The sequence below is a fragment of the Juglans microcarpa x Juglans regia genome, chromosome 3D, assembly GCF_004785595.1.
Source record: "Juglans microcarpa x Juglans regia isolate MS1-56 chromosome 3D, Jm3101_v1.0, whole genome shotgun sequence".
Taxonomy (NCBI): Eukaryota; Viridiplantae; Streptophyta; class Magnoliopsida; order Fagales; family Juglandaceae; genus Juglans; species Juglans microcarpa x Juglans regia.
In genome coordinates, this window is record NC_054598.1 from 11501143 (window position 1) to 11645321 (window position 144179).

General features: G+C 34.7%; 7 protein-coding genes and 1 pseudogene across 15 annotated transcripts; 5 read left to right on the top strand and 3 right to left on the bottom strand.

Moving 5' to 3' along the window:
* The first annotated feature begins 22091 nt into the window (after positions 1 to 22091).
* Positions 22092 to 31159, top strand: LOC121254687. 4 transcript variants are annotated; one of them, XM_041154813.1, is made up of 8 exons: positions 22092 to 22269; positions 22796 to 22898; positions 23801 to 23956; positions 24313 to 24375; positions 24480 to 24527; positions 24635 to 24685; positions 30745 to 30811; positions 30940 to 31159. In XM_041154813.1, the coding sequence occupies exons 3-8, from the start codon at positions 23810 to 23812 to the stop codon at positions 31041 to 31043; spliced, it is 480 nt and encodes a 159-aa protein (XP_041010747.1). In that variant the 5' UTR covers positions 22092 to 22269; positions 22796 to 22898; positions 23801 to 23809; the 3' UTR covers positions 31044 to 31159. The 4 variants fall into 4 exon arrangements, with proteins under 4 accessions (XP_041010747.1, XP_041010748.1, XP_041010745.1 ...); XM_041154811.1 differs by having other exon boundaries at positions 22099 to 22269; positions 30907 to 31159; XM_041154814.1 differs by lacking the exon at positions 22796 to 22898 and having other exon boundaries at positions 22093 to 22269.
* A 665-nt stretch (positions 31160 to 31824) lies between these two features.
* Positions 31825 to 35273, bottom strand: LOC121254689 (pentatricopeptide repeat-containing protein At1g18485). The gene has a single exon (XM_041154815.1). It carries the CDS (start codon positions 34974 to 34976, stop codon positions 32013 to 32015), a length of 2964 nt encoding a protein of 987 aa, XP_041010749.1. The 5' UTR covers positions 34977 to 35273; the 3' UTR covers positions 31825 to 32012.
* A 412-nt stretch (positions 35274 to 35685) lies between these two features.
* LOC121255032 lies at positions 35686 to 36798 on the top strand (annotated as a pseudogene).
* A 1-nt stretch (position 36799) lies between these two features.
* Positions 36800 to 43958, top strand: LOC121255033. Its single transcript, XM_041155329.1, has 5 exons — positions 36800 to 36812; positions 39576 to 39625; positions 41044 to 41443; positions 42704 to 42744; positions 42888 to 43958. The coding sequence occupies exons 1-5, from the start codon at positions 36800 to 36802 to the stop codon at positions 43758 to 43760; spliced, it is 1377 nt and encodes a 458-aa protein (XP_041011263.1). The 3' UTR covers positions 43761 to 43958.
* Positions 43959 to 56026: 12068 nt separating this feature from the next.
* LOC121254690 (expansin-A10-like) lies at positions 56027 to 58329 on the top strand. The gene is made up of 4 exons (XM_041154817.1): positions 56027 to 56179; positions 56337 to 56467; positions 56578 to 56890; positions 57410 to 58329. The coding sequence occupies exons 2-4, from the start codon at positions 56341 to 56343 to the stop codon at positions 57714 to 57716; spliced, it is 747 nt and encodes a 248-aa protein (XP_041010751.1). The 5' UTR covers positions 56027 to 56179; positions 56337 to 56340; the 3' UTR covers positions 57717 to 58329.
* Positions 58330 to 63423: 5094 nt separating this feature from the next.
* LOC121254691 (agamous-like MADS-box protein AGL30) lies at positions 63424 to 70267 on the bottom strand. Of its 6 annotated transcripts, none has more exons than XM_041154822.1 (12): positions 70069 to 70267; positions 69285 to 69470; positions 67396 to 67452; positions 67269 to 67287; positions 67102 to 67166; positions 66978 to 66993; positions 66832 to 66893; positions 66612 to 66708; positions 65774 to 65821; positions 65554 to 65681; positions 64823 to 65186; positions 63424 to 63970 (listed from the first exon to the last, which is right to left on the bottom strand). In XM_041154822.1, the coding sequence occupies exons 2-12, from the start codon at positions 69467 to 69469 to the stop codon at positions 63950 to 63952; spliced, it is 1062 nt and encodes a 353-aa protein (XP_041010756.1). In that variant the 5' UTR covers position 69470; positions 70069 to 70267; the 3' UTR covers positions 63424 to 63949. The 6 variants fall into 6 exon arrangements, with proteins under 6 accessions (XP_041010756.1, XP_041010755.1, XP_041010752.1 ...); XM_041154821.1 differs by having other exon boundaries at positions 65774 to 65824; XM_041154818.1 differs by having other exon boundaries at positions 65774 to 65824; positions 67396 to 67455.
* Positions 70268 to 115821: 45554 nt separating this feature from the next.
* On the top strand, positions 115822 to 118264 carry LOC121254692 (transcription factor CSA-like). The gene is made up of 3 exons (XM_041154824.1): positions 115822 to 116648; positions 116814 to 117326; positions 117658 to 118264. The coding sequence occupies exons 1-3, from the start codon at positions 116114 to 116116 to the stop codon at positions 117945 to 117947; spliced, it is 1338 nt and encodes a 445-aa protein (XP_041010758.1). The 5' UTR covers positions 115822 to 116113; the 3' UTR covers positions 117948 to 118264.
* A 21270-nt stretch (positions 118265 to 139534) lies between these two features.
* On the bottom strand, positions 139535 to 140327 carry LOC121254693 (probable calcium-binding protein CML45). Its single transcript, XM_041154826.1, has one exon. The coding sequence runs from the start codon at positions 140266 to 140268 to the stop codon at positions 139735 to 139737; it is 534 nt and encodes a 177-aa protein (XP_041010760.1). The 5' UTR covers positions 140269 to 140327; the 3' UTR covers positions 139535 to 139734.
* Between the last annotated feature and the right edge of the window lie 3852 nt (positions 140328 to 144179).

Genomic DNA, 144179 nt, shown 5'->3' on the forward strand with positions numbered 1-144179 from the left:
GATTCAGAATTGTAATCTCAATAATAAAAATATAAGTATATTGAGAAATACCAATATTATAATCCAACAATAATAAATTGTAATTTTGAAATAAAATTTAAACGGGTTATTACTGGTTGATTTCAGATTAAGCAAGTGTTCATGTTGGGTTCAAGAGTCGTATTATATATTGTCACCCCTACTCACAACGATAAGATGCATAAAGTCAAGAATGAATCTAGAGTATGAATCATAACCTATGTATATTGCCCAAATTGCAATTTGCCTATCATAAAAGAATGGAATTAAATGGGTCTGATTAAAGTCATAGGCTTTTAAAGATGTGTCATTAGTCCAGTACTTATGTCACTTTATTGATTACACTAAATGGGTCGTACTGACATCATGACCAAAACGTTATATTGGGCAATTGTACAATATATGATTTATGACATGTATGTTCACTAATTACAATATTTCTAACATGATCTCAATCTATCTATCTCTCAAACTTTATTCTAAAATATATAAAAAAAAAAAAAAAAAAAGAAAAAAAAATGGAGAGAAAGAGGAGGAAATCTTCATTTTTCTACATGAACTAATTTGATTTTGTTGGGAGAGTAGTAAGTGGAAAGAGGGAAGTTATATAGAGAGGGAATTGGGACTGAAATCTGAACTACATGAGTTTCCACCTGTAAATTTGGTCAATCATCAAGGCACAAATTAATATCACTGTAATCTCAAACAATTATAGGGTACGTACGTGGAAGGAATCGGGGGGTGCTTGAATGGATAGATATTGTGAAGAGAGAACTTACTTGATCTCTGTAGCATCTGGCATGAAGTGATTGCGATGACCATCTTTGCCATTAATTGATGTCATTATCATCATAGATCTAACATGTGAACAGAAGATAAAGATGTAGCCAAAGATAACTTGCCGATTAATAGCTAGCATTAATTCACGCCATATTAATTTATATATCCTTGAATCTGAATATATATATATATATATATATATATATATATATTTATAGCTATAAATAAATTAGAAAGAAAGCATGCCGGCAAGTCATCCTTGGCTGCAGCACATTAGCTCCCATCATCCACATGTAAGACCTTGGATAAATATATAATACCATGATCGACGATCATATATATGCCACACGCATTCATGTTAACAGAGAACTTGATATCGATGATCTGCAACTGATGATGCAAGCATTTTTCAGGTAGGGAGTTTTTGGAAGGGGCTGAAGAAGAAGAAGAAGAAGAATCGCTATATATATTGGTCTGTGAGGTAGCTTAGGTTGTTCTGCAGTAAGGAGGAAATGAGGTTCGAAGGCAAAGACTGATGCTCTATCTCTTTGGTTTAACAGAAAGAACGAGGTCCAAGGACTTCTTGATCGATGGTATTTGTTTGCATGCTCACGCTCACCGGCTGCCTATTTGTGTTGGAGTGGGATTGAACCACTTGGATGCGTGAGAGATATTGATAAAGAAAAATTATATTTATCATCTTTGTATTACATATTATGTGATTTGTCATGTTTGTTCTTCTATTTAAACACACATATATATTTACACATTATAAAATAAATTTTATTTATAAGTCAACATGGATAACACACTTAATAAATATTTACATGACATAATTTGATTTAAAATAAAAATTTTACAATTTAAATATTACAAATCAAATCTTACTATTAAAATAATACATATAATATATTTTTATACACCTACTCAAAAATAAAATAACCGTAGAGAAATACTATAAAAAAATCTTACACTATGCACCTCCATCCAATTAATATGATTTATTAATTTTACCTTTTTATTTAAACACAGATATTAAAATTTTTCTAAAAATATTGTATATTTGGAAGAGAAATCAAATTAATATATATGTTTTTTAACTTGTACTCTTCAGCAGCAAATCATGCTGGTTTACCGCAACATTCTGCACTTTCCACACACGGCGCGCACCATCCGATATTTTAAAGTTCCTCATTCCGAAGTTTAGCATAAGGGATGATTTTTTTATGAACAGCACACGTGCGGCTAAAGAAACAGCAACGATTGATTAAAATAATTATTTTATTTTTAAAAAAATAACGCAACCAATCATATTATATACTAACTAATCGTCGGATCATCTGGGACACAGATACATAGCATTTTGCAAATAAAAACGTTACTCACCAGTTCTGGATTTTGTTTGTCCAGAAATGTGTTGATCTTCCGTTGACGACTCGACTTTATTTCGAATTGTTATCCTATATTCTTGTTTTTTCCGAATCGAGGATCATGATAGTCTCTTCCAGCCAGTTTAAATCAACAAGATGCATCACACTTTCCTTTATTGTGCCTTTTAACTGCAGTAATATAATCTATTTTATTATACTATATAAAAACGCTTCAAGCGGCATCTCCTAATGGAACATGAGTGAGAGCCAATTAATTGGTACCAAATTCTTTTCTTTTCTCTTTTATGTGATGTATCTGTTGATTTAGAATGATTATAAGAAACTTACACTCTACTAAAACTTATATATTGTAATGTTTTAGTTCATTTATAAAATACTAAACTTGTCTTAAAAAAATAAAAAATAAAAAATTTCTCGCCAGCTAGCTAGCATGCATGGACCATGCATGCGTATGTCAGTCAGGAATTTAATTAAAAAAAGGGTGACAGCATTGACAGGGAATTATAAGAAAGATATTAATTCAACTTTGGGTTGTGACCGTTGGGGGTGGGCCAAGAAAAATGCAGAATGTTCAGAGATCAGTGATGAAAGAAGTTATGGGAGAGGAGATGGGCATTAATTAATTTGTGACGTAATTAATGGGATGTGCAATGGATGTACATCATGGATATGGGTATGGATATGGGGGTGACATGACATGATGGGCTGCCATCATACACTGCATGTATTCTTAGAATCATTGAATTAACTCTGATACTCTTAACTCAGCAGTCCCTATTTTCCGACCAACACTTGGCATATTGCGTTATGCACCACCCATTTGCTTTTAGCCAAGGGAAATGTTTGATTCATAACAAGTTAATAAGTTGATATAATTTTCTCTTGGTACGTGTGATTATAAAACTTATTTTTTATTTAAAATAAATTTACTGTATTATATAATCTAATTAATACCTCAGTTTGTAAATTTTATTTTTATAAAATCCTTTCATGAATCTAATATTTATTATAAAAAAATTACTTATTTGCTGTCAATTATGTCTCATAAAAATGATTATTTTATATCAAAATAACTCTATTTTCATCACAAATAATTATTTTTTATTGTAAATAACTTGTTATAAATACTATTTTTCTTATAATAATTTGTCTAAATTAAACAAATAACCGAAGCAATGAATGCCTTTCTATTTTCTTCTTCTACCTCAAACTTGCAAGCTAGTTGTTCATAGTGTTTGACATGATATTCTATGAAGCTACATATTATCATTCGACCTTCGTTCATTGTTAATTAGAATGTGAGACTCCTCTCTCTCTCTCTCTCTCTCTCTCCGGGGATTTGATCTTCTCCTTTCTAGGTATGGAAAGTGGAAACAAACAATTCGATCCGCAACATTTTGACCGTAGATTTTAGCAAACTTTTCTACTCTCATGAAACCCACCAACAATAATGTATAATATGCAAAATTTACTCGCAAATGGATATAATATTATAAGGTTATATAATATTTGAGTAATATTATATATATACAATCATAGATATACATTATATTGGTAGTGGATAACCCCATGATCTATGTTGTATTCATATGGGTGAAGACGTTATAAATTAACTCCCCACCACTACTACTTAGCTTTAGCGATGTTAATTAACCTCCCATGAGAAAACTCTTTAAATAAGAGTTCTATATACATTAAATTAAGAAGAGTGAAAAATTGAACATACAAAAGAAAATCTCTCTCTACAATTTTCTAAAGAAACCATCTAGATCTCTTGATTTTGAAATGTGAAATTTTATTTAAAACTCTAGTAACCTTCTAAGCGACGTAGAGGTATAAACAAGAAAGTGACGTAGGCTGTAAAACGAGCAAAGATTCGGGCTTGTGGGAATTTCACTTCTTGAGGTAATTCGAATTAACCTTATTTACCATTGGTATTAGAGACTATGTTGCTTGTTTTCACTTATATGAATTTGATTACATGTTATTTGATACTTTGAAATAAGTTTAAAAGCATGTAATAGATGATATGCCATGATTAATTGTGTTTTGAATTTTTCATTAGAGGCTACAGTATGACATGTTTAAGATTGAATTCTATATAAGAAAATATTCTTTATAATCTTTGAAATAAGTTTAAAAGCATGTAATAGATGATATGCCATGATTAATTGTGTTTTGGATTTTTTATTAGAGGCTACAGTATGACATGTTTAAGATTGAATTCTATACAAGAAAATATTCCTTATAATGTTAGAAACATGTCTCTTAAATTTGGTGAAATTTCGTTACACATAGAAGAAGAAATCTGAAACCCTACTTTTAAAGTTCATGTTTGGACTGTGATTTTGAGCCAAACTTTAACCAACCAAATCTTATTTTCTAGAAATAAATCTTATATGATTAGAAATATGGGTTCATAAGCTTTAATTTGACATATTAAACACTTAATTCAGACTTATTATCAATAAGTTGTGATTGATTGAAAATAAGTAGTTGAAATTGAGAAAAACAAGAAATTTGGGTGGAGAAAGAAGACATGAACAATATTTTTTTTACCAGTCCCACTCTCAACCACGGAGAGTGTGATCCACACTTACACTTGAGATGCATTTTTGCTTACTTTATCAATACACATGTACATTAAGATGACTTTGTGTTTGGACATTGGAAAACACTAAGAATAACGGAAGTGATATACACTCTCCGTCGTAAGCAGAGACAAGACAGCCTCTAGAGCCAAAACGAAGCTCACATGCATAGGAGGCGCATGGGGCGCGTGTGCAACTTCAAGTATCCAATTTTTGCCACGTGTGGCACATGTACTTTGTGTTGGTCTCTAAAGTTCATTCATATATTTTTTAGGCCGAGAGCCGAAAAACTATTTTTTAAATTATTTTTAATAAAAAGCTTAAATAATAATTAAAAAAATTACATCGTGACAAATATTTCCTTTCAAGAAAAATCATAACACACATTCACTTCTCTTTAATCTCTTCTCCTTTCCCAAAGTGACAAATAGACATATTATATAAAAGTTTGATCAAAATCTTTGACTATGTATATTAAACTACTGCACCTACCCATAACTACCACGCATAAAATAGCCAACTTTGGTTCTTTAGAGCACTCAGAGCATAGGTATTGGATTGGCTATTTTATTCTTTAAATTTTGATTAATATGTAACTTTTTCATTTTTAGTTAATCATTCAAAACTTAAAGTCTACATTGGATTAGTCATCACACTCTCTATAATAATAAAATATTATTATTTTTTATTTTTATATTTTTATAATTAATTAATTCTATTTTCATAACCTCTTATAATCTCCAATAATTATATTTATTTTCATTTTCACAATCCAATAAACAAAATTTCATCACACGATATCAAGGAAAAGAGCCGCGGGAGAGAGAATGAGCCGAAATATAATAAACAATAGATTTAGACTTGCTATAGGACTTTTCATATTTGAAAAGAAAAATGAAATTATTGTAGCTCATATTTGAGATAAAAAGTCTTTGGCTAATTCAATGTGGACCACTTATTGTTAAAATTAGTCAAATATAAAGATGAAAAGGTATTTGGCCAATCCAATGCCAATGCTCTCACATCTCATTCTCTATAAAATTTCTTAAATTTTAGCTAAAATACACAATTCCTAAAATTTTATCTTAAATCATTCTAATATTTCAAAAACCTCATATGTCTCATTTCCTATACTTTCTCCATCATATTAAAATAATATTTCTCTATTTTTTTATTATTTTTTTCTTCCACTTCTATTTACAATCTTAACTACTCACTTTTCTGTCTTTTTCCTATGTTGAGCAATATCAACTTCTACGTAAATTTTAAACACATAGCTGATTTTTTATCCCGATCCGAGAATAGTTTTGAAATTATAACGATTTTAATAAATATTTGCATTTTTCAATAGTATTTTATTTGTATTAAATAAAAAACAAGATTATCATTTTCCTCTTGATCTAACGGTGATTGAAATGACCTAAATTTTAGGCACACCCGAAGGAAATGAATAGATAAATATGATTTTTTCACACATTAAGAAAAATTACACACTTGATAAACTGCGAATTCATTCTTAATAATTGAGATACAAAATTGAAAAGAGATAAAATACATCCATAATATTTATCGATTCTACATACAAGTACTACTATTGCCCATTCACAGTAGCCCCAAAACACAAACACAGAGTGCGAACAATAAAACAAACTACCGAAAATGCCCAAACATCGGGCTCAAAAGTTTAGTACATCTCGACATAAGATTGCTCAGAATCTCTAAAATAAATTTTCAAAACAAATAACCACGACATCGAAATCAAAATAATCAAACTGGTTTTCTCTATTTTTCTCTTACGCCTCTCTAAATCAATGTCAGAAAACACAAATCAAACAAGCACAAATGCCCTAGTGAAACAAAGCAAAATGTCAACTTCGTAGCACACTTTAATGGAAAAGGTAGATTGAATAGCAGAACACATCAATTTCACATAACAAAAATAAAAAAGAACCAAAATCTGTATGGATTCATCACTGATAGTGAAACAAATGACATGTCAAACTGAAGGGGTAAAGATTGAATAGAATAAGACATCAATTTTATAAAACACAAATCAAACAACCAAAATTTGGTCACCGATTATACAAATAATGGGCTAAGGTTATCGAGATCAACCTCAGCATTCAACAATGGATTTATAGAGACCCAAAATGGTAGAGTAGAAACAAAATGGATAAGAAAGAACCAAAATCTGAATGGATTCATCACTGACAGTGAAACAAAGGGGCATGTAAATTTGTAGCACACTGAAATGGCAAAATTTTTTCAATAGCAGAACATATTAATTTCACAAAACACAAATCAAACAACCAAAATTTGGTCACTAACTGTACAAAAAAATTTCAAAAACCAACGAGAAAAATGCCATTATAGAAACCCTAGAGAAGCATAGACAAAAACCAATTTGTAATAGTGGGCTAGAGTTTTCAAGATCAATCTCAACATTCAACAATTACAGAGATCCAAAATGGTAGAGCAAAAATAAACTGTAAGCACAAAATTTATCATTGAGCTGACAACATGAAGAAGAGACAGGGAATGCGTGTGTGTGTTTAGCGCTCATCTCCAGCTTTATTTCCAGCCTTTCATTTCATATACCATTCTTGTATGCTATACCTCTTATTTCATCTTGCTATACATCTAAGTTTTTTCCATTTTTGAAAACCGTATTATACTTCTTAAACAAAAGAATTTTGTCTTTCTTGGATAGGACAATAGGGGTGACTACCAACGGTGAGAGATGAAACCAAAATCGTGAGGTTTTTCAACCTTCATGAGAGAAAATTTTACCTATTTTGTGAAAAATGACAAAGGATCTGTCGTCGAAAGGGAGAGTGCGAGAGACGATCACTGTTCTTTCACACGAGGGACATCGAAGCACCGAGAGGGGAAGAGAGAGGGAGGGGTACTCGAAATAATTAAAAATGAAAAAGGAGATGTGCAGTCGTTCTCCATAGATGGGAAAGCACTGTACATAGCGTAAAGTTAAACTCTAAAATAGAGAATCAGCTAGGTGGAGGAAATGAGAGTTTCTCCCAAATAAATTGTCAAAATTTGGAGAATAAGTGTGTATAGGGAGCTGGATGCTAGTGCTCTTATAGCCAATTCTAAGAAGAACAAAACCATAACACTTGAAAATGGTATGAATCTTGACATCAAGCTTGCACACTATATAGAGAGCTACTTTTTTACTTGCATCAGTACTTTTACAATAGAAAAAATCTATTAATCATCCAAACTCTCATCATTCTCCCATTATCCCATGATGTGGTATTAAATGATATGTTTACAAGTGAAATGTAATAAATAATTTTTAATCACTTATTGCCACATCATAGGATGATTGAAAAATGATGGAAGTTGAGATGATGAGTAGCATTACTCTTTACGATATACACAACCTGACACATTTTGCAAATGAAAAACTTTGTTTACTCACCTACAAATTTTAGAAACCTCCAATGACGAGTCTTATGACTCAAAAACTCCCTACTGAATATTCTTATTCATTTACCTTTTCAACCAATCAAATATAATTAGTGTGTGCCCCCACTTCCTTGGAGACATAGCTCGCTCCCTAATGTGCCTCACAAACGAAGCCACCCATTACTTCCAGAAACCAAGATTTTCAAATCTTAATGCTCCCCAAATATGAGGGATGACTATTGACGGGAAAAAAGCAAAAATCCACTCTCAAACATGTTTAAATTCAGGAAATAACCTATGAGCAACCTGTAAAATTCTACAATTTGTGAATCGAGAACAGAGAACTAGAAGGAATGCTTTGAGAGAAAATGTAATGGCATTTCTCATTCAGCAACTGAATGAATACAAAAGTTTTACATGACTTCAATTTATATACACGTATTGGTAGATTAAGGCAACTGAATACACCGTACAAAATTTAACATTTGGCATAACTAACTTATCTGATCTTCTTATGACTTCAAACTAACTTAATTGTCATGTTGCTTTTCATCTTTGGAACTTCTTTGTTTGACTTCTCGAGACTTCAACTCCAATGCCACAATTTGGTTAGTATATTCTATCTTGTGGATTAGATGGTGAAAATTAAGAGATCCAAGTGGTTTGGTCAGTATGTTTACTAACTGATATTTAAAGGGAATGTGAATGATTTTGATGAGGCCTTCTTGCAATTTCTCTTGAACAAGATGACAGTCTAGCTAAATATGCTTTGTTGAACAAGATTTGAAGCAATATCAGAAGCTGGTTTGCTATCAGTATAAAGCAAGACATCTTGAGGATGAAGAATTTGTAAGCCAGCCAGTAGATAAATCAACCATTGAACCTCAAATGTTGTGTGTTGTGGAAGCTAGAGCTTTATATTCAGACTCAGTTGATGAACGACTAATAGTTGGTTGCTTTTTCAACTTCCACAGATGGGGAAATCTCCAATAAAAACTGTGAAACTAGTGACACTCTTTCTAGTATCAATGCATCATGCCTAGTCACTGTCTGAATAACCTTTCAAGTGTAAAGAGGAAGCTACAGACAAAAATATGCCTTGACCTGGTGTTACCTTGATATATATAAGAACCCTTTCAGCAACTTGAAGATGTTTAGTACTAGGATTAGCCATGAATTGGCTTAGTGCTTGTACGGATAGAAGAGATCAAGTCTGGTTATAGTAAGATACAGGAGACAACCAACAAGTCTTCTATATGATTCAGGATTTGATAGAGGATGAGATGAATCAGCTGCACTCGACTTTAGTGTAGATTCCATAGGAAAAGCTACAGGCTTGCAACCAGAAAAACCACTACCTTGCAAGATGTCTGAAGCATACTTGTGTTGGCATAAAGTAATGCCTTTGGCTGACCTAGCCACTTCAGCTCTCCTAAGTCTTTGATTGTAAAGGAATCATGCAGAAACTTCTTAACAGCAGTTATATCATCATGATTGTTAGAAGTAATGATAACATCATCAACATAAATAAAAAAATGTCACAAAACTTGTTGAAGTATGTTTGATGAATAAAGAAGAATCAGATTTTCCTTGAAAAAAAAACCAAATTGAAGCAATAAGGAGGTTAGCTTTGAAAACCACTATCTTGAGGCTTGTTTCAGACCATATAAGCTCTTTCTGAGTTTGTAAACTCTAGGATCAGTAAATGAGGAATATCCTGGTGGTAGTTGCATGTATACTTCTTCATTCAAATCTCTATGGAGAAAAGCATTATTTACATCAAGTTGATGTAAATGTCAATGCTTAATTGCAGCAATTGGTAGTAAGGTTCAGATAATTGTCATTTTGGCAATTGGAGAGAATGTGTCAAAAAAGTCTAGGCCTTCTTGTTGAGTGTAGCCTTTTGCCACTAATCTAACATTGTATCTTTCAATTGTTCCATTAGCTTTAAACTTGATGCGATAAACCCATTTACATCCTATTGCAGTCTTATTTGGAGGAAGAATAGCAAGATCCCAAGTATTATCTAATTCAAGAGCTTTAGTTTATCTGACATGGCAGCTTGCCATTAAGGGTGTGAGCTAGCTTGTTTAAAAGTCTTAGGCTCAAAGGCGGTTGACATAGTAGAAGTAAATGATCTAAATTTTGGAGACAGTTTAGTAGTAAAGAAGTAAGGAGTAATGGAATGAGGCTTACCAGAAGAAGGAATACAATAGTTGGAAGATGCCTAAGTTATTGAAGGAGCCTGAGTCATAGTACCACAATAAAAATCCTGTAAATATGATGGAGGATTACTGACTCTTTAAGATCTTCTAAGGTTTGTATTTTAGGATTGACTTGGAAAGAAAGAGGTGCATAAGAAATGAGAGGTGATGAGAAAGAAAAGGTGATAGGTACTATGGAGTCATATACTTGAGGAAAATAAGAAAAACAAAAGGTATATGAGTAGTATTTGGTATGGAAGGAAAAACGTACTCATGAAAAATCACATTTCTAGAGATAAAAATTTTGAGAGTAAGAAGATCAAATACTTTATATCCTTTGATATTAGGTGGATAACTAAGGAATAAGCATTTTGAACCTCTAGGTTGAAATTTGCCTCAACTATTTTTTATATTACTAGCAAAACATAAACAACCAAAGACTTTAAGGTAGTTGTATGCAGGTTGCTTTTGAAAAAGTAGAGCATATGGTGTATTATTGTTGAGTACAGATGAAGGGGTTCAATTGATGAGATATGTGGCAGTTAATACACACTCACTCCAATAAGGTAAAGGTAATTTGGATTGAAAAAGAAGGACTCTAGCTACATTTAACAGATGTTGGTGTTTTCTTTCAACTCTACCATTTTGCTCAGGAGTTTCCACACAAGATAATTGATGAATTATGCCATATTCTTGAAAAAGAGTAGACATATTGAAGTCTTGGCCATTATATTTTCTAAGTGTTTGTATTTGGGTATTAAACTGAGTTTGAACATAAGCAATGAAATTGATGAGTTGATTTTGTTTTCATAAGATAAAACCAAGTAAACCTTGTATGATCATCAACTATTATAAGGAAGTACTTATAACCAAAATGAGAAGTAGTGGAAAACAAACCCCAGATGTCACAATGAGCTAATTGAAAGACTTTATTTGAATTATTTTGTGATACAGGAAATGGCAATTTCTTTTGTCTAGCTAAAGGATAAATTTCACAGACATGATTGTGAGATGATTTGACAGAAGGATCAAAAGATCTAATGACTTGTAATCTGGTAGGAGAAAGGTGTCCCAACTGAAAATGTCAAATGTCAGGATTTGTGGTAGAGGTATTAGCCCAAACAATGGAAGAGAAGCTGTTTGAGTCAGGTAAGTGCTTCTTTGCGGCAACATGAAGATTTATGAGGTGATATAGACCAACTTTGACTTCAGCAAGCCTAATCATCTTCCATTTGCTAAGGTCCTTCAATATACATTTAGATTGCAAGAAGAACAAAGCAACATAATTGTCTTTAGTTAATCTTGAAGTAGAAATGAGATTGATATTGAAAGAAGGAATATAGAGAGCATTATCTAATACTAAATCAGAAGAAAGCTTGACAGTTCCAGTAAAACTTATAGGAACAAATTGACCATTTGGTAAATGGATTGAAGAAGGTTTGTAGGTAGTTTTATGGAAGTGAAGAAGTGTGGAGAACAGATCATATGATCTGTTGCTCCAGTATCAAGTATCCAAGGGGAATTAATGGTTAATGAAGAGGCAGCAAGAGAAAAAGGTGTTAAGTGGTTACCTGATTTAGAAGCATTATTGACTGCAAATTAGAGTTGATAGTTGAACTAGATAGGCTATTAGCAAGTGTTATCAGATTTGGATTTGCTCTTAAGAAAATGGCATGTTGGGATTTATGAAGTCTGCTGCAGAGAAGATGCAACATTTGCATTGGACAATCATGTAGAAAGCAATCTTTTTCCTCGAGGACCTTTCCATCCTGGTGGATAACCTATAATCTGAAAATCTTTGTCTGCAAGATGGCTAGAATATCCACAGTGAGAACAAATGACATCAGGTTTGGCTTTTACTTCACTAAATTTTGAGCCATTTGAAAACATCTGTCTGTGTAGCAGCCATAGCATGAGAATCAAGAGGGAGACCTATTGCATTTGTCAATGAACGTTGGCTTTCTTCTTGCAGTAGCAAAGAAAAAACCTTCCCCATGGTTGGTAAGGGAGAAAGAAGCAGCAATTGATTTCAAATAGCTGAACAAGAATCATGTAAACCAATCATGAACTTCATCACATAGTCTGCTTTTTGGCAATCAACAAGATTCTTTAAAATGGCACAAGTGCAAGATTCCATAATTCCATAACTAATAGTGGGAAGGGGACGATAACAAATGTATTCATCCCAAAGGGTTTTGAAATCACTAAAATATTCAGTGATTGAATTTGAGCCTTGAGAAATCGAGCTTAAAGATTTCTCTAAGGTAAATACTTGTGGACCATCACTGCGAAGATATCTAACCTTTAATTCATCCCAAATATTAGATGCATTATTGAAGTATAGAAGACTTATGCGAATTTCTTTTGTGATGGAATTCATTAACCAAGACAAAACAAGATTGTTTGCTCGCATCCAAGCAACTTGAATACGAGTGTCATCAGGATTGGGCTGGGGTAGACTTCCATCAATGAAGACAATCTTGTTCTGTGGCGCCCTCGACCCCCACGTGTTATTTTTATAGAGTTCATGACACCGGGATGATGATCACACGGATCACGCACCCCAATAACTCTCAGTGCTCAAAGTGTGTACAACATACATAAAATGTACAGTAATTTTCGCAGCGGTGAAAATAAAAGGGTCTTTCTTTATTAAGTACCAGAATTGTTCATAAAACAGCAAAATAACTTTACAAATATTTTACAGTCTTCCGTCAGATAATTTAAAGAAAGCAAATAACATAATGGAAACAAGTTCCAAAACGCTGAACAACATAACAGCGACTTAAGCTTCTGGCAGAGTCGGTCCTTCAGGTTCATACTCGGGCTCTACGTCAAACTCTACGGCACCATAAAACGGAACCGTAGGGTGAACATCACTATGAGATTATGACATCTCAGCAAGTAATTAATCAAAATAACATCCAAGAAATTAAAACATATTTATACAAACACGTGTTCCCATGCGGACAAATAACAACTTACGTTTCTTTCCCAAAAATATCATTTGTATTATTTTACCCAAAAATCCCATTTTTGTCTCATTCATATTTATTATGAATTCACGCATGCACCACGGTCTCCCCTATGGACCGTCCGCACACCCTGGCTCTCTTCGTCACATCACGGGTAACGTCCGTGCATGAGACTTCGTAACGAGCGATGCTCAGTTCCGCGCCCAGCGCGTACATGGCCAAGCATCCTCTAACCTCGCCAGCCAAAGGTCTCGGAATTGGTACGAGAGCGTTACCGTCTCGTCCGTTCCTGTCGTCGCCCTGCGACAACTCAGAGTATGTCACGTCAGTCTGTTACGCTTCCGAGTGACCAGAGAAGCTCCACAGAGATAATGCCTCATCTCGGCTTGGGGTCGTGGAACACACGCACCCACACAACAGTATCAATAACCAACAGACTTCGTGACATTACCGCATAATTTAACAAAATGATAATTTATGCATTTCAACAGTTTTATTAGAAAACGCATTTAAATATTTCATTTTACAAGTTCTCAATAAACGCCGAAACACAATTTCATAAATACACGCATAGTCCCATCCGCTAATCCGGCCTAAGGCCCAAGGCCCAATTACATTTAAAATCCCAACAACTTTGACGGCCCAAGGCCCATTTTTCACAATACCATTTAAAGCCCAACACTTCAACAAATACAATACATTTTCATCAAACCAATAATGTACAAATAAACAACAGTTTATAAAGCCAATAAATTTAACAATTTATTTATAAATTTGAGAAATTAAAATTAATATTTAAATAAAGAGAAAATTACATACACATGATGAAATTGATAAAAATCTGGAAGATCACGTGAAAGGAAGTGCTGCCAACAGTGGCGACGGCGTCTCACGGCTGAAATCGTTTCTCTCAACTCACGGGTTGAACAAAACAGATGAAAACTCAACAACAATCCCAACCAAAATACAAGATTTTGAAAGCACAAAGAGCTCGGCAAACATCACAACACCTCACGGATTTACAAACCAAAAATCCAGAAATTTCAAGAGAAAATTGTTCTCGAATCACACCAAAAATCCCGATTAATTTAACCCAAACAAAACCAAACACACTCCAATGGAGATCCCCAACCCATGAGAAGCCGTGGTCTACTTATAGGCAAAAAATGGCGGTTCGCATGGCGTGCGTGTCGCACGGTGGAGGAAGGAAATATCGGCAGCATGCCGTGGAGAAAAAGAAATCCTCTTGCGGACGCGTGGCACGGCGGCACTCACGGAAGCCATGCCCATCGCCACCGAGGAGCTTGCGGAAGAGTTAGTGACCGTGCGATGCCACGGGTTGACAGCAAACCTTCGGGGTGCATGCCGAACGACACGAGAGAGTGAGACGTAGGTGGAGGTGGCTCTCGGCTGGGATTTATTTCGGCAGTAGCTGCGTGGAGATCCAGTGGGAGAAGTAGAAATGAAGAAGAAAAAGGAAGAAGAAGAATCGGGAAGAAAGATTGCAGAGTGCGGCGCGAGAGAAGGGAAATAAGATGGAGCTAGGGCTCCATCAAAACGACGTCGTTCCACAAATGAGAGACTGAGCTCTCACGGGCAGCACGGCTGGGCCGTGTTCCGCACAAGGCCTGGGCCCCCTTGCTGGGCTGGGTCGGATTTCGGGTCACCAAAAATACACACACACACCCACGGTCCACAGAGAAAAACACACACACAAAGCCCAATAAATAATCAAGCAAATAAAAAGCCCAAAAAAATAAACACAAGTCCAAAAATAAAAACAATACAAATAAATAAAATAACATTCTCTAAATTAAATTAAAATAAAATACCAAAACAAATAACATATTTAATTAGTACAATAAAATAACACCTTAAAATAATAAGGATAAAAATCAAGTGAAACTAGAGATCTCACATGTTCTTCACAGTGAGAGCAATGAAGATTGATCGATCCCAGGCAACATAATTCTCACTACTAAAAATTTCAGAAACAAGAACCAGGGTTGTTGTTGGGATAAAGATAATAAGGACTTGAAGAATCATCAGAAGGATTTGTCATGGAAGGAGAAGAATTTTCCATAGAAGCAAGAAAACAATTTCAAGAAATCAACAAGAAAGCAACAGAAATTTTATACTCTCTGATACCATGTAAAATTCTACAATTTGTGAATCGAAAACAGAGAACTAGAAGGAAAGCTTTGAGAGAAAACGTAATGGTATTTCTCATTAAGCAACTGAATGAATACAAAAGTTGTACATGACTTCAATTTATATACACGTATTGGTAGATTAAGGCAACTGACTACACCATACAGAATTTAACGTCTGGCATAACTAACTTATCTCATCTTCTTAAGACTTCAAACTAACTTAACTGTCATGCTGATCCTTTTCTTCTTTGAAACTTCTTTGTTTGGCATCTCGAGACTTTAACTCCAATGCCTCAATCTGGTTTTGTATATTCCAACACAACCATTCACTGACTCGAATTGCAAAGAAATCAAGCACTGAAAAGTAAAGGAAAAAGAACAACAAAAATTGTATGCAATACTAATTTGTGATTTGTACCGCAAATCTTTACTGGAGCTTCGAGCTCGAGAAGATTAGGCTGGTTGAGAAAGATCTCCTTAGACGAAAGGTAGAGTTGCCGGATTTCCAACTCTGTCAGCTGCACCTACTTCATTGTCCAACCAACCTTCGGCCGATGTATGATATTTTCAAGCAAAGTCTCCTCCATCAAAACCATCTTAAAAAACCTCTACCTCACAAGGTATCAAAATGAAAGAAATCCCCAAAAGAAAGCAAGAAACTCAAACCATATTTCTCTCTCTGTCTAGAAAGCTCTGGGTCAAAGGGACCATCAGAAGGATCCAATTCAGACACCAAGACATACTCTTGTTAGAGCAAAATAGAGAGAATAATTTCACAACAATTTCATCAAGCTTTCCCACAAAAAAGACATATATGTTTTGTGCGAGAATGAAGACAGTGGTCAGAGGTGAGAACTCAGGCTTTAGTTAGAAAGGATCGAAGATGGGAGCATGCCGGTGGGGAGGTGGGAAGGGAGAACGCAGGGGAGAGAGTACGGGAGAACCGGGGAGGAGAAAATTTGAATAGAAATATAAAAAAAAATTCGTTTAGTTTAGGCTAAGCAGGAAAAAAAAACATATAAGCACAAAGTGTGCGATGTAAATAGTAGAGGAGGCTGTGTAGCTTTTTTCTTCTCTTAAAATGCTCTTTATTAGAAATTTAAACCTTGTTTGGATAATGAGATGAGATGAAATGAAATGAGATGGTTTTAAATGAGTTGAATAAAATATTATTAGAATATTATTTTTTAATATTATTATTGTTTTGAGATTTAAAAAAATTAAATTATTTATTATATTTTGTGTGAGAATTTGAAAAAATTGTAATGATGAGATGAGATTAGATGAAACTATCTCTATATGGAAACAGGGCCTTAGAGATTAAAAAGTTTTAAAAAGAAAACACCATTCACATCTTTTTATTCAATTTCATAATAAAACAATAATTTTTTGAAACTAATTTGATGTGTTTAAATTTTATTATAAATATATTATTTTACTACAAAGCCATGAATTGGTTGTAAATGTGTTGCGGTTGTATCTAATTCTCAAATACAAACACGTCACTTATCCTATTGATTTGTGTCGACTATTGGAGACAATATTAAAATAGTTGTATTTAGAAATTTATCAATTTTATAAAACTTAGATAAATAACCCTTTCAGTTGCTCTTTGGGTAGGTCCATCCTATAGATAGAGTTTAATGGACACCAATAGAAAATTGCCACTTCACATTTCACAAAAATAAAGTTTACACCTACTCACACCATAGTAAGGGCATTTTGGGCAGATTTATGTAATCGAAACACCCACCTACAGAAGAAAAAAAAAAAAAAAAATCCTTTGCGACAGACCTTGTCGCTAAGGGTGGGCAACAGAGCCCTGCCCCACTTCCATTCTGCCCCCGTTCAACGGGGCGGAGTACCCCATCCGTCAGATGCGGGGGGCGAGTGCCCCCCCCCCCCCCCCGGCACATTTGACCCTCAAGGAGGGGCTGGATAGGGGCAACCCCCGCCCCATATATATAAATATATATAAGTATATATATATATAAATAACCCAGGCATGAAGGGTTTTTTTTTTTAAATATACCCACAACGAAACAACGCCGTTTCGTCAAAAGAAAAATGACGTCGTTTCATCTTTTGTTTAGAATCCCCCTGGCGTGAAATCACCCTCCCAGTCCCCACTCCAGAATCTCTCTCTCTCTCTCTCTCTCTCTCTCTCCATAGCTCGCCGTCACTGTAGCTGTCGCCGCAGCCTTCCGTGACTCCATCTTCATCTCCGTCGCTAAAGGTAAGAAACTCTAAATCTACTACAATTTTTTGTGATATTTATTTTATGGAATGAAGATTGGAGGAAGGATGAGTTTAATCGGAGATGGAGGATGAGATTTTGTGAATTGTGTGCTGTGGAGACTTGATTGTGCATGTGGTTCACTGGTTTGAATGGTTGATGAACAGTGTGTACAGTGTGTTTGTGTGTGAATCTCTCCGTGATTGGTTTATTTTTTCATTTTTTTCGAAATACCCCCTAAATTATTTTAGGGTTTTGATTCACCCTAAAATAATTTAGGGGTTTCAAAGATTGAAACCTCTAAATTATTTTAGGGTTTCGGATTAGGGTTCCAATTACTATCATTACTAAATTTTGAGCTATTAAGCCGATGGTAATAAACTAATCTTAGGTTAAAAATATATATATATATATATTATACATTCCAATTACTATCAATACTTTCTTAGTTTTTTACGAAAATTATCAATTTACACTTTAAGCTATTAATTAAATTTTGAGGATTTATATTAATGTGGGATAAGATCTAACATTAATATCGTTTATTAGCGTGTCCTATTTTTTGTTTTATCAACATGAAGGGTTAGAATTTAAACTAGGTGGATGAAAATATTAAATTTTGTTAATTAATTTATGATGCAAGTTGATAACTTTGATAGTTTAGTACATACGTATTCAAATTATAAAAATAATTAATAGTAGTTGAAGGATAGAAATTGTAGCTTAATTCCCCAAAAACATCTTTGTATGATCTATTAATATTTGAGATGATTAAATGTTACTTATGTTAGGAAAGTATACACACTTTGCGCTCAAGCTCATGTCTAATTAATACATTATCACTTTAAATCTTGAATTGAAAAGCTTTCCAATAATTTTCTTATGCGTTCCGCCATTTTTAAATATCGATCTAATTTGTTTTAGTTTCAAAAGTGTAGTCATAGCATGATTTGGTTGTGTTTTTAATTGAGTGTTTTTTTATATACTTTCATATTCTTATATTTTTATGTAAAAATTCTTTACAACTTTTGCTATGTTTGCTAGAGTTCATGGATATGCCAGCAGATTCTCGTGCGAGCTCTCTTTTCCATGCCCATGGTACCCTTACCCCTACCCTTATCCCTACACATACTCCTACTCCTACCCCAACCCCTACCTCTGGCCCAACACCTACCCCTACGACACCTTGCCCCGCCCCAAGTCCAACAAGAAACCTGCTTCTATAGTTTAGACTCATTTCACCAAATTAGAGAGTGATGACCCCAATAACCCTCAAGCCAAGTGTAACCATTGTGAAAAATTCTATGAATGCCACTATAGGAAATATGATACTTCACAATTAAAGGTGCACTTATAATAGCAATGTAAAAAAAATTCAATATTAAGATCATTACAAGAGAAGAGCCAATCTAGGCTAGAAATTTGACTTTAAAAAATGGTGGATGGGACTAGTGGGGGTGCAACTTTAAGGGGGTATACTAAGTATGATCTCGATGAGTGTAGAAAACACTTAGTTCGTATGGTCCTCATGGAGGTTTAAGGTAGATAGCATGGTATTTGGATTGGGCCTTGTGTACGGGCAAGTATGGACAGAGCTTATTGTAGTAAGGGTTCAGGAAACTCTTAGTAGATTATTTAATGAGTTTATCGTCCTGTGGGGTGGTAATATTGCAGCACCTACACCTACGCCCCACAGGTTCAAGAAGTCGATAGTGGAAAAAGACGTATATTGGACTGGGGTGAGAGGTTTGAGCAGACTCCCTTAATGCGGAGTTATGTAGAGGCTCAGTCAGAGATAGACAAATACTTAGCAGCAGAGGTAATACCATTTTCACGAGACTTCGATATATTGAGTTGGTGGAAGGTGAATGTCGTGAAGTATCTCATCCTTGGAGAGATAGCCCATAGTCTTTTGGCCATCCCTGTTAGCACCGTAGCCTCAGAGTTGGCCTTTAAAACCGGAGGGCATGTATTGGATTCATTTCGAAGTTCATTAGTTCCTACCACTGTGGAGGCTTTGATTTGCATGCAAAATTGGATCAAGGGAAATCCAATTCATGTTTCGGATGTTCTTGAGTATGAGGAGGCCGACGTCAAGAAGGATGGTGGTGATCTGCCTGGATCTAGTATTTATTTTAATTTCATTTTCTAATTTCTTATTAATTAATTTATTTTTATTTAATTGATATTCATTAATTTCATTTCAAATTTTATTATTATAGTGATACATGAGATGACGTCTACGGCTACCTCCGATGTAGTATGACTTTATATTGGACCCACCATTGCCATGGTTTGCACAATTTGTCCTTTATTTTTTTTTTTTTTTTGTATTTATAATTTTATATCATATTTTAGTATATAATTATTTTGCTTGTATGTTTTTTAGCTTTTATATTCTCAATATACATATGCTGAATCTTAATGACTGATCTATGCTTATCTGCCTCATCCTCATCTCAAATTCCAATTGCCCAATCCCAATCTCATTTTAGTTAGTACTTTTAGTATTTTGTATTTTAATTTTTTAAATTTTTGTTTCATTTTATAACTTTATAATTCTAATTTGTTTTATTTTTAACTTATTAATATTTCAGGTTTTATAACTTATTAACGTTTATGATCTTGATTTTCGGTCTCATAGCAGTCGACATAACTCACCACTCAGTAAACTCACAGCCACATCACCATCCCAAATTGTTCAAATTGAAAAGTTATGAGTTATAATTGTTAGTTTACAATTAAGTGTAATGTTGCTACAATAGTTTATAGTACAATTTATAATATTTAATATTTTTAGAAGAGTTTGTAATATTGTAATAGTTTAAGTTTATTAGTTCTCTTAGAGTCTTAATTTGTATAATTGTAAATTGTAATTTATAATAGCTTAGTACCTTAATGATGATTATTACTTAATTAGTTAATAGTTGAAATTTAGTATATAGTTAATAGTTCTATCTATATATATATGTATATATTTTTTCAATTTTTATACATATTTATTTATTTTTAGTTAAATTCTAGACTTAAAAATAGATTCTAGACTATTTAGGATCTAAAAAAATAAGCTGAGCTGAAAGCCTAATAGGGGGGCGGATGGATGGGGTCCACCCCCACATCCCGGCAAACGGACGGGGTAACTTGCCCCCGCATGAGAGAGGCAGGGCATGGGGAAGATTTTGACACCCCCGCCCATGTAGGGGTGGGGGACGGGGGGCGGGGGAGGGGTGGCCCCACCCCATAAGGGGCGGGTAGCACCCTACTTGGGGCTGCAACCAAAAAATCCCTTCCTGCAACCCACTTCGCTGCAACCTTGGGTTTCGACCAGAAAATTCATTCAACCCACTTCAGCACTATTGAAGAAACTCGAGACCAAAGTTGGAAAAAAAAAAAATTAAAAAGAGAGGTGAAAATGTATAGGTTGACTGAAATCCTTAAGGGGCGGTTTGAAGATATGAAAATGGTGGAATTTTTGAATAAATGAACATCAAAGCAAAGGGAGATGGAGATGTGACGTCAATTGCAATGTTTTCTTTGCGCATCTTCTTCCTCACTCTAGTTGCAGTCTATCTTCATTTGTGATCTCTCTCTCTCTCTCTCTCTCTAAACTTCTTTTTCAATCTCGTAGTTGGGGGCTGGACACCTTCTGTCGCACCCCTTCCAATCTTCCGTCGTACACGATATAGGCACATTAAAGTTTCACCCTAAAATATATAACATTATTTACATGAGTTTCTCAACAAAAAAATTAATTTAATATTTTTTTAAAATTGTATTTTCCATTCAACTGCAACAACGCAAAGCGTACACAAATTCTATTTTCTTTTCCATTTTCCAGAAAATGGGGCATGAACAGGTGTGTTGGTGCTGATTTTTCTTGAGTCCTGGAAGATGAAAATGAGACAGAGAGAAGGGTTTCACAGACTGAGAGGAAAAAAATGAGAAAGAGAGAGAGAGAGAGAGAAGGTTTGTTTCAGCGAGAGAGATGGGGGACGCAAGTGGAGTCGTCCTTCGAGGGTTGGGGAAGAAGAAAATGAGACAGAGAGAGAAGGGTTTCGCAAACAGAGGAAAAAATCACTCGCTGACTAGGAGAAAATAAAAATCACTGAAATGCTTCACACAGGCCAACTCGTGTATGGCATACATGGTAGACTCTATTATATGGGGAAAAAACGGATTGTCTCCTATTAGCATACATGAATGATATTTACGTTTATATTTATGTTTAATTTTTTTCTTTTAATGATTGTTTTTTGTTGCGGGAACTAAAGCCCATGATCTATCATGAAGCCAGCCCACTCACTCTCCAAGCCCATGACAGCCGCTACCCCAGGCTCACAGAATTTCTGCATGTTGCGTACTCTTCAATCCATAGGCAGATTCGCTCTGACAAAACGGTGAATTCTGGCGGGGCAGCTTCTCTAGCGGCTCGCCTCTGCTCTGCAATCGGATCTCTTCATTCCTCCCTCATATTTTCAGTCGGAGCTACGATCAGGTTTCCCTATTCTGAAATTCTCCTATTTCCTTGCCTTAATGAGCTTGGTATTCGTCAATATCAGTATAAATATCAAAATTTCATTATTCTTCGAAGAAATATCAGACCATTTGATGTTATTAGCTTTTATCACCTGGGTCGGTTTCCATTTTCTGACTTGCGTGAAATGGGCAATAGTTTGAATGCTCAAAAACTTTTGAAGCATTCTTTCTATGGCATTTGATTTATTACTGATGATTCTTGGGATGAATTCTTTGTTTACTGGCCTAGTCGTTTTCTTAATTAGGTAGTGGGATGTTCTTTATTGACTTGTATAACAATTTTTATTTTAAAGTTTGGATGAGTATGGGAATATGGATTTGACTCTTAATTGTATTAACTCTAGCTCTGACCACTTCCGCAGATCAAATTTAAATCTTTATGCCCTCTTACATAATTTGGTATTTAATCTGTTATTGGTTTTCGAACAACTAATAGAATAAAGTTCATAAATATGACATAATATGGTGAGTCTTATTTTGTCCAGGCGGCTTTGAGGAACATTTGTGATTGGTGGCCAGAACCTATACTTAAGCAATCATCCATTCATTCGCAGTGAACTAGAAAGAAGAAAATAGTGAAGAGACTAAGTAATGCTACCCACCATCCCTTTTATCATCATCCTCCCAACATCTCATTATGTAGTATCAAATGATTGGAGACTATTTATTATGTCCAACTTGTGGGCCAATCATTTGATTTCACATCATAGGATTTTGAGAGGATAATGGTAAAATGGATGATAAATAGAATTTTTGTACAAAATTCCTCTTGAGATGATAATAGAGATAATCATGAGTATGCTCAAATACCTGTACTGAACGAGGGAAAATGACAAGAATGGAAGTTAGTTCATTAGCACCAGTTGTATAAGGGTAATGGTCACCACTATATTTTTTGGTGCAGACACTATCGAATGAATTCATAGTCATATCACACTCCTGGGCTTTTTCTACGTATTTTTGCAGACAGGTCACAAATGTTTGTGACCGTATTATGTTGACTGGCAATATGACTAGACTCATTTAATCTCCAGCGTAATTCCTGTGCAATTCTCTATACTGTTTGGACAATGAACCAAAATAGTCATATCACACTCCTGGGCTTTTTCTGCGTATTTTGCAGACATGTCACAAATGTTTGTGACTTTATCATGTTGACTGGCAACATGACTAGACTCATTTAATCTCCAGCGTAATTCCTGTGCAATTTCTCTATACCGTTTGGACAATGAACCAAAATATTCATATCACACTCCTGGACTTTCTCTGCGTATTTTGCAGACATGTCACATATGTTTGTGACTTTATTATGTTGACTGGCAACATGAATGGACTCATTTAGTCTGCAGTGTAATTTCTGTACGATTTCTCTATGCTATTTGGACACCGAACCAAAATGCCTCCACTATTTGACACATTCAAAAGTCTGGTTTTTCATTTGTGATAGATATAAAATCATTTGTTCATAGTTGTGGTTGTCGATTGCACAGAAAGCAAAAATGTCAGGCAATAATATTGAGGATGTAAAGGAGCAGGAGCTTACAGATAATACACTTAATAATCAAGATGGCGGCGACAGTTCCATGGATGAGCTTAAAGCTTTGGATAAAAGTCATGAGAATCTCATGCCTTCACCACAGCAGGAGGTATGGTGCTGTTTCTTCATTTTACACGAAAGTACTGGGGCTCATTTTGTAATCGGGATATGGACGGTGAAAATTTATACCTTCAGAGACTTCTGGTATCTTGCTCCATTTTTCTTTTATTACATACTTCAATACAAGCCACATACTCTGAAAAGAATGGAATGTAAGATTTTAGAATCAGAGTGATTTATTGCCCCTTTTAATAGTGCCTGAAATGTGAAATCTAAGGTGGTTTGGCTGGTCAGTTTTTTTGTATAGAATGGTTTTTGTTTTTAAGAATTTACTCTCATTATACCATACTCATCAGGTGTCTCATAGGGATTTATCAGGTTCGTCTTCTATTCTGTCTTCTGTAGGAGGAAATAATCAAGAAAAAGTATGGGGGACTATTACCCAAGAAGCCTCCACTGATATCCAAGGTGAATGTTTTTTCTTCTTTATCTTCTCTCTCTTAGAATACATTAGTTTAGATCAGCTTTTTACCTAGCGAAAATCATCACAAAGCAATTTGATTTTTTGTGAGGATCATGAACGTGCTTTTTTTGATTCTGCGGACTGGGCATTGGGAAAGGTACTCATTTTGATTGCTTTAGAACACTGAAATAACTGTAGTTGCCATAACTCTGAACTTTGCGTAATGTTTCTATTTTAAATCTTGGCCTTTGACGTGTTGAGCAGGAAGCCCAAAAGCCCAAAGGACCCCTTGAAGCACTCCGCCCAAAGTTGCAGGTATTTCCTGTCAAGATACCCTTGTTTTTTTTTTCTTCAACAAATTTGTTGGGAATAAGTGTAGCTAAGACTAACACGAAGTATAGTAGCGGAACTAAACAAAAGAAATTGATGACAATCACACAGAAATAACACCAAGAATTAAGTGGTTCGACTCAAAATGAGCCTACATCCACTGGTGGGGTCGGTATCGAAGATTTCACTATCAACAGAGATGGAGTACAAATCAATATAACAAAACTTCACAAGGAAGTTATCTCTCAAACTCTCTCTAGACTTCTCTCTCAAGAAAACACTAAAACAAGAGTAAAATGAATTCTGAAGTCCTAAGAAGAGAAGAGGCGCCGTTTGATATTTATAGGAAAAGTGAGAATTCACTTTTGTGAACATTGGCTCGAGCGAGTGTCGAGCGAACGTAGATATTCTGCACTTCGCTCAAGCCAACAGTTGTGCGAGGGTCGAACGAAGCTCTCTGCCTGAACTCGCTCGAGCTGGGTGTCGAGCGAGGGTCGAGCGAAGCTCTCTGACATGGATATTGCTCGAGCTGAATGCCGAGCGATACTTGAGCGAAGCTCTCTGTCTGAATTCGCTCGAGCTGAATGTCGAGCGAATGTCGAGCGAAGCTCTCTGTCTGAATTCGCTCGAGCTGAGTGTCGAGCGAATGTTGAGCGAAGCTCTCTGTCTAACTTCGCTCGAGCTGAGTGAACCTCCGCTCGAGCGAACCTACGACACTTGCACTGTTCAATCAGAATTCAAGACACCTCATAACAAAATTATTGACACAAACTATCCTTTATTAGTTTTATCGGTCATTACATGCTATGAGAAAAACCAATGCTTTTGTTGTTCATTATGGTTTTGAATTGCATATATAGAGCTGCCTGGGGTTAGTGTCATGAAATCCTACCTGTAAACCACTGCCTACTCAAAATAGTAAAAAAAGAAAAAAGCAAAAAAGAAAAAACCATCCATGCATGGGTTGTTCAGATGGATGGACTGTAAGCTTAATGACGATTCTATAATGCAGAAAAACACTTTAAAACAGAATTGGCAAATTTAATGACAAAGAACAGTACTTCCAACCATTGATGTTCCTCATGGTTTCGCTACACTCTCTCACTAATATTTGGCACTTCCAGACTCTACTTACTCTATTTAGATGGTGTAAGACTGAAGGGGATTGAGTGAGTGAGTCTGGGGACCAAACACAGTATTTATAGCCGAAGCTTCCATCAAGTTTTGGTGGCTACGTGTTCCATGTGCTCAGTTTATCATGAGAGTAGTTTTAACGTTCTATAAACATGATGAATAAGGTAGAGTGAACCACTTCAAGGGCTCCTAAACTTAAGGAAGTTGGTGACTCGTTCTCACGAACGACCTCCGTGAGAAACGGTCAACATTTTCTCACTTGGTCCACACTTCTAATCTAATATTTCATCTTAAACCCATCATTAATCTGCATTTAAGTAATAAATACATGAATCATAGCAATAAGTCCTCTAATGACGAGTATTACCTTCCATGTATTACTATGTATTTATTTCTTAAATATTATAATTTATGTGGCAAGAATTTCTTAATGAATAAATCCTATGTTTATTTTTGGTCCAATACAGATGAATTTTCTCAAAATGAAATTAAGGTGCACATCAATATGAGAAAAAAACATAAAAAATAATTAAGAATTTCATTAAAATAACATTGTTCATACAATGAAAAATTACATAATGGAACCAAGTCCCATATTCACTACATGATTTTTGAATTTCAACGGTGGCATGCCCTAGTCAAAGGATCAGCGATTATTAACTCAGTGCTGACGTGCTCAACACTTTTGTTGTTCTTAGCCATAAAAACAGCAGCTGAAATGTCGCAATACATTCTCAATAGCCTAGAGATAGAATCTATAATTCTAAGCCCAGAAATGAAACTCTTAAGCCATACACCATGCGAAGTAGCCTCAAAACAAGAGATGAACTCTACTTCCATAGTGGAAGTGGCAGTCAAAGTCTGCTTGGCAATTCTCCATGATACAGCTCCACCGGCCATCAAAAAAATGTATCCTGATGTTGTTTTGCATGAATCAATACAGCCAGTAAAGTCAGAATTTGAGTAGTCAATTACTTTCAGCTTGTCCGTCCGTCTATACATAAGTATGTATTTTTTGGTTCCTTGAATGTACCTCATTACTTTCTTTGCAGCTCTCCAGTGGTCTAAACCTGGATCACTCTGATATCGTCCCAACATTCCCACAACAAATGCAATATCAGGTCTTGTACATACCTGAGCATACATTAAGCTTCCGATAACAGAAACATATGGAACGTTCTTCATTTGTTCCCTTTCAAGGTCGTTCTTCGGGCATTGGTTCAAATTGAACCTATCACCCTTCACAATGGGAGCTACAGTTGGTGAACAATGCTTCATCCAGAATCTCTCTAAAACTTTATTAATATAGGTTTCCTGAGACAGACTCAAGATACCTCTAAATCTGTCTCTATGGATCTTAATGTCAATGACATAAGATGTCTCACCCATATCCTTCATATCAAAATTTTTAGAGAGGAATTGTTTTACCTCATGCAGCAAATCCTTATCATTGGTTGCTAACAAAATGTCATCCATATATAAAACAAGAAAACAGATTTTACTCCTACTGACCTTCTGGTATATACATTGATCCATAATATTTTCTACAAAATTGAATGAAGAAATTACATTATGGAATTTCAAATTCCACTGGTGGGATGCTTGTTTTAAATCGTATATGGATTTCTTGAGCTTGCAAACCAATTGCTCACCATCACTAGAGGGGGAATCCTTCAGGCTGTTTCAGGTAAACCTCCTCCTCTAGATCTCCATTGAGAAATGTTGTTTTTACATCAATTTGTTGCAACTCTAAGTCAAAATTGGCTACTAATGCCAAAATAACAATCAAGGAATCTTTTTTAGATATATGAGAGAAAGTCTCCGTGTAATCGATTCCTTCTTTCTGAGTGAATCCCTTAGCAACGAGTCTTGTCTTGTATCTCTCAATGTTGCCCAATGTGTCTTTCTTTGTCTTAAAGACCCATTTGCATCCAATGACTTTTACACCATTAGTCAACTCAATAAGATCCCAGACTGCGTTACTCTTCATAGAATTCATCTCTTCCTTCATGGCATTGTACCATAATTCTGATTCTTTGCAACTCATGGCTTGTGAAAAGAACTCAGGATCATTTTCGGCTCCAATGTTATAGTCAGATTTTTGCAGATACACAACATAATCATTAGGAATTGCTGATCTATTTGCTCTAATAGATCTTCTTAATATTGTACCATCATCTTCCTGAAAAGTATGTGGTTCAACTTGTTATTCAAAAGTTCTTGGCAACTCTTGAACTACCTGATCTATTGGAATGTCGTCAGCTTGTGAAACTTCAATGATTAGTCGTTCAACACCAGTTTGTACTTGAGGGGTGCTGTAAAAAATAATCAATCTATCACTTAAGGTGGAAGGTTGAGATTCTGAATGATCATTCTTAGAAACTATGTTCCTAGTTTGATTGTTCCCACTGATCAAGTCATTTTCAAGAAACATTGCATTTCTTGATTCCACAATTTTAGTACTGTGAGATAGACAATAAAATATGTAACATTTAGACCTTTCAGCATATCTAATGAAATATCCACTAATGGTCCTTGAGTCTAGTTTCTTCTCTTGTGGATTATAAATTCTCACCTCAGACAGGCATCCTCAAATGCGCATATATCGTAAATTCGGTTTCCAACCTTTCCATAATTCAAATGGCGTTTTAGGAACAGCCTTGGTTGGAACTCGGTTTAATATATATATTGTCGTCTTAAGTGTTTCAGCCCACAAAGATATAGGAAGATTGGAACTGCTAAGCATACTCCGCACCATGTCCAATAATGTTCGGTTTCTTCTTTCTACTACACCATTCTAGTCCGGTGAACCAGACATGGTGTATTGGGCAACAATCCCATGCTCTTGAAGAAACTTTGCAAATGGTTCAGGTGCTTGTCCATCCTCTGTGTATCTACCATAATATTCTTCACATCTATCTGATCTCACAATCTTAATTTGCTTACCGCATTGTTTCTCTACTTCAGCCTTAAAGATCTTAAAGGTATATAATGTTTCGTTCTTATTATGAAGCATGTAGAGATATATATATATATATATATCGTGAGTTATCATCTATAAAAGAGATGAAGTATTTTTTATCACGCAAGTCTATGTCTGGACTACATATATCAGTATGTATGATCTCTAATATGTCTGAACTCCTATTGGCACCTTTCTTTGACTTGTTGGTCTGCTTTCCCTTTATGCAGTCTACACAAGTATCAAAATTAGTAAAATCTAGAGTATTAAGTACCCATTCATTTGCTAATCTTTTAATTCTGTCTACGGAGATATAACCTAATCTCCAGTGCCATATTTAGAGGAATCATCATTAATAACACATATGTTAGTGCCAGTGTGAACATGCATTGAATCATAAGTGGTATTGTTTTGTAAATTAATGCAGTAAAGACCATCAGACAAAGTACCATTCCCAACACAATCAGATTTATAAAATAAACTGAATGATGAATTTGAAAAATTAAAGGAATATTCAAAAGATACAAGTCTTGAAAGTGAAATTAAGTTTCTAGAGAAACTTGGAACATAAAAGGTCTTTTCTGACTTTAAAACAAAACCACTAGATAAAATTAAATAGCAAGTTCATATAGCTTCCACATGCAAGCCCATCTTGTTTCCTGATAAAATGCTTTGCTCATTTCCCATTGGCTTCTTTGGGTTTTGTAAATTTTGCAAGAAATTTGAAATATGGATTGTTGATCCAGAATCAATCCACCATGTGTTAATATTGATATTAATAATATTAGATTCATAACAAACAAGTGAGGTTGGATTACTTTTGTCTGCAAGTCATTTCTGAAATTTGGGGCATTCTTTCTTCATGTGTCCATTCTTTTTACATAAAAAACACTTGGAATCTTTTTTAATACCACATTGGGAGGTATTTTGCCTTTCTCTTTCTGATTGGCTTGAGATTTGCCATTTTCACGCGTTGCCAGCATTGCACTTTCACTCTGTTCCATCATCAGTCTCCCTTCCTCTTAAACACACATGGTCATGAGTTCATTAATTGACCATTTATCCTTATGTATATTGTATGAGATTTTGAATGGTCCATATTGATGTGGGAGGATGTTCAAGATGTAGTGCACCAGGAAGAACTCCGACATTTCAACCTCGAGTTTCTTCAATTGAGTCATATTGTCCCTCATTTGAATGATGTGCTCACGCACACCTCTCACACTGGTGAGCCTCAAGAATGAGAACTTCATGATTAGGGTGTTTGCTAGTGCCTTGTCTGAAGTGACAAATTGTTCATCAATGGCTTTTAGCAAGTCTCGAACCTTTTCATGCTGATCGACAGAATCACAAATACCAGTAGAAATTCTAATCTTAATGAACATCATGCTGAGGTGATTAGATTGCTCTCATTGCTCATAAAGCACGATGTTCGCTGCAGTGCTGGTATCAGTGACTGCTGGTGGTTCGTCTTTCCTAATAGCATAATCTATGTCCATCCACACTAATCATTACAACTTTTTCAAATTCTCACATAAAAGAAAATAAACAATTCAACATTTTCAAATCCCAAAATAAAAATAATATTAAAAAAACATAATCTAACAATATTTTATTCAACTTTTTAACTTTAATCTCAACTCATTTCATCTCATCTCATTTACGAAAACAGTGAGCAACACGTGTTGTGATAATTATTGCAGCTTCTGCAGAAAGAAGAAAGAAATAAAAAATAACCAACCATATCATTGGAAACATAAAGTTCAAAATATAATCAGTCAATTCACAGCAGCATAAGGTTAATTATAGTCTATACATCTAAGGATATTTGTTTGTTATTTTATTTTTGTATCTGTGGCCGTTTCTAACAATGTTCTCTCTCTCTCTCTCTCTCTCTCTCTCTCCGTCTCTCTCTCTCTCCCTCCCTTGTCTTGATCATGATCATCAGCCCACACCACACCAGCAAGTTCGTTCAAGGCGCTCAGCTTATGCTCCTGCTGATGATGGTGGTGAAGGTATGTTGTAATACACGATCCATGTCCTAGATCAATGAAATTGACCCAGTATTTGCATGTTTCAGCTCCCCTTTTCTTTTATTCTTTTTAAACAGTCGATGATGGCAACAATAATACCATTTCTTCAGAGGACCACGGTAGCACATTTGATGGTGGCGACAATAACAATTACATTTATGATGGTGGCAACAATAAAAGTACTGATTCAAAGGATCAGATCTGCCCCGAGTAGCTGTTATGTGCTGTAATTTATATCTGACCAAGCTGCACTTGAATATGAAGTTAGAAGCTGATATCAGACCTTTTTGTGCTTAAGAAAATAAGTAAAACATACCAAATTTTGCATTAGCTATAACGAGTCATGTATTATCGGAGTACCTACAAACCATCTCCAATAATTTTTTTTTTTTTTTTTTTTTTTGTTGCTTTTCCCTCCCAAACAACTTCGTAGATAACACGAGGAGAAAAGGCAAGATCATTCATACTACAAAGATTGATTTAAGAGTTAAATTAGGCTTTTGAAGTTAAATAAAAATACAACTGCCTTTATTTCTGGTATGAGACTACAGATCATAAAATACTGTAAGGTAGATAAATTTCAACTCTTATATAAAGTCTAGGAGAAAGAGAGATCTGCCCGCGAATAATATTTTGAAAAATATTTTAGTTATAAAAAGATTATATAAAAGTAAATTCACAAATTGATATAATTTGATGTGGTACGTTAGATTGTAAAATTATTTTTATTATAAAATAGATTTAACGAATATCAAGAAATCACGTCAATTTATGAGTTTGTTTTATGTAATTTTTTTATATATCTCAATAATTTTATACATCAAAAGTGACTGACAAGAACTTTTCTTTGGATACTTTATCATCCCGGAAAGGATTCTTTCCGTTCATTCTTTTGGTGGAAGTAGATATCAATTTAGTTTATCTTATCAACGCAAATTTCTAAAATACACATTGTTCAATATTATAATTGGAATCCCCAAGGATCATTGTAAGGATTACTGGGTCAATGGTGACTGTTCATACGTTTTTTTTCTCTCAATACAATTAACTGACCAAACAAGAAAAGAATTCCCACGACATGGTCGACGGCGCAAGCAAAACCCAGTTGTGGCTGGATGCTGTTGAGAGATTTTCACTCGAAATAAAATAAAAGATTATTATGAACACTTCCGGACCTCTTCACCTACCAATAGTCCCCACAAGAACAAAATCCATCTTTGAAATGGTGAAACCGCTTGTTGTCTCTCACAACTATCTCCCTTGCAACCACCTTTGATATTAACTTAGCCGCATTATGACAATCCACACAGATGCGCAGATTTTTGCAAATTCTCAGGGTTGCACCTTTGGTCGTCTTCAACAACCCAAAAGAAAGTGCCAGCTTCTCACTATGCCCTCGCAATGCCTCAATCTTCTCCTCTTCACTCAGTTCATGCAGCACAGAATCTGTATTTGGTTTATATCCAATTTCGCTTATCTTTTCCTCCAACCTCTTCCACATGTTTCGGATCTCTTTTGACTCTGACAGCAGCTCATCACCAACAACAAAGCTATAAACTTTACCTCCAATTTCAATCCAACTACGACCAGCATCCTTCCGAAGGCCATTCTCCTTCATCCTCTTCCTCACCCTTCTCACATCATCCCATTTCCCGGACCCAGCATATAAATTTGAGAGTAGCACATAGTTCTCTGCTTTCTCCGGTTCCAGCTCAAGTAATTCTTCGGCGATTTGCACCCCCATTTGCAAATCACCATAAATTCTACATGAACTGAGCAGTGAGCCCCAGATTCTAGCATCTGGTTCTTCAGGCATCTCATGTATGAGCTTTAGAGCTTCGTCCAATTGGCCTGCTCGACCCAGCATGTCCACAACACATGCATAATGCTCTAATTTTGGCTCTATTCCATACAAAACTTTCATCTGGCTGAAATACTTCAACCCCTCTGTAACCAACTCAGCATGGCTACATGCCATTAGAATTCCTGTTAGAGTAAACTCATCAGGCTTCTGGCCTGATCTCTGCATTTTTTCAAATAGCTCTATGGCCTTGTTTCCATGTCCATGAATTCCATATCCTGCAATTATAACATTCCATGATGCCTCATCTTTCTTCTTTAAGCTGTCAAAAACCCTATGAGATTGTTCTATGCAGCCACTTTTTGCATACATATCTATGAGTGAACATCCAACGAAATTGTCTTCTGTTAGGTGCGCTTTTAAAGCAAAGCAATGCATTTCTTTTCCCAGACGCAGAGCAGAGAGCTGAGAGCAAGCCCCAAACACACTCATTATGGCAATCTCGTATGGTTGAACTCCATCAGAAATCATTTTACGGAAGAGATCAAGGGCTTCATCAGGAAGTCCATTCTGAGAGTAACCAGCAATCATTGCGTTCCAGGATACCAAAATTTTATCTTCCATCCTATCAAACAACATCCTTGCAGATAACACTTCCCTGCAATGAATGTAAAGTGATAGCAGAGAGATACCAATAAAGGAATCTGTTTCTAGGCCTTTCCGTAACACAAATCCATGAAGCTCTTTGCCAGGACTCAAGCATTTCACGTAGGAACAAGCTAAAAGGAGACTTCCTATGCTAAAAGAGTCAGGATCGAAGCCTGAAGATGTCATTTGAAAGTACAACTCAAAAGTCTTTTTCGGATCACCATTTTTTGCATGGCCACCAATAAGTGCATTCCAAGTGTTCACAGTCTTAGATTCAATTCCATAGAAGACGTGCTCAGCAGAGCTCAGTAACCCGCACTTCGCATATGCTGCAACAAAAGCATTGGCGACCAATTCATCATATTGAAACCCACGTCTGATTGAATAACCATGAAGTTCCTTCAAGCAAGGCAGTTCTGATTCCTCCAAACAAGCTGGCAAAACATTCAATATGGTGACCTCATTCACCTTCGTTTTGTCCTGTTCCATCTGCATTTTTCGTAATAGATCAAATGTTCTGCATACATCTCCTTCTCTAGAAATACCACCGATCATGGAATTCCAAGAAACTACATTCTTGTTGTTACTCCTTATAAAAAGATTATGGGCTTCGTTCAAGTACCCACATTTCGAATACATGTCTATCAAGGCATTGTTCACCATCAGTTCCTGACTCAACCCCAACCTAACGGCCAAACCATGAATTACCATTCCCACATTCACTTCTCCTTCCCCTGCACACACTGGTAATACAGTCACAATGGTAGCAACATCCGGGATCAATTCCTCCTCACTTTCTAAAATCTTTCTAAACATATCATAACTCTCTTGAGAAAATCCATTCTCAGCAAACCCACAAATCATCGAATTCCAAGAAACCAGATTCCTCTCAGGCATACAATCAAGCACTTTCACTGCTTCCCGAACAAACCCACATTTCCCATACATTGCAATCAATGCATTACCCACAAACACATCAGACATCAAACCCGTCTTCATTGCCATCCCATGAATCACCTGCCCCAAGCCCACATCCAAAAGCCCAGCACAAGCCTTAATCACACAAGGCAATGTAAAATTATCAGGCTTAAACTCCGTAACCGAAATTAACTCAGTGAACAAGCTAATTGCACCATCATAAAGCTCATTTCTAGCATACCCACTAACAATTGCATTCCACAAAAAAAGATTCCTCCTCTGTAACCCATCGAAAACTAAACGTGAATTTAGCGGAGAGCCACACATGGAGTACATTGTGATGAGACGGGTATTGATAACGAAGTTGTTGCTCAACTGGGTCGATGCCGAAACCATCTCGTGGACTTTACGCCCGGTCTCCATATCCTTTTGCTGCCCGCAGGCCTGTAACAAGACGCCCATAGCTTCTGCTCTCTCCGCTGAATCGGAGTTAACATTTATAAAGTCTCTATGAAGAAAATTAAGGGCTTCGGTGAGGTTCCCGCACTGGCAGAGCCTGTTTATTTCTTGGAGTAAAGAGAGGCGTGGAGCAGAGTTGCTGGCTGGAGAATCAGTGTGTCGTTTATGGGTATGGGTGGAGAATGAGAGAGATGCTTTGGGAGTGAAGATTGGACGAAGATAATGTTTATTATTTGATACGGGAACCCTTCTGTAAATGATGATAGTATGGTGGTGGAGGTGGTGGTGGTGGTGGGAGAATGGTGGTGCAACGGAATTCATATCGTCCGACAAAAATTATTTTCACCGATTCATTTGTCTTTCTTCATCGACCAAGAAAGAAACATATATTTTATGTTCAAAAACAAATTATTTTTGTCGAAAGGTCATTAGTTTTTCCTTGGTTTCTCATTTTTGGTCACACAGTCTCAGTGATCAGTTGGAGAAATCATTTGCCTTCTGCAAAATATCTTTATTCATCAAAAAATCTTTTTATTTAATCGTTTAACTAGATTTTCGTGAAAGAAAAAGAAAATAAAACCAAAACAACTTTCATAAAACCCAAAACATCTCTAACAAAAATTTTATCCAAGCAACCTTTTTTATCTATCTATTATTTTTATTGTTTTACAACCTTTAATAAAAATATTCCATCTAAAAGTTGGTACAAGGATTGTTTTCCTCTTCAACAAGAAGTTCTATGCATCGGTTATGAAGACAAGCATCATGTAGCCACAGCAAACCGGGCAGAGGGCAGTCATGTTATGGCAGCACCCCACAGGGCCACAGTCTGTTATTCAAAACTCAGGGCAGTCATGCTGATTTCTTCTTGTTTGGGTGCTGTTATTCAAAAATTGCTAAGAAGTTTGTTCTGCATGAAACATAAAGCCAATCAAGAAGGGAAAAGAGAGACAATTAGGAGTCTTGAAGTTTAGTTCACAGCAATACTCCACACAATTTTCAAGAATGATAATTGTTTGGAGGACAGACTATGCAGAAACATGGGGTAGTCTTCTGAGCGGCACCCCAACAAGAAGGAATTCTGCATCATCTTCTTAACAATAGTCCACAGCAAACCACAACCTGCAGCATTCCACAAGATTAATATATTCATATATACATATAGGCTGTATTGAACAAGGTTCACCCTCTGAGACTGGATTGGTACAAGGAGTTCGATGCATCAGTTATGAAGACAAGCATAAAGTCTTATGAAGCGGAGGTTAGTTACTGAAGATCAATCAGTATGGTACTTTTTAAGGTCAATCAGTATGGTACTATTTAAATCATCCTATTGTACTCATCATCGGCTGCAACTTTGTGAAATGTTTTGTTGCTTGATAAGATCGCAGGTTACAAGTAAAAATTGTCTAGTAATTTGAAAGGGAAGACTCATCAAGTATTGGAGATTGGGATTGGCACTGGCTCTTATCTCAAGTATTGTGCTGGTGAGGGTGGTGTACAGCTTTTTGGTGTGGATCCCAACAGAAAGATGGAAAAGTATGCTAAGGTAGCAGCAGAGGCTGCCGATTTCTTTCCACTTGCAAATTTGAATTTATACAAGATGTAATAATGGCTCCACTTATAGCTAAAATTCTGCTGATGTTATTTTGCCTTCCTGAAACTTGTACTGGCATCCGAAATGAATTGAACACAGACTCGAAGATGCTAGAGTTCACAGCCCGCACATTGTCATTACTAGATGGTTCTCCTGAAAAGGCCACTAGTGGTGTCAAGGAATTAGCATGCCCTGCCATTGTAATGTGCAGCATGGTAGTATCTTGCCTTAGAGCGACATATGTGAGAAAAATACTCACACGATTTACAACATGATGTTTCTTAGACCTTTAAGTGGATGGAACAATGTGGAAGAGCCAATGACTATTGTTTCAAATGCCACTGATTGAACACTGGATTCTGATGTTGTCTTTATTGTTTTTCTCCTTTGTAATGTTGGGTGTTGAAGTACATACAAATTAGTTCTTTGGATTTTAGAGATGCTATTATTATCCAGGTTGGGGAGGCTAAACCATTAAGTGATTCTTCTGTTGATGCAGTTCTAGGAATACTTGTCTTATATTCTGTTAAAGATGTTGATAATTGATATGACTCTGAAAGGTACTTTAACATCTTTGGCCATAAAAATGTCATTTTAGTTCTACGATTCGCTTAGAAGTACATATATAAACCTCATATTCTTGGAGAAGCAAGGCACATAAGTGAAGCACTTCATAGATAGTACGATTTTCTCTTTGTGAAGTAATTAGACTTCTTCTATGAATGTTCCCAACTGTATTGTCCCTCTAACTATAAGTTATAGAGTTTGGTGTAAATAGTTTAGACATCAATATAAGCGTTAGATTGTGCAAAATGTTTATCCCGTTTAGCTCCTAGAGTCAAATTGAACTTGTGCAGCATTTGGATGCACAATGCATTCTTGCAGCGTTTGAAGTTACAAATCCTTCCACTAGGATTAGAATTACTTCTTAGATGGAGCATCACATGCATTCGGATATCCTTATATCAAACATCCAAATATTGAATGAGTATTTTCTTCTTTCTTTCTCTTTGCTGTTGTTGTTGTGGTGGTGCAGAGTGATCGGTTCTTAGATCTATACAGAGTGTTCTTGACCCTTTGCAACATATATTTTGTTGATGATTTTCGCCTTAGCAGGGAAATAGAAATTCAAATATTCAAAGCTGGGTTTTCAGATGTTGAGCTTAACATGGCATAACTTGTAAGCAATACCAACAGTTAATCAGTGTTTTTCTCAATTCCAGAGAGTCCTGCTGTTCAGCTACTTTGATATTAAATTTTAACCTTTGATTCTGCTGTTCAGCTACCTCTGATATGGATTGTAACTTTTGATCTGTGTGGGGGTACCAGGGGGCCAATGACACATGCGATTTAATTTCACTATTCATTATTAAGTTGCTTTTAAATTGCAGACTAGTTTGGGTAGACTAGAACTTACTGTATTCTTGAGCAGGACTAAAATCCTTTGACAGCTTTTGTGTAGAATTCAAAGGAATGTCTCATTCTCTAGATTGAAAAGGGTTTGGTCTTTTTACTATGCTCATCTGTTAACATGTTTTGGCCCTTTTCAGAGGAAGATAAGGTTGTAAAGCCATCATGTGGGGGGGTGCAATTTCTGGATTTAAAAAAAGCATTTGCTGCACAATTTTCTTAAAAGTATCCAAGAACTCATTGCCAGATCGAACCTGATACATGTTTGACTGACTGTAGTCTAAACAAGAAAGTTTGATGAATGTTTGTGGGGGACAGCCATGCCACCTTTTTGTCAAACTTCTGTTTGGTTTGTATGATCTGATTAACTTTTTGTTTGAATACCATTCATTATCTAATCAGATTGGGAGGTCCACATTTTAGTTGTCATATTCATTAATAATGCTCATTTAACATCTAACGATAATAACAAGGACAATGATTAAAACAATGGTCCATTATAGTCGGTGGGTTTATAATCATACATTTTAATATGGGTACATGTGATAAAACAATAGTAATTAAAAAAAAAAAACCTTATTATTATTTTTTTTTTTTTCTGTTTCTTCAATCTTCTTTTATTATAACAACAAAAAATCTCAACACAATAATCATCATACCAAAACCATAAGGAATAATAATTTTTTGTTTTCTAGCAGGGTGTTTAACATTCTCATGATTACAAATTTGTCACTTTTGTTTAACATACTAATGATTTCATCTTTGTCATTTGGATATAGAATGTAAAATGAGAAATGTAAAAAATAAAATATAATAGGAAAGGTGATGGGGAAGGGAGAAGGAATGAGAGATAGATTTTTTTTATTTTTTTTTTATTCTCAATTGTAATTGAATACAATGTAAAGATTTATATTTATTGAAAAATTACATTGAGATTAGATAAAGTAAATATCTCAATCATTATAAAAATCAAATCAAAATGATTCGATAATTATGAAAATCAAATCAAGTTAATATCAAAACAAATTCTTAACTTGATATTATCTCCCATACATATGTCAACCAACTTATAAACAGACAATTGAAATGTGTTACATTAACAAGTAGAACTAGAAATAATAATAATAATAATAATAAATCGTCTATTAGATGTTTGTCTGTAGAAGTTAAGTCTTCTCTTTCTATAAAGAGTGAGGTCAATTCTCTATTTAGGTAGAGAATGTTGTCTCTTGGACGTTTGTCTGTTGAAAGTAATAGCAATAGTGAAGATCAGACCAATCACAAAAAGAAATAGTGTACTAGTGAAGTTCCAAATATATTATTTTAGTTTATAATGTCATGTTTGATATTAGAACATTTCAGAATATATCTTATAATGAATCTAAGTTTATTTGATGAATGAATGATGACAGTTTCTCTTAAAAAAATAGAAATTATAAAATTTAAGATAAAAAATAGCATTACCCACAAAGAATAAACACAAGTTTACAATTTTTTCATTTACACACAGATAATCTATACCACAATATAATAGTTACTTAAATAAAGTAGGATTAATTATTTGGATTAATCAATATCAATTTAATCAGTTTTCCTTACAAATGAAATATAAAAATAAATATATTTTAATAAATTAAAATATTGGTCTAAGATTAATGATTAAATTTATAGGTGAGCATCCTAGAGATGAAAGGAAAGGGCATGGGCAACCAACTTCCTAACTTAACCGCAACCTGATTTCAAAAAGCAACATACAGTTTAGGGGTTCAGAGGGGCTAAAGAGGAATACACAGGAAAACGGAGGACCTCGGAGCAAAAAGGTGGTGAACCACTCCAAGTTAAAGTAATCTCCCTCTCTCCGATACATTAGGGTTTTTGATTTTAAACTTTTCGTTTCATTCTTTGACGAAAAGCAGTCGCCAAGCCGGGACATTTCCTCCTCGCGCCTCGTCTACACCTACTCGTACGCTCTCTCTCTTTTATATTTTTTTTTTTGGTGGTTTATATAAGGGATTTCTGGCGCTCTTATGATCTTATCTGTAATCTACTGGACTTAGTTTTGCTCGGCATTGGTTCTTTGTTATGCTCTGATTTTAATCAGTTTCTATTTTGTGCGTTCTATTTTGTGGGGTTTATTACGTTTTTTCTAAGTATCATGTTCTTGGAATTTTTTAGCGAATTATGTTTGGCGAAGAACTTAAGTAGGTAATTATTTGGAGGGGCTCCTGTATTTTCGTGTCAAAATTTCAATTCAACTACTATTTCTATCTTTTTGGTCTTTACTTTTTGGCCAAAAATTCGTTCTTTTTGGTCGGGAAATGAAAAATGCGGTGCTCTGAGGCCGTTGATGATGGAAGCTTGTAGTAGTTAAAGTTATGGGAGTCCCTCCATTTTTTGAAAAAAATACCCTTTTGATTTCAGTCATGAAATTTGCTTGTTTTCAGGCATTTTGAACAATTTTTTCGTACATATGGCTTTAAGATAGCTTTTGCTTGCTGATGTTATCTTATGAGTTTATTGTTTTTGTATCTGTGGCTGTTTAGCAATGGAGCTGTGATTAAGTGCTTGTTCCATTATATCAATCATAACCAAAATGGGTTAAATTATTTTGAGTTTTTATTTCATAAGGGTAAATGACTAAGATGAAGCTTTCTGGAAAATAACCCTGAGGGGTAGCTCAGCTGGTCCGGCCTTGGGTTTGCTCCCCAATGGTCACCAGTTCGAGTCCCCTTAGGGCCACTGGAGGTTTACTTGGTTGTTAACTTCAGGGCCCCATGGGATTAGTCGAGGTGCAAGGTGCGCGCATGCTGGCCTGGACACCCTCGGTTATAAAAAAAAATCTTTCTGGAAATAGAGGACCAGTTTGAGATGTGAAATTCTCAAGGGGCAAGTTTGAGACTTGGGTGGGAAGTTTTCATCGGGTGAGCTTAAAATTTGGGGATTTTTTAAAAATAAACCATATGCTTTAAATTTTGTTGGTGTTTGTCAAGATAGTTGCATTTCGTTTTACTATGTTGATTGGTTTTCTATGTGTAGTAAAACTGATTGAAAACTATGTCGAGTTCAAAATTTTAATTGATTTTCCATATTGTCATTGTAGGATTGTAGCTGTAGCCCAAATGGAATTTCAAAGGGAGTCTGATTCTGGAAGATGTTAGGGGTGTTGATGGATTCTATAGCATGTTTAAATTTTATCACTCTTGGATGAAGGAAAGTGGCCAGAAGTTCTCTAGGTGTTTTATGACACTGACACGGGGCATAAGCTCATGAACATATGTTGAAAATGTTTATCTTCAGCAAGTAATGTTACTTATTCTGCTATTTGTTGGCTAGACTCATAAAGGTTGTAAGCAACACTCTAGTTTTCGTGATTTTTTATAGAAAATAGCTAAAACGGGGTCGCTTTGTTGTGTGGCTGCAAGGCCACATGGATCAAATACAGCCAGTAGGGACTGGTCAGTGGGTCCACACGAGCCTTACTGGCGAACAAATACAAGCTTTTCACCTCCCCCATCAAGATGGGATGTTCGACTGCAATCTGAAGGGCTACCGTATAGTTCATTCGAAGGCGCTCAATTATTTGGATCTTCAACATCATCAAACAGTAAAGGAAGTCGGAGCTGGGTGAGAGCCAACTGTCTTTATAACCATCAACACTCTGCATCTGATGGTACTGGTCTGTTTCTGAGTAGTCCATCTGACCGTTCTCAGGGTCCTCAGTGGACACCCCCAGCAATACAGGAAATCAATGTTGATGATTATGAGACAGCAACAAAAAGAGGTAATCTGATTGTTAATGCATCTCATTCAATGTTTACCTATAGTGATGAACGTTTGTTTTATATTTGAGAAGAGTGTATAATAATGTCTCCAATATAATGGTTCCTTTAACTTCAGTTTCTGTTGTTTACCACCCAGCTGCATTTACTGTTAAATTGATTTGTCCAAAATACATTTATACTTTTTATTCATTGTTTGTGTTTGCTCTTGGTTTTTATCCGGTATTCAAATCTGGATCAGTTTACTTTTGTCTGGTTGACATATGCATATATAAATACCTGCATACATCTATTAAAAAGAAGTGTTTCATGCATACTCCATGCGCATATATGATCACACAGGACAGTAGGGAGCTAACAGTGACATCTTCAAAGAGATGAACTTACAGGTTGACACCTTCATAGTTGTACATATAAAACTAAAATTTTCTTTATGGATGCTCCTCACTTATCGGCAAACGAGAAAGCCATTCAATGTAAGTTTGAAGATGGGGATAAGATAGAAACCATAAAAGTTGATGTTATTATCCTAGAATATGCAGTGTTTATTTTTTGATTTTCTGGTCCATTAGAAATGTCATGTTGAGCTGCTTGAGCACATGGGCTATTCAATGGGTCTAGCCCTCCACCCCCCTTAAAACCTCTATATCCCGTGTAGGCTAGATTTGATGCCAAGTTTCTACTATATTGAACACCATACAGTTCACAGCTAGTTTATCTAGGTAGTTACGTCCTTCCTCTATTAGTAGGTATTCCTAGATGTTTTGTTGGAGTGTACACCCCATGCAATGTTTAAGAAGAAGAAGAATGCCTAGCCCACCACCCCTTAAGACCTCTATTCCAGTTAATGCCGTCTTGATGCCAAGTTTCTAGAATGAACACAATACAGTCCGCTGCTTGTTTATCTAGGTGCTTAAATTATTCATTTCTTATTAGGGTATTACTAGCTAGGGTTACATTTCATAATCATAGATTCAGATTGTCTTTGCTTGTTTACAGATGCATATTTTTTTTTCATTTTCTAATGAATATCTTTATGCAAGTTTTTTCTTATAAATAATGTAAGCTGTTACATTCTATTCTTGCATTTATAAGTTCACATGTTATTTAGGGGCAAGATTAACCATGATGATTCAATCTTCAAAGGAGGTTATAATTTAGCAAAACAAAATCTCTTCATTGTTGTTCTTGTTGTTGCTAATATTGATATTGATACTCGATGCACCTACTGATTTCTTTTGTCTGCCTTCTTAACTTGCTAGATCCAGCAATGGCACCATTATCTTTTAGATCTACCATGGAGGTATAGAACTAACTGAGTTTCTTTTTTTTTTCTTTTTTTTTTGGGGGGGTGGGGGGGGGGGGGTGGGGTGGGGAAGAATCATCATGAATTTTGTGATATCTCCTCCTTATATCCGTTTCTCTTAATGGATTAAATATTTGCAGGGAACCTCTGAAAATCCAGATAGTGGTGGCTCTACATCATCATCCCATTCAGATAGTAGTGAGTCAGAGCCGACAATCAAGAATCGCTTATCCTCTCACCGCAACTTCTCAAATCGCTGTTCTTTCATGTCCAAACCTATACATCCCTTGTCTTTTTCTTCCCGAACATATTCTAGGGAGGCTCCTGAACCAATAGTTGCTGGCTATTCAGAGTTTGAGACTGCCACTCCGCAAAGAGATGCCCACCGTTGGAGCAGTGCTAGCAGCAGCATTGATTTTGCTGATGTTTCTGAGTCGTTTGAGTCTGAAATTGTCAGTCGGCCGTGCAATCCTTCTGATGGTTTTAGGTGTGGCTTGTGTGAAAAATATCTTTCACAAAGATCACCGTGGGGTTCTCGTAGGATCGTGAAAAGTGGAGATATGCCTGTAGCTGGGGTTCTTTCGTGCCGGCACGTTTTTCATGCTGAATGTTTGGAGCAGACAACACCAAAGACACGAAAAAACGATCCTCCTTGCCCTCTCTGTGTTAAATTGGAGGAGGATAACTCCCTCGAGCAACGGGGTTTTTCAAGACTGAAGAGTGGCTTCCCAAGACTCAGACCATTTGGTGAGGATGGTCCGTCTAGGCCTTGGGGTTGCGTACAGGTGGGAGATTGTGTTGAAGGGGCTTTGCAAGCACCCCCATGCAATACTATGTTCTTACTTAACCGAAACCGCATTAAAAAGAACCTGTCTTTGAAGGGTAACTCAAGCAAAGAGTTTCCAGGGAGGTTGAGAAAAAGCGGCTCTCCACAACAGTTGATTGGGAAAGCAGTCGATCAGGGAGCAGTTGGGTGCTCTAGTACAACATCAGGCCCCAGTATGAAGATATGAAGAAAGATTTGTAGATAATGGTAACATGTAATTCATCCTTGTGAGGGCTCTTTTCTTTTTTGATTGATATGTGTAATTCTTAGTTTCACTTTAGCCGAGTAGATATTCTATCAACGAGACTGGATAAACCGGTTAGGGTGTGTATAGATTTGATTTTGTGCAAACTGCGGGTTGAAAATCAAAGTTGGAAGTAGACAATAGTGCGTATGCTATTTTCTTTTCTTTTATTTGGCTTGAATGTTCACCGATGGAGGTTGGTTTGAAATGCTGGAAAACTCGTGTTTCTACATGTCCAATTGCTGATTGGATCTGGTTAATTGCCTTATTATCATCCTTTTACTGTTGGGATTAACTGGACTAGCCTTCTCTACCACAAGATGCAACACAAGCTCGGTCACACATCCCATGGGAGTTGCACTGCATGGGTCTGGCTTGTACGTATTTTTCTGAAGTTTTCCCTTGCTTGGTTGTTTCTCCTTTAACCTCACAGAGGAGATACAGTGTAAGGTTCCATACGTCAAGTAGGTCCAATCTCCCAAATGGTCTTGCTTTACCAAGTTGTGCAAAGAATATTTGTATTGTCTGTGCTTGCTCTCGAGATCTTATCGCCCCCATCATAAAGGGGGGCTCTTTAGGAAGAGTCAACTCTTTTTATTATTATTATTATTATTATTATTAAAGGGAGTGGGTCATTTCGAATCCAGATTTTTTAGAATGGGTCATATGCCACAAGGTTTTCCATTTATATCATAAATGTGTGGCAATAGAAGACATTGTATATTTTTGGTAGAGTAATGCTAAATATAATAATAGATTGTGCAAGGGCTGCACACTCTTCTTTTTTTTAAAAAAAACAAAAACAAAAAAAAAAAGGATAAATGCTAAGGCCATTGGCTCATCTACGTGAATGCTAAGTATCGATTGTGGCTCGAGTGAAACACCAAATTGAATGAAAAACGGTGGCAGGAATCACGATTGTGGTATGAAATTTGAACCTCAATCCAACAAAAAACAATAAAAATTGTCTGATTTATCTCCACAGAGAAGACAAAGATATAAGAAAAAATATCCGATTCCCCACTCCTATCTGAAAGACTCATCTTTACCGAGGAATTGAAAGGTACTTGGCAATCTAATCTAACGGTAGTTTATAGACACAATTGTGAACTAACAACTCATAAAACGAAGAAAAAACGCCTTGAGAGACAAGAGAAAGGTGGAAAAAAACAAAAAAAAAGTAGGAAAATATGGAGGCCCTGCAATGCATTTAACTAATATATACGTCCCAAGATCAAGAAAGGTCCATAGCATATCTTTCTTAAAACGAGAGAATACACGTATAATGTGACATGTTCACGTCACTCGTGTAGAAGGAACTATCACACAGTACTGCTATGCCAACTTTGGATGTGAGCTTCACTTACACCACATGTTTACAACTAGAAAACCAAACCTCTTGCAGTTGTGGCCGAATTTCCTAGCCATTCAAAATTTTACTACAAGTAGGGCTCTATCTCTTACACATTCAGGGACCAGCAGCAAGCCTCTGTTCCCCACATTCATGTGCTCTGTTCGCTGTACACGGGACAATAGCATATTGTACTTTGCAACAAGACAATTGCTTAATGATGTGTTGTGTGTGTGTGTGTGTGTGCGCCTGATGTTTTTGGTCATTCGTTTTGAAACCAGGATGAGGAGGAGGAGGAGGAGGAGGAGGAGGAGGATTTTGTCTCTGCAATTGGGCCCTGTTGGATGGAGACCAGGGTTCGCCCACCCCAACTAGCCATGTTCTAGCCCTCGTCTTTTTCCATCAATTTGTAACATTGAGATAAAGCCCTGTTGCTTCCTCCTGCTTCTGCTTCTGATAATTTCATGAAAATGACCTACTGTTAAAGAGCTCAGGCTTCTTGGAACAAGGGATGCCATTTGCTGCATGTCTTATAAAATTTTGAAACAAATTACTTAAAATTTTTTATTTTTCTTTATATATATATATATATAAGTAAAACAAAATGCTAAAGTTATTACAAATTTAAAGCTGATGAATGTCAGTATCGAAAACTGCATTGAGGAACCCGATATTTATAAAGATGAGATCTGAATTAGACCGATCGATTTATAGCTGAAATATGGAATGGAATAATGGTGTCCAAGCATGACAAAAAATAAGATAACTCAATGTTGACATTTATTCTCTCTCTCAAGATTTCTCATCAATAATAGGAATTAAAATCCTCAAAATCTTAATTAATTGTGAATGTTGTTTTCGTGTAAATTATCTTGTTATTTTTGTTGTTATGGTCGTTGTCGTTGTCATCGTCGTCTTCATTCATTATTTTTAATAATGAAATAAACTTTTTTGTGATTTTAAGTGGGTTTTCTACATTTATTTTACTTTTGGATGGCTTTTTAATTTGATTTATAGTTGTTACTTTTGGTACCCAATTGATTGGTGTGAAAATTTAGATCAGATGTTCTTTATTTGATTGGATAATCCACGTATTTAAAATATGCTAATAAATAATTTAATTATTAAATAAAAATTATAAATATATAGTTGTAACATATATGGTGTTTTTTATTTTTAGTTTTTTTGAATCTCTTGGTTACTAAACGAAAAAATGAATAAGCTGATATATACCAAAAAAACATATGTTAGAAAAATTAAATTTTTTACCAATTTCAATTAAAATTAATTATTTAACTAGATATATTATTTTTCATTTAATACCTTTAATTCAATTATATATTATTTAATTTTCATTCAATAACATTAATGGAATAGTAAATAATATGGTTGAATAGGAGTAAAGTCTAGTAGTTTGAAAATTAAATAGTACAATAAATAATAGGAATGGATAATATATTAAAAGATGTTTAACTAAAAATAAATTTATAAATTAACGTGATTTGATAGAATATGTTAGATTTTAAAATTATTTTTATTATAAAATAAATTTAAAAAAAATTAACGTGGATAAGGGAAGAGCATCCTAAGTGCTTTAAATTGAAATTTAAAGTTACACCGCAAACGCACTAAAGCCTACTTTATTACGCACCAACGCGATGGTAGTGTTTCGAGACACTAAAGTAACATTAAGAAATGTGACATACATGTGATAGGAGGGTCCATCATTTGCTTTCATCTTTATAAAGAGAAGTCCAAATCAAAAGCTAAGAACCTTCAAACTTCAAACATGTTGGCTCCGACATGTGCAACGGTTTCCTTGCACGTAATAACAGCTTCTCTGTAGACTGCTCTACCTAGCTAGTCACTCTCAAATTATATTTGTAATTTTAAAGCAGTCAGTTTTACGCATTCTCTTTAAAAAAATAAATAAATTTAATATTTATATATAAAAAAATATTTTTTTAATAATAATTCACATTTTTTTTAAAAGAAATAAATGCACACTCTAAAATTATATATTATAACATTACCGATTATGCCATAAAAAGTTTATAACATCCATATTCCAAAACCACTTGATCGAAGTCGATCAATTTTAATTAAAGAACAATCAATCTAGCTTCTAAACATGCATGAATGGACCATGTGATGGGCCATGTTATCTGGGTGCATGTGCTCTTAGTGCTGCAAATGCAAAGATTAAGGTTTAGTTTAGATCTTTAACTCCTTTCAACTCATCATTACAACTTTTTTAAATTTCAATACAAAATATAATAAACAATTTAACTTTTTCAAATCTTAAAATAATAATAATATTAAAAAATAATATTTTATCATCTCAACTTAACTCACTTCAACATCTAAACGCACCCTAAAGCCGGCCTCTTTAAGATCAAGATAGGCCTGATCGCTTAGCTGAAATTAGCACATGCGCGCATGCATCATATATATTCAATGACTGATCAAGGAAGCCCAACAGATGCAACTTTTACTGTACATTATATAGATTTCTTCATTCACACTGCTGCTACTAAACCTGATGGTACTCGAAAGTACTTTTTGACTGAAATGCCACTTTCGTTTTGTTGCTTGCAATGCATGAAACTTCTGAGTGAAACATACGTTTCATAGCTGATAGTACTGAGAGTGATAGATTTTTTCTTCTCTCTTTGGAAGCAAACACAGCAGATAATTAGGGACAATTACATTATTAATTGATTAAGTTGGAAGGAAATTAATGAATGATCAGAAACAGTACTCGTTGATTGTTTTTATAATGATCGTCGATCTTAATTGCTCTCAAAATTTGAACATAGGTAATAATTAATGCATGCAGTTCATAACATGTTTATGTCATAAAAAAATATATCTTAATTTGACCTAATATTTCTTTGATCATTAATCATTTTGGACCGACAGCTTGCATGCTTAATTTAATTTCCAGAATCCATTTTCCTTACTCAAAGTGTGAGTGATTGCAGAAATTGAAATGAACGTGACTAGTTTTGTTAACGATCACATCATTCATTTGGTCCAGTTTCTGAAATATGAATCAGCCTTTCGTATCAATATTTTCATGAAAATGATGGGTTTTAAATGCATGCTAGCTACAATATCATTCATGCATGGTTCACAACTCTTTATTATCTTCTCTATTTTTTAAAAATATATTCCAGGTGATACGTATATAATATATATATATATATATATATATATATATATATATAAAGAGTAAAAGATTTAGAAGAAAATATTTGCATTCTTAATTTTCATCTAGCTAGCTAGTTACTAGGTGTTATATGCGTGTGACAACTGGCAAGATTACCGAGCCCCCTTGGGGAAGACAACTCAACAAATCAATCAAACATACATGATTAACTTATCTGTTTGTGAAAAGTATATATTTTTCTGGCCTCCACATGAGAAGCTAATTTAGATGGATTTTCTATTGTTAGGATCGATGCTATCTAATTAAATGGGTTTCTTTTGTCTCCATATTTCACATGACATGATCATGTATGGCAGGAATATTAAACTTTTTTAAAAAAAAATTAACAATATTTTTAAAATCATAAACATTGAGGTGATAAAATTTGGATGATTGGCTGGGATTTTAAGAGCTTCAAAAAGTATAAACAAGTACAAAATATAGAAAACTTTAATCCGGAGAATTAAAAATAATTAAACCATGGTTGATAGTTCTTTTATTTATGCTTTCTCTTACTTTTTAGATTTGGGTATTAATTCTTTTGTTGAATTATTTACTTTGAAGATGAGTCTTATCTTATGTATGTACGTATCTCTATAAGAAAAAAATTATTTATTTGTGATCAGTTATTTTTTGTTAATATGATTATTTCATATCAAAATGAGTTTATTTTTATTATAAATAACTCATTATAAATACTTATTTTTCTTATAGTATGTTACCATCTTACTGTTATTGGGCTTATTATGGAATGACTCTCTTCTTACTATTAATTGACTTAATAATAATTCTTAACCCCATGGTATTATTCTGACATTTGCAATGACATTCTTCAATTCAAAATATTTTTTTCCTTTAGTATTCATCATATTTATAGAGAAGGGAACGCTTTGGCCGACAACCTTACTTCTTTTGGCTCTATGGGTAATACTGTTGGTTTCTTCTCTCTTTTTGAATTACCTAAACACATGATTGGTCTTTTTTCTATCGATCATGCAGGTGTATCCCTTCCTTTCTATATTAAATTTTTAGTCTTGTCTGATTGCAATAATTTTACTGTAGACATATATTTTTATAAGAGTTTAATTTTGAAATTTTCTGTAACCCCCTTACTCCCTAGGGTAAGACCTCTAGCGGGGGCGGGGGGTGGGCTGACCCCACCGGGCCCCCTAAGCAATTTCAACCCCACCCCCTGTACCGGGACGGGGTTGGAAACCCTCCCCCCGTATGGTGCGGGGGTGGGTCCACCCCGTCCCACCCTGCACCATGCGGGTAACACTCTTACTTACTCTTATTTGTATAAGATATTCTTCCGCTATAAGTGAGAATTATCAATAATATTGGAGTACCGTTTTATTCTTTAAAAAAGTACATTAAATTAAACCATGGTCCAAGCAAAATCTAGGACCATCGATTGTATAATACCTTATATTTAATATGAGGTGGCGTAGTGAATGTGATCTCACGTTATCTAAAAGGGTTGAGTTTTTACAATCAATTTTTACAAACTGATTGTACTAGTTTTCGTTAGGTATATATATTTTTGTAGGAGTCTGATTTTGAGATTTTCTATAACTCCCTTGCTCCTTTTTATATAAGAAATTCATCTATCACAAGTGAGAGTCATCAATAAAATTAGTATATTCATCCTATTCCTTAAAAAACTAAATTAAACCATGGTCCAAGCAAAATCCGGGACCATTGCTTGTATAATCTCTTATATTTAATATGAGGTGGCGTAGTAAATGCGATCTCACGTTAACTAAAAGAGTCGAATGTTTACAAACTTATTGAATCAAGTTAATTAAACTCTAAGAGGAATCCAAAGCAAACTCTTAAATGACTTAACATAATGACATTGCAATTTGAAATCAAGCCATCCATTATTATAAGAGACAATGGGAGACTCAACATTCCCCAAATCGTCGAGATTATGAATAAACTAATAATTATCATGACCCAAGTTAATTATCAAATTAAATCAAGGGTTCTCGTTTAACAATCATTGATAATTGATCTCAACCCACGCTTTTATTGACCCACTCGATCGATGAGTTAATGACTCTTACCAGATCATACCGAAACCCTTAAAAGTCTTTTAAAAGCTCTTTACCAAATCCAATAGGTGGTTGGAAGTGCTCTCAGAGACACTACGTACTTTCATTATTATTCTATTCAGTCTGCAATAAAAAGTAAAGAAGAGGTAGTTACTTGTTAGGTTAGCCACCTAAGACTGTAAAAGACGCAACAAATCTACTCGAAAGATAGATACAGCTTCACACCCTTTAGTAGACAGTCCTCCTTTGATCACGGGCTCGAAGAAATTAAATTCATTCACTTGATCACGTCTAATTGATTTGAAACAGTGAGTCCATAAATCTAACACTTTTAACTTAAAATTATGCTGCAACTACTATTTCTGAATGCAGGCCAGAGATTGAGTTATAGGCATGCAGGGTAAAAGGATGGCATGGGATGAGAGAAGATGCTGAGTAGTACGTGGGTTCCTGAGGACATTTACAGGCTTGCTTGCTTTCTTTCTGTCTGCTAAAGAATTTTGTGGCTCTGGAAATTCAGACTGTGAAGGGACAGCCTTCAAAATCAGATTAGCCAATTAGATTAATTAGATGTTATTGGTTATTGCTTTATCTCGAAAGCTGTTTGCACATTGTGTGGTCAACTTAGTGCAATCCAATTAGGAAGATTTTGATGTTTGCTTAAAGTCATAACAAGATATCATTAGGCATATGATGCCCGGCCACTTTAAACAACATACCATTTCACATGGGGGTAGAGAGAGAGAGAGAGAGAGAGAGAGAGACAGAGAGAGAGAGAGATTTGAGTATATTTAGCTGTGGTCCATTGCCGTAGTACTCCAACTGGCTGGTGAGGAGGGTTACAGTGGTTTCACTGCTACCGCTAGTGCTAGCAGAGTGTTGGGTTTGGAGTTTATAGACAAAGCTAGCATCTTCCATAAATTTGTTGGGGTAAAATATTCTTAATCGCGGCCAGGATTACATTGCAATGGTGGAGACCGACACGGCAATTTTTGTCATTTCTCACGTCCTTCCTTTCCCTTCCTTTTCAAGACTGTCATTTCAAATATATTATAATTACTACTGTTTTCAAAAATTTCAAACTCTTTAATTTGGAGCGATCTTGGCTAATAATATCATTTTTGTTGGGTCTGTGCATTAATATTATTACTGATATCTTTCAGAATTCAAAACCTTACCCTTGAGACACACCTTTCATTTTCGCTTTAATGTGATCATGATATCTGGGGACTTTTCCTTCCATGCCAAAAAGCTAGCATGCATTAATCTAGAAGACTCCTCGATCAAGGTATAAACTTTACTTTACACACCAGCTAACTAAACATGCGGCCTTAAAAGTAGATGTTGTCGTTGAAAAGAAAAATAGTTTACAAGATTTTCCTATGAAAATTTAGACGTGGAAGTAAAAGTGCCCCACGAGTATAATCATCATCAATGTGATTACTGCACGTAATTAGTCATTTTCATTCTGATCAACACAAGTATAAGTCTCTATCAAACTCATGAAAACGGGTCAGAGTTGCCAATTAGAATTTACCACCCGCAGGCAAAAGTGTGTAGGAATTAGCATTGTCAAGTGATCTGTTTGTCAACAACGGATGTGATTTTTCCATTTGACTTTTAGTTGCAGAGAATCAAAATCCAGAAATATGGCCAGGGCAGTGAATCCTCAGGAACAGTGAAAGGTGAGAGGAAACAGAAACAGAAAAGCAAGAAAGATCAGATACGGTCCCAGCATCTGTAAGTGGTCAGATAAATAAATAAAAGAACGATGTGCACATTGACGGTGAAGATCACAACTTAAAGGGAAGATGGAAATATGTTTGGCTCTATTCAAACGAGAAGTTGGTTATTGGCCGTTAAAGCTAATTTCTAAAGAGAATACATGATCTCTTTACTGAACCCAGATAATGACCATTGATCTATCTCTCTCTCTCTTTGCATATCTTTGTTTCGTGGCCTTTTTTAAGGGGCACACTTGTTAAGGAAGAAACAAAATGACCTATTAGGAAACCAACCCCACATTGAATCGATGTGATGAAGGTTCTTTCAGAATCTAATTCCCTCGTCTTTTTGGGTGTATGATTTGCTTTTGAGTTTCCTCGTCTACTTGTGCTCCGTTTCTTTCTTTCTTCTGGGTTTAACTGAGGCTGCATAGAAGAATCTGTCCCAGATGATAAATTCAAAAAACAATAAAATCTTTTTATATGAGAAGCCAAATGGGTTTTGAATGAATAAGGAAAAGCCAAACCGAGTGCATGTGCAGCTGCTACTCTTGCGCTGTTCAGGGACTGCAGATCGCTTTCCACTGAGACGTACATCCAGAAACCCTATCCTTTTTTTTCCTTTTAACATTTCTCTTTAATTTGTTCAAAAATTAATCTATTTTTCGAAAACTAATAAATATCTTTGTCAGAGTAAGACAAACATGGCCTTAAATTTTCTCTCTAATATTCTGCACCGCCAGTCTTATTGGTAGAGCTGACGCCAAAACCGCCCTGCACCGCTGGTCAAGCTATAAATTACAAATTAATGTACGTGCACTACTAGCTAGGAGGTTGATAATTCATTTATAAATTAGAAAAGAAAAAGAAAAAAGAAAAAAGAAATCTTCTGCTTGCCTTTCATTTTTTTTTATTAATTTGTTCATTTACAACTTGCGAGACTGGTGTAAGCGTGGAATATCATCATCTTCCTTATCTTGTTTAATTTTAATGTTTGTGTATATATATATATATATATATAAATATCCTGCATCTACTATTCTTGTCCCAAAAATTTTATATATAATCATTTTTACGTATTTTTTATGCATTATACTAATGTGATTGACTGGAACAATTTTTTTAAATAAAAAATATCTATTTTAGTCAATCAAATAAGTGGAGTATACAAAGAATATATAAAAATGATTGTATATAACATAACTCTGCTTACCCAACTTTACTTGGTTCAAATTACTTTTGATGAACTCAGTAGTTCAGTTCACATAATCTGAACAAAAGGATGGAATATGATCGATGACAAGAGATGAACTTAAAAAATCTCGATTTCAAGCATCCTTGAGGGGCTGCATCGTGTATTTAAATTCTGCGCGCAGAATCAACTAATTCTGTTAAGTGACAAACAAATAGGGCATTGGAAATAAAAATAACAGCAGGGTGCATGTATGTATAAATTATGTTAAAGCAGTAGCAGATAGATAGATAGTCCAAGTCCAAGTCAATTTAAAACACATGCATGCATGCACGCATGCTTATACGAAGTTGCAAGCAAATTCCAACTTAGTGGCTTTAGAGTCATGATTTTGTTTGTTCTGACCATCTGACCGTTGATTAATAAGAGGATTGGAAACACAAATGGCGAGAATCGCGGCCGGATCAAATTCTCTCTCAATCAATTTGAGAATCCAGGTTATCGTTTTCCATGAAGATCTTATCTTCTTCATTAATAATTATGATTAATTTAGCATAAAAATTAGCTTACAAGGGAAAAACATGATGATGATTAAGATCATGCAAACCAGCTAAATACAGCTAATTAGGATTATGATCGTACGTACAGGTGTCAGCATGATCTCAGATTCTCACGTGGCCTTGGCTTTTTTTTTTTATATTAAGAGAAATACTTTAGTCTGAATTACACAAAAACAATTTTATAAATTGATGTAATTTGATGTGATTCGTTAAATTATAAAATTATTTTTATTGTAAAATAAATTTAACAGATCAGAGTTACGTCGATTTGTAGAATTTTTTGTACTACCTTTTTATTAATTATTATCATTTACTATTAATTGACGTATGACTCTTTATTTTCAATGGTTTTTTTTTTTTATAATCTTTTTTGAACAAAAAATAAAGGGTTTTAAAGTCGTAGTCAGCTTAACAAGGTAGCCGAGAATGTCGTCACCCACGTTCTGCAAGACTGCAACCTCCGCTTTCTTTTCTATGAAACTCATTTTCAAGAGATAGGGAAGGAAAAAAAAAAAAAAAAAAAAAAAGGAAGGAAATTAGAAAGAAAGAGTCATGTGCAGTGAATGAACGTGTTTAGTTACGTATGGACCGTCCGTGGTACTGATAGAAGCGGGGCCCATATGTGCATTGTGCAGAGCAGAGAGGAGGAGGGGTGAGGTGAGGCTGGCTTTGGAGCCGTGCATGCAGACGTAAAGGACATTAGGCTAAGGTCATCTTCTCCCTCAAAGCCCAACCAAACAAGAGAAAAACGTCCTTAATTCCATCCCCTTCTTCCCTTTCCTGTCAACCGAACGCGAGGTAAGAAGAAAGGAAGAATCTTATGAAACGTTTGGATACGAGTTGACGTGGGATGAAATGAGTTATAATAATTTATAAGATGAAATGAGATGAGATGAAATGAAATCATTTTTATATCCGAATGGATCCATTGGATTGCATATAAGGATTGCATATAGAAGAAACTATTTAGACGATTAGAGGGATTGCATATACCTCTGAGATAATTACAGCTAATTTAAAAGTATTATAGTTGCAGATTTAATCAAGCAACCACTGTCAATAAATTTGCATATTTAAATCAATAAATTAAAATAATACGAGCTAGCTTTTCAGTTGGGTGAATTGAATTCAAAAGATAAATTATTTTAAGTGCTCGACAACAACTTAAAAATCAATTATATAATAAAGTTCAAAGAAAAATAATATTTGAATTCTTAATATAGATTTAGAAGTAATAATTGGTTAAAGGCACGAGAAAGCTCCGGATTTTCCTCTTTCCATAAGATTAAGAAATGATAATAAAAGAAATTATGGTCTCTCTCTCTCTCTCTTTCGAAAAATCACGCCCATGGTTGTTTATATAGGTAAGACATCAATCAAATTAAATTTTGTATTAACATTTGAGATTTTGCAAGCCAAAGTCTACCTTTTATCTTGTAAATCAATCTTGCAACTTCAACTTGAGTCAATTTCTTGCGTGATATCTCATTTTTGGTTTGCTCGAGCCAATCGTGTAGCGAATTTTTGTTCAAGCTAGCGTCTAGCAAACTTATTGTATGATTAGATTTTGCACTTTTCTAACTGATATGGAATTACTTAGGTTTTGTTTGGATACAAGAAGTGTTTCATTTAATATCATTTTATATCATGTTATAATTATAATTTTTTTAAATTTTTATATAAAATATGATAAATAATTTAATTTTTTTAAATTTTAAAATAATAATAATATTAAAAAATAATATTAATTACATATAGCCTAGCTAGTAGCTATTTAAATTTGAAAAAGATCACTAGATATAGCTGAGTCTAATAAATACACTAGCAACTTGAAAAAAAAAAACAAAAAAGGGAAAAGGGCAATTGCGGCAAATGGGTGTGGGGTGGAAGTTTATTAGCCACCAGAAACAGAGGAAAAAAGGCAATGCAGTTTATTAAAAGCCACCATACCCTACCCATAGGGATTGTAGCAACAGCCAGCAGGGAATTTCCTTCCCACTGGACAAAACTACAAAAGCACGCGGTTTCGATTGTAGCAGTAAATTTCAATGTTGCAAAAACTGCCTTAATCCCAGCGGTTTGTGGTCCCACAAGTCTCAAAATGTTAGTTACTCTATGGTTGTGTGGTAGTCGCGAACTTTGGTACTCCCAAGTCCTCCCCAAAATTTCTATATATAGGCCCTCTCCCTCCTACATTTTCTTCACTCAACTGCCTCGGATTTCATTTCCCCTCACAGCTCTTCCTTTTCTGAAGATTCACTCCCCACGTAAATCATCTTGCCTTCCTCCTCCTCTCACATTTCGCTTCTAGTTTTCACATCTGCTAAAACACACAACACACGGAATGTTGCGATTGTAGTAAGTTGTTGAAGATGGGTGGTCCAGTAAGTGCTAAATGTTTTCACTTTTTTTATTTGCTTGCAGGATAATGTCTCTCACTGGGTTTTTCCTGGTGGGTTTTCTTGCATTGGTCTCGTCTGTTCATGGGTACGATGGAGGGTGGACCGATGCTCATGCCACCTTCTATGGAGGGGGTGATGCTTCTGGGACAATGGGTATGCACCATGTGCCAAATGGAGGGCATTTTTTTTTTTTTTTTTTCACTTTCTTTGTGAGTCTCCTACTTAAAGATGGACCATTTAAGTGATGTTTTTATGTTGCGCAGGTGGAGCTTGTGGGTATGGAAACCTGTATAGCCAAGGTTATGGCACAAACACTGCAGCTCTGAGCACAGCTCTGTTCAACAATGGCTTGAGCTGTGGGTCTTGCTATGAGATCAAGTGTGTGAATGATCCCAAATGGTGCCTGCCTGGCTCCATTTTGGTTACAGCCACCAACTTCTGCCCACCAAACAATGCCCTTCCCAATAATGCAGGAGGTTGGTGCAACCCTCCCCAGCAGCACTTCGATCTTTCTCAGCCAGTCTTCCAGCACATTGCCCAATACAGAGCCGGAATTGTGCCTGTGTCTTTCAGAAGGTACGCGTAGTGAAACTTTTTAGTTGAAACCTTAGTTTTGCAAGAAGGTGACAGGTTTCTTTTGGTTATTTGATTTTCCACATTTAAAGAAGACAGTTCTTCTAATCACTACCTAGGACTTCTACTTTCAACAATCAAATTCCTTTTTTCACGGTCAAGGTTCTGTCTTTCCTTGATTTGGAGAGGATTAGACCCTTAATAATGTGATCTCAGATAAAGAGTGTTTCAGACATTAAAGGAGCAATCTTTCACGACATTTTAGACATCAAAACATCATTCAATTGACATTTCAACTTTATTATCGACAGGCTTTACCCCATAGTTCATAAAACCGTAAAAGCTTTTTTTTTTTTTTTTTTTTTTTCTCCTAGTTAGAAGTGTAAGTCCATCTTGCAATTTTTGATGCCTAATATTTCCTTCATTGGTTTTGGAAACTCTCTCTATTAAAGTGTTTTAATTCGTATCAGAGGGATTGATAAAATGCTAAACAACATTTGCTTTGATGTGTGGTTTCTGCAGGGTGCCCTGTAGGAGGAGTGGAGGCATAAGGTTCACCATCAATGGCCACTCCTACTTCAACCTAGTCCTGATCACAAACGTCGGTGGTGCCGGAGACGTCCATTCGGTGTCCATAAAAGGGTCGAGAACTGAGTGGCAGGCAATGTCAAGGAACTGGGGACAGAACTGGCAGAGCAACTCTTATCTCAATGGCCAAAGCCTCTCCTTCAAGGTCACCACCAGTGACGGCCGCACTGTTGTCTCCTACAACGTGGCTCCTGCTGGTTGGTCCTTCGGTCAGACCTACAGCGGTGCTCAATTCCGTTAGGTCACATATCCCATGTGCCTCTGCCTTGGCTTTCCTCTCCATTTTATCCATACTTTTGCTAGGATTGTGATATCTTTATATTTTAATATATATATTTTATATATATCGAAAGCACCGAATATATATAATATCATATATAGATATATATATAAACAAGGGGGGTATTAGATTTAGTATACTTTGTGTATTGGGGAAGGGGTCAGTCTTTTGACTTCTTGGGGTGTGAAATGAGAAGGGCTTATTTTAAAATGGCTCTTCATCATTATAATGGTGGGTTATATTGTATTGTTGTAGGGTACCCTATATTATCTGGGACCCTCTTCTTCCGAGTCTTTTTTTTTTTTTTTTTCTTTTTTGAACTTCTGTTGTGAAAGCAGAAGTTGGCAGAGGTGGACTCTTACCACCCGCCACTAGTATTTGAATACTTTTTTGAAATATTTTAGGGATTAATTTTTGCCCTCTTTTGTTAAGGTCATTGAAATCGGCTTGAGCTGACTCTGTGTCCTTGGTTAGTGTGTTTTGAGCCTTATTGGGAGATTATTTAAGTGTATATTTCCAAGTTTCCAGTAGTAATGAGAAACGGTGCTCATTTATAAAAATTCTCTATTTCTCAGTTCTTTATTTCTTTTATGCATAAATTATTAAGGTTATGCTGCTCATCATTCTACACGATATATCATACATTTTTTTATTTTTTTTATTTTATTCCTATTAAATTAATTGAGTTGTTGTATTTATTAACTGTATACTACACATACTTATAATAAAAAAAATTAAATTAAATTTTGAGTTCAAAAATCCATACAACATAAAGAAGTCCGGACCTTTTTTTAACCCAGCTGCCTATATGAAAATTATAATTATTGGGATAAACACATCAGTTTTAATTTAAAATTTCATTTAAAATCCAAGAAACAATAATTATCATCAATATTACAATACTAGTGTGACTATTTTTCCTTTGAAATTGCATATTTAAGTGGGAAATCGTCCACGTAGCCTAAAACCTATGAACACCTTACTTTTCAAACCCCCCAACAAGCGGTGCATATCCAAGCCCATTCCAAACAAAGAAAAAGATAAAATATTCAAGCCCGTACAAGAGAATAATATATATATATATATAATAAAAAAAAAATTATCCCTGCTGTATCCAGAACTTGGCGTCATTTAAGGCGTGCTTGGTTGTTAAAATTAACTCATTTCAATTTCAGATTAAATTCATTTCAATCTATTTTATATATTTAAATGCATATTTTAATCTATTTAAATTTAAACAGATCTTAATAGAACTCATTTACGTATAACTTAAATCCTCAGTTCACCTGTATCCATCCCATGGCAGCCTTAAATTTTCATGCTTCTCTTTGTCCGGCTATTCAAGCCCGTTCTTCAAGCCTTTGAAAATGATGCTGACCCAAAAATCGTAGACTGCTTCTTCATTTGAAAAATCCAAACTCGATATCCACCATATTCGGCTTTTCTTTCTTTTCTGGATGTATTTCGGCTTTCCTTTCATCCGATATACGGCACTATTTCGATCCCATCCAAATATATGTCCATCTAAAGCGCCAAACCCAAAAATCCACCATTAATGGAGATGATTAAACTCTAAACCCAAATCTCACCCATTGAAGTGTTCCAGAAGATGGATTAAGGCAGTTATAGAGAGGACATTTCATAAGATGGAGAAAAGCTTGAATTATGAATTTATGAGATTTGTCGATACTTTGAGCATGCCAGTAAATGTAGAAAAAGCCCCATAAAATTTGTAGCACACCCCCAAATACTTGCTGTAATTCTTCTAGTAACAGACTCATTCGAGAGCAACCTCTAGATAAGATAAAGATGAGAGATGGAAAAAGAAAATATCTTTTGATTAAGGATTTTGCATGCCATTACATGCACTACATATACTAGTCAAACATTTACTAACTAACGGGCCAAAGCCCAACACACTCAAACATCAATTATAACAAAATGTCAAACACAGCCAATTTTACAAACAAACCAAACAGAAAGCAAGTAAATGAACAATGGGCCTACAAATAACCAACGGGGCTGAGCCCAAACCTCTAGCCTTTTATTATTCAAAAACAAAGTCCACAATGACTCCATCCCATTCTTGTAAAGGTACATGATTGTGACAAATTCTACCATTTCAAAGCACCTTGCCCACAAGGTGCGGTTATGCTTTAACCTTTCTTTTGAAACTGAGGTAAGCTTCTTGCCTTCAAATTCTTTGAATTGTTCACCAGTATATTTGTCGTTGGCCTCTACCATATGGAGAAACTCATACCCCTTCTTCATTTCCTCTGCAATCTTCTTACTTTTTCCGTAAGGTAATAACTGTCGCTCTGGCTTGCCTTCATCTTGGTCACATAATCTTTCAAAATTGTCGTCTCTGGTACTGTCTGTGGCAAGCTGAACTGAGAACCTTGTTGAGATTTGTTGGTCACAAACCTAAGTATGCAACCAAACTTCCCATATTCATTTGCAAACCACTTGAGCAAAGATAACTTCTCCCGAACCTCCAGTTCAGCCGAGTTGATAAAATCTCGAGTGTTGCCTTGATTCGCCTCTTGTTTCTTGCCCAAGTGTTTTATAAAAATCTCACCAGTTGTGCTATTTTTGAAAATGTACCTATTTATATTCATATTTTCCCAAGCAATAAGTCATTCTACAACAATTGAAAAACTAAGAACAATGACAAATTTGGAGCCCAATGTTCTAGTGATGTGGGCTTGGTCTCCTAGCAGTACAGCAAGTATGGCTATTACCAAAGCAAGCCATCTTAAGTTCTCTGGTATAGACACAAAAAACTCAACAATCTCAAGTAAATGATTCTCGGATATATATGCAACATGCTCCTTATATGTAAGAATCTCAGCTATGTAAACCTTAATAATGAAAGCAATCTTGACTGATAACTGTGGAAAGTGTCCAAGATCAGAAAATACGGTTTCCGAACCTATTATGCACAAAGGAATTCCACCCTGGAACATCCGACCTGTGCCTTGAGTTTTCCTTAAAAATTGATACATGTTACATGAAAAAAAAAAAAACTAATAGACCCTATGGAATATGGGATATATACCAATGCCACTAATGCACCAAGGCCATGTCAACACTAAAGGAGCAAACAAGTCTAACAGTATGATGTGATGCCATTTAGATAACCATGGCAAGCTTTGTCTTCATCCAGGGACTTGTTTTGCACCTCGGCATCAAATTTCCTTCCTCTGATCACATGTTGTCGTATGTTTCTTTTGATCACAAATTTCAACAAATAGTCGCATGCATCATTGGTAGCCCTCTTTATCAAAAGCTTAGTATCACTAGGGGCTGACAACCTAGTGAGAGGAAGTTTCATTTCAAGCCCTACAAGTTCCAGGAACTTAAAACCATCCATATTTGGCATATTCACGTCGCTAATAAGCAAGTCGAATTTGTTTCTGTTCTCCCTCGACATTTTTAGTGCCATAACAACCTGATTGGTTATTGTAACTTGACCAATAATATTTCTCAATATGGCCTTAGTGAAGAAGCTTACACTCCAACCCACTGGGGGGTTTTTTTTATGATCATGTTGACCCAAGGCAACTTTACCACCCTAAAATTCTTAGCAAGGGGGCAAGTATTGATAGTATCAATATATTTGACAGACAAATTTAGTGACATATACGGACAAGGAGATACAACATAGCACCTGGCATTGAAAAGGAGATATGCCCTCTTCCTCTATCAAAGGCTTAAAAACACGTTTAGTTAGCAAATCATCAAGCAATTGAGGGGCAATGTTCTTATCCCCTAAAACTTGCAAACCCTTGAGTATTCGCCCTCCACCATAGATTACAAGCAAAGTATAAAGGACTTCATATACCTCAAACATACCTTTGATTGTATACTGAGCACTGAAATCTTGACAAAAACTAGATGTACACCACCTCTATGGGGGCCACCTCTGTCACTCCTCAGACCACCCCTTCCACAAAAGTAGCCACTCCCACCACCTCTACTACCACCTTTGAATCCACTACAACCACCTTTAGATGCAGCTTATGGTTGTCCGGTGAGGAGTTGGTCGGTGTTGAACTACGCCATTATGGCCTTGAGGACCCCATGGTCGGTTGACAGAGAGACCTTCTCGTCATGATCACGCCCTAAGGTTTGGAGGATCTTGGGCTGTTTCGTGACCTCGGGGCAGGAGAGGACTCGAAGGTTCAGGTTGACCATCTAGAGGTCCTTGGTGCTAGAGATAGGCGAGAAGGTGTGGTGGGACTTGGTTCATATGAATGGCTTCTGGAGCCATGGGACCAAGAAATGGGTCCCCTCGCCCACCATCTCATCCGATATTTGTAAAGATGGCTTGGTTCAGGGTTTGATTGCTGAAATATGGGTGGTTATGATGGTTGGGGAAGGAGGATAAACGAATGAACCACTAAAGGTGTGATGCCTCAGGGCTTCTAGTATGTTCGAGTTGGCTGGGTGTTTGTAGTGAGTGTAGAGAGTTGTGGAGAAGTTTTCAATCTAGACCATAAAGGAAGGACTTCCTCCCTATCTTATACTTCTTGTTTATGAGCTTTTCCTCTATTTGGTGCTCAATAACGACTCCACTTGGATCAAACTTCCATCTGGTATTGAGAACTATTCCAATGGGTTCTCCTTTTCCAATCATTGTATGTGCCTTGCTTGGAATGACTGACAGAAGGGAATGAAAGAGAAAATAATTTATGAGAAGTGATGGAAACAAAAGTTGGAGAGGGAAATCTGAGTGTTAGAAAATTAATTTGGGATTTGTGAAGGACCTTCTGGGAAAAGGAGTTTTGACAAGATGACCTTGTCTCGTTCTTCCTCTTCCTGCATCGCACGAAGTTGTTACTCAAGATGGATAAATTTTTCTTCAAAACCATTCCTGCCATCGATTACATGTTGATGAAGAATTTCAAGACTTTCTTGAATTCGTTCCATTGACTCTTTGATTTTGTTGAGGGCTATAACCATTTCTTCCATGATAGCACAGAGACTGGTGTCTCTCTGATACCACTTTGTAGCACACCCCAAATATTTGTTGTAATTCTTCTAGTAACAAATTCTTTCAAAGGGAGCAACCTCCAGAGAAGATGAAGATGAGAGATAGAAAAGGAAAGTATATTCCTCATTAAGGATTTTTCATGCCATTACAAAGAGGGACACTCACTACATATACTAGTCAAACCTTTACTAACTAATGGACCAAAGCTCAGCACACTGAAACATCAATTATAACAAAAGGCTAAATACACAGCCAATTCTACAAACAAAAGACAAAAAGGCCAAACAGAAAGTAAGTAAATGGACCATGGGCCTACAAATAACCAATGGGGTTGAGCCCAAACCTCTAGCCCAAACCAATGGGGAAAATTGACATAACAGTGCGCTACATCAATACGTAAAGGAGATCACGCAAGATCCCACGAGGCTTGTCCATGATGGCTCGTTAAAAAATAATCGCAACAGATTTTTATCAGGTCAAGTGTCATTAAATCGAGTGGCACACGAGCTAGACTCAAAAAAGCCCAACAAAGACGTTATTCCTCTTGTAAGAGTAAAATTATTATCACAATTTTGTCCAATCATTATCATTATCAATCTCCAGAATCGGAAATCGGAGGCAAGAATGACGACAGGCAAGGTGTTTCTTGAATCATTTCTGGGCAGGAAGGAATGGAAAACAAATATATGAAAGGGTAATCCATTATGAAATTGAAGACTTGATTTTCAGTACATACATGTGATTTTGGGTTAGTCGTTGCTATAGATGAACTTTATCTACAGGTCATGTTCCTAGGAGGAAGCATAGAATGGCAAATTCTGGCCGTCATGACACCGAAAAGATGCCAGCGAAAAGAAAAAAAACAACTAGGCTAACCTAATCCTATATGATTCGTATACAGAATACATAATATCACAAATGCGTTGCATCAGTCTGAGGGAGTCAGCATCATTGCTCCCGGCCAGTGACTAATCTTGGGGCAGTCTTTTGCAGTACTAGTGCTATAAATCACTTGCTTGTTGCCTCCTATATTTGCATGGCCAATCCTAACCATTAGCAAAAGTCTCAATGGATGAGTGGCTTTTACCAAAGCATATGATCCAAGTTCAATAACTCTTATCTGGTGGATAAGTGATCAGATAGCTCATGTATCTCAGTTCGGTTGCTGCAACAAAACCATATTTATAAGAATCCAGAACTATTTCCAATAGCTCAATACCTGAGGCACAAGTAACCGCCGATTTCCTTTGTTAACATGATCATAATAACAAAAGAAGAAGAAGACAGCAAAAAGAAAAGGGAAAAAGTCATTTCTATTCTCTAGTCACAAGTGCAGGTTCTTTTTCTTCATTACATTAGAGAAGTATATGATATCTACATAAACCATTAAGTCATTACAAAAAAGCGCCAACATAGTTAATGCTGGTTTTTTTTTTTTTTTTTTTTAGAGTTTACACTACGTATTCATTTCCCAATAAATCAGATTTACTGAGCTTTAGAAACTGCCCAGAATGGGGGAAAAATGGGGAACTGTAGCAACTGCCCCCAAAAGTTCCAAATTTACAAGGATTCTGTTAGCACAAGTCCTACCCAAATAACCCAAACAATACCTTATGTCTCCAAACCTTGACCTTCAAACTACAGATTTTTGGTATTCCCATCAGAATATAAAGTTTGGCCGTAATGGTAAATAATAAATCAGATTACAAACAAATGGGAAAATTCGAAGGTAGCACTAAAACTGATGAATGATCATCATTTCAAATACTAAGTGACCAAGAGAGGCCATTTTGGTTTATCAAGTAAAGAGAGTCAAATATGTAATCAACCTGTGGGAGCAGAAACCTAGAAAATAATCATCTTTAACTGGTTAGTCATGTTAAATTTGACTGTGAATTATTCTGAAAGGTAACAAGGAAAGGAAATCATATTATATTAATTTTACTGATGGGAAAAACACTAAGAAGCCTAGAGTTAAATTTAGACTGTTCAAAAAAGAAAAAAAAAAATTGGGGAGGGGGGCTGTACCATTATTAAGAAGCATTTACAAAAATGTTAATTTGATGCTTACCTGATTATATAAATGCTCATCAAACATACTAATAGGACCAGGCCCAGATGTGGAAGCCCAACTATGTTGAGTAGTCTCATAACCTGGTCTAGGAGTTTCAAAGCTTCCATTAACATGATAATCTACAGGAAGTTCTTGAGGGTTCATCTGTGTCGCTGGTTGGAATTTAGTATCGTTCATCAGACTTAAATTGTATGGCAAGTACGGATATTGCGCACCCAGTTGGAGCCTCATAGGGGCAATTCTGGAAAACTCATTCAGCATGCCATTTTCTTGCCCAGAATTATGAATCTCTGAATTTTTACTGGTGCAAAAGTAACCAGAGTAACTCCCAAGGGAGGAAGCCGTAGAGCACTCCGCATCCCTAAAAGAAAAGACAGCAATCCAATGATTTGACTGCACATGTTAGATCAAGGCATCAATAATAAATTCTTTGAAATAATTTTTTTTTTTTTTTGGGATAAGTAATTCTTCGATGCAATATCATCATACACTGTTTGAATTTTTACCTATCATATGATAAGGCACATTTATCTCTTGTATATATAATTGCTTCTCATAGAGAACTTTTCATCCCATAATACAACATGGCTTCCTCATTGTTTTTCTTTTCTTTCCTGTTCTTTTTTGTTGCAATCATAATGCTTACAAAAAAAGTGTAACGATGCCATACACTGATATGGATTCTGGACGGAGTAACATGAAGAATGCTTTGTAAAAGAACTCCTCACCTATGGGGAAGCAAGTTTGGGTCCTCAGGTAAAAATAAATGATGGTTGTCGTCATTAGGAATCCATGGTAAAGGTTGGAGCTGTTGGTCAGAACCCATGGAGAATGGCATATGCATCTCATGTTGGAACTGCAAGATAAGGCTATTTAGATTAAAGATTATGTCAATACCAAGGAAACACATGGGAAAATATTCTGACACCAGTTAAAGTCATTGTTTACCTGACTACTGCATTCTAATGACATAAGTTGCTGCTTTTGTAGATTTTCCTGCTAAAAAAATGTAGAAGGCATTAATGTGTATAGAACTGTTGATAATAAAGAGATGTTATGAGGTGCTCAATTTTGGAGAGTAAGAAGAAAAGGATATCAAGGTCAGATGCAATTTCCTCTCTAATTGACTTTGCTTTCTTGTTTGGCTCCTTAAAATGAGGCCATGCAAAACCTGTAGGCATTCTAGGTGTTGGCATCGTATCATTTCTCTTATCCTTTTAACAGCACTTTTGAAAATAATAAAATCTCAATTCTGGTACCAGTCATTCATATACCTCCTTTTGAACGGTTATTACATTCCAATTAGATAAGAAACAAACAAGACAGAACCATCTCAATCGATTCATACTCAATAGCCATGAGATGATCATCTTTGGGTGATCCTTTTGTGGACAGAATTCTTTTCATAGACAACCATGCTTGAAAACATCATAGAAGCAGATATATTTTGATAATTTTTTTAAACATATATTAAGTTGTGTTTTTATAATTTTATTTTTATGTGTTAGCAAATTATCGAGATCTAATTTTATATATAGTTATGTTTTATGATTTTTTAATCTCTTTTTATTTTACATAAATGTGTCAAACGGTAGAAAAGTTGGCCCCCTCAGAAAAATTGCTAGTTCTGCCACTGACTGGTTCTGACTAAAAGTTATGGTCAACTTCAACATTTTGGAGCAAAGTTATACCAATGACCAACCATGGGACTTGAGGAGCATAAAGCATTGGACAAATTAAATACGAACTTCCTCAATGACGCCAACAACAGAAACAAAAAACATACTTTATGTGTTTGTATTTGGTTGAGTGATTCCCTAAGTGAATTTTCCATTTGCCCCAAATGTTCTATGCTGTCGATCTTATCAGGGTTAGTCCAATAGCTGCATAACTCAAAATACGTAAAACTAGTTAGAATGGTGACCAATCATTGGATAACATAATTGCAGCGGAAATCAAAGAAAAAACCAACTAAACTCCACAACCAAGTATTTCCAGGCATTCACCTGAGTCTTTTATGTATTTCTGAAATTCGGGCCTCCAATGTGCTTGCTTGGTTAGTCAGATCCTGCCCAAAACATATAAGATATGTAAGCAGCAAGAATCGTAAATGATAATAGATAATATAGCGATAATTGGTTTGCATGCATACCTCAACTGTTTGAGTACTGAAACAAGAAGAAAAGGAAAACACAATTAGTTCAATATCATACTTCACAAAACATAGTAGATCTAATAGGTTCTACTAGGAACAAATTTATGTCAACTGTACATACCTTGTACCGAGAAATTCTTGTACATTTACGTCATGGTCCAGCTTCTTAAAAGTTTTCTTGAGTGCCTAAACTCTCAAGAGAAAAAAAAATTATGTAACGGACAAGGGTGATGACAGAGTGCACAAAATAGAAATAAGGTGGAGCACAGGTCCTGAGACAGCACTTACTTCAAGGCTTTCCAATTTCCTGTTCCAGTTCAAATGTGAAAACGATTCAATCACATTGTCATGTTTATTTAACTTACGTAAATGACGTAAAGGAGTGTGATCTTTCTAGTGGGAAAACTTGAAGTACCTCTTTGCCCTTTCCTGTGGAGTTAGTTGTGCGAATTTTGCAATAACCTCTTCAATGCTACTAAATTCACCAAAAAATAATAAATAATGATGTAGTGACAGTAATAATAACTTAATTTGATGCTAGTAATTATAACATTAATGCTCATAGCAGTTTCTTTTTTTTATCGCTATGATGTATAACCATAATCCTCTTTCATTAAATTCCCTTCATTAAAAAAGTTGAAAATTAAAAACTAATTATAGTATCAATAATATTTTCTAAATGATTTATAAAAAGAAATAAATGCTTGACACGTTCATAATGATGCCTAATCTTTTTGGTGCTTTATGTCCGCTTGATTGGTGCACTGGCCTCTATTTGATTGATCAATCATGTGGTAGTCCATCAAATATACTTTATGAGTAATATTGGCCTGCTCCAAGGGAAATAACACCTAAACTTTCACACCTTATGTAAGAGAAATATGCAAGAAAGGTATCATGATAATCCCAAACAAGGAGTTGCTCCTTGCGTGAAAAGCAGTAGCCAAAAATATAAAAGAAAAGAAAGCAGCAACAATCCTTCAATAGTATTGAATTTCTTACTTATCAAAAAAAAAAAAAAAGTATTGAATTTCTTAAAAAAAAAAAAAAACAGAGTTGTGGTCCATGGGGATAATAAAAGACAAATTCAACATATAAATTATCTCATAATTGTTAAGGTCTCCATAAAATCCAAAAAAGAAAAAGGCGAAGTTGGTATAAAACTGGCTGATTCTGAGAGTCAAAGGATGATCTCTCATCTGATTGCTCTAAATCACAAAGAGGCTAATCTCATCAGCGACAAAAAAACAGAAGAGGTATTGGATGCCCCAAAACAAACCTCACAGTTAAGCCTTGGAAAAATAAAACACACACATGCAAGCTCAGAAAAATTGACAAAAAGGAAAAAGACAGACTTAAAGTACACGGGGATTATAATGAGAAATCCAATGAATGTATTATCTCACAAATCTTAAGATCTCCACAAAATTCAAAACAGTAGAAGACGAAGTTAAAATAAAAAACTTGACTTATTTCTCAGAGTTGAAGGACAATCTCTCATCTGATGATATTGAATCACATAGGAGCTGATCTCATTTGAGATCAGCAGCAAACGAAAGAAGGTATTGGATACCCAAAAACAACACCCACGGTAAGTTTTTGAGAAAAATAAAAACACACAATCGACACAAAAAGCATGAAAGGACCTCGATGATGATCCTACTTCTGTCTTAGCCTTTCCTCAACAATGTTCCCAGCTTGAAAAGCTACATGGCAAAGTGAAAAGGGATCACTGGTCACTTTTATATTTTGTGTTCTTCTTTTAATAATTGCCCTGCCCACATACCTATGTTGATCCCAAATGTGTGCATTTTTCCTCATGTCTCATTTTGCGGACCATAGTTTACTGAATGTGTAAGATCTAGTTTCTTCAAAATTTCAAGCTTGTAGAGCACTATTATAAAGATTTCATAATGAACTTATGTTTAAACCTCTTTCACATATATCTCAGATCGTCAGGCACTACTTTTCTTAAATACTTCCCTTTCTTTATCTAGTACAAATTTTGCTCAACTAGAGGAATGTATCAATGATGCCTCCGTATTTTTTAATTTCTTAAGCAATCCTCCATAATTAATTGCAAGTGCTTTAAGAAACGCTGACTTACATTAATGGATTTGGATAGTTCACATTGATTGAATGGGAAAAAATCACAGCAAGAACAAATTTGATTGTAAAATGAAGCAACTGAGAAACCAAATTTGATGCTTATCTCCCTTCCTGAGTATAGGTCATCAATGTCCTTACAATAATAAGCCATTGCAGTCGTAGTATGTAAATAATTAGGACTACAAAAGTGAATACCTGCGCACTCCCCTACATAATGAGGGCTTGCCCGTCGGTGAGAACATGAGAAGAACGATGTCTATGTCACACAGTATGGACAACTCATTCGCCTTCTTCATGATGCCATTCTTCCTTTTGGCATAGGTTGCTTGGCGACCATTTGTGTTCTCCAATCTCTTTATTTTTAGCTTTACCCTTCCCATCCTGTACAATTTAACCACAAAACTTAGTCCAGAATACCTAAAATTATCATGTAGCCCCTGGTACATTCTCAAGCTCCTATTTCATGAAGCATAATTATACTTTATACTGACATAATTCAATCATGCAATTCAAAATGACGCAACAATTCCGATATGCAGCAACTACGTGTTACCGCAAGTTTGCAACAAGACTGGAGAGCTTGAAAATCTAAAAATTCAAATACCAATGAACCAAACTCACTCTTACGCGCTCTAGGGAATTGAAATAATTGAAATTTGAACGACCCAAGATGAAACAACCAGAATTGACCAAACCCTTTTAAGCGTAATAGCTAGAATCACAACGAAACAAATTTGAAAAAAACAAATACCAACTTTAACATTCATACAACATAGAAACTACGAAGGTAAACAATGTAACATGGTCGGTAAAAGACGACAGAGTACGAGATCAAAAAATTTACCCAGACGAGCAAACTCAAGCAATGGTGATATCCAAACGTCTGAAATGTGGTGGGTGAGCCAGATTACTCACACAAGAGGAGATTCAATTGCGCAGAGAGAGAGAGAGAGAGAGAGAGAGGCGCGAGCATACGTACGGTTATATTACACGACCGGGTGACCGGCAAAATCGGTCGTGGAGGGAAGCGGGAGAATCGGAAGCGTCAGAAATCCCAAAACCCAAACCCAAACCGACCAACAAACTCAATTAATTTGTGCCCTTCGCGCCCTGAAGCCCCATTTTATGGGTGAAAAACACTTCGGACATGTAACTGAAATTCGGTTTGTTTGGGTGGTGCCTGCCCATTTACTAGGATTATTAAATGAATAAAACCATGGTTGTGATTCTCTTTCCAGAAAATGTAATTAGTATTTTAACAATAAATATCATCATACTATAATATTAAATTATTTATCAAAATCAAAATCTAGCAATGAAATAAAACAATTAACGCATAGATTTTAGTTATGAATAGAAACTTACTTGAACAACTTTTCTTCAAAAGTGACCATCTATAAACTTATTATAAAATAGATAAGTGCAACAATTACAAAAAAAATTATATAAAAGTAAATTTATAAATTGTCATGATTTTATATAACACGTTAAATTTATTTTATAGTTATAATCTAAATTCATAAAACTTAATAAAAACACCTTTATAAAATATTTCCACAATTAATTTGTGGGTTTCCTTCTTAAAATCTCAAGGCATTTCTCGCTAAGAACATTAGAACACTAGTTATGGTGGGCTCAACAAATTTAAGCCAAAATTTGATTAAGAAATTCATTTTTATAAATTTAGCTAGCCACTTTTCAACATCATCAAATAATAGGCTCACCAAATCTTTCACTATTCTAATAAAATATTGATTTTGAACTTTTTATTTATTTTAGTTATAATTGTAATTTAAATATTTATTCGTTATTAAAAAACTATCTATTAATTTTCTAACGTTCATATTATTCCAATGGCTATATTTCTTCAACGGATATATTTTTTTAACTTATATTTCTTCAACGGATATATTTCTCCAACGGTTATATTATTTCACTATAAAACATAACATTTTCTCAACAATTTTATTCACTTCAACTCAAGTGAATATTTTAGTCTAAAAAAATTATTTGGCTAGCTCATTTGGCTCAACAAATTTGGTTAGTGATTTAACTTGAAGTTAAAATCACTGTTGATTTGTTGAGCCAATTGTAGCACATTATCTTACACTTTAACTATTCTTTGGCTATAATTTAATTTTGTTGAACCCATAACTGGTGCTCTAATAGTGAGCTAGACATAGTCAAAATTTAGCCAAGATTTAACTAGCTTGCTTAAAATGCATCCACATCAAACTTAACATATCTACTGTAATTTTAACATTCGTATTTTTGACCGTTAAAATCTAGCAAGTTCAAATTACCGGCCTAATCATTTTTTTCACCGTAAAATATTCCTTCTCCTTTGAGAGACTCTCGCGCTCCTGAAAGACCACGGTCCCGCTTAAGAATGGAGAATTCGTCGGATAATTCTTTAATTAATGGAATATAATGACTCGTAAAATCGCACGAGAAAGCCAATCAGACCAAAGATTTTATTTATCTTTTTTATAGAATAATTGTGTACCAAAGAACGTAAAATAAAAACGTATAGTACGCCTGACTTGACATATATATACTTTTGAAATTCTTTTATTTTTTGTTCTATAAATATTTATATACTTTGCAACGACAAAATATAGGAATTTTTGTAATTATTTTTTTATTTATTATTTTCCAATTATCATTAGAATTAAAATAAAAGAAAATGTCAAAATTAATATTTAAATAGATTAATGATAGATTTAATTTGTTATTTGGTGTTGTTAAAAAGTGGTTAATTAAATTAGAAAAAATAAAATTTCTAGTTAAAATTTGGCTAAAGAATGGTTAGGCTACTACTAATGCTCTGAATTAATTGCAAAGGTTTTTCCTAAATACAGTCTAAGAGCATAAGCATCCGGATGCGTATAGCATTCCATTCCTTAAATTTTAGTAAAACTTGTTAACTTTTTTACAGAAACCCATGTCCATCATGTTCTTTATTTGGGAGAATGGTTTTAGGATGTGAACAGTGGCTCCCTAAATATGAAGAAGGGAGTCACTGTTGATCCCTAAATTATTTTTTATAAATATTTTATTCTAATCAATAAAAAAAATTATTTTTCTAATTATCTACACTTTCTTTTATGATCATATTGGTTATAGTTGAAATTAGAAAAAATGTACTTAAAAATTTCCTCGAAAGACAAAAACAAAAAGAATAGTTAAAGATGTACAAATAAATGAGTAGAAAAAATAATAAAGAAAGAATTGAAAGAGAATTGAGAAAGAATATAGAAAAATTATTTTAATAGAATAGAGAAAGAATAGAGAGTTAGATGTATGAGGTTTTGAAAAGATGAGTAAATTTTTTTAAAAAAAAATAGAGTTTTTAACTAAAATTTGAGGAAAAAAAAAAAACCATCCAGATGGAGCATGTAATCCCCACGATGCATCACAACATCTCCAAAATACAGTCTCTTTTATAGCAGCAAGCACTCACAATCTTTTGAGCTCGCAAGCTCGGGCAGCTCAACAATCCCATGTCCGTAACTCAAGCCAAACATTCTGCTACGCTCCACTCTTCTCCATCCTCTCCGTCGAGCACTGCTTCTCCTCCTTCTGCATCAGTCGTTCCGCCCTCTGCAACATCCCCGATCGACATGCAATATCCCAGGTCCCCAGCCACTAACCTACGACCAATATCCCATCTTCGATCTCATTCTCAACGGGGTCCTTATCCCCTTTTCGGCCTCTCAAAGTCCATTTTGATCACTCCAAACTCTTGGTCTGTAGCACGACAGACTAGTTGAGGCCACCTTGTCTTTCTTGAGGGATTTGGGCTTCGTCGTAAACAATTCCACCACCAACCAAGCCACACTGTTGTTAGCTTCCAGCGTGGAAATTGTCTTTTGACCAAGATTTGGTATCTGCAAAGTTTGGAGCTTTCATACAACGAAGTGGTTAACATGTTGCTGAGATCTTCTGGGTTGTTGACGTTTGTGTTAAGCTACTATCTTATGCACAGCCCACGTATCTAGCTACCAACATATCTACACCAACTGATAGCACAAAGACCACTCAATCTCAAACTCTAGCCTCCAATTCAAACACTTGATAGTTATAACTTATAGCACATTTTTTTTAAAAAGAGCCGGTAGCCACCCACATAGTAGCCTCGTCCCAAGTTTATTCATAAATCCTCACATATGGCGAAGGAATACCGTGGTTACAAGCAAGACACCAGGGCTATTCAGCCACTCCAAACAATGAACCAAAAATACCATAAAACTAAACATGCCTATAAAACACACTAATCATACCTAACGACTTTAACGTAATGAAACTAAACAGGCCTAAGAAACCAAAGGAACTAGATACGGATGTTAGAGGGTCTTATCTTGTCTAATTGAATCATGTCTTTTACGAACCGAGGTAGAGAAGCGAAAGAATTAAATCTCATATTCAGGCCTTGCTCGCCTAAACGAGCCAAGGCATCTGTTGGAAAATTACCTTCTCGGAATTGATGGCCGATAGTAAATTGTATTCCTTGTAAACTAGTTAGAAGATCTTTCCAAAAACCCCATAAATACCATGCTGAACACCTTTGACATTTTAGCCAATTAACCACCAAACTGGAATCGCATTCTAACTCATGTGTATATCCCATCTCTTTACAAACACCCACTCCTACAATTAAGGCACGAAGCTCCGCTTCATTATTGGTTCCATGACCAAAATGTGACGAGAAAGCTGACATAAAATTCCCATTCGAGTTTCTTATGAGTCCCCCTCCACCACAATTTCCCGGATTACCACAGCAATTACCATCTACATTCAACTTTACCCACCCATTTATTGGTTTCTTTCAGGTAATAAGACCCAGTCTCCTCCTCGGATTGTTGATAAAAGGCACCTCAAGAGCCCTGATAGACTTGGACTAATAAGTACAGTTAGAAATGATAAGTTACAATACAACTCAGATCCTATCTAGTATTTAATTTATAAATTACAGATAAACATGTTGATGATTTGCTTCTCAAAAGAAAAAGCAGCCTTACCACAAGCAACATTGCAATTGTTTCGCTAGGTCATCACCTTCTCAGCAAAATTCACTCAAGTGGTCTTCCAACTCAAAGTCAACACAACATCCTCCTAAAGAGCATAAACCTGCTCCGCCTCGCGCACCATGTCAAATATGTGGTAAAAATGGGCACCAAGCCCTTGATTGTTTTCATCGTATGAATTTCTCTTATCAGGGACGGCATCCCCCTTCTCAACTGGCTACAATGGGTGTCAAATACTCAAACACGGGAGAAGAGCAGAGCTGGTTAATTGACAATGGTGCCAACTCCCACATCACCTCTGACCTGCAAATCTTAACACTCAATGAGCCTTATACTGGTGGTGATGAAGTCGCAGTTGGTAATGGTAATGGTTTGCCTATCACATCCATTGGTTCCTCCGTAGTTAGTAACTCCTCTACATCCTTTTATTTACAAGATGTTTTACACTAGCCCTCAGCTGCATCTAATCTTTTATCTATCCAAAAGTTTTGTGAAGACAATCATTGTTGGTTTGTTCTAATATCAAAATTTGTTGTTGTGAAGGACACAGGGCAGATTCTTTTACAAGGGCCAAGTAAGAATGGTTTATATCCACTCTATTTTGCCACCTCCATCAATAATGCTCGCTCCTACACAGCCTTCCTTGGGGTCACCACTGATTCCTACACATGGCATCATCAATTGGGGCATCCCACCCCTTCTACTTTAAGTTTGTTAAAGTCGCAGAGTCTTGTTTCTGTCAAGGGTCATGTTCACCATCATTCTATATGTGATTCATGTCAACTTGCCAAGAGCAAGTCTCTTCCATTTTCTCTATCTATTAGAATGTCCATTGTTCCTCTTGAAATAATACATTCTGATATTTGGTGTTCTCCTATTAAATCCTTGAGTGGCTGCAAGTGTTATGTTACATTTATAGATAACTTCTATCACTTTACATGGATGTATCCCCTTCACAATAAGTCTGAAGCTATCACTTGCTTTACTAAATTTAAATGTTATGCTAAACATCAATTTGATACAAAAATAAAGTCTTTTCAATCCAATGGCAATGGTGAATTTACTTCCGCACAATTTGAGAAATTCCTCACCTCTAATGGTATTATGTTCGCATCTCAGGGCCACATAGTGGAAATAAGTTTAGCACTTCTTGCTCATTCCCATCTTCCTACTACCTTTTGGGTTGAATCATTTAACAGTGTATCTTATAAATCAAATGCCAACATCTCTATTGCAAAATAGATCTCCCTACGAGGTTCTCACTACCAAAGTTCCAGATTATTGCATTCTAAGAAAAATTGGTTATGCTTGCTACCCTCTTCTTAAACCATATAATACTAACAAACATCAATTTCGTTCCATACAATGTGTTTTTGTTGGTTACAGTGCTAATCATAGGGGGTATCGAGGTTTAGACCCTATGACTCACAGAGTCTATCTCAGTAGAAGTGTTGTCTTTAATTAACAACCCTTCCCTGCTCACAAATCTGCTTGTTCCTTACTTGGTGGCTCCACAAATCAATCTGCTCTTGTGGGATCTGTCTCGACTTCAACTTCACACATTGAGGTACCACATTTCTTACTCTCTTCCTCTAATGGTATTGATATTTCTTTAGACACCTCACTCTCTAATTTACCTGCTGCAACACCACAATCTACTCCATCAGATCTTGTTCCTGTCACTACCTCTCATCTCCCTTCACTAACTGCACCATCTTCAAGACCTTCATCTCCTCCCATCCTACCCCACCATCCGATGACTACTAGGTCCCAAACAGGTCACTTTCACCTCAAGTCATTCACAGATTATCATCTCTACAACACTACAAAGTATCCTTTATGTGCTCTACAAACCTTCACTGTCCCAACTGCCCCTTCATCATTTCATCAAGCTGTGAAATCTCCTGCGTGGTATGCTGCAATGGTTGAAGAATTTAAGGCCTTACACTCCAACAATACCTGGACCTTATGTCCTTCGCCCCCAACAGAAATATCATTAAAAATAAATGGGTCTATAAAGTTAAGCAACATATTGATGGCTCCCTTGAAAGACTCAAAGCTCAGCTTGTAGCCAAGGGCTTTCAATAGCAAGATGGTTTGGACTACATCGAGACATTTAGTCAGGTTATCAAGCCTACTACCATCCGCATGATTTTATCTATTGCAGTACACTTTAATTGGCCATTACACCAACTTGATGTTTCTAATGCCTTCCTACTTGGTCACTTAATAGAGGAGGTATTTATGGAGCAACCTACTGGCTTTGTTGACCCCAAATATTCGCAGCATGTCTATCATTTAAAAAAAGCCTTGTATTGCTTGAAACAAGCCCGTCGGATATGGTTTCATAGATTTGCAGATGCTTTATCTCAACCAGATTTGATTGAATCAAACATTGATTACTCTTTGTTTGTATTTCATAGACATTGTGTTCATATCTTCTTACTCATCTATGTTGACGACATCATTATTACTGTCAATAACATGAATCTTATTCTCAATTTGATTTTTATCACTTCCTTGCGACGGGACATTGTTGTCAAAGACTTGGGTCCACTTTACTATTTTTTGGGTCTCAAAGTCACATGGGATTCTTCTGGTATGTACCTTTCTCAGTCTAAATACATATTTGATTTGCTGCACCAATTCAAAATGGCAGGTGCCAAACCATGTGCCACTCTCTTGCTTCTGGTGCGAAGTTGTCTCAATCCTTGGGAGGTCCTTTAGCAGATATCACCTCTTATAGACAATTGGTTGGTGCCCTACAATATTGCACCCTCACAAGGCTTGAGATTTCCTTCACAGTGAATCAACTATGTCAGTTTCTACGTACTCCTACAACTGATCATTGGTCCACTGCTAAATGGGTGTTGCATTATCTCAAAGGATCTCTCCATCATGGCCTCTTTTTTGGCAAAGGGTCTCTCAACCTTAATGCTTTTTGTGACTCTGATTAGGCTAGCTGAATTGATGATCGACGTTGCACCACAGGATATGTTGTTTTTCTAGGACCTTACCTGGTTTCTTGGAGTGCCAAATAGCAGTCGCTGGTGTCCAAGTCCTCCACTGAATCCGAATATTGCTCTATGGCTGTCGTGACTGCTAAATTGTATTGGTTGCGAATGCTACTATGTGATCTTCAAATACCACTTCCATCAGCACCTATACTATGGTGTGACAACCTTGGTGCCCTTTCTTTGGCTACCAATCTTGTCTTTCATGCATGCACCAAACACATCGAAGTGGATTACCACTTTATCAAGGAAAAGGTACTAAATCGAGATCTCAGCTTACGATTCATCTCCACTAATGCCCAACTAGCTTCACTCTTCACCAAAGGATTGACAAGTGCACGCTTCTTGTTTCTTTGCTCCAAATTGATGATCCGTACTGAACCTCCCCTCAGTTTGTGAGGGGATGTTAAGCTACTATTTGATGCACAGCCCACGTATGCAGCAACAAACATATCTACACCAACTAACATCACAAAGACCACTCAATCTCAAACTCTAGTCTCCAATTCAAACACTTGATAGTTATAGCACATGTTTATCTGTAATTTATAATTTAAATACTAGATAGGATCCGGGCTCTATTGTAACTTATCATTTCTAAGTGTACTTATCAATTCAAGTCTTTAAAATCACACGGTGGTCAGCAATAATCTTAAGCTGCTACATTCAATTCCTTTGCTTTCTTTACAGTTTGGTATAAGAAATAATTTTACGCTTAATGTGAAGTTTTTCTTGAAGAAAATGAAGGGGATGAAGGGTGATGGTCTTCTAAATCTGTCTTCCATGGAGAAGCTATCAAAATAGTATATGGATGAGTTCCATGGTCATTTCCATAGAGACAACAATGTTCATGATGAACAAACATATAATAAGTTTCATTTTTTTGTGAGGAACTTGTTTGAGAAAGGGCTATTTACAAAGCTGAGAAGAGAAACAAGAAAAATATGTTTATGTACTGATATGGAATGTATTAATGAAGAAAATGAAGAATGGTGAAGATTGTTTCTCTCTTTTTAAGAAAAAAATGTATTGACTGTGAGAGATGAAAAATAAAATAAAATACAATGTGAGGAATCTTGAAGATGAATTAAGGAAAAATATGAATTTAATTTATGCAAAAAAACGTTAAATCAGAGCTAGATTAAAGTTTCTAATAAAAAAGGCAATTTAACAAATGCTTGGGTTGGGTATGACATTCTCTTTGTTTTGGTTCCTAGATAATTTTCTCGATTAACAATCCAGTCAAGGCATTGATAAACGGAAGATAAAAAGTTATGCTCAAGTTTTGCAGTAACTCCCAACAGGATTCACAACCTTACTAGCCAAACACACATTTACAAACAACTGAGAGAAGCCTTGATAATTTTCAAGCTTTTGTTGTGCCTTACGTCAACAACAAATCAAGAGCAAGAGCTGCACTCTATTTTCAATTCAAATCTGACTAGCAACAAGTGAAATCAATATTTATCAACAAAATATTGCATTAAACTATAACCCAAAACAAATCAAGTCTCATTCCACAACCCAAGCTTCAGAAATTAGGTACAAATAGTATTTCTAGCACAAAAAATTAATCTAAGTAAAACCATCACAAAATCTGTGAGTAAAAGAAACAAATGGGATAAACCCTAGAGTGCCAGAAGAACCTCCCCAAAATACGATCCAGAGATATCAAACAACCAAGTTTGAAAAGAAACCTAAAAACAGAACAACCTCAAACCAAAAATCGCCAACCTTTTTATACTCCATGCGCATTTTTCTTCTCTTTTCTTATTGGCTGCTTTCTACCCCATTAGACCACGATCCTACGCTGCCTTAGACCACGATCCTACGCTGCGTGCATCTGCTGCCCCACTTGATGCCAGCTGCATGCGTGAGTCTGCTGCGTTTGCTACCTCTACTGCACTCTATTTTTCATCGCAATGTATCCCAGTGCATTCCTTTTGGGTGCTGCACATTCTAGTTAGGTATTTTCAAGAATACCCCTGTGCTTCAATATCCTTCTACAATTAGGATGTTAGCATCTTTTTTCCAATAATGCCCTGCAACATATAAGTAAGATATGAGATGAGTAAAATTTGTGATATTAATTTTGGTGTGGAATAGCTGCATTGTAACTCTTTTCAAGTGCAAAATTTCAGAGTTTATCAATTGAGTCATGTATCATAATCTACTACATAATTAAGTGCTTAACTCAATTTTTGGTTAATTTAGTCACTTAAAGCAGCTTAATCATGCAGTTTTAACACTTTATCAAAGGGGTACCTAGAAGAATTGAAGAGGTCCCCTCATCAATGCACGGTTGATCGAGATGAATTGACTGTGAGTGTGTGATTATTTCGTGAGATACTTGATGTTGATGCATTTTCTCAACTCAAATGACCGTCTTCTCTCGTCGTATGGTTGTTCTCTTCTCTCGTAGTGTTGTTCTTGATGTAGTGTATTTGTGGTGTTAATACTTGTTTAATAATTAATTGCAGGAGATAAATAAGAGCAATATTTACGTGGTTATGTGCTAAGACCAACGTCTACAGTCTGAAGTGGAAAATCCACTATAAATTAAGTTTTATACGAGCTATCAATTCTCACTGACCTCTCTACAATTGTTCCGATGGCATTCTCTAGGAAAAATGAGTTTCGAGTTCTTTGGTTCTTTTCTCTACCCTCATCTCTTAATAAAGTCGACCTCCTCTGCTGCTTCCCCCTTCTAGCCTATTCTCTTGCTTTATTTCTCATCACATTCACCTTTATATTCTATTTTCCATATCCTATTTTCCTCTCTTCCATCCTAGCATAGTACGTGGGCTTCAATCTTCCATGGGTCTTGCACAGGTACTCATTTTACCCTTAACAGTACTTGATGTGTGTCATGATATTTCTACGGACAAGTTTCTATGGGTTCTACAATAAGAGAAAGATCTGAGTTATATGTAAGGAACTAAGAGTTAACTTTGTTATTGGTAAGTTTTTTCTTATATTTGCATTAAATTAGTACAAAAATTTAGGCCTTTAAGTGTGACTGTGAGCATGATCATTGTTAACTTCCTTGCTAATAGATTGAAGTTGGTGCTGGAAAAAATCATCTACCAATCTCAAAATGCTTTCATTAGGGGAAGGCAAATTTTAGCCTTGGCTCTTACTATTGAATATTTGGAGAACAGAATAAGATTAAGGGAATCGGGTGTTCTTTGAAAGTTAGATTAAGAAGACGTTTAATCACGTAAATTTGGGAGTTTCTGCAAAACATTCAATACATCTCCTTAAGTGCCCTCCCAGTCTTTGTGAATAGCTCCTAGGTTGCAACACAGCGATATTTTGGAGAATATGAAGTATGGTAGTGAGTGTGGTGGTTTGAGTTCCAATGAGGTAAATGAGAGAGACATGGGATTGGGTTATGGAAGGTCATTTGAAGGGAGTGTGGGGTAGTTTTTCTGGTATATCAGATATAAGGTGGGGGAGATGCATTCCTTCACCTCTTTTTGCACTTGTCTGTATTGTTTTAGATTCTTTTAAGCATATCTAAAAGAGGGGGTTTCAGAAGTTGAATCATTCTATAATGCATAATTCTCCCACGACATTGTGTAGATATTGGGGTGTGGATTCAACACTTTATTTTCTCTAATGTCCTATCATGTCACTTCAAAGGATGTTGATAGAGTGCTAAGTTGGTGGTGATTATGAGGTGTCTAGAGCTAACGGAGGATTTTTGGTTGTTCTACCAGAGCTAAATGAGTTTTCTTCTATTCTATGCTAGCTTGGAGCATATTGTCAACTTTTGGAAGAGTAAAAAAGAACAAAAGCGGGTGTGTATTACCGATTTAGACTTTAATCGAAGGAATGAATTTTCATGGAGCTCCCTTTTGTTAGTTATCTTTCATATGCATGGTATCCATAACTAAAACTACAGTCTAAGTGTTATATTGACAGATAATTATCTTTCCATGTATTTAGTTTCCGGAAAATCAGCAATTTCCTTTATTCTAGGAATTAACCTAATTAGTTCACTTACTGTATATGTTTCCATACTTGTCTCTTGTAAAGTCTATTTATTTGTAATTCTATACACAGACAAAATACTGATTCAATGAAAACAATTCTCTTCTCTTAGTTTTAACATGGTATCAGCCTAATCGATCCCTAATCCCTACCCATATGGCCACCAACTCAAACCCTCCCGTCTCCTCACCCTATCTTCTTCACCCCTCAAATTTTCCAAGCCTCATCCTCATTAATGGTCTCCTCGCTGGTGACAATTTTCCCAAATGGCAGAAAGCCATGACACGGGCACTCAGTGCAAAAAATTAATTAAGCTTCGTTGATGGCACCCTCAACCCCCCTAATCCCACTTCACCCGACTACCCTCAATGGAATCAAACCAAAGACATGGTCCTTAACTGGATCCTTAACTCCATCAGTCCATCCATTGCAAATTCCCTTGAGTACCATGATGATCCTCGCGCCATATGGGTCGATTTATCTTCTCGCTTCTGTCATTGCAACAACGCCAGAATTTATCATCTCAAACGAAACCTCTCTTCCCTGCAACAAACCACCAACTCTATCCATGATTACTATAATCAAATTAAACAAATTTGGGATGAACTTGGTCATCTTCAAAGCAACACTGACCTCAAGGATCTACAACAGCAAGCTGAAGATGAGAGAGTCTTCCAATTTCTTTTTGGCCTCAACGACTCTTTTACACCTCTCTGCACATAGATATTGGCAATGGATCATCTTCCCTTCATCAACAAGATTTTCTCCATTCTCTTCCAAGAAGAACAACATCGGTTGCTCCACCTTCGCACCACCCCGTCCGAAAGCCTAGCCATGGTCGTTCACACCCCTGGATGCCCAAAATCCATCTTCAAGTGCACGATTTGCAGGAAGGAGGGCCACACTCGTGACCGCTGCTGGGCCGTCGTGGGTTACCCACCTGGTCACGAACCACGCGCCAAGCCGCGACCTTTGATCCTTGGTGAACCCCCACCCACTGCAAACCAAGCCGCCACCACCACCATTTCGGCGTCAAGTTCGGTTCCTGGTCTTTCCCAAAGCTCTATCAGAAATTAATTTCCTTGCTAGCACAGGCACCTTCCTCTCCTTCGATTTCATCTACTAATTTTGTTGGTAATATTTTCTCCCCTTCCTCATCTACTTCTTTCTTCAATCGGGATCATCATTAGGTAGTGGATAGAGGTGCAAGCCATCATATTTGTCACGTGCAAGCTTGTTTCACTGATCTGAGACATCTTGATTCTAGTCACTATGTTTAGCTCCCCACTGGAGACGATGTCACTGTCGAAGGCATTGGGACTTGTATTCTCTCCCCTTTTCTTACATTGTCCAATGTCTATTATGTCCCCACTTTCTCTTTTAATCTTTTATCTATTTCCCAACTCACATTTCAAACTTCTTGTGTCATCTTATTTTCATCTAACACTTGTCTTTTTCAAGACCCACAATTGATGAGGACGATTGGAGCGGGTGATCTTTGCAATGGACTCTATGTGTATTGACCTAATCCTCCACTTGCATTCGTTGCACAACCCACCGTTAATAAGACCTTATGGCATCAACGTCTAGGTCATTCTTCAAGTTTTACTATTCCTAGTCTTCTTAATTCTCCTTGTATTATTTTTGATTGCGACATTTGTGCTCGTTGTGAGCACACAAGATTGTCTTTTTCTCTTTCTACTAATAAAAGTGTTTTTCCTTTTAATCTTTTTTTTTTTTTTTTTTTTGTGATATTTGGGGTGGTTACCATACTTCTTCTCTATGCAGGGCTCATTATTTTCTCACAATTGTTGATGATTTTTCCCACACTACTTGGATATATCTCATGCGTTTTAAATCCGAAGCTTATACACTTTTAACGCAGTTTTTTGCTCTTGTCCAAAATAAATTTTACACCATCGTTAAAATCATTCGAATTGACAATGAATACGAATTTCTCTCTCAACAATTTCAAACTTCTTCGGGACCACGACATCATTCATGAACGTACCTGTGTTGAAACTCCTCAACAAAATGGTGTTGCAGAGAGTAGACACTGGCACCTTCTAAATGTTGCTCGCAGTCTCAAATTTCAAGCACACCTACCTTTAAAATTTTAGGGTGATTGTATCCTCACTGCTGCATATCTCATCAATCGCACTCTCAATCGTCTTCTCAATAATAAATCCCCTTTTGAAACATTTTTTCTATAAAACACTTAACTATGATAACCTTCAGGTGTTTGGATGCCTTTGTTACGCTCAAACTCTTCGTGCTCACTGTTATAAATTTTCTCCTCGTGCTACCAAATGTGTGTTTCTAGGCTACCCAAGTACTCATAAAGCATACAAGCTCTACAATATTGATACTCCATCCACCTTTTTTTCCCATGATGTCACCTTTCATGAGCAGCAATTTTCTTTCCAAGATATTCCTGATTCTTCCTCTCCCTCCACCTCGCTCATCCCTCTCCCTGTTCCAGAACCCATATTGTCGTCTCCTTCATCCTCTGACTCTCCTGTCATCTCATCACCACCCTCTTCTTCACCTTCACCACCTGCTTCCTAGGGGTGTAAATTTAAACCGGAAAACCGGACCGGACCAATTGGTCCGGTTTTGAACCGGTCCGGTCCGAAACCGGTTCCTATATTATGAAAACCGGCAGGAACCGGTCCGATTTCGGTTCCGTAGTTTCTAGAGCCGGACCGGACCGAACCGGACTGGTTGAAAAAAATACATATATAAAAATTAATTTTATATATTATACAAAATATTTTTATATATAAGTTTTATATATAATATATAATTACATGTTAAATTTTTATATATAATATATAATTATATATCATATATGAAATAATTTCATCTTATAATTTATAAATTATAACATAAAATGTTAATCTTAAATATGAACATTTGTAATTTTTTTGATCATATGTTATTAATATAATTATATATAAGATAATTTTATTATAATTTATAAAATAAAAGTTTAATCTTAAAGATGAAAATTTAATTGATCATATGTTTTAAACGTAATATATATATATATATTAAATTATTAATAACATTTTATTATAAGAAGTAATAATTTATTATATATTTTTTACATTTTAAAAAAACCGAAAAATCGGACCGGACCGGACCGAAAACCGGTAAAACCGGATGTACCGGTTTAGGAGGGTAGCCGGGGCGTAATCGGTTTTGAAAAATGAAAAACCGATACATACCGGTTCGGTTCTAGATTTTGTCTAAAACCAAACCGGACCAGATCGATTACACCCCTACTGCTTCCCCCTCACCCCCTGTTTCTCGTCCTCACTGCACAATTACTTGACCTACCTATCTTCACGACTATGTCTGTCTGACCTTTCATACAGAGTCAACTGCATCCTCACCTGCCCCTCCGGCCTCAAGTATTGCTTACCATTTATCTGATTTTCTTTCATATTCCCATTTTTCTTCCTCTCATATCTCTTATTTAACTGCTCTCACCACTTGTATTGATCCCTCATGTTATTCTGAAGCTACCCATCACTCTCATTGGCACGAGGCCATAACCTCTAAAATTCGTGCCTTAGAAGACAATTCGACTTGGACCCTTGAGCCACTCCCTCCTAGTAAGAAACCGTTGCAAATGGGTTTCCAAAACCAAGCTCAAGGCCGATGGTTCCATTGAGAGGTACAAAACACGACTAGTTGTCAAGAGCTACACACAGGTTGAAGGTCTTGACTACCATGAGACATTTGCTCCGGTCACAAAAATGACTATTGTATTGTGCTTGTTAGCAGTTGTAGTCACCAAACATTGGCTCATTTATCAACTCGACGTCAAAAATGCTTTCTTGCATGACGATCTTGATGAAGAAGTTTACATAACCCCACCACTCAAATATTGCATAACCCCACCACTCAAATATTGCACTAACGGTAGACCCATGTCTGTCGCCTCAGAAAATCCCTTTATGGCCTCAAACAAGCCTCCAAAAACTAGTTTTTTAAACTAACCACTATGCTTCTTGATGCATGTTTTCATCAATCTTAGGCAGATCATTCTATGTTCACTCTTGTCACCGGCACCAACATCATTATTGTTCTTGTTTATGTCGATGATATCTTGGTCAATGGTAACGACATCTCTCAAATCGAAGTCTTCAAAAGAGTTCTCTCCCCTCACTTCAAAACAAAGGATCTTGGTTCTCTGAAGTACTTTCTTGGACTCGAAGTTGCTCGGTCTTCCAACGACATCTTTCTTAATCAGCACAAATATGCTCTCGACATCCTCTTCGACAGTGGACAACTTGGTGCCCGGACTGCTCATTTTCCCATAGAGCAACACTTGATGCTCAATAATCAAGACGATGACCTCCTTCCTGATCCTTGCCTTTACCGTCGTCTTGTTGGTTGCCTCATTTATCTGACCATCACTAGATCAGACATTGTTTATGCAGTCAATATCCTCAGTCAGTTCGTGCATGCTCCTTAGGTTCCTCACATGACTGCGGCTATTAGAGTTCTCCTTTACATCAAAGGCAACCCTAGCCAAGGCATCTTTTTTTCTTTCTCTACCAGTCTACACATCACAGCATATACAGATTCTGATTGGGCCAGTTGCCCCACCACCCGTCGTTCCACTATAGGATACTTCATTCAATTAGGCACCACTTCGGTATCTTGGCATACAAAGAAATATGCACCTACAGTGTAGGGACTTGCCTATACAGGCAGTTCTTTCTGGTACTTGATAAGGACTGCATTTGCATGGCAAAGTATATTTGTTTTCGGGAAGGCTAATTTAAACAAGGAAATTATATGCATCCAGGTGGTATTAGTTGAATTTGTTTACAAAAGGAGTGCATAAAATGTTGTTTTTTAGTATACTCTCAATATGCTGTTCAGCTATTTTTGCAATGTTCTGCATAGGATGTTTGTTATCTTTATGATAGTGTTGAAAAAGTTTAATAACTTTTGTAATGGAGGCCGATATTACTAAAATATTGCACTCTGAAATCACCTCCCATAACTTTTCACTACTCGGCTCAATCTCTTATTTCATTCTATATTTTTAATCCTTAAGTTGGAAAACTACCAGAAGTAATAATTGGAAAACTACCAAATTTTGACAATCTACACTATTGGGTTTTGATCTGACCGCTTAAATTGATAAAAAATAGTGGCACAATCTGAATTTGCAAAAATGTGATAGTTAAAGATGCCAGTTGCCAGTTTTTTTGTGGCTTAAAATGATAATTGAAAAACAGTGGTACTTAGGGATTGCAAAATGTAAATTTCACTTCATTTTATGTGCATGCTGCTGCTTCATGTGTCACATAAAGAAAAATGAGAAAACCATGGCTTCACCGTATAACAGGTTCATGTTAGGAATTATATATAAGAGAAAACAGTAAAATAAAAAGTAAAACAGTTCCGCTTCTGACCGGTTGAGCTGATATTGAGCGTTTAATAGCCCCCAATCCAAACAAGACATGTAGGAAGTTTTATAATAGATACAGTATATTTGATCTCATCTAATTAAACCGATGAAAGTAAATTCGGAGAAGAACAAGCGGAACTAAAAAGGGGCACATTCGAACTTCAACCAAGAGATAACCATATTGTCGTCGCACGAAAGCAGACGACCACCACACCAAACCCAGTCTGTCGCCGCCACATCCGGACAACCCCATCGCACCACCAAGTTCTGTTGCCCCCAACTAACATCTTTTCCTCCGTCCCCCCTGTCCATCGAAGCTTTTTCTCCCTTAGCTTGTTCTGTCGCCCATCACAGCCTTTGCCCACCACATCAGCCCTCATAATCGACAAAGGTCGCCGCTGTCTCCTCCGCCACTCCATAGTTTGATTTTTGCACTAACTTCTCTATAATTTGTTGATAAAAATAAACTGCAATGGGAATGAATTAGATGCAGTTTTTGAAAAAATGCATGCATGGGTGGGAGTTGGGAATCACTACTTTAATGTATTGAATAAGAGACCCAACAACAATATCTTTAATTTTAGACCCAACAACAATATCTTTAATTTTGATATATATACATATATAAATATATATTTATCTATATATATATAGTTTTTATTCGTCTTGCACCTTTTTTGCTTCATTTTTCTTTGTGCATATCTCTCCACTTACTAAAGAGTAGCTACCTTTTTTAAGTTTCTCATTTTCTCACTTCAATCCATTAAAATGACCACCCCATTTTCTCATTTTTCTTTAGAAAAACACTAAAAATATAAAGGGATCCCGTGAGAGAATCCCACAAATTAACGTGGCACTGTGCCACGTCAATTAATTTTTTTTTTCCTCACTTCCCCCCATTCCCCTCCCCACACTTTCCTTTCCCATGTATATATTTCTCAGAAATGGTCCCCATAAACCGAAGATCTTCAAAAACCAAGCCATCTTTGCAAAGACCACCTTTTCCTTTCCCAGGTACCTTTTTCTCAAAAATCGAGCATGGCCACAACATCGTCAAAGCCAGTTGGAAAACTTTTTACTTGTCGAAACCACCACTGTCAAGTCTCTCTATCTCTATTTGTTTGATGATAAAGTGAAAGCAAAATGAAAGGAAATTGCCATATCTCTCTCTATGTTTGGTTGTTGAGAAAATGAAAGGAAAATCATGGTTGTTTTTTGTTTGGATGTCGAGAAAATAAAATTTCCACTTGTTTTCTGTTTGGTTGTTGAGAAAATAAAATAGCAACTTGTTCTTTGTTTGGTTGATGAGAAAATATAAGGTTCCTTCAAGTAACCTATTGTAATTCAAGTAAACCTCTCGTAATTTCAAACTAGAACACAGGAAAGAAACACTCAAGTCAGAAAAGGAATGAGCAAGATTCCATTATGAAACTTGCAAAGAATCTTCGTGGGATTCTCAACCTCCAAAGCCAAATCTTCGAATGAACAATCAACAACTAATAAGCATCCCCAACACTGCTCATATACTCGCAGGTTGTGATGGAAGAATAAAAACGCAAACAACAATGAGTAAAACGCAACTACAAAAAACCACAATATACAAAACGCTTTGTTTCATTAAACCCATCCCACAAAACGCAACTGCTTTGCTCGCCGAACGACACCCAACACTAAGCCTCCAAAACTCCCCATTTCAATAAAGCCTCCATCCATCACTTAGCTTCCAAAACTCCCCGTTTCATTAAAGCCATCATTATGTTATTTTCGTTATTTTACTTCCCCCGAATTCCTTATCCAACACTAACCTCCTTCAGCCTTCACAAGGACCAAACCCCCACTACAGATCTTCAAGGCCAGCCAAAAGGCACCCGTGACAGAAAACGAAATAAATCGCAAAGAAAGAGAGGGGGGGAGGGAGAAATTGTGGGAAACAAGTGTGTACATGGTGGTTGTTCGTTGGGTTGGATCCGACAAACAACGCGGCTATTTGCTAGGGATGGAGATGCGGGTTTGCGACGGGCGAAGGGGGATTGGGGAGGGAGAAAAAAAGAAAAAAAAAAAAAAAACTTAAAATCAAACTGACGTCCAGCTTGTCGGATCCCTTTATAGCTTTAGCAGTCCTCTTATCTTTAACGTTTGAATTAGGATGATAACAATTAATTCGTTGCTATTTTCTTTCATTCTTTCCCACTTCAGTCAGCATTAACTTTGAATTGGATCGTCTGGAAGGAGCTAGCATTTGTACTATAATTAGAACTTTATAAAATTCCAATTAATTCATTTGTATGGTGTATATCTTTTCTAAACATTTCAATAAATTTTTATTTTCATTAAGGAACCCATTTATAAATAAATATATATATATATATATATATATATTTATATATGCATGGGGCCGGGGACAATAGTTCAGATAGTGATCAAGAAAGAGATCATGGCTTTGGTGGAGAGAAGTGAAGATAAGAGAGCAGCAGTGGGCATGGAGGCTGAGGATTCAATACTTCTAAAATTTATATGTACGTCTATGACTACATCGAACAACAATTGGAGGGGAAGGAGGGAACTTCTAGAAAAATCACCTAAAGGTTTAAACAAATTATCCATTATTGTTTTTTGCAAGGTCTAAATTTTGATATGCACCCAAAATATTACTAAGAGAACCAAATTCTGATGCTCCAATAGAAATACTCTTTCAACTATGGAACACGGTTCTCATGACTTCTCTCACCAAGAAGAGAGGGAGAGAGAGAGAGAGAGGTATATGTAAACCAAGGCCAATTCAACAATTTGAATTGATATTTACTTCAGTATTAATTTAGAGTGTAAGTGGACTCTGATTTAGACATTGTTTATATCCTAATTTAAGGGGCTACATCTTCTGCCGGAACACAACTCTATTTGTTGTTCCTGTTTTAGAAAAGTAGCACCCTTGTGTACAAATCTTCAAGCAGGCATTGCAAGATCTAACGGAATTGTGGAACGATGGAAGAAAGAAAATTTTATCAGTTTGATGGGCAGAGATTAGTGTACTTAACAGCAGGGTCCTTGTTTAAGAAACACTCTGCAAGCATTTCCTTCTTATTTAAGAAACAAAAGATTCCCCAAAAAAAAAAAAAAAAAACCGAAATCACTCACCTTACACGGACCAGGAATCAGATCAAAGCCAAGAAATCCATTCAAATACCAGCACAAATAAGCTTTTCAAACCCAGAAGGCATAGAAGGTTCAATAACCAAGCAGAAATGACCACAAGTTCAGTTGCTAGTACGTAACTAAAATATCTAAAAATACGAAGAAACCCCAAATAGAAACCAAGAGAATAAGCTTTTAAACTTGGCTACCAAACAAAAAAGGCAATAAATTGAAGAGCCCAAAATGAAACGACAAGCAAAATTCATTCAACTATAAATAATTCCAAAACTCGAAACCTGAAAGAGCACCAAATCAAATTGAGCAAGCTAACAAGCCACAGGCACGCATAGTACGCAATTATAACGTAAGTGGCCGGAAAGACCTCAAACCAGGTGAGCAGATCGGTAATAGTGGACTTGTGAGGCTTCCTTTCTAGGAGAGGAGGAGGCTTCAGTGGAAGAGGGAGGGAGGAAGGGTTCTCACGAAGGACATTCTTTCACAGTTATCAGGTGTGGACAGGTATATGAGATTTGAAATGGAGGAGCAACATGGCAAAATTCTATTGGAGGGCTGTTATTTGAGGAATGGCAGACCGACTGGATTTATGACTGGTAAAATATTGTCCTGGAATGTTTGAGGTCTTGGAACCTCGAAACAAAGACTTTGATCTTTGTTAAAAAAACATAAACCAAAAATCCTTATTTTGGTGGAGCATTTTAGAAGTGATAGCAAGCTTTTACATTGGCAAAATATTTACGTTATGCTGGTTCTTTCTCAAATGGTGTTCAAGATGGGAAACTGTGGATTTTTTGGGATGACAATGTACAGGTGAGTACTCTTGGAGCATCTAATCAACAAGTTACATTGTTTATCAATTCTAAAGTGCTAGTTTCTGCTATGTATGCAAAATGTAAGTACTTGGAACACAGGTCTCTTTGGTCTGATCTTGTCTCTTTTGGTTCAGTGGCTTTGTCGTGGGTGATTATTGGTGACTTTAATATCATTCGGCATGATGGTGAGCGACAGGGTGGAAATCCAAGATTGCCTTGTGCAATGGTGGAATTTTCTAATTTTATTGATGCTGGGGGGTTGATTGATGTTCCATTCATTGGAAATAAATCTTCTTAGTGTAATGGGAAAGGTGGGTAAGTGAGAAGTTGGGCTCATTTGGATAGAGCCCTTTGTAATTCCAGTTGCTTGGATTTGTTTCCCTCGGATTCTCTCGAATATCTGGCTCGTAAAGCATCACATCATGCTCATATGCTCCTTAGTATGTCTGATTTATAGGTAAGGTATGGTCCAAGTTCTTTCAAATTTCAATATATATGGACAACGCATGAGGATTTTTGGAAGTGTGTATCGCTTGTTTGGCAGAAAGATATAAGTGGTTCAGGACTTTCGAAGCTCGCTTTCAAGCTTAAAAGGCTTTAAGTAGCTCTTCAGAGTTGGAATAAAAGGTCTTTGGCTGGACTTGTGGTCATATTAAAAGGTTGGAGGAGGGAGTGGAGGTAGGAGAGGAAAGGCTTCAGGAGTATTTTTCAGAAGATGTTGTGAGTGATGTCTTGGCGTCTAAGATTGAACTAAGGTCTTGGCTAAAAAGAGAGGAAATTCGTATTGCCCAAAAAATAAGAAAACGTGGATTGATCATGGTGAGGTAAACTCGTCTTTTTTTGTAGCGTTAAAGGCTAGGAAGCATACTGCAATTCTTGATATGCATCTTAGTGATGGTCGTGTATTATCGCCTCTAGAAGCTATCCACAACGCAACAGTGAATTATTTTGAGGCCTTTCTTCAAGCTCATCCAAGAGGCCAAATTAAGGATGCTTTGTTTTCAATCCCGGTGGATAGTAACCCAATTCCAGCTGGTATTGGATCCGATTTTTTTCGTCATTGCTAGAACTTGGTGAAGAATGATTTGCTGGAGGCTGTGCGAGAATTTATCTCTGGTTTTTCTCTTCCCAGGTATTATAGATCTTCATTTATTGTGTTAATTCCCAAGGTTCCGAACCCTTCTTCCTTTGAAAAATTTAGACCAATAAGCCTATGCTCAGTGGTTTATAAGATTTGTTCTAAACTACTGGTTGGAAGATTGATGTCAATTTTGAGTAGATTTATTTCTATGGAGCAAGGTGCATTCTTGCCTGGAAGAAGTATTTTTAAAAACATGAGCATTACTCCAGAGTTGGTGAATGATATTAACAAGTCAGTTAGAGGTGGAAATATTATGATGAAGATAGACATGGCCAAGGCATATGATACTTTTGATTGGGACTTTCTTTTCCAAGACTTGAATGCATTTGGTTTTTCAGCTGAGGTTTGCAATCTTGTTAAACAATGTGTCACTACTCTTTGGTATTCGGTTATTATAAATGGTATGGCTAAAGGTTTCTTTAAGGGTGGACGGGGTATTCATCAAGTGGATCCTATATCGCCTTATTTATTTATTATTGTGGAGGAGGTCTTCTCTCGTCTTTTACATAGCAAATTCCAGGTTGGTCATATCGGTTTATTTTCTCAGCTACGAAATGGTCCATTAATTTCACATTTACTTTATGTGGATGAAATGATGATTTTTACTAATGGTGGTAAAAGATATTTTAAGATGATAAAAGAAACTCTCAATCTGAGGCAGTGGTCAATGAAGCGAAGTCTTTTATTTTTTTCATGTCCAAAATTTCTTCTAATAGATGCCGTGAAATATTGAGCTTAACAGGTTTTATAGCAAGTAGTTTTCCTGCCAAGTACCTTGGCGTGCCTATGTATATGGAGGATTTTTTGCTAAGAATCTGAAAGAAAATAGAACAATGGAAGATGATATTTCTATCATCAGGGGCATGATTAATTCTTTTAAAGCATGCTTTTTCAAGCTTGCTAGTTCATTTGTTAGTTGTTCTACAAGTTTCGAAGTTAGTTTTCACATTGATTAATAGGTTGTTTAGCACTTTCTTTTGGGGTTCAGTTGAGGGGAAGCAAAAAAAAAAAGGGTTACATGGGACTTGATGTGTAAACTAGTTGATGAAAGAGGAGTTGGTTTGAGAAATTTGATCGACACTCAAAAGTCCTTGCAGTTTAGATTTGTTTGGAAATTGCTAACTAAAAATTCTTTATGGGCAAATTTTTTTAAGACTAAATATGTGAAGGATTAGCATATTTCGTTAGTCAATCCTTTGAAGGGGTCCCCATTTTGGATGATGGTTATGGATTCAATTCCATTTGTGCTTAATCATTCGAAATTGCATGTAAAGGAATGAAATATTTCCTTTTGGAGAGATAAGTGGTTGGAGCCTAGACCTATATGTGAAGAGCTCAGAATTGTTGATTTCCTGAATTTGAAAATTAAGCAATGTATGATGGAGAATAGTTGAGATGTGGACTTTTTAGTGCAACTTGTGGGTCGGGAATTATCAGACAAGATTTTGTCTAATATAGGGGGCACAAAAAATGGTTCGGATATTTTTATTTTGTCGGGAAATTCTTCGAATGGCAGGTTTACCACTTCAAATGCATGGGACTTGGTTCGTGTAGTTGCCCCAAAATGACAGTAGTCGGAATGGATATGGCATGTTGTTTTGCCAAGAAGATTTTCAGTTGCCATGTGGAAAGCTTTTTCGCAAAGTTTGAGTGTGGATGAACGTATAAGGTGCATAGGTGGTATCTATAGTGTCCAAGTGTGTATGTTGTGAAGAGGGAGCATCTGAAGACTTACACTATGTTTTGTATCGGCATAGAATTACTTTTGAACTATGGAAGACTTGCTCTAATCTATTGGGTATTCCTTATGTGGTAAATCGATCTTGGTCTGAATCGGTAGAAGCATGGTTTAGAAGAACAAAGAAGGCTTCACAGGTAGGGAATCTGGTTGGTTTGATTCCGGTTATTTTGACTTGGAGCTTGTGGTTTTGGCGCTGCTTTGCTCGAATGGAAGGTTGAAGGGAACCCTTTGGCCCCTTTGGCTCCTTATGGAGGTTCGTTAAATATTGGATCGGCTGGGTAGGTAGTAGGCTGCATGTTGCAGATCGATTGAATCAAAGTGACATTACAATTCTTCAGGAGTTGAAGCTGTCGATTGCTCATACTCATTCAAAATAGGTTTATGCAGTCTCTTGGCATAAGCCAAGTCCAGGATGGTTTAAGTTAAATGTGGTTGGAAACAATCTAAATAATCTAAGGGAATCGGGTGCCAAAGGAGTGTTAAGAAATCATGATGGAAGTTTGCAGTTTGCGCTTGTAGCTTCTACTAGTTTCGGTTCTAATAATCAGGCGGAGCTGATGGCTCTTCTACTTGGTTTGCGCCGTTGCAAGAATTTTGGATTCAATTATGTTATTTTGGAACTAGACTCGCTTTTGATCGTTAACTGGCTGAAGGAAGGTAGATGTAATATTTGGTACTTGGAAGACTTTTGGGAGGAAATAAGGAGCCTTATCTTGGTGTTGAGTGTTCGGTATCAACATGTTTTTAGGGAGGAAAATTCTGCAGCAGATTGACTTTCGAGATTGGGAAGTAGGGGTTGCAATAAGGAATTTTCACAAGGAAATATTTCTGATCCGCTTAGGGGCATATTGCACATTGATCGTAGTGGGTTGCAATATTTGAGAATTGTCTAAGTGTTGGTTATGGATTCAGATTCCTGCTATTTTTATACGGCTAAGCTTTGGTCTTGTTTTGTTTATTTTGGACTTTATTTCATTTTTTTTGAACAAGTTTGTAGTGTGCATGGGTTATGTATAATGTATTCATCAAAAGTGAGAGTTTTTTCTAATAAGACTAGAGGATATTCCTCCTTTTTTTAAAATATATATATATATATATAGTAAATATCCTAATCTGCGGGTCAGGTTGGATCAATAGAGTCATAGACGCGATGGGACATGACTTTTTGTTAAAAATATACTAAAAAATTGCAACGGGTCCTTGTTGGGTTGGGTCATCAAACCAAACCGCCACAAGCACGATCAATTTCATTTGCTGGATATCCTACATATGATCTAGTTTATTCATTTAGGTTGTCAAGAAAACTTATGAATTCGGCATTTAAAGATTAAGAAGTTGCTGCATATACAAAAAACTGCCATTGGCCTTTTTTTTTTTTCCTTTTCTTTTTTTATTTTTGTTTTATCTTTGTTTGTGGGTAAGAACATCATTCTAATTCCGTAAAGTTGATTATGAATGTGAATTGACCTCTATCGTACCATCTGATTCCAATGAGTGTGCCTGATTTATGGGAATATACGTTTATAAAAAGAGAAGAGGGATGGTACCCTCATGTTTAACTTGGGAACATTGTTTGTTCAAACAGTTTGTTAGTTTTTTTTTTTTTTGGATACGCTGCCCTACTTTGAACATTTTTTTGGCATTCCATAGGGTTTTCCATGCTCATGTAAGTTGTAGAACGTCCATGATGGCGATGCTATAGGCTCAGATGGGTTGTCTGTGAATGTGGCTTAGTGGGCCACTATGTCACATTTATTTTCATCCATCAGTGTCTATATAACATGAAAGGGAATGGGAGAGGAGTTTGAGGCTGACATCAGTTTAGTTTGTGGATAGAAAGTTGGCTAATGCAATTTAAAACGTTGTTTTCCGATTGCCATGAATGTTTTGGCTATTTGATGGGCGAGTTACCCTAGGCCACAATTTTAAATTTTGTTCAAAAACTACTTAATTTGACATGTCGGTTTAACATGAATGTTTGCTACTAACGTGACAGGCAGACACTCCGGGGCCTCGGTGTGGCTTGAGATTGCTAGCTAGTCACTCAATTTCTGTCACAGACATGAGTTGCTCAGCGTGTATTTGATGTGGCTTTGGTTGGCTTCTATGCAGCACAGACAATGAACAAAACATGAGAGCTCTTTGCTAGGCATACTTGTTCTGCTCTCTCTCTCAAGAGAATCTTGTTCTGTCAAATCCTAACTTTCAAGTCATTTGTGTTGCAGCTAGCAGGGCTGAAAATTCCTGCACTCTCACATACTGGTCTTCCAACCTCCCCAAGTTAGTTGTATGGGATTCGGACTGGCACAATGGACCAATGCCTGATCATCTAGTTTTTTTTTTAATTATTAAAGAAATCATTTAATGAATTAAACTTTTTTTACTCTTTCTGATAATGACCCTTGTGTTTCTACAATAGAGACATATGCCCCTAAATGAGTCTGAAAAAACTAATGATACGACAAATGCATTGAGAATTACTGTCTGCTGCATTGGGAGTGGATGTGCCCCTCATACTTAAAAGGTGTTCAAATGTGCTTAAAAGAAATAATCATGCATATATAGCTTGTGTACTTTACATCATTTAATACCATATTTGAAGGACTTTCAAGTAGTCTGGTCCCTATAAAAGCATTTGATGCAGCGTCTCTTTCTTCGAACCGGATTTTATCCAGTATGGGATCGGAGGAAAATTAAATAGAATCTCAGTTACCTCATAAGGTGCGTAGAAGGATATAATTGAACAGTCACTATCTTTGTTGAGTAATAATTTCATATTATTTGTGGACAAGATCTTGTGCATATTTATAAGGAATGAGCAATCATCTCTTGTAAAATCGATTTTATGACATGAGTTAAGCTCATGAATCTCTCTATAATATATATCAAAGCCTGGCACATGACGAAAATCAGAAAAAATACTGTTGTGCACGTGAGAGAGGGTGTTGAGGAATAATCTCATATTGCATGTGAACAATGTCTTGGACATATTTATAAGGAATGAGCAATCATCTCTTGTAAAATCAATTTTATGAAATGAATTAGATCCATAAATTTCTCCGATCTTGAACATCATTTTATTTCGTAGTATTGATAAAATGTTGTATTGATGTACCTTTCAAACCAAGATTGCAGATATATAGGTCATTATTTTCCTAATGGATGGTGATGTTTTACCATCTTAAATTATCACTCATTTTGCAAAGTGACTACAAGTTAGTGAAGTTTTAGTATGACATCAAACATGCATATATCTTTCATCTTGCTGGGTTTCTTGACAAAAGATTACACCATGATTTACGTCTTAAATTTACAATAAATTCCAAGTGTTAAGTTTACACAAACTTTCCCCAACTAGAGGATACAGACACTGTATATATCAGGGCTTGAAAAGAGGGCCATGGTAGGGAGGAGTAGTCTAGAGTGCACTTTACTTGCGTGAAATAAGATGGTCTGTTGTTGTTTGTCTCGTCTTTTGAGCGTAATAAGTTTGTCCATTAAAAGAAACTGAATGAGTAACCTCTTTGGGGTTACGTTGGATTAATCAGTTAGCTAAGTACCTGACATCTGAAACACTGACACATTGCTAACTTATTTACTACGTCACTGACAGCAGATCGATTGCGAGTTCTTTTGCCTTTTTTATTCTTGGAAATGACCAATCGGGATTAGCTTTTAAGCAACTCTGAGAGTGTTAAAGAAGAGCCGGATCAGTCGGTTATGCAAAAAAAAAAAGTATATCATTTGGGCATATGATAATTGATATACTGCAACAACAGGAACAGCATCTTGCAGCATCCATGCATACAGTGACAATAAAATGCAAATTCTTTTTTGTTTTCCTTTGGTTTAAACCCTATATTATATATTCACGTCATGAACACTATTTTCATTCATGCGAGGCAGTTTTTATGGTGAATGTTGCAGTGCATAGTGAATGGTTCAAGTGCATGTCAATTGTAGAATGTGTGAACTCCAATGAAATGGAGCGCCTAAAGTCAGCAAACAGTGAGGGATTCATGCTGGACTGGTGCCGTGAACTGGGTACGTACACAGAAGATGCAGTAGGGTCTATCTATTTTGGCTCAGGATTGTTCAGAGGTTTGATTAATTTGCCCATCAACCACAGATAAAAAAAAAAAGAAAAGAAAATAAAGAAAAGGGATATCAGTTCTTTTCAGCAGGAGAACCAACCGTCCCTACTCAACTAACTATCGACATTTGTCACATCAATCATGTACGGTTGCTCATTATGCGTATAAAAAAAGTTAAAAGCACCGAGTAACCAACCCCACGCACATATCCTGCCGAGTGAGAGAGACAACAAACTAATTATGTACCCAAAATTTTCCAGGAAATTTAAAAAGAAAGGGTGGTGCTAGCGAGTACCCCAGCACTTACCGCCAGCATATATGTGTGGTTTGTTTTTATACTTTTTTTTAATATTTTTAATCATTAAAAAAATTTAAAAATATATAATTTTATTAATAATTACTAGGTAAAGTAAAAAAAAATGAAATATTCGAATGATAATTTTAAACAGTAATATTAAGAGGATTAAATTACATTTTCCTAAAAAGAAAAATAGTCTGAAGATAAGAGGTTGCATACTTGATAGTTTCTCGGGAAAACAGTGATCTGGGTGTTTCCTGCATGCTTAGAACTCAAAACTAATTATCATATATATGAGGCTCCAGACTCGAAACACAAAAGTTGATTGCTAACACTGGAATCTTGTCAATCTGAGTGATCACTTTCCAAACTATAATAGTGAGTGGCTTTTTGGTTCGGTGTCCAAGGAAGACTATGAACCGTTGGGCCTGCTCTGTTTCTTTGGAACAGAACATAGGGGTCTACGCACGTGGACTGGTACAATCACCTGTTCTACTTGCTGAGACAGAGTGAAAGGAAGGGGGGGGGGGGGGGGGGGGGGGAAAGGCGAGAGTTTGGAGACTGTGTGGGGGGAAAGAGAGAAATGTAAGACTATTGGAAAAAATCAGGTAGCAGACAATTCATCTACGTTAGTAAAGCCGTGTCTTTTCCCCCCAAACAATGAAAGAAGATCTCAAACGAAATCAACACACTGTCCTTTCTCTTCACCTCACCTCCCTATCACACCATTTGCACAGTTACTTAACTTCTTACTTGCAACCCCCAATAAATACTGTACAAAGTTACAAACAACACCCCCAAAGTTCCCACCATACCCTTCAGTCATTGGCTTTACCTCTCTCACAGTCACTGCTATGACTCTGATATTTCAGTAATTTCACTCGGTACCGAGTACTACGTACTATTCGCCACGGATTCAGAGAGAGAGAGAGAGAGAGAGAGAGAGTTTGAAACTCTCTCACACCCTGCAACCCTAAGCCGTCCATTTGTGATGACTTGTTAACATCTTAGGAACCATGGGGAAGTGTGGGTAACCAACCTCTACTTTCCATATGGAGTATTAAGTTTGCAATGAGGTCATATCTTTTTAAGCCTTTTTCAGGGTTCTGATCCTTTATTTCTTTATCAGTAGGGTTACTGACTGTTAGAGCTTATCAGTCTAACTCGGTAACTCCTCCCCCCTCGATCTTTATTACCTATATGTGGCATCACAAGCCCTTTAGATCACTCTCCTAGTCTGGATGATTCACGAAAAAAGTTAGCAAGGGAAAACGGCTATCTATGTACATGCAGTCACTGCTCTCTCTCTCTCTCTCTCTCTCTCAAATATTGGAATAACCTACAGATGCTGACTTCAGCAGATTTATTATGGGCAGTGTCAAAGAGCTGGCTGTACTGTACCCACATATATTGTTACTTCAATCTCGAAGGACTCGAATAACTGGTGTATTCGTGGACTTCAATGATGGAGTTCTGTTATCACAGTGATCACATGAGTGAATATGATCAACATGCAACATGCCATCATCACCACACTGCATGCATAGTTGTGCTAGCTGCATATGTAGTACTTTTACGATTTAAAAAATAAATTCGTGTGACTGATATTATTATAAAATAGAAATGACATATTACGTAAATTCATATAACTTTTTACAGATTTAGCGTGTACTCTATAGCAAAGTCACCCTGAGCCGAAAAACACTCTTTTTACCATTGGTTGCTTTATCTTTCCACGCCTTTTTCATTTTTATTTTCATTTTCTTCGCGTAAGTACGACTTCATTTGATTATACAAATAAAATGAAAAAAAAAATAAAAATTAAATAAAATATTATTAAAATATAATTTTTTAATATAATTTTTTTTAAGATTTAAAAAAATTAAATTATTTATTATATTTTGTGTATGAATTTAAAAAAATTATAATGATTATACGAAAGAAACAATTCTTCCAACTCATTTTGGTAAACAAATCAGGTGACAATCTTCCTCACGCTTCTTTCCATTTTTGTCGATAGCAAAATTAGTGAAACCATCACATTTTCCGTCCGATCATCAACCATGATCTCTTCCAAAATCTTCTCAACGACCCCATACTCACCTTCGCCTTCTCATTTTTTACTTAAAATAAAATAGAGAATTACTTGATGGTTTTAGTCAAATAACAGTATGTTAATCATATACCAATACCTAAGACTTCCACAACACTTATCCTGGATCAGCACTACATCAGAAACATACATCTCTCTTTGCAATTTCTCCAAGCTGCAAAAATCAGAACCCCTCGAAACCCATGCAATCTCTTCTTCGCCATTTCTCCAAGCTGATTTGAGCCCCACGAATCACACCCAAACAATGTCGGCATCGCACCCAATGCCCTTTTCGTCACGTCTCAGCCCCCTCTCACCCCCTCGAAGCTCAACCCGAAGCGGTTTACGTTGCCTCTTAGCCCCCTCGCACCCCCTTGAAGCTCAACCCGAAGCTATTTACATCGCCTCTCAACCCCTTTGCACTCCCTTGAAGCTCAACCCGAAGTCCTTTCCGTCGCCTTTCGAATTTTGGTATGCCCTTTGACCAGCATTTCGGGTATGTCATTTTTGTATAAAATTGATTGTGACTGTAGGAAATGAAATTGATTGTGGCTGTATAAAACCAGAAAGTGAAATTGGAATTGATTAGCAAACCTCTTCTCACCTGGTATGCAAGATACCAGAAATTTGTGTATTTTACATGTTTGATAAAAGTTCTAAGAAGAAAAAGTATCACTGTATAGTTGGAGGGTGCGATTTGAGGGACACTTTCTGAGCTACGTTGGTGTCGACATCGGACTGAGATGGTTGAGTTGGCTTTGGACTGAGATGCTTGCATCGACGTCGGACTGAGAGCAATGCACAAATAGCAGCGACGAAGACAAGGGCAATGAACGGTGCAAATGAGAAACGGGCTAGCATATACAAATTGATTCTCTGTGGTGGAGTTTATTTCTCTTATAGTGTTTTTTCTTACGTGGCTTGAAATGAATAGATGACTATTTTTGTGAGATTTATAACCCGATTGTTGTGAAGCGCTTCTGAATAAAATATGACCTATGAATCTACAAAATATGCTAAAAATAAAATTTAAAAAATAATAAAATTATACTATTATATATACAGTACTTTAGATTGATAATCTAACGTGGGATATGAAAAAAAGTAAAAAGTGGCCAACTTTAGCTAAAAGAGATACTCAACTTGATGCTAGCTAGTGCGCTAGCTGCAGGTTTTTTTGTTTTTTTTTTGTTTTTTCCTTTTTGTTTTTTTTTTTTTTTTTTTTTTTTTTTTTTTTTTTTGTTTTTCTTTTAAAGAGAATGAAATTAATGAACGGATTCCTTATTTTCCTTCAAATAATGGATGGCCACTTATCATAAAGACGTTCATCATTGGGTCACGGTCTGGACTGTGATTTATGAATGAGAACGCGACATTGTTAAGATTTATTAAGTAAAATAAATTATTTAACTGGATCATGGCTTGGTTGGCATAGTTTTTAATTTTTAAAATGAAGTCTCGAATTCGAAACTCCATCTTCAAATAAAAAAATATATATATTTAATTTGAGTGAAGTTGCGATGGATGGTAATATTAATTAGCTCTGATGCTAAAATTAAATTAAATAAAACAAAATTAATTTCTTGGACAAATATAGCATAAAAAAGCATGCCGAGTAATCGTTTAGGCCAGGTTTAATACATACTTATTAATTGTTCTTATTTACCGAGAAAAACCCTCATAATAAGCTGTAATTGAATAAGAGTACTGCTCTTCTAAGACAAACCATACATGGCTTTTCCCATTTTCACCAAAAAACAATGATATCAATTGGGATCAATCCGTCTAACGTAGAGAATATTAGCCATGGATTGCTTTATTGTTTAATTCTATATAATCGAGTCGAGTTTAAAACGAGTTAAATATTAGTCTACTAATATTTATTTTCTCTCCCCAAATGAGACATAAGGTTTTGAACCACCATACAAGAAATAACATTGTTTATTTTGTCTTAAATACCTTGTACATTGGGAGAGATCGGAGATTATGTCTGTAAACTTCATATGTATTTCAAATTGTCGAACTCATTGGATTAAAAAAAAGTAAAATGCTGAATGCAACCGGCTTGAGGAACTGGTGCGTAACTATGTCCTAGCTGGAGGCTAAATCAAACGGTTCGTTTCATTTCAAATAATGGAACAATTCGTTTTGTTTCTGTGATGACAATTCTCCGTAGTCCAAATGCAGAGTTTTCTCCCACGAAGCGTTTCCCTCCCTCCTTCCCCTTCTCCTTCTCCTTCTCGTTCCATCTCTTCGTATCCCAATGGCTCAGTAACTGTTGCCCATGCAGGTTGATCCCCCACAGACTCTCTCTTATCACCATCTCTCCCACGTTGCTCACTTGGAAATCACCTTCGTTGTTTAACCTCTCTCTCTCTCTCAAGACTCATCTAGCCGTAAACAACCCAGAAACCACAAACAGCCCGAGTCATCACAAAGTGATGCTCACCTCAGAAAATCCACCACCACACGGCCAACCCACGAAAGCCCTTCTCACGGCAAACGAGGCTTACAACCCACGGTTCTGTAGCACCTAGTAGGGGTGAAAACTGACGCGGACCGTAGTTTGCAAAAACAAAGGAGGCACCAACCGTAACCGGTCGATAGGGAGGAGGAAACCGATCGAGGCGGTTCTCTAGTGGTTCTCGATTCTCTGGCAGTTCTACTGAGAGAATAATGAGAGAGATTGAGAGAGAGAGAGAGAGTTGCACAGATTGGATTCAGGAGAAGAAGGGGCTGGGGAAGAAGACGACTCATCTCGAAACGACGCCGTTGCACTTAAGTTTAAGTGGAACGGCGTCGTTTCAGACTTATTTTTTTTTCTTATGTCCTTAATAAAATGACATCGTTTGGTTTAATGCCAAACGGCGTCGTTTCCATTATCTATTGCAATACTTATTAACATAAACGACGCCGTTCCACTTAACGGCGTCATTTCGATAAGGGTATATTTAAAAAAAAAAGATTTTATTATATCGGTCGGTTCAGCGGTCTGATCCAGCTTCAAACCGAGACCGAACGCCGACCGGTTCTCCTTCGGTTCCTGCTGGTTCCTGACGCGGCCTGTCGGTTCGCATCGGTGGGGGCTGGTGGCGTTGGTTTCTGTATAGCCCTAGCATCCAGTAGCTTTGCGGCGTCACTCTAACCCTTGCGGGCATCCCTACTTCTAGTCTCTCTACACTGCCTGCACCAGGCATCCATAACGGACTCAAACACCACCACCTTTCAAGCCAAACCAAATGGCAAAGAACGCTCCAGCCTTCCCTAGTTCATGAACCTTGAGCCACGAAAGCCTCTGTTTTATATGACCTAAAACAGAGCATGCACTTGCCACCCATCATAAACATGCACCGTCGTAAGCCGTTTCATTCCCACGACAAGCCGCTAGCAGCAGTTCCTCTTCCCGTTGCTGCTCCAAGCCACAGCACCAAGACAACCACCATTAGCCAACGGCATCGAAGACCCACGTTGATGAAGACTCGGCCGCTGTGGCTCACAGGAAAAAAAAAAAAAACCACACTCGGTATAACCTCCACGGACAGCCTAGTACCACTCGTCTTCGCTCACTCTCCAACCATCCCCTGTTTTCATAACTAAGAACAGAGTAAGATGAACAGGTACTAAATACTTTCCCTCAGCCACGCACGACCACAACCTGGAGGATGCACCACTTCAGAGCCTTATTTTTACGTCCCGCAACGAAGGAGGACGAAGTGTACGTGGAACTAGAACAACCTGCCTTCTTAATCCCTAGCGACACTGCCACCATGCAAATAACCGTCACATGGCCATTGCATGTAGGCCATTGACGCAGCCAGCCACAAGATTTCACGCCGCCACGGAAGCCCAGCCCTCCTCAACCCTTCTCGGCTGTCTTCTTGTTACATGCCGTTGTGCTCACCACCTTCGATCACTGCCTAGCTCACTATCCCGTCGCGCCTCTCATTCTCTCTTGGTGAGTGGTGAGTATGTCTCCTTCCCGTTTACCTCTGGACTCACGCACTTGTGCAAAATCTTGAAGGAGATGAAGCTCAGGGGAGAAGATGAAGCTCCAGATAAGATGAGATTTTCAGGACAAGACGAGTCGAAGACGAAGCTGGGTCTAGTCGAAGACGAAGCTCGGGAGGGAGAATAAAACTCGAAGACGATGCTCATATTCATTTCGGTTCCTGCTTTTTGCTTCTTCTTTTTTCTTCTTTTTACTTTCCCTCCATTTATCTGCATATTTCACTCACTCGGGCTTCTTTTTTCTCTTTTCTTTTCTTTTCTTTTTTTTTTTAATTATTAGCTGACGTGGCAGTGCCAGGTCAGTCAATTCCCTGCCGGTTCCGCGCCAACGATTGCATATAGAAGAATTGAAAAAAAATTTATATGGATTTATGACTATATTTTATTTATGCGATGAACACTTTTATGCTTTCAAAGAAAAGACAACATGATTCACGTGGATAAAACTGAATGGTTTATAAATCCAACTAATAGTATTTTCTCTCAAATATGTATCTAATATATAAGAAATGTTTTAGTTAAAAATGTTTTTATAAAAATAAATTTATAAAGTCAATTATAAAATTAGTTGTTTTTATTATAAAATAAATTTAACAAATTACATAAAATTACTTAAATTTATAAATTTATTTTCGTCAAAATATTTGCATCGCCATATACTATAGTACTTATTATTTATACTGCAGTACTTATTATTTATACATATATATTTATAGTGTAATGTTAGATATATTTATAGATTATACAATTATCGTGCACTCTTTTTTTAAAAAAATAGATGCATTATTAGAAATTAATTTATTTATGTGATTCTTAAATTTATTCACTTTTATTAAAAAAAATATGTGGCGTTCGCGAATTCTATGATTTCAAATATCATTTCTGATATATATAAGAAATGTTACTTATAATTTTCTATGTCATACATCAATATCAAATTTATTATTTTTATCATTTTATTTAAATACGTATATTTATATATCAATATGTATATATTTAAATAAAAGAATGAAAATAATAAATAATATATTAGGAGTGGTTTGGATTCATAGACGAGTTAAGATGAGTTGAAATGATTTGTGAATAATAGAATAAAAGTTGAATTATTTATTATATTTTGTGTGGGAATTTGAGAAAGTTATTTTGATATTTGAAAAAATTGAATTGTTTATTATATTTTATGTGAAAATTTAAAAAAATTATAATGATAAGATGAGTTGAAGTAGATTTTGAAAAATGAAAATGATTTACACATATTATTTTACATAATATTTTACATAATTATATTTTAAATAAGAAGTATTTTTATAAAATATCTTATAAAATTAACTTTATTTTAAAAAATTACTCTTATTTTATAACATTTATTATATAATGTGTTATGTTTATATCATTGTTGATTATAAAATAAGAAGTAAAATTTTTCTTTATATATTTATATGAGGGGCGGTGCTACTCCCCCGGAGCTCCGGCTAGTTTTTGTTTTTTTTTTTTTTGACTTTTTTTATTGTATTTTTTAATATTTTTAAAAAATAAAAAAATTATAATATTATTAAAAAATATTTACTTAAAAAAAATAAAAATATCGCAATATAATTTCTAGCGGAAAGAACGAGTGGGAAGAATAACATTTTCTTATACGAGGGAAGTGATCATTATGGTCTGGCTGTGGCACAGTGCATTTTCATACGGCCGCTGCCGCGGGGCTACGAGAGAGCATTTATGCTTTGCAGGTACACGTCCCGAGACATAATGACGTGGGTCTACTTTAGCTGTTACGTTTTCTATGGACTAGATCAAACCAGCCCTTGCTGTACCTCAGATATATTGTTTGTTAGTTTGACCCCTATCCTCCCTAACTCTGTCACATCACACGATTTAACTCCTTGTTTCCGGATTATTAATACATAGAGAGAAGTACTACTCTTATCATTCGCTTTTGCCGCTAGTTTATATGCTGCGAATTTTTTTTTTTTTACTTAATAATTAAATAAATTTTTATTAATAATATTATGAATTGTTTTATTTTTAAAATATATTTAAATTATTTAAAAAATAAATGTAAAAAGATATTAAAAAAAAAAACTCAATCAAAAACCATTAGTGGGAGCCTTAGCAGGAACTCTTAGCGATAGGAATAGCACCACTCATACAGAAATGTTTGAGATTTCGAAAAATGGATCCCGAGCTTTCGTTCTCTTGAAACTTTTTTAATTTTTTTAATTAATTTTTTTAATAATTTTGTGAATTTTTTATTTTTTAAAAATATTTAAAATAATAAAAAAATACATTAAAAAAAATAAAATGCATTTTCAGGACATTTCTTCATGAAGCTTTTCGGTGGCTGTAGTACCACTCTTATTAATATATCAACTTAGGACATTTTGGATTTTTTATTTTATCTTTTAAAATATATCATTAAAATTTATTTTTTCTATTTTATATGCTGATTTTTACAATATATTATCTATCAGTTTATCTATTTTTTCTCTATATCATTTAAATATTTTTTTTATTCTTTTTAAATATTTCATTTCTAACAATAAATTTACAATATCCATATATTTTTTTTATATTTGAGATTTGTTTTTATATACCATGTAAAATAACTCAGTCCTATAGACCTAAAATAAAAATATATAAGCCAAATAAAAATTAAAAATAAAATAAAAATATTAAAAAATTAGTTTATAAATATTTCTAAGATATTTTTTTAGAAAAATATGTGTTTTAAATGATGATCAATAAAAAAAAAAATTGCTTACATGATAAAAAACAAAGTGAATGAAAATGAGAGAGTAAATGAAATATCAACAATAAATTTTTTTTTTTATAGAACTAACAGCACCCGCTACACGTAGCAGGTTACTTTAGCTAATTGTATTTTACAATTCATTTTACATAATAAAATGAAACTCCTTTTTTTATAGTAATTCTTCAAATAATCTACATTTTTTGTATAATACAAAAGTCATTGAAAGTGCTCTTACTTCCCTTCGCACCTGATAAATATGACTCAGCCTTGTTTGAATTTCATATCATATCATCTTATCATTATAATTTTTTCAAATTCTCATACAAAATATAATAAACAATTCAACTTTCTCAAATCTCAATTCAACTTTTTTAAATCTTAAAACAATAATAATAGTAAAATATAATATTCTAACAATATTTTTTTTAACTTTCATCTTTTATCTAAAATCATCTCATCTTATCTTATCTCTGAATTCAAACCAACCCTAAGATGTCTAGATGAGTTGTCTTAAATTGAGTTTAGTTGTAAATAATAATATTTAAAAAGTTATATTGAGATAAGTTTAGGTTGTGTTTAGTGGTTGAAGTAAGTTTAACTTGTCTCAACTCATCTTAAATCAATTATTGATAAGATTTACTGTTTTTTTAATTTTTTTATAAAAAGTAAAAAAATATCAATCTATTTCATACATTTTAACCTGAAAAAGTTAAACTCATCCTAATGACATTCACAAAACATTACTAGCTATTTATAATTATTCTCAACTCATTTCAGCATAAAAATGCAGTCTTAACTTTTTCCGATTATGGATTAGATAAGTTTAGGTTGTGTTTAGTGGTTGAAGTAAGTTTAACTTATCTCAACTCATCTTAAATCAATTATTGATAAGATTTACTATTTTTTCAATTTTTTTTTTTTTATAAAAATTAAACACATCTCTATCTATTTTATACATTTCAACCTAAAAAAAGTTAAACTCATCTCAATGACATTCACAAAATATTACTAGTTATTTACAATTCAACTCAACTCATTTCAACATCTAAATGCAATCTTAACTTTTTTAGGTTGAGATAAGTTTCACTTTTTACGTTAGATTAAGATGAATTTAACTGTTTTATAAAAAATTAAAAAGTATTAGATCTCATCAATAATTAATTTGAGATGTATTGAGTTTGGTTTAATGTCCAAACACAATCTTAATATAAGTCTTTATGTATAATTATTTTTTTAATAATTAAACAAAGTCTATATATATAATTATAAATAATGATATATATGAGTTTTAAAGAGAGAAGTTTTTTTTTATATATAAAAAATATTTTTTACTATAAAAAAATATAAAAAATTCATTTTTTTTCTTAATAAAACTCACAGTTTTATAAAAGTTGTACATAAAATTTGTGTATTTAAAACTTATCCCTAACTAGCATTACTCTATAATTATTAATTGTATCGAATGAAATAACCTGCAATGAGTTTCAACTTAGACCACACCAACTTCATGAAAATTTATGAAAGGGAATGGCATTTCCTTGGAGCTTTTTGGTAGTCGAGTGATTATTACAAGCAAGCGTGCAATGAACTCTCAATCTTCCACGTGTACATATAGATAAATTTTATTACTCATCATTCCACACATCACATATGATACTTATTTTTATCTATTTTTTTATTTATTTTTAATTTTATTCATCCTAAACTAATTGATTTCTTCTACTCATCATCCATAAATCACAAATTTGATAAGGAAAAAAAACTTAAAAAATTAGAAAATCATGTGTGGTTTATGGTATGAGAATGGTGAGTAAAATTTTTCTATATAGATATGTTAGATTTACAAAGACGAGAAATTCTATCACACATAATTTTTTAATTTTTGATTTTATTCTCTTATTATATGTGTAGTGTATGGATGGTGAGTAGAATAATTTAATTAGTTTAAGAAAAATAAAATATAAAATATAAAAAATAAATGTTGTGTGGAGATAATGAATAATAAAGCTCTTACAAAAACATATTATAAAAGAAAATTTAAAATCTGAACTCATTATATGGTGGAGTTCTGCTAGAGCCACCAAAAAAGTAGCCCGAATGAGGTTATCGAATAGTGCATTTTATTTTTTTTTCATGTATTTTTTTAATTATCATAAATATTTAAAAAAATAATAAAAAATTCATAATATTATTAAAAAACACTTTCTTAATTATTAAATTAAAAAAAAACCATTCGGGATACTCATTCGGGACCCAAATTCGGGTCCCAAAGCATTTCTCTTATCTGGTGTTATGTACATAAATTTTACATTCTGATGTATCACATCATGTTAAATCAATAAATACAATTATTTTTTTTTATAAAATTTTAGTTTAAACCAAGCATTTATTATCAAGACAGTCATGCTACATATAATGGTATGAACAGTGTTAGAAATATTACTAATATCAAGATAATCAAATCAAAGAAACGGTAACTTCATCTGCCTTATTTTGTGCATGAGTAATGTTACTTATCATCTTAATTTTTATCATCATTTTATCATCCTATAATGTGACATTAGGTGATTAGAAATTATTTATTATATTTTACTTGTAAACTTATCATTTAATGTCACATCATGAGATGATGAGAGGATAATGAGAGTTAAGATGATGAATAGATTTTTTCTTAGCAAAAAGAATTTCCCTACTTCTTTTTGAATATAAAAAAAAAAAAAAAAACACTTTTTATCTCAATATATGTTCATTTCTACAATAAAAATATTTTAAAAATAGAAAATACACAAACTTGAAAAAAAACCAATGGATTGGCGTGGCCCGTTACGACTTGGGGGGACTTGATCCCATGTGATGACCACCATCTGCCACCGGTTGGTTCGTCCAGGTCGGGTGTTCAATTATGGCCGATTGTCCCTTGGACGGATGGATTAGATCAGCTGTCCATGTGGTGGCTGCAACCCCATCTGACAATCAAAGTTTTGAATTTCTATCGGACGTGAAGGTATGAACGAAATATTTCGATATTGATATCACTATTATTTCAGAATAGTTAATATATGAATAAATTATATTTTAAAATAATAGTATATATAAATATATTTTATATAAATACATATATATATATATAAAAATTATAAATAGCCTAATCTGTATTCGGGATAAAAAATAAATTTGTAGTTTGAAAAAATGAAAAAAAGAAGAAAAAAATTAAAGAGCGAAATATCGGCCGGTACGAAATATATGTAATATTTGTACTGGACCAGTGGTTGATACTGCATATACCGGTCATACTAGTCAGTACGGTACGATATTTAAAACAATGGTGACAATTCTGATTATGATTTTTTTTATAATTATTTTGAATAGTGAGATGAGAATTTTTTATTTTAGATGAAAGTTTAAAATATTATTTTTTAATATTATTATTGTTTTAAAATTTGAAAAAGTTGAATTATTTATTATATTTTGTGTGAAAATTTGAAAAAATTATAATGATGAGATGAAATGAGAATTTTGTGTCTCATCCCATTTGCCAAACCTATAAGAGCATCATCCCCATCCGCATCTCCATATCACTGTTATTCCTAAATTATAGGGAATAATTTAGAGAAAAACTCAAAAACCCCCTCCCATCCCATTCCCTATTTTAGAATTTTAGTTTAGGGGATGAACAATGGTTCCCTATATTTAGGGAACCACTGTTTATCCCCTAAATAATCTTTTATTAGTATTTTATTCTAATAAATAAAATTCATTCTTCTTATAATCAATTACATTTTCTCTTATACTCATATTTATTATAGTTTTAAAAAATAATTTAAATAAGTACTAAAATATAAAAATAATAATTTTAAAAATATTATCAAACTTGTAAAAAAATAATTTAAATTTTTGTTTAAAATATTCACTATAGTAATAGTTCAAAACATAAGAAAAAATATTAAGTAGTTAAGTTTGTAAATGGAAGTGAGAGAAAAGTAATAAAAAAATAATAAAAAAATATTATTTTAATAGAATAGAGAAATGATAGGGAATGAGATGTATAAGATTTTTTAAAAATGAGTAAAATTTAGGATAAAATTATAAGAAGTGTCATTTTTAACTAAAATTTAGGAAAAAATTTAGAGAATCGGATGTGAATGTTCTAAGACTTTAAAATCTTCATGATCTCAACTCATTTTTAAATTATTCATAAGAACTTCACAACCTTTTACATTCAAATTTCAAACAATATCGATCACCTTACACACACACACACACACATATATATATATATATATATATATATATATAGGCAATTGAATGAGATATTGTCCAATCTTAAATGCGTTTGGTTTGTTGGTGGACCTCGGCGGGGAAAAAGGGGTGGGGGGGTGGGGAGCGTGGGTTTGCGGGGTGTGGGGTACCCTAAAGCAACAGATCATGACTGTCTAATTGCCTTGCATTGCATGTTTTCATGTAGTTCCAAGGGAACAGCCCCAACAGAATCGTATGGATCAGTGATTTTATTTCTATGGCGGGCCATAGCTATGACCCTTAATTTGTTACTTATATTTCTTTTCATTCATTTCTGGCTTGCATCACGTACGCAGTACTACTGTTTGATTTTACCTAGCCGTGCCGTGCCATGCCATGCCATGCCATGCCCTCACACTTTTTCTTACAACGTTATACATGCATATGTGGGTCATTCTGAAAGCATGTTCTTCCATTTGTTTTTAACTAACAAACCAGCCCTTCACATGCACTTGGGGTGACCTGAACCCTTCCCCCCCCACCCATGCAGCTCTCCGATGGAAAACCAGAGACACGTACGTTGTACGTACAATGCTCCCAACTACTCCCCTCCCAACATTTATGTCTCTTGGTTTGGCAACTTAACAACAGTACTATTATATTTTAGGTTCCACTTCATGTTACAGACACATGTAATTGATGTGTATATAGTCTTTTTTTTTTTTTTTTTTTCTTTGGCATTTGAATTTTGTCTGTTCAACTATATGCAAAAGTTACTATTTTTATTGAAACTCTTTACACCACATAATATTTATGTGATATAATTTGATTCAGAAGATAAATTTTAAACTTTTACAAATCAAACATGTACAAGCAAGTATTGTTTAAGTTTTATATCAAACATATTCAGGACCCATATAAATTTATTGATTAATCATCTCACTTTTGACGGAAGAATATTTCTTATACCATATTAATGTTTTGGGATTATAAAAAATTTCCAAGAAATAAGCTTTTATAAAACCTATACAAAAACACTTTGCTACGTGGAGTTAAAACTAAATATGCAGTGGATAGAAGAAAATACTTGTCTAATTATCAAAGAATACAAATAATTAAACTTACATTTTTAGCATAAATGACATATTTGATTAAGCATAAGATATGCCGTATATAGACTGCAAGCGAATTAACAACCCTTGTCCCTTTCTGACGTAATGGATTTTCATTGGAATATCATATGAAAAATATAAATACATATCACTTTTTGTAATATTTTATACAATAATATTTTAAAAATAAGGTTATTTTGTAAACTAACATGTAAAAATAACACCATTTTACTAAAAGAACCTTATTTTATAATATATGTTATGAAGTATGTTGTAAAATATATTGTTCAGATATCATTACTCCTATCTATTACATACTTGCTTCATAAGTGGAGTCCAGCCAGATGATGTGGGTCCTGAAAGGGGCCACTTGAATGTTTTGTGGCGAATGAATGCACGCGTTTCCCACCATGACGTGGGGCTATGGATGGATACAAGGACAAAGTACGTTCTTAAGCTGACAGGGTTATAGAGGCATCCTAAGTTTGATTGATTCAGGGGCAGTCAGTAAAATGATTCTTTCTTTTGAGGGCCCCTCCGTGCAAAGCCATTTCATGATTCATCCATTTGCTAGTGTCTTTGAAAATCATGGATCCACTCGTGCAAACATGGAAGGGTACACGTGGGAGTACTGGGATGGCAGAGAAAGAAAAACGAAGATCAAGAGGATATGCATGACGAGAGCGGTAGATTCTCCACCCACAGCCAAGTAGCGCACAATATTTTAACCCGTCAGTTATCTTGATCTCCGTCACGGGATAAGAAAAAAAAAAAAGAGTGGGTTTCGGCTTTACGTTCTGTTCCTGCGCGTGGACAAAAGACCCAAGAGCCGTATCCCCAGTAAAGGATTCACTCTCTTTGCATTTTGGTCTGAAAAGTTGGAGACCAAGTGATCCATCGTCCTTTGTCTTGAGAATATGACATATATGATCCATTGGAATTTGGATGGTTTCTCTTTGGCTTCCTCAGCTTGTAACTAACTGTTTCATCATCTTTGAAAATTCTTTCCCGTTCTTTAACGTTATATATATTATATATATATATAAATAATCTGAAAAGATGGATATATATATTATATATATATATATATATATGTAAAGCCATCTGATTTATTTTCACAAAATTTTTTAACTCATCTCATTTAATTATTATAATTTTTTTAAAATTTTTACATGAAATAAAATAAATAATTCAATTTTTTCAAATTTTAAAATAAAAATAATATTAAAAAATTAAATTTTATTTAACTTTTAATTTTTATCTCATTTAATAAAAACAAACGAGCCGGCCTCGCCCTAGTTGGGTTGCATCTTCCATACATAGGATGTTTAAAATATTGAGAGTAGTTAATACTTCTGTAGCTATTGTCGCTCATGTTCAAAGAAGATCCTTCGTCCTCTTTTATTTCTTCTTCTTTTTTTTTTTTTTAATACTGTTTTGGAAACATTTTAATTTTGATCACTCCTCTGATAATAAGAAAAAAATATTTTTTTTACTTAAAAATGACTTAAGATGGTTTGTGAATAGTAAAATAAAATATTTTTAGAATATTATTTTTAATAATATTATTATTTTAAAATTTAAAAAAATTGAATTTTTTATTATATTTTATATAAAAATTTAAAAAAATTATAACAATAATGATGAGAAGAGTTGAGGTGATTTATGAATTCAATCGAATAAGAATAAGCATGACATGGCCCAAGACCATCCAATTATAGATCCTTCTCTGAAACTTTTATAGATGTACTCTTCTGTGTAAATGAATATGGTAAAATTTCTCTTGTGGTCATTGATGGGTCATTGGCACATTGCGTTCTTTTCTAATGATATAACCGGAGTTGGTACTCATAGATTAATGGGCTTATTTTCCCAACTGATATATGAACTTTAAGTGCAGTCATGAGTGCCTGCCTTATGTGGATTTTACGAGAAAACCCTCTTTACTCGGCTGTGCGAATATTGTTTAGTGGTCAAGTTATGTGACATTAGAGCTCATATATTTCTTTTGCAAATTCATGCATGCAGTTACCTAGGTTGAAAACTCTAATTATGTTTGGATCAATAGGACAACACTAGACAGAAGTCTGATACTAGCCTGGTCATGATGACATCAAGAGAGTTCAATGATCTTATAAGCATTTTCACATGCCATCTTAAATGCTATTGACCCGAGCTAGTACAGCTACAGACCCAACTCTCATGGAGAACGAACAATATTTAGAGACATACAAACACGCCTTGGTTTGGTTGGGACCCTATGTTCAGAGATCATCAGGGTTGTAGACGTTGGAAGCAAGTCCGTTTCCGGGGGTTATATTCTTTTTATTGCTTCCTATTTGATTGCAGTTACTAATTACAGTTGTTGGGGGGTCAGTTTAGTTGGGCTGTTTCCGATAAAAAGTCAGGGCTTTCAAAGTTTTTGACCCACAGCCTTTCAGTTCTTCACAGCACACAGATAGTACATTCCTGTTGCACTGTGACAAAATTTAAATGAAACGTCTGCCATTGGGTTTTCCAGGGAGTGAAAACTAAAGAATTTTTTTTTTTTAAAAAGGACAACTTTTTATTTTTATATTCAACAGTACCCTTTTTAGTTTTTATTTTTCTATATTTAGGTAAGAGGCAATGAAATGCAGTCCCTAGAACGCTCCTTACGTGGAAACATGGCCATTCCTTTTAACTGGTTTTATTGAGGTCCTCATTAGAATATGCAGAAACTCAGAACTTACATTCTAATGTTTTAAATCATCAAGACATCATTATTTTAGAGCGGTAAGAGGGGGTGGCCTCATGCGGGAAGGTTTAAAACTCGAGCCAATTCATGAATAAAAGGATAACAAAATCAAATTCCAGAATTTACTTGGTGTTATATATTGTCTTAAGCGACCAAATACACACAAAAGAGGAAAAAGAAAACTAGTAGTTGCGAAGGCCTAGAAAGAAACTTCAAAGCTAGTTCTGTAAAAGTGGACGCGAATCAAGTAAATTATTTTGCCGAAATGTTTGGTTTCGGCCGGGGGTCAACTTCAGGTAGTTAACTGACCAAGTTAAAACGGAGGCTCATATAGTTAAAAAAAGGGACTGATGTAGATGGCGACTGTGGCTTATTTACTAGTGTTGACATGGGTTTTGTTGTGTCAAAGTCTCATTTCCTCCTGCTTTTGAAAAGAAAGGTGTCTAGCCCTGCACGAGCCCAAGCTGGCACACATCACATTATGAGTCTTTCCTGTCAATTTACAAGGGAACACCCTAAGAACCTTCAAGCATGAACAGAGAGAGAGTGTGTGTTAGGCCGGTTGTCTCTCACTTTCACACGTGTGAATGATGTGGGTTATGTTGAGGGAAGAGTGAGGATACTAATATAATAGTTAGGTCGGTTTGGGAGGAGAAATCATCTCAATTTATTTTATTTTATCTTATTATCATAATTTTTTTTAAATTTTCATATAAAATATAATAAAAAATTTAAAATTTTTAAATAATAATAATATTAAAAAATAATATTTTATTTAATTCATCTAAAACTAACTCATTTTATCTTAATTCACAGTCTAAACGACATATTACTCATTATTGTCGTACACTGCAACACAATATTTATTTTAATTCTTTTTAGTTTAATTCTTTCTAAATTAATTGGGTGAGTTATTTTACTTTTTATCCATATATTATATATTTAATATGAGAAAAAAAAATCAAAGAATTATGTACCGTGAATGACGTGATTATGATATTAGAATTTTTCATATAATAATAGGAACTGGTCGAGTTAAAAATAAGGCGGTGGTGGGACCGGATGCTTAACTACTTTCAAGCTACATACACATTCTCTTCCTTCTCTATCTAATAGTCCGAGCCGAGCCTGTGAGAGAGGAAGGAAGCCAAGTGGGTCTCTATACTTAACAATTCGCTGTGGCTCTTCTGTAGTTTCAAGTTCTCTCTTCTTACACTGCGGAAGTCCTTTCTCCTTCCCCTTTTCCTTTTCTCTGTCAAACTTTACTTCTCACTGTTGGTCCAACATGCCATTTTTTCATATTCCTCTGTGGCCATAAAGATTAGTTGCTAACAGTTCTTTGTCATCAACGTTTGTGAGATAGGATATGAGGGCATGACGAACGAGTATGGTATGTATGCACCTGTAAACCAAAGTAATCTCAGCTGCTATTCATTAAGTTCTCCTTCCTCTATGTCTTCTTCGTTAGGGATGGTTGCAGAAATGGGTTCTCTCTCCCTCACTCGCAACTATGGAGTAGCGTCAGCAGTTTCTTCTTCGCAAGAAAGCAACCTCTCCAAGAATTCTGAGTTGGAAAATAGGAGAGCTTGTTGGGGTTTTCCATTCAGGGGGAACTCCATTGCAAGAAGCTTTGAAGAGCACCACAACAGCAATGCTGGAGAGAGTAAGGACTCTGACAGCAGAGATGGTTTTGGGAAAAATAATGAAATCATGGATCAGAATGTCGACCTAAATGATAAGAACTCGAATGAGAATGTGATGAGTGGGAAGGAAACAGATACAGGGCAGTCGAAACTTTGTGCTAGGGGGCATTGGAGGCCTGCAGAGGATACCAAGCTCAAGGAACTTGTGGCTCTTTATGGCCCTCAGAACTGGAACCTCATAGCTGAGAAGTTAGAAGGAAGATCGGGTAAGGAAGTGAGGGAAAGATAACTTGTTTTCATTTTCACTCATTTCCTCTTCATTGTAATATCGTTCTTTTGGTAAACTATTAAAGTACCTTATTATCATTCTTTTCTTTAGATATAAGTACTGTTCCTCATTCCTAATTTTCGTTGCTTTTCTTGGTTAAAAGGTAAGAGTTGCAGACTGCGATGGTTTAACCAGTTGGACCCAAGGATCAACAGAAGAGCTTTCAGTGAAGAAGAAGAAGAAAGGCTTATGCAAGCGCATAGAATTTATGGAAATAAATGGGCCATGATAGCTAGACTTTTCCCTGGAAGAACTGATAATGCAGTGAAGAACCATTGGCATGTTATAATGGCTAGGAAGTACAGAGAACAATCCAGTGCTTACCGGAGGAGGAAGCTGGGTCAATCTGTTTACAGAAGGATGGAGGAAAATCCTAGCTTTGTCTGCAGAGATGCAGCCACAAGAACAGAAGCACTACCATACTATCTCAATTTCCCCGGTGGAGGACTCAGTAATGTTACTCCTTTCCCATTTGGGACATTTGATGGTGCCAGTAATGGGGTTGATTTCGGCTTAAATGGTTCCCCCTCCATGACCAGTGGAGAAGCAATTTCAAGCAGCATGCTTCCCTATAGTGGTTTCTGTGCACAACAGACGTCTTTTGATTTCTTCCCTGGTTTGTCCCTTTCCTCTAAACCTCTTCCGATGTTTGTGCTGCACTCATTGGTGTCATTTGTTTTAATATTTTACCTATTTTTCTTGTTCTGTTATTTGATCTTCTCCTCGCACACTTTGCAGCTGAACAAAGTCGCTTATCTTAAGAGTTCATTTATTTATATTCTGCGTTTATGCATTTACTGATGCAACTCTTCTTGTTACCCTTGTTACCTCTGTTCAAATACCCCCCCTCCCGGGAAACACCTTCATTCTCTCTCTCTCTCTCTCTGTGAGACTTTTTTAGCTAATTAGTAGTTCTCTTTGTTGTTGTGACTAATTGTGTTCTTCAGGTCCCAAGAACAATGACACGAGAGGCAGCTTAAGCCAGGGCAGGTCTTGGGATAGACCAAGTGATGGAGCTCACGTGTCTGGATTCTATCCCCACCACCCTCCGTTTTTTATGGCAATGCAACAGTCAAACAACCACAACCCTTACAGTTTCTTAGACCCGTCAGCACCAGCATCTCAAGTTTCAGCCAGTGATCCTTCTTCATCATCAGCTACAGAAAGCGGAGTTGCTAACCATTTTGAGACCATTCCACCACCATTTATTGACTTTCTTGGAGTAGGAGCCACATGAAAGTAGAAACGATAAAAAAAAAAAAAAAAAGAGTTGAAAAAGCTTTCACAGAATTATCGAAAGAGTGCCTCAATGTGGATGTGATCCAAGATAAATGAAGAAGCCATTAGAGGTAAACAGACAGGATTGTTGTTCCAGTTGGGTGACAGTACAAATCTGCATCAGTTTGTTGAAGTCTTGTCCCACCATATATCTTTTTCTTGTAACCCCCCTTGCCTTATGAGACTCTTCTTTGCAAGGTGAAGGAGCAAGTTAAATGTTTGTTTGTCATAAAGTCCATGTCACCTTTCTCTCATCTATTTTTTTCTTAAATTTCTGCCATCGATCACTTCTGATAATGAAAGAGCCATGCCCAAGAACAGAAGACGATTAACGAAAATAGACACCATTTGGACAGAAAACTTATAATCCCTGTTGAACTTTTCCTCTCGAAAAATTAATTATAAAGAAAATATTGTTGACAGAAAGGCCCCATTAAGCTAAGAACACAGCTGTCATTCCTTCTAAAAAGGAAATGATCGAGGAAAGGACACCAGGATCAAACAAACGGACGCCTGGAACTGTTCATAATTTTCATTTCAGTTTTAAATTTCTTATTTGCTTTTGGCTTGACATGAATTAAACTTTATATTAGCAGCCGCTGAAAACTTCATTAACTCAAGTGTTTTAAAGAAACAATGTTGTTTGGCTTGTCTCGACAAAGGTTGAGAAAATGAGTGCATGGGTGAAGGTATAATTGCCAGGGATGATGAGGCTAACAAAGACAAAAAACAAGGGCTTGGAACTATTCAGGACATACTTTTCTCATGGGCCTGCAAAAGCTCAGGCACAAATTCTGCAAACTGAATACCACCTCTTCCTGTACGTTCATGATAGACACTGTTCAACACCCTTCCCTCCTCATCAGCAGAATCTCCTGAGACTTCATGCCACCCACATGGGGAGGGGGCAGCTTGTTTCAAACTGTCTTACATAGTAAGGTTGATCCAAAAATTCCCTAGGATATTGATTATTTGCTGATACAATAAGCATGACTATCTGGTGACATTATCCACACACCCAACTTGTTTTCAAAAGCCATGAAGACAACCTCATTAATGTGATGCAAATATTAAACCACTGATGATTGCCATTATTAATGGTAACTGTTACGGACTCAATATTTAATTTGGAAAAATTGACCAGTTGTATATGGTTTTTTCTCAAATTATACGATTACTCTGTTCTATTGTATTGCAGTTTTACATGCAGATCACGCTTTTCCTACAAAGCCCAAAACATACATGCAACAATAGAATCTCTTTTAAGGTCGATGGATATGTATTGAGAAATGAGATTTGTATCATTTAGGCAGGTCTGTAAGTTTAGCATCTTACTTTTTGAAAGATATATATGAAAAAATTATTTTTATATCTTAAAATTTTCACGGTTATCATTTAGTGGGTGATGACCAGAAAGAACAGAAAAACAAAAAGAGAGAAAAAAATAGCCTTAATTATTTCGTGAATTTCTATTCACCACTTGGCTCTTATGGAAGAAACAATTTAGGAGTTTATCTCTCTGTCTAAACAATCCACGAGTTTTTTTATTTTTGCATTAATTAGAATTTTGGTTTTCTGTCGACAAAAATATACATCATTTCGTCCATTTCTTTTAGGATAATGTTAGGGGGAACGAACGAGAATGTTGTCCCTGCATTGTACCATTAGTGTAAGAAAAATTCTATTCACAAGACTTACACATCACCCATCACTTTTTTTTTTTTTTTTTTAATATGTGATATATAGACGATAAGTAGAATAATTCAATATTTTTAAGAAGAATAAAACCATTTTTTTTTTTTTTTTGAAAAAAAGTGTGGTGTGTGAGCTTATGAATAGCAAAGCTCTTAAGTGTAAATGTATTTTTTTTTTTTTTTACTTTATTTTTCTTTCAACTAGTTTTTAAATATTTTTAAACATTTTAAAAAAATAAATTCAGTAATAACCATTTTTCCTTAACCATTAAATAGAAAATATAAAGAAGTAAAAATCACAATTGGTCAATTTTATTAGTCTAAAGTGGCATTTTCCTTTTTTTAAGTCAACAGTGGATGAAAAAATATCTTTTATTTCTCTGTTTCGTGTAAATTCTTGTAAAACTGCCCGTCTCCGATCATTTTTCCTTTTTTCTTTTTTGTTCTCACCAGACTCCTAGTGTCAATTTTATTATTTGAAATGTAATGCAAAGTGCATACTTGCCATTTGAGATGGTACATACTTGAAAGAAAAGTGTTAATCTACAAAGAGAAATTATAAAATCAAACTGACAAACTAACGTAAATATAATATGTCAAATCTATTTTGTGATAAAAGTAGTTTTACATTCTAATATATTGTATTTAATTAATCATTTTATGAATTAATTTTTGTGAATCTGTTTATAGATGAAGTATTTTTCTATTTAAAAAATAATGATGATACTTGGCACCAACTGGTGCTCAAAATTGAAAATAGAGGAATTGATACTAAAAGTTATTTAATTTTCCACCAAAAATGAAATATTAGTATTGCTTCATGATGGTATACTGGGACCAAGAAGAGAGTAGGCCATGCAACAATCCAATAATGGATTAAAGAAAGTAAGAACCCCGATACAATGTTAGATACAATCATACATTGTATAAATATCGTGCACTCATTTTAAAAAAGAATTAGATCTACTATTAAAAAAAACTATTTTTTTATGTAAATTCTATATTTAATTACTTTTTTTAAAAAGAGTTGGTGCAGTCTATGACTACAATATCATTTCTCTTAAATGTAAATCCCAAAAGATTCCTATTGCTTTTCTCTCAAGAAAAATATTAGATACAGTCATAAACGTTCAACTGCCGTGCACTTCATTAAAAGCTGGGTAAATATGGAACCCACATTAAATTTTTTTTGTTAATATTGGATCTCACTCTTTTTCAAGTGGAGTGCACGGCGTTTGCACACTCTATAACTGTATCTAGCATTATATATATTAGGTCGGAACAACGTACAAAACACGTTTACCTAGTTCGGTGAAATAATTATTTTAAAAAAATAGTATATATTTCCTAAAAAAATTGATTTCCATCAATAATTTAAGGTATATGGAAAAAAAATGTGAAATCTAGCAAATATTTAATGGTAATGATAGTTAAGTAGAGTATAATAGTTACATGCTTGCATAGATTAGAAGATAAAAACATTAGTTCAAAATATAACATAGTCCAACACATATTTATAACATCGATAGTTTTAGCAAAGTTGCCTGCGATAAGTTTAATGCAAACCTAACAAAAACATTAGTTCAAAATATAACATAATCTAACGCATATTTATAACATCGATAGTTTTAGCAACAAATCCAACAAAAACATCATTTCAAAATATGAGTCCTTTGATGTTTTTACTATGATCCAACATTTTGTGTCATCTTATACTGTATCAATAGAGACGACATTGAAATTCTTGTGCTGCTGTTGGTTGAGTCGATTGAGGTCTACTAAAAGTTCAATCATCTGCTCTTTCTATGAAACTTGTGTTACAAGATTTTCTATATATGGTAAATGTTCCTGCAATGAAATTTTTAATAGTCTTGCATGATTAATAAAAATTTAAAGAACATATATGCTGAAAATTGATGTATTGTAAATTAACACAAATATTTGAATGCAATGTTCTTAATTAAATTACTATGCATGTTATAAAGAAAAATAAAATTGACATAACAGACAAATATATAAAAATCAATTTAAATGATTTTTGTTATAATTTGCTTTTAATAGTTTTTTTTTTAATATAAACATCAATGTACTTATATAGATAATGTAATAAATATGCCAAAAATTCTAAAATGGACTTTTTTACTCACAACAATAAAAGCAATGGAAAATAAGAAAACATACATCGCCTGTATGATTCATAAGCTCAACTGCCGAATAACCGAATGCTTCCTCTACAACTTCACCAAACATAACAGTAGATAGTCTTCATGTACCATCATCGAGTTCATCATATGCTCGACAACTATAAATTTGATGGAAATATCATTTTAAGTTAGAATCAATAAAAGTTATACATTAAATCTATCACATAAATTATCAAACAAAACAAAAAATATGAAAGATACATATCGTGGTTGAGAAATGCTTTGGTATTTGCAATGATAACAAATGAAGCTATCATTGTAATCATACCATATTCCTTTATTACAGCTAATACATGACATATAAAAAAATCTAGCGCAAGTCAGCCACAATTATCTTCGTCATTATCCAAAATTATGTTTTCTGCATTACATTAGAAACAATTTTTTAGATGAATTGATTGTATAAATATTTGAGTTTGTTACGAAGAATAAGATTTTACCGTCATGGGTTGCAAACTTTTGATCAACTCAGTAATATCACAATTCTTGATTATTTCCAGAATATCAACAGAAGACTCAAATGTAGACGAGTATGTCAAGCATTTTGTAATAATACTCTCAAGCAATAAATCATTAACCACCGCCCTTAAAATTTCATAAAAACAAATGTAATGTAAGAAATAAAAATATGGAGATTTCAATATTCAAATGGCATGAAACAAATAATGACTTATTGTGACGATTACCACTCTTGCAATGAAGTTGCCTCATGAAGAACATGATTGATCATAAAAATATTTTTCGGATGTCATGGAAGAGAAAGTCCTTCATTGGAAATAGAGATCATGATTAATGCAAGCATATACAATATAAAATAAAATATAGGATGGTTGATTATTAAAAATACCATTATAAGAACAAACTTTTATCCTTGTTCCAAGTATAACTGGCTTTGTCCCAATTATTTCTAAGATTATTTTGCATTCATCTTGCACAAATTGACCTCACATAGTTAAACATATGAGGTTTAAGCTACAAAATTGGAATAAAAAAGAATTAACAGAATATGCAAGAAATAAAGACTGAAACATAATTCTAAAAGAGTGAACTACCCAAAAAATATTTTTACTTTTGATCAATGACATATATTTCCTGAATAGTTGTTTGTCCATGCGCTGAAGTTATCTCTCTATATGGCTTGATATAGATTACAACAGCTAAAACATCTGGCAAATAAGATTTAAATTTTTAATATATTGATAATTAAATATTCTAAAATAAAGAGTGAATTACTTATTTCTGCAATTGAGTCTTTGAGTCTTTGTAAGCGTCTAATTCATTGAACGGATTGTGTTAGTACTTTGGTGGCTCAATTGTTTTTCATCTTTTGGAATTTCCTCAATTATCATTTTAAAATTTAAGATCCATTGACATTCATGTGTTTCTATTCTATACTTTGGATCCAGTGACCTCATATATGCATTGCTGATGCAATATGACCGGAAAATATGTGAAGTATTATCTCGCGAGTCAATATCTTTATCAAACATTATTGCTTGCACTCGATTTCCCTGTATGATATAAGAAATTGAAACAAATAATTTACAAAAAAAAAAAAAAACAAATTGTAATGAATAATTGAGTAGAATAATTTTATTTGATTTTAGATTGTTTTAGGGTTTTAAAAAAAATAATATTTTTTAAATATGTTACAAGAAGAGAACTAAATGAACGAAATATCATCAACATTTATATAATATGAAAAGATTTAAAAAATTAAATATCAAAAGACCTAACAAATCAGTAGTAAAAAAAAAAAAAAAAGCTTAATATATAGATGAGATGCAAAAATAACAAAATCTTTTACCAGGTTTTAGTACAAAAAAAAAAAAAAAAAAAAAAAAAAACAAAAGATGGTAGATAGAAATAAATATCATACCTCTGATCAATCAATGTTATGCTTTGGTACTTCATTGGTGAGCATTAGCCTGTTTGTTTGGGTGACTTGTCTGCCACGATCATTTTGATTTTCCAATTCCTTGTATTTGGAGTGATATCTTTTATTGATGTATAAATCGTCTGCATCTTTAAAGCTATTCATATACAAAGATATTAAATGTGTAAGTATAGTAAACCAAATACTAAATTAAAAAAAAAAATTGCAAAAAGAATTAAATAACACAATACTAAACATACATAAAAGAGAATTCTATTAAATGCATAATTTTGTTTAAGTAGTTTAACTCAAATTATACAATTGAATCATTACACATATAACATTAATCTGAACATGTTAATCTTAATAATTTCGTATACACAATATTTTTTGTGCAGTTCTTTTCTGATTGTTCAGTCGACACTGACTGTATCAAAACCTTTACTGTAAATGCAGTCTTAGTCCTTGATAAAGCCACATATAATTGATCATGTGAGAAAACAGGTTGAGGTAAATATATCCCAACAAAATCCAATATTTGCCATTGTGACTTATTTATAGTCATTGCAAAGCTTAATCTAATAGGGAACTGGATTCGTTTGAATGAAAAACCACTATTTTCATCAACATTTGGTAAGAATGAGATCCTTGGAATAAAGACTATTTTTTCACTATGGTGCTCAACTGCGATTTCTACATCAATAACATTACGATCAAAAGCCCGACAAATTAGACGTGTTCCATTGCATAGTCATTCTGAAGGATTAATGTTTCTAAGCAGCATGATGGAACATTTTATCAGTAACAATTCATGAGGAGGAAGTTTATTTGGGGTTAGAATATTCAAAAAATCTTCTATAACTGATTGTTTAGATGCATCTATTGCTTTATCAAAGCTATAGTATCGCCTAAGCTCACAAGGAAACTTATGAATTAGTAAACCATTTATTTCATCAAATAATTGTTCTTTGGTGTTAATATGACCCGATTCATCATAACTGAAATATTTATTGAATATTCATGAATATCATGGAAAACAACATTTATTAAATGATCCATAGAAGTACAATCATCTTCATAGGAAAAAAGTATGCCATTAGGAATTTTTATAGTTTCATCAACACTGATTGGTGGCATTCCGTTGCCTAATTCTAACACATATTATGAAAAAACTGGATCCAATCTTGATCGCATATTTTCAGTCAAATGAAGCTTTATCAATGTAGGTCACAAATAGGAAGAAACCAAACTGGCGTCAACCTGTTCTTGTCTTGTTCATTTATGAACCACTGGTAAAACCTAGCAAAAATCTCCACAAAAAATGACAACTTTTCCACCGAATGTTAACTCTGAATCATTAATGTCTTGTAGTATTTTATATAATGCTTTTATGTGTTGTTTTCTTAACATAAGGGTCTCATCTCATTTAATTAACCTTGCTACACGTAGTAGCTTTGCAATGACACTTTGTTTACTGACACAACACATGTTATGTTCATCAGTATCCAGTAGAATCTTAAAGAGTGAGTGTGATGTTCGACCTTCAGGAAGGATAGATGCAGCAACACTAGATGAAGCAGTTGCAAGTGCCACTAATTTTCTTGATCTTACTGCACCGAGAAGTGCCTTGTATAGGAATGTCTTCCCTGTCTCACCAGGGCCATCAACAAAGAATGTAGCAGTTCTGTTTGAAAAAAACATTTCCCAAAATTGAATTATATACATGTCTTTGTTCACTATTAAGGGCTTATGATGCAACGATATATTCTTCTGGAATTTCAATAGTTAATTCATCATCGATTTCTGTAGATTCAAATTGATCTTCGTCAAAACAAATGTCGTCATCAAGAAAATGAAACGAATTAATGTCTTTCCCCATTGATTCAAGTGTAAAAGAGATTGAGCGCAAAACTTGCATTCTTACATTCAATATAGTATCTTCAGTTGATCTAAAATCAACTGACATATCTTGTTCTAAACGTTCTCAAAGCTCTCTCGGATTGGTTAGATTACAATAAACTAATATAGTTGTAAATAGCCGTCTAAAACTGGACGGCATTTGATATAGAGATAGTTCATGTAAATAATCTTCTAAGCTACTGTCTTTGTGTAGCAAACCATGCATAGTTGCTATCTCATAAAATGTTAGAGCCACAACACCATCAACTGTCCTAAGATCTTCGAATAACAAAGGTTCTCTTACATGATTTAGCAATATTCATAGATAATACCTCTCACATTCAAATGTATTTGCTGTAACAATTCGACCTATAACAGTTTTCATTTTTTGACAAGTTTACTCTTTGTATTGTTGGCTCTAAACATAGAATTCTGGAAATTTGTTGTACAACAACGTCCTTACATTCTCATCCACTTGGTTTAATGCAAAGAATTATATTAACATCGATTTTGCAGACCGATCAGAGTTGAGATTATTGATTAAGTCTTCATTTGCTCTAAAAGTTCTTTCTCTCCTCCCCCGAAGCCGCATACATATTTCCCTTTTCACTCCATTTTTCAACTCTCTCGGGTCCACCCCTGCTCCCTTCCCTTTCCTTCACGAGCCGCTAGTGACGTCATGCGTCACCTCTAGCCACCAACTTAGCCACCCACAGCAGCAGCGCTACCAGATGCAACCCCCGAAACCATCAAGCCGTGAAACCCAGTCACAACGCCTCTCTCTCCCTCTATTTCTCTCATCTTGGTCACAACCTAGGTGATTTCCAGTGCCACCACCAGGCGGCCACCTCGTGTCGATAAGCTCATTTCTCAATATTTTCTTTTGTTCAACTTGCTTCAATTTTTTTTTATTCCGTTTATATATTCTTTAGATCTACGATTTTTACCCCTTACCTATGAATAAAAAAACATTATTTTTTGTTCTTCGCAAACATTTTTACTGAACACATGTTTGTTAAAAAAATGTTACTATAAAATGTCTTTTGCTCTAGATCTATAGAAACTTCTGCTGAGTTTGTTCATCACTAACTCCAAAATATTTTAGATCTCCTATTCTTTTGTTCTATCTCTAAGGGATTTTTTTAGACGTGGGTTTCATATATTGAGTTTTATTTTGATTTATAAACATGATTTCATCTAGATCTTTATACATATTGCACAGTTGATTTTATTTTTTAAATGCCTTCAATATTTTGTGTATTCCCTCGGATTTTTTCAGAACATATTTGAGAAATGCCTGTGCATAAATATACACTGTTTGGTTTGATTTTCTAAATTTCCTGTACGTGTTTCCTTTTTATATATCTAATTTTTGTGTTTTTCTTTTTATATATTTAATTTTGGTTTGGTTTAAATCCTTTCTTTGCTTGTTCTAGATAAAACATTGATTGTTTGGTCTGTTTTTCTTTCTTACATCTAATTTATAGATTCAGTTTATGAGTTTTTTTTAGGTGCGTTTGGATTGCCTATATGGAAATTTCTTTTATGTGCAAACATGATTTCCTTTAGATCTTTGTATTATTGCACTTTGCATATTAGGTTCAATTTTCCTAAATCATTTCTCTATGATTAAATCTGTGCCCTTTTTTTACAATGTTTATTTATGCCTTGATTTCGTCTAGATCGTTCTATATATTGCACAATTGGTTTGATTTTGTAAATGCCTTATGTATTTTGTGTATTCCCTCGGGTTTTTTTAGAACAGATCTGAGAAATGCTTGTGCATAAATATACACTGTTTGGTGTGATTTTCTAAATTTCCTATACGTGTTTCCTTTTTATATATCTAATTTTTGTGTTTTTCTTTTTATATATTTAATTTTGGTTAGGTTTAAATCCCTTCTTTGCTTCTCCTAGATATCCTATTGACTGTTTGGTCTATTTTTCTTTCTTACATGTAATTTATATGATTCGGTTTCTGAGTGTTTTTTTTAGGTGCGTCTGGGTTGCTTATATGGAAATTTCTTTTATGTGCAAAAATGATTTCCTTTAGATCTTTGTATTATTGCACATTAGGTTCAATTTTCCTAAATCCTTTCTCTATGATTTAATCTGTACCTTTTTTTTACAATGAGTTTCTTACATTCTATTTTATTTTTAGCTTTTCTAGATAAAATAGGATTTCTGTTTTATTTAATAAAAACAGGAATTTTAAAAAATTTTGTTTTCACAATTTCTGTTAGATCTTTCTATATATTGTATATTGTGTTGGATTTGATCTAAACCAGTTATCTGTTAAGTGTGCTCCAATGTTTCTTTTTTTGAATTTCTGTAGTAATTTTTGTTTGATTTCTCACCAATATATTATCTGCTGTAAATAAGGTTATTACATATTCTCTTTTGTAGATAGGACTTTCAGATGCATTTTCTTTATCTCTACTTATCTGCCAAATTTTTTTTTTTTTAAATACATTCACAATTTCTGTTAGATTATGTGTACTATATATTGTATTTGGTTGTTTGAACTCAGTAGTGTCCACACAAGACCGACGAAGCCAGAAGCAAAGTATCAAACAGAAAAATAATAAATGAAAAATAGAAAAAATAAATACAACATATGATTTTTAGATGTCTTTTATTTGTCTCTACATATCTGACAAACTTCTTTTAAATACTTACAGAACATGATTTCCATTTAGATCTTCGCATATATTTTATATTCTATTTGAACATAGTAGTGTTCTTAAACACAGTATCAACCAAGCCAGAAACAGAAAAAAATAAATGAAAAACAGAAAAAATACATACAACTTATGGTTTTTATATGCCTTTTCTTTGTTGCTATCGATCTGGTAAATTTATTTTAAATACTTACAGAACATGATTTCCATTTAGATTTTCACATATATTGTATATTCTGTTTGAACACAGTAGTGTTCTTAAACACAGTATCAACCAAGCCAGAAAAATAGTATAAAATAGAATAACAATAAATAAAAAAATTGAAAAAATAAATTATATAACAAACGACGTGACAAAATATATAGCTTTTCTAGATAAAACAGGATTTTTGTTTTATTTAATAAATACAGGAATTTTAAAAAATTATGTTTTCACAATTTCTGTTAGATCTTTCTATATACTGTATATTGTGTTGGGTTTGAACTAAACTAGTTATCTGTTAAATGTGCTCCAATGTTTCTTTTTTTGAATTTCTGTAGTATCTTTTGTTTGATTTCTCACCAATATATTATCTGTTGTAAATTAGGTTATTACATATTCTCTTTTGTAGATAGGGCTTTCAGATGCATTTTCCATATCTCTACTTATCTGCCATTTTTTTTTTTTTAAATACATTCACAATTTCTATTAGGTTATGTATAGTGTATATTATGTTTGGTTGTTTGAACACAGTAGTGTCCTTAAACACAAGACCAATGAAGCCAGAAACACAATATCAAATAGAAAAATAATAAATGAAAAACAGAAAAAATAAATACAATATATGGTTTTTAGATGCCTTTTCTTTCTCTCCACCTATCTGGCAAACTTCTTTTAAATACTTACAGAATACGATTTTCATTTAGATCTTTGCATATATTGCATATTTTGTTTGAACACAGTATCAACCAAACAAGAAAAATAGTATAAAATAGAATAATAATAAACAAAAAATTAAAGAAATAAATTATTATATAACAAACAACGTGACAAAATAAATAACACTATACACTTACAAGGATAAGAACCAGAAACGTCCGGCTCTGAAAGCCCTCAACCAACAAGACCTGAAGAAAAACCAACAGAAAATACTATGCACTACTGTAACCAATGAACAAAACAAAAAGAATTCAGAAAATACTACACTAGACAACTATAAAAAAATATTACACTAAACAACCATGCACTCACGATGATCAAACACCAGAAAATTCTAACTTTGGAAATCCTAGCTAAGAACACCCTAGAAGAACTGGGAAAGAAGATGAAAAGAAATCACCAGTAAAAATGAGATTCAAAACTAGTAAAAGAAAAAAAAAATGAGAAGAGAAGAGATGAGAAGTAAAACCAACGAGCAAAAAAAACCAAGTTAGAAAATACTACACTAAAGAACTATGCACTCACGATGATCAAAACCAGAAAGTTCTAGCTTTGGAAATCCTCAGCTAAGAACATCTTAGAAGAATTGGGAAAGAAGCTGAAAAGAAATCACTAGTAAAAACCAGCAGTAAACATTAAAAACCAGTAAAAGAAAAAAAAATGGAAGAGAACAGAAGATATGAGAAGTAAAAAACATAAAAAAGGTTTTCCAGAAAACCACCTATAATGAGGAACAATATCCAGAAGTAAACAAAGAACACAAGATGAAAACACTAAATATTTTAGAACTCTCCTAAAGATGAACACAACGCATTACCTTTTAACGTGTAATGTCCCCTCTTCTTCCTGGCGTCCTATCACCCATAAGACCACTGCAAAACCAATCAAAACACTACAAAATAATCAAACCAGACATGACCAGACATGGGTAAAGAAAAAATTCCAAACCAAATAGGGAAAAAAAGGGGCAAAATCATGCATGCATATGTTTTTTTTTTGGTTCAATAACGGGTACAATTTTTTATTAACATGTATGATTTATTTTGTTTCTTTCCTGCAGTAATGAGTACAGTCATTTTTACCCTCTTAGATGTATTCTTCTTAAAAATCTCTCTGACATGTATTTTATTTTACTTTGTAGGAAAATACAATTTAGAGTATCAGATAAATAAAGTATTGGTAGAAGATTGACTCAATAACAAGACTATGAATGGGGATAAGACATGCATGGATTTTATTTTATTTTTTTAGTAATGATAAAGATTTTTTATACCCACTGATTAAGGATATTTTTTGGTTTTTGTGATTTTTTATTTGTTTTTTGGATTTTGATTGATTTTTTTTAATGTATTTTGTGTTTTTTTTTATTTTTTTTTAGATCTAGATTTTTAAATATTTTTATTTTTTTCCTTCTTCTATGGGGAGCACGGTATTTTTTTTTTTTACAATTTTTTAAAATTTTTTAAAGATGTAAACTGGCATAATTACCCATGCACATGCACTGATGTAATCGACAGAAGAGAAAAAGAAGTAAATAAAAAAAAATTTTACTGACACAAGCATACATAGATCACTGACACAAGCAATTTCTTTTCCTATAATTAAAATGATGCACTGGCATTACCGGAGAAAAATAAGTAAATAAAAAAAATTTACATTAACACAAGCATTCGGGTACATAAAATCACTAACACAATCCATTCCCTTTCCCATAATTAAAATAATACACTAACACATTATATGGTTATATAAATTAAAAGACATACTAAATTAGAAGACATTTGTATCCTTATATAAACAGACACAAAAGAACACAAAACAATAAAGAAAGAAGTAAACATACTACAGACGGACGATACACGAAAAAATAAAAAAGTTATTGTTTATTATTGTTCATGCGAGATAGGCTCTTATATAATAGAGATAAATATATAATACATAGGGATATATATATATATATATATATATATATATATATATAGAGTAATGCTAATTATAATTTTATAATGTGCACCTCTGGCATATTTTCTTAAAAAAAATGAGATACATTATTAAAAGAATTATTTTTTTATGGGATATCCACCGTCAACCTTGGCCGTCCCAATTTGTTGGTGTGGGGAACCGGACTTCTTTTTTTTTTTTTTATTTCAATTCAAAATTTCATTATATATTATATATTTTTAATTTTATTTCCTTTGCATATTGTTTAAAGAATTGTTAATAACACACTCACTATCTCATTTAAAAATAAATAAATAACACTCACTATCCGCTCGACTATATCCGCCAACCATTTCTGTTATCTGCTCGAGTATAGGGTAAGTACTAGATCCGATTATCAAACATCTACAAGGATGGTCAGTCTTTCAACTTTAGGTGTTCGAATATCTAAAATTTTCAGTCTGGGCACATGGAAGATAATATCAAATCAAGACTGATAGAAGAAACTTTGCGAGTTACATATTTCTTAATTGTAATTAAATATAAAGTATAGGTCTATATTTATAGAAAAATTACGTAGAGATAATATAAGGTAAATATCTCATCATTATAAAAATCAAATCCCTTAATTAAATAACTATGAAAATAGAATGATAATAATCAAATCAAATTGTTGTTTGATATTATCTCCCGCCAGATCACGATCTTAGTTAGAAAGGCTAAGGAAACATTGGCCAGCCTTTGCTTCTGATATGCCTTGTTTTTGGATTCAGAAAGCATATCAACTCATCTTATTTCATCTAATCATTATAATTTTTTTAAATTTTTTAAATAAAATACTATAAAAAATTATTTTTCAAATTTTAAAATAAAAATAATATTAAGAAATAATATTATAATAATATTTTATTTAATTTTTAATTTTTAATTTATTTCATTTCATCTCAACTAACTATTGTTAGATGACCTGGAATATTCAAATTTATTTAGCAAACCAAAAGCACACTTGTAAAAATGTATATGGATACTGTCACACAAGCGAAATAAACATGCATCTTTTTTTTTTTAAAAAAAAAAAAGTACAAATATTATTTTTAATTCGTTAAATCCTGTAACTAGTGACAAAAATTTAAAAATATTTAAGTGCAGAAGGATCACAATTTTGGATACCAAACACCACATATATTTTCTTATTTCACTCCATCTCAATCCAAATATAGAAACATTAAGGCCCGTTTGGTTGTTAAATTTATTTGAATTCAATTCAGTTCAATCTAATTTTAAGGTAAGTATAAAATATAATCTAAACCTTTAACTTCAAATTAGTAAATTACTAAACTCATCTTGACTTAAATCATCTTTACATATGAGACTCATAATCTTTTTTAATTCAACACTTCTTTATACATAGGACCCACAACTTTTTTCAACATCTAAATACATCTACATCTAAATTCATCTTAACATCCAAACACATTTAAGTTGCAGTTGGATGTTGAGCTGAGCTCAGCTATTTATGAATAATAGTGAGTTGAGTAGTGAAGGGAGTTATGTGGGACCATCTAAACTGAGTTTAACGTGTGTTTGGATATTAAGATGAGTTTAGTACCTTTTATGAGAAGTTGAAAAAAGTTATGGATCCCACGTATAAAGATTTGTTAAGTTGAAAGAAATTGTGGGTCCTTACACGCCATGTGTAAAGAGGTTTTGAGTTGAGAGAAATTTAGTAATTAGAGAGTTGAGTGTTTGTATGTTAGATTCAATTTAAAATTAGACTAACCTCAGCTGAGTTTTGCAACCAAACACAGCCTTAAACTTATCTTAGGTGGATATCATAAAATTCACTATATTATCTGAATTTACTATTATTCATAAATAACTCAACTAAATTCAACATTCAAATGCAGCCTAAATTTCATAAAATATATATAAAAAAAAATTAGAACCAATTTTTTTTTTTGGCAAACCATAATATAAATAAAGAAAAAATCAGTAGCCCATGGTGGCTTCTTTGGCCACTATTGACAATAAGATTTTGTCGAAGATAATTAAGATTTTCTGGTTGATTGGATTGCCTGATGTGGGTTGTCCAGTGACATCCAAAGTATCTGGTCGCCAAGAGGTGACACCACTGGCGGCCCAATCTGGGCCGCTTGTGGTGGCGGCTATCACTACTGTTGCTGTGACTTTCTGTATATTTTTCTTTGAGTACTGCTAGAGCCACTGCTGTGGCTCCCGCTGGGAGCTACCGTGTTAGGGACCTCGGTCAAGTCCCTAAACACTAAGTTCTCCACGGCAATGGTGGTTTTGTGATAACCGAATCCTTGTTTCTCTCTTGCTTGGTTCTCGAACTATGGTGGTCAAGATGACCACTTGGGTACGATGAGGTTAGGTGTTTAGGCTAAGATGGGTGTATGGAATTATGGTAAGGGTCAAGGAATTGTATGTGGTACAATGGATGATGGGCGCACGACATTAGAGTGGGCTAGGGTTAGCGCCACTTGGAAGATAGGGTTTACGGTTTGGGAGGTGTGTGATGGACGGCTAGGGTTTAGGTTTAGTGTATGGAAGATGAGAAAGTATGTGGTTGGCTAAGGTTGGCCGAACAAGGCTAGGGAGAGATTTTAGGAAGTTGTTCCTAAAATCTAAGGATTCAATTTGGAAAGGGTTGGCCAAGTATGGTGAAGTGTTTGGGTCAACTAGGATTCCTAAATTATAGGAATTTTAATTTAGCAAGAGGAGTGGGCGGCTAGGGCAAGTCTAAAATAAGGTAAGTAGTAGTCGAATAGAACTTTGCACCAAGGAGGAAAGTGTGTTTCGGCTAGGCTAGGGTTTGATGAGAGAAATCAATTATGGAAAGTTGACAAACAATGTATTGGTCGACTTTTATGGGTTGAATGGATTTGGAAGAGCAACTTATGAAGAACACCAATAACAAAATGAAGAACACTCAAGAACACAAGCAAATACTTATGAACTTGAATGAACAAAAGCATAAACAATAATAATTCAAGACTTGATTCACGAATTTCACCAAGTTGCAAATAACAAGATAAATGAATCACACTTATTCAAAGAATTGCAAAGTGTGATTCTCTCTTTGGGATTCACGAATTTCACCCAAAAAGCCCAAGTGCAATGGCACCGGTTTGTGATCTCTCAAATAATAGTCTTCCCTCTAAGAGTTTTGCCAAAAGATTCTAAAGCAAATGAAAGATGTCATATTTATAAGAAATACAAATTGGAAACCCCCAATAGGTCCCTTAAAAATAAATAATTTAATCAAATTAATTAAATAAAAGAAATGACAAGATAGTGGTCATGGACCAAGGCTAGCCGTGGCATGCATGGCCCATGATGGGCTAAGTTGGTGCATGGTGGTCTTCGGGCTGGTCCATGGTCAGGTGGTGCGGTATGGCTTGTTGATGGTGAACCAAGGTGGTGCATGGCATGGCCCAGGCTGGTGGCCTAGGCGTTGAGTTTGCAGGGCATGGGCTGGAGCCATGCGCTGGTGGGCATGCCACTGGCTTGCTCTGCAAGGCATTGGCTGGAACCGTGTGCTGGATGGCATGCCGTGAGGCATGCCACTAACCTCGCTAGAGTGCAGCATGGCTGGGCAGGTGCGCGTGCGCGCGCTGGGTGGACTGGCAGTGCCGTGCAAGGGCCACGCGGCCCATCAAGGAGCACATAGGCCTGTGCACAATGACTCGCAGGCGTGCGCGGCGCGCTGCTGCTTGCATTGCCGCGTGCATGCGCGCGCTGTCCAGAGTTGCGCGCATGAGCGTGCGGCGCATGGCTGTGCGTGTTGCCGCGCACATGGGCGCGTGGCGCATTGCTGCGCGTGCAGGTAGGCCCTTACTAACCTCGCTAGCCTGCATGCTGGGCGCCTTATGTGTGCTAGCGCATAGGCCAATGCATGCTGGGCGCTCCGTGCGTGTCACCCCATGAGCCAAGGCATGGTTGTAGGCTAGTCAAGGTATTTGTCCCCACCATGACTAGGGCACGTGCGGCATCTCTAGAGGCAACTCGATGTGAGGGTGTAACATACCGGCTCTGGTATGTGTTTTTTTATGTATTTTTTTTCAGTTATTTTTTATAGAAAATTTTTTAATACTTTTAAATATTTAAAAAGAATAAAATAAAATAAAAATATTATTAAAAAAATACTTCTTTAATCATAAAGTAAAAAAAAAATCATTAAAAAATATTTCCTTAATCACGAAGTAAAATAAAAAATACTTCATAATTAAAGAAGTATTTTTTAATAATATTGTGAATTTTTTTATTTTTTTATTTTTTTAAAATATTTAAAATTGTTAAAAATATCTATATAAAAAAGAATTAAAAAATACACATAAAAAAACACATATTAGAACAAGCAGTAGCTCCCAGCTCCAACGGTGGCACTATCATTATTCTTTTTCTTTATATATGTGTCTTTTATTTTATTTATAATATTAAACGTAATATATTTTTGTACTATTAATCAAACATAAAATCTTTTTTTACTATTCTTTAAACATATCAAAACGTAATCTTGAAATGATTTTACAAATATTCGCTAGCATTCCCCTACTATTCATAACCTAGGTATTCAAAAAAACCCGAATCCGCATTCGGGTACAAATATGAATCTGGATATCTGCATTCAGGTGAAGATGCTGAATTGCAGATGTAGGTATCTAAAATCGGGTGTGCATCTATACGCGAGCATGTATCGGCCACCCGAGTTTATTAATTTTAAAACTTAAAAAAAAAAAAAAAAAGATAAATCAAACTTAAAACAAAACAGAAATTAAAATAAAAACAAAATTGAAAAAAGCAACCATGCGACCCTCCAGCTTGTCGACGGTGGCCACTCACAAAGATTTTTTTCTTTTCTTAAATTCAAGTTTTTATTATGAAAAATTATACTTATCATCCATTACATTATGCACCAATATATAATTTATCATTTTTATACTTCTATTTAGACACACATATTGATGAGTAAATATGTGTGTTTCAATAAAAAGATAAAAATAATAAATCATATGTTAGTATATAGTGTGGGGATGACAAGTTCTATTTCTCTTTTATTGTATATTATATTTTTTAGTTTTATTTATTTATTTTTTTTTAAATTGAATAGTTAAAGAGAAAAACTCAGAACCGGTCGGGTGCTCTTCTCCACTTTACACCAACCAATAGAATCTCACCATATAGAAGATTTATGTATCTTGTAGTGTAGTTAGTTTATTATATCATATCTCCTATTTGTTTATGCCCTCTTTGCACCTCTCCTTTCTCCTCTCCCTTGTTCTTTCTTGTCTCCTATCTTTCCCTTTGTCTTCGACCTCACCCGCGCCATCCCCCTTCTCCTTTCTCCTCTCTCCTTTTCTTTCCTCTTGATAAAACTAGATTTGTGCCATTTTAAACTAAAATATGCACAGAAAAATCTGGATTGTGATTGATTTAATTTATGGTTATTGTTTCACTTTAAACTTGCTATGGCTACTAATGTGTAATTCTTGTGGTTGTACTCATATGCATGTGAATGATTTTTGAGGAGTGCTTTTACATCAAAGAAACGTCAGGGAAGATGTAGGTCTATTTTAAAATCATGCCCAAATTTCTGAATATGCTTTTGAATTCAGGTTATGCATTGTGATGTCCATGGTTATTATTCTTGATATTCAATAGGTTTAGTCATGTTTAGAAGAGGACAACCTTGTTCTGTATCTCTCTCAACATTTAGATAATGTGTGGATGTCACATCCACAGGCTTTCAGATATCCCACAAAGGCATGCACAAAACCTTTTAAGCATTTTCTTTTGCTGCAATGACAGGCTTTTTTGTTAAAAATTTGTGGAGTTCAAATCTGAGTAACTCAACAGCAAATGCCACAATGTCTCTCTTGATGACCTTGAGGGCTCTGATGATCTGATTATGATTGAATGGAGCAACAATGGGAGGAGAGGGAGGGAGTCATAGGGGTTTTGAAAGAGATTGTTCTTCATAGGAGAGAGAAAGCATATTTCAGAGAGAGAGATAGAGAGAGATGGGAGGGGGGCGAGCTGATGGGGGCGGGGGTAGGAACAGAGAGAGGGAGAGGGAAAGTGATTCTACATTTTTCACACAATCAGTTGCATCGAACGTATTCTCTATTTTACTACACTCTATATGTGCCACCTCCTTATTCGTTGGTGTAAAAGGAAGAATTACATCCGACCGGCTCGTATCGTTTCCCATGGTTAAATTACACTTGCTATCCATTAACCATTTTCATTGTCTGCACTAGTATAGGCCGGCGGGTACTAGATTCGATTATCATCCATATAGATAAAACTTAGGCGTTGAAATACCTATGGTTTGGGCTTGTGATAGATACTATGAAATCAAGAATAAGAGAAGAAATCTTGAAAGTTAATGAAAGGGTAATCAGTCACTAAGAAAATAAGCCCGTACGTCGGAAGGTCCAAGCTGCTTGAGGCCTCACAAACAAGCCCGATCATCCAGCAGGGCTGCAGGGCTAAGTATCTAGCCAGCAGACGCGTAAAGGAGAATGTGCTAAGTAAATAACACCTTCACCTTTTTAGGAAGGTTATCTTATCGGCTTGTTTAAGATAGTAAGGATGCGTTTGGTTATTAAATATTTTTTAATTCATTTTAATTTATTATTATAAATTTTTTTGAATTTTTATATAAAATATAATAAATAATTTAATTTTTTTAAATTTTAAAATAATAATAATATTAAAAAATAATATTCTAATAATATTTTATCATTTCAACTCAATTCACTTCAACATCTAAACACAACTTAAATGATCAACTCGACAGTTAGTTTGTTCCTTGTACTTATCACCGAAATTCATGTACTTACAAATAACACCTAAAGATAACGTATAATATTAATTCATATACACAGATTGCGATCACCTCTCTAACTTAGTCTTCGGAGGTCCACTAGGAACATAGTGCTGCCCTATTCTTTGTTGCAGTCCTACGTGTGGTTGAAGGTGCGTGGAAGACGTTCCGAACAATTATATTTGTTTTATTTTCAGTTGTGATTAAATACAAAATATAAGTCCTTATTTATAAAGAAATTACATAAAAATAAAATAAGATAAATTTTTTTATTATTATAAAAATCAAATCTCTTGATTTGATTACTTGAAAATCAAATCAAAATAATAATAAAAAAAATCAAATTCTTAATTTGATATTACTATAGCATAACCGGGTCACAACCTTACTTAAAAGGGGCCAAGGCGACATTGGCCAAATCTCTTGATTTGATAATTTATATGGAAATCAAATCAAATTCCTGGTTTGGTATTATCTACAACATAATAAAATCACATCCTTAAACAGAAAGGCTAAAGAGATATGGCAAGACTTTGCTTTTGATATACTAAAATGATATTTGGTTTCATGAATTTGTGTTCAGATATTTTAATTTTTTTCTACTTAATGATTAAGGAAATAATTATTAATAAAATTTTTTCTTTTTTTAAAAAAATATTTAAGATATCTAGAAAAATATTTAAAAGAAAAAAGAAAATAAAAAGTTGAAATACACTATGGGGCACACAGCGGTACATGCTCGGCGTCCTAGCATTGTCGTTTGATGTAATCGTTACACGACATAGAATATTCAAATTTATTTAGCAAACTAAAAGCACACTCGTAAATATGTCTATGACATTCAAATCTCACACCTGCAAAATAAACGTACGAGTTCTTTTTTTTTTTTTAAATTCGTAATTAAATCCTCCAAGTAGTGACAGAGATTTTAAAATATTTAAGTGTAGGGTGAACACAAACTTGGGTACCAAACACCACAGATATTTTCTTATCTAACTAAATCCCATTCACAAGTAGAGAAACATTAAAATTTCATAAAATATACAACAGTTTCTAATGCATAAAAAAATAAAAAATAATTTTTCAAATCATAATATAAATTAATAAATAAAAATTCAGTAGCCCATGGTGACTACTCGGCCACCATGTCAAGATTCTGTCGAAGATAACTATGATTTTCTAGCTGATTGGACAGCCCATGACACCCGAAGTGTCTGGTTGCCAAGGGATGACACCACTAGTGGCCAGCTGATTGGGCCGCTCGTGGTGGTGGCTACCACCACTATTGTTTCATCTCTCTTTGTATTTTTCTTCGATAAAGTGTTTATTTGCCGATAATTATGTACTAATATTTCTTATCAAAATAAGTATATTCTCGTCTCTAATAATTATTTTCGTCGTAAATAACTTATCACAAATACTAATTTTTCTGGTAAAGATAATAAACCTAATCGTAAAAGATTTTACAAATATTTGCTAGCATTTATCTACTATTCATAATCTTAAACATCCAGTCCAGACATATGCCCGTAAAAAAAAAAAAAAAAAAAAAAAAGTTACGACACTAAAAACAGTACATGCAAAATTAAAAATAAAATCTACTATCGGAAATTTAGACTAAAAGGATTGCAATGATGAGAAACTCAGACCTACCTAGTAAACGTATGACAATCATGAGGCTTTTAGCAATTAAAACTCTTCTCCATAAACTTCACAAACTCGCTAAAATCAATCAGTTCATCTCCATTCTCATCCACTGCCCTGATCATCTTTCTGCATTCCTCCACCTCTGACCCTTTTTCTAGCCCCAAATTGCATAAAACCTTCTGTAACTCTCTTGCATCTATAAATCCATCTTTGTTCGCATCAAACACTTCAAAGGCTTCCCTCACCTCGTCCAAACAAGGATCCTCCTGATCAAATAGTTGTGAAAGCTCATCTGCACCGATTTTCTCCGGCATCTGATCCCCTCCAACTGGATCATAATTTAGTCCTAGTATTTCCATCACCCTCTTTACGTTCTTCCGGCATAGTTTTTCATCCACTGCGTTTTCACGTATGCCAAACTGCTGATTCAGTATTTCAGTCATCTTCGTCCAAACCTTCCATCTAGTGTGGACATAAGCTAGCAGGGGTCGAACATAGACGTGGAAATTCGTGAAGAAACCTCGAATTCTAACGTATAAGGTTGTCATGTTTGCTACGCTCTTGTCCATCTTATCAACTCAAAGAAAGAAAGACAACTTGGATGATGTTCCTGCATGCAGTATTGGTGATGCAATATATTTGTGCTTTAATGTGAAAGAAGCGTTGGCTCAGCTTCTGACGCAAGCGTCAACGTGAAACTTGTTGATCCTGCCGAATGACAATTAACTATACATTATATTAGCTGAAGCTTTCGCGGAAATAACAGTGAAAATGCAGAGGAAATTTCTTTGCTTTTTAATGTTGTAAAAGACAATATCATCTCATTTTATCATTACAATTTTTTTAAATTCTCAAATAAAATATAATTAACAATTCAATTTTTTTAAATTCCAATTTAACTTTTTTAAATTTTAAAATAATAACAATATTTTAAATTAATATTTTAAACTGTTTTTTTAAAACAAAAAATTCTTATCTCACTCTCTAAACGAATATCTTTTCAAATTAAAGGTCTATATGTACGTTTAATATATTATTTGTAGATTTTCTTTTCTTCTCGGGAAAATCTTAACTTCCCAACCAAACAGATAATTCAAAATTCTTTCTATTTATTGTGATTTTACTAATGGTAAGTAGTTAAAAACTCGTCTACTTCCAACGAAGAAGCTCCAGATCATGAAGAAGCTCGTACTGAAACATGGGAACATGAGAAATTCTGGCCGGAGGAGAGCAGTAGGCCGAAGTTTATCTTTTATGTTGCCTTTTGTCTTTTTCTAAACCTCTCTCTTTTATGGGTTCTTTCAGGAAGTTTCCAACGGAAGAGAAGGCGGTGAGTCGGTGACCGAATACAATGACATATTGATGAATAGATTGGCGGAAAGGTGCTGCTGATTATACTGCAGTTTTTAAGGCACTGATGAAGACTTTCCACGAAATTTGGAGTGCTTAGATCCCACGTAACGTCGCTGACCAGATCATGAGTGATCACCTGCTCGCCAAGTCTTCTTCTTCTCTCTGGCTAATAAATCAAGAGAAAATATATTTTACCATCGTGAATTGTACCATAATCATTTAAAAAAAGAAAAATAAAATTTATATGAAAAGAAATTAATATTCAAGATAATTCCCAAAACATTCTATATATAATATTTAAAAAATAACTAAAAGAGCAAGTACATCATGTATTGCCACCTCTTTGGGGAAAAGGGATAAATTGCGTTTTGGATCGAAGGTTGAGAGTTATATATTTATCATCATATTTACGGTTGTATATATATAAACAACAATCTTGGATAAAATTAAGATCGCTTCAGTCCAAGTCTAAAAGTTCGGCTCATTTGTTAAATAACTCGTTCCTGACTATCGTTTAATAAACGATGATAATTTTTATAAAATCTTACTCGTTTCATATCAATTTATTTAAATTTAAATAAATTAATATTTATTACTTTTTATAGTATTATTTCTATACTTGAATGAGAGTATTTTAAATATTTAAAGAGATTGGAAAAAAAAATTTAATACTAAAAAAGATTACTCGATTCATATATAATTATTAATATATGTATATATAAATTTTGAAAAATTCTACTCATCATCCCACACACATCTCTTTTAATTTTTTTTGCCCTTTTCCCATACCAAGTATGTGGTATATAGATGATAAGTAGAACAACTCAATTAGTTTAACAAGAATAAAGAAAAATTAAAACATTTAAAATGTGTGGTGTGAGATGACGAGTAGTATCCTCATAAACTTTATAAATATATTAGTAAAAATGTCAAAGTTTGTTTTTCAAAATTTGTAGATAAATTAGTTATAAAATAAATAATTTATATAAAATATAAATAACTTATTTCGTTAAATAATGAGTAATGTTAAATATAGTCATAGGCTATACAAGCGCCGCACACTCATTTTGAAAAAGAGTGAGATTCACATTAAAAAAATTATTATTTTTTCATGTGAATTTTATATTTGTTCACTTTTTTCAAGAGTGTGCGATACATGTATACTCTGTAACTGCAAATATCATTTCTCTAAAATAAAATAGCTAATGAACCAATAATAAATTAGTTGTTTGGAATATAAAATACAATTCGGTGATAAACTCAACCACCCAGTACTACTGAGTCAAGCTTGGTTTGTTTATGCCTCTAGTCTTCTGTAGTTGTTTTTATTGAAGATGGTTATGGTTCTTATTCTTATCACTTTTGCTATCTTATGTGATTATCTTTTCTGTCAAAAACTTGTAAGTACTATTGTTGCATCCTATTTTTTTTTATAGAAATTGTCATCCTTTATTTCTCAAGAAACTTACATCCATGATTGAATATATTATGGGATGTTCTCATATCAAACATGATATCATAAATTAAAATAATACATTGGAGCTCTACCAGTACACTATTTCTTTTTGTAACTAATCTGGTTTACACTACTGCTGATACTATCTACAGACAAACGTTTAAGAGATAACAATGTCTACCTTTACAAAGACTTAACCTCACCTTTCATAGAAGGAGATGACTCATCTCCATAGAAAAAAAGTTCAAGAAACGAACTATTTTTTATTTTAATTAACAATAAGGAAACAAAAAATGCAAGTAGTAAGATAGATACAAAAAAGGACGGATTACAGTTTGTACTAACTCCGGTAGACTTAAGAATCTGTGATGGTGTGTGAAGACAACGCATTTGTTTCTTTTTAGCCACAAAAGTCAGATCTAAAAAATCTAGTGGTGGTGAGTCTGGTGATTTGACGCGTGTGGTGAGAAGAGTTGCTGGAAGGGGTGGCGGTGAGGACCATGTGCTGCAGTGATTTTTGCAAAACTGCCACTTTCTTTGGAACAATTTACAACCTGAGAGTCTGCTTGTGCTGCGCGTGTCTCTCGGAAGTTGCCGGAAAGCTATAGATTTATTGTTTTTGTCCTTGAAGGAAACAAAATAAAACTAAGTAAAAAGAACTACCTTGATGGACAAGGTGAGTGGATCAAAGATGTAGGGAAAGGAGAGGGAGAAGGAGGTCCCCTTCGTATGGCTTGTATCCTATTTTATTCAGTCATCTTAAGCATGTTTGGTTTCATATATGGTCATATCTAATCTCATCTCATATTATCTCATATTTCCTCACCATCGAAAGACCATTCAAATACAAACACTTTTCAATTTTAAATTTTCAACTTTTTCACTGTTTAATTATTACAACTTTCTCAAACTTCTAAACAAAACACAAAAAATAATTCAGCATTTTTAAATTCTAAAATAAAAATAATATTAAAAAATTATCTTTGTATAATATTTGAACTTTAAAATATTTTTATTCAAACTTTTCTTACTCATTTCCTAAAATCTCATAAAGCATCTTAACTCAAATTATTTAACTAGTTTTCACAAACTATTTTATTACCATTCAAATATTTTTCATCTCATATGTATAACCAAATGAGACGTTAATGTTGATTTTTGGGGTCACTATTTTTTTTTTTAATTTATCACTTTGATTAATATTGATTTTCAAATATCGCTGTTGGATGATCGATTATGATATAGTTGGGATTGTGCTCTACGGTGACGAACTAAAAGTGGTCATGAATTGTGGTCAACGTACGAACCATGTTAGTTTCCACAAGGCTCGGAGGGAGATCCGTCCTATATTTGCCACGTATATAGTAATAGAACAAAGTGCACACATGATATCTAAATTCTAATGGCGAAGAGCACTTCATGTACCGATTATTAGTTTTAGAGAAATGTTTTATCTGATCAATGAAATAATGATCTTTTGAAGATTGACGTTGCGATGGCTGGGGATAGGGTACTAAAAGCTGGGCTGGGTTCGGCTTTAAATTTAGGAAGCTGTACATTGAGATCTGATGGAATCGATATGAGAGCCTGCCGTAACTTTGCATCAGGCCCAAACTCGCCCTTTTCTTCTAATTGAAAAATAATATTTACAGTATTAAAGAATATAAATTT

Coding starts and splice junctions, on each gene's coding strand:
- LOC121254689 (XM_041154815.1), bottom strand. CDS start 34,976: ATGAATTCCGTTGCACCACCATTCTCCCACCACCACCACCACCTCCAC.
- LOC121254692 (XM_041154824.1), top strand. CDS start 116,114: ATGACGAACGAGTATGGTATGTATGCACCTGTAAACCAAAGTAATCTC. Junction 116,649..116,813: donor GAAGTTAGAAGGAAGATCGG/GTAAGGAAGTGA, acceptor CTTGGTTAAAAG/GTAAGAGTTGCAGACTGCGA. Junction 117,327..117,657: donor GTCTTTTGATTTCTTCCCTG/GTTTGTCCCTTT, acceptor TGTGTTCTTCAG/GTCCCAAGAACAATGACACG.
- LOC121254687 (XM_041154811.1), top strand. CDS start 23,810: ATGTCAGGCAATAATATTGAGGATGTAAAGGAGCAGGAGCTTACAGAT. Junction 23,957..24,312: donor TGCCTTCACCACAGCAGGAG/GTATGGTGCTGT, acceptor TGTCTTCTGTAG/GAGGAAATAATCAAGAAAAA. Junction 24,528..24,634: donor CGGACTGGGCATTGGGAAAG/GTACTCATTTTG, acceptor CGTGTTGAGCAG/GAAGCCCAAAAGCCCAAAGG.
- LOC121254691 (XM_041154818.1), bottom strand. CDS start 69,469: ATGGGAAGGGTAAAGCTAAAAATAAAGAGATTGGAGAACACAAATGGT. Junction 65,825..66,611: donor ACCAAATACAAACACATAAA/GTATGTTTTTTG, acceptor ACATTTTTTTAG/CAGGAAAATCTACAAAAGCA. Junction 65,682..65,773: donor CATTAGAATGCAGTAGTCAG/GTAAACAATGAC, acceptor CTTATCTTGCAG/TTCCAACATGAGATGCATAT.
- LOC121255033 (XM_041155329.1), top strand. Junction 39,626..41,043: donor CGCCTCGTCTACACCTACTC/GTACGCTCTCTC, acceptor GATTTTTTATAG/AAAATAGCTAAAACGGGGTC. Junction 41,444..42,703: donor TGAGACAGCAACAAAAAGAG/GTAATCTGATTG, acceptor TTAACTTGCTAG/ATCCAGCAATGGCACCATTA.
- LOC121254693 (XM_041154826.1), bottom strand. CDS start 140,268: ATGGACAAGAGCGTAGCAAACATGACAACCTTATACGTTAGAATTCGA.
- LOC121254690 (XM_041154817.1), top strand. CDS start 56,341: ATGTCTCTCACTGGGTTTTTCCTGGTGGGTTTTCTTGCATTGGTCTCG. Junction 56,468..56,577: donor TGATGCTTCTGGGACAATGG/GTATGCACCATG, acceptor TATGTTGCGCAG/GTGGAGCTTGTGGGTATGGA. Junction 56,891..57,409: donor GTGCCTGTGTCTTTCAGAAG/GTACGCGTAGTG, acceptor TGGTTTCTGCAG/GGTGCCCTGTAGGAGGAGTG.